Source organism: Mustela lutreola, chromosome 13 (assembly GCF_030435805.1).
Source record: "Mustela lutreola isolate mMusLut2 chromosome 13, mMusLut2.pri, whole genome shotgun sequence".
Taxonomy (NCBI): domain Eukaryota; kingdom Metazoa; phylum Chordata; class Mammalia; order Carnivora; family Mustelidae; genus Mustela; species Mustela lutreola.
Window position 1 is genome coordinate 76822851 of NC_081302.1, and position 134554 is coordinate 76957404.

At 43.3% G+C, this 134554-nt stretch overlaps 3 protein-coding genes across 3 annotated transcripts; 1 reads left to right on the top strand and 2 right to left on the bottom strand.

The window, feature by feature from the left end:
- Window positions 1–43557: 43557 nt before the first annotated feature.
- LOC131814095 (ral guanine nucleotide dissociation stimulator-like) lies at window positions 43558–45256 on the bottom strand. Its single transcript, XM_059144786.1, has 2 exons — window positions 45145–45256; window positions 43558–43766 (listed from the first exon to the last, which is right to left on the bottom strand). Exons 1-2 carry the CDS (start codon window positions 45235–45237, stop codon window positions 43569–43571), a joined length of 291 nt encoding a protein of 96 aa, XP_059000769.1. The 5' UTR covers window positions 45238–45256; the 3' UTR covers window positions 43558–43568.
- An 8807-nt stretch (window positions 45257–54063) lies between these two features.
- Window positions 54064–105998, bottom strand: LOC131814096 (ligand of Numb protein X 2-like). The gene is given in 11 exon segments (XM_059144787.1): window positions 54064–56343; window positions 58410–58568; window positions 61454–61685; window positions 62787–62964; window positions 66369–66509; window positions 70114–70245; window positions 70247–70483; window positions 75438–75637; window positions 76853–77100; window positions 88900–89412; window positions 102890–105998. Coding segments are annotated over 10 exon segments (2070 nt in total). The 5' UTR covers window positions 89307–89412; window positions 102890–105998; the 3' UTR covers window positions 54064–56207.
- Window positions 105999–119462: 13464 nt separating this feature from the next.
- LOC131813982 (proliferation-associated protein 2G4-like) lies at window positions 119463–120994 on the top strand. Its single transcript, XM_059144556.1, is given in 2 exon segments — window positions 119463–119637; window positions 119639–120994. Coding segments are annotated over 2 exon segments (1185 nt in total). The 5' UTR covers window positions 119463–119529; the 3' UTR covers window positions 120716–120994.
- Window positions 120995–134554: the final 13560 nt, after the last annotated feature.

Consider the following 134554-nt stretch of genomic DNA (forward strand, 5'->3'; position numbering starts at 1 on the left):
AAAATTACCAATTTATGACCAGTTTATGTTATCTACCTCCCCTCTCACCACCACCAGGACTACTTGGAAGCAAAAAACCCCCCCAAAACCCAAATGTGATTTAATCTGTCATCACAGCATAAGAATGAAAAACAACAACAACAACAACAAAAACCTCAAATTCTTAATGCCATTATCAAAAGTACACACGCACAAATGAACAATAACTCCTTGATTTCATGAAATATCCGATATGGGCATTTCTTTGGTTTTGATACAAACCTTTTTTTTTTTAAATTTTATTTATTTACTTGACAGACAAAGATCACAGGTAGGCAGAGACACAGGCAGAGAGAGAGAGGAGGAAGCAGGCTCCCTGCCGAGCAGAGAGCCCGATGCGGGACTCGATCCCAGGACCCTGAGATCATGACCTGAACTGAAGGCAGCGGCTTAACTGACTGAGCCACCCAGGCACCCCAAACCGTTTTTTTTTTTTTTAAATAACGTTTTTATTTCAATGAAGATTTAAAGATCCCTGTATTGTGATAGTGTACATCCTTGTGAAAACTTCAGATATATGGTTTGTACACCAACAATAATATCTGGGAAAACCCTGGAAAATAGCCAGGCCGGGGAGAGAATGGGATAGTCTGAGCACACATTAGACTATACTGTAAAACCTGTATAATGAAACTGTTTAACTTGGGCCCAAGGATAGATAATAGGCAGACCAAAGAACCAGGAAAGAAAATTCAGAAGCAGACCCAGCTGGATATAAGAATGGAGCAGCCTGTTAAGGAGACGTCCCAAATCCACACGCCGGAAATGGAATGAAGTTCCCTCACTCTGTTTCAAACCCAGAAGAAGGGATTGATAAACTTGCTTCTAGAAAATAATGACAACAACAAATACCTTATACATGGCAAAAAGCCCTATGTTAAAGAAAGACAAACGACAAAAGGAAACACGTTTGCACCCTTATTACAGAGGGTTCTAAAATCTACCCCACCTAGGGAAAAATGGAAGGGAAATGAGAACGTGGTTCCCAAGAACTGTGAATAGCTGAGTGTTTGTCACCCAAAGGCCCTCAACCTCACTCAGATGCAGAGAAACTCCACGTTGAGTTGTGCTGAGATAATGATTTCTCCGCTAACAGGTTAAGGGAAATGCAGCCATTTGACACCACGCAATGTTAGCCAGGCTGGGAGGAAACAGCTTCTCCTATAAGTATGGTGGGAGGGGCACGGGGGAATGTCTAGAAAAAAATGATATGCACTTCTCTTTGACCCAGCCATTTCCCTTCTACAAATCCATCCCAAGAGTACACTGGCCCAAATCTGAAAATACATACGCCTTGTTTGTACTAGCAACAGTCTAAACATGACCTGGATGTGCACCAGTGGGAGATCGGTCGACTGAATTAGGGTCCTTGTGGCCACTGCAGCTGTGTGAAAAGACGAGGAAGCTCTGCAGGTAGGCCCGTGCAAGGATCCCTCGGGTATACTGTTGGCACAAAAAGCCAGGCAGAGACAAGCGTTTATTATATGCAGCTGTTTGAGAAAACACAACACACACACACACACACACACTACAAAAGAATGAATTTTGTGGTTTGTAAATGAAATCTCAATACAGCTCTTACACAAATATATACAAGCATTTAAACATGGGAGAATATACATGCCCGTGTGGCCCAGTCAGTTGAGCATCTGCCTTTGGCTCAGGTCATGATCTCGGGGTCCTCGGATTGAGTCCCACATCAGACTCTCCCCTCAGTGGGGAACCTGCTTCTCCCTCTGCCTGCCACTCCCCCTGCTTGATCTCTCCCTCTTTCTCTCTGCCAAATAAATAAATAAAATCTTGGGGCACCTGGGCGGCTCAGTGCAGGGTCTTGGGACTGAGCCTTACTCAGTAGGGAACCTGCTTCCCCCTCACTCTCTGCCTGCCTCTCTGCCTACTTGTGATCTCGGTCTGTCAAATGAATAAATAAAATCTTTTAAAATAAATAAATAAATAAAATCTTTTAAAACAATAAAAATAAAAATGGAAGAAGAAGCTATAAATTTCCAATGTTTACAAGTAGAGGAAGGGAGAGGATAAGCCACAGGAGGCAAGGAAAAAGGTCGACTTGTTTCCTACACCAGGTTCTAGCTCATTTATTTGGGAGCCATAAGTATTTTAAGTAATTTTACTGAACAAAATTAAATCAAAAAGCAGTGCTGATAAACTGTGAGTGGAAGGAAACAAACGGACTGAAGGATGTGCCCCACTGCCCTCGACTATGACGAACTGCCACTTGATGGTACATCCTCAGTGGGCTTACTCCCAGCACAGAAAGAACTAGAAACAGAGCCATAAATAGCTCTCAGGAATCTAGAGCTATTGGTAATGGTCATGTTGCACGATTATTCTGAGACTTGTGTCTGTGCAGTGGGCTAAATCAAATGCGTAACTACGCTGTGTGTCTTCAGAGACTTTTCTCTGTGGCTGATGAAGTCAAATCCCTGTGGTCCCAGGTGTGAGGCCAAGTATCAGAAAATCACCTTGTGATTAATCTTACAGAGCAAGTGTTCCAGCTTTGTCCATGGGAAAGGCCTGGACACAATGACCTTCCCGGTGGGAATTAGCACACCCAACACTGAGACTGCGGTCTCCAGGAAGCATCGTCCTCTAAAAATAATCAGGAATCCTTGAAGAAATGGCCCATTGCAGGGGTGGGGCCTCCAACATAGCCTGTTTCCTCATATCAGGAAGCAAGGAAGCTATCTTGTTACTCAGGTGGCCTCAAAGTTCTCGAACCAAGCTTGAAAAGCTCTCGTCCACCAAAAATAAGACCATTTCAATATCTTTGGTAAGGACGAAAAGTGCGGTGGATTGAAGTAAGTCCCACACGTCTGAGCTCCCAGAGATAGAAAAGGCCACCAAAGAGAAAACTACTCAAGTCACCACCTTTGGGTGACGTTAAGGAACCAAATCTCTATTCCCCTTTGAACTGGGAAAGAACCAAGCAGGGACGCCTGGATGGCTCAGTCAGTTAAGCATCTGAGTAACTCAGGTCATGATCTCAGGGTGACATGGAGCCCCACGTTGAGCCCTGCATGGGGCTATGTGCTCAGCGGGGAGTCTTGAGACTTGACCCTGCAGAATCTTGAGATTCTCCCTCCCTCCCTCTCCCTTTGCCACCCCCCAACAGCTCGCCCTCCCCACCCCTCTCTAAAATAAATAAATAAATAAATAAACAAATCTTTTAAAAAGAGAAAGAAAAAATTCAAGCATTTGTCCTTTATTCTTCCCTCCCCTTTTTTTTGGGTCTTGTACTAATCATATTTATTATTTTCTGTATCTTATGATGTTTTAACATTTCAGGAGGGCGTTACAGACCTGGAGAGAGACTGCCCATTTCAGGACTGGCTAATTTCTTTTTCTTTCTTTTTTTTTTTTTTTCCGTCTTTATTTTCTATGTGATCTGGACCTCAGGATAACCAAAGAGTAGATGAGAGAGGTTTTACTTTGTAATATGCCAGCTAATAGATGAAGAAGGAAGGATAGAATTAGAATATCATCATCTTGCCACTCCCAATAAATAAATAAATCTGGCTAGTGGTCATCAATGGTTAGTAACATTTCACGAGGAAAGGAACCTGGGCACCATACACTTGCTGTTAGAAATACACCCACCTTTAAAGCAGTCTTGCATGCAAACACTAACCCGCCCAACCAAGACTCCAGATCTGCAAATATAAGGGATAGAGAGCAGGTTAAATTTCATTACAAGAATCCCATCGGCAAGATTCAGCCTGTAGGCAACTCTAAAGAAAAGACAACTTAATTTCTGAGGGGTTGTAGGAACCTACAGATTAAAAGATACTCAAGAGACATATGTCAATGCATTGATCTCTTGTAGACCGCAAATTGAACAAGAAAAGTATAAAAGAATTATTAGGAAATCAGAGAAACATGAACATTGACTCTATATTTGATATTGGGGGATCATTAGTCATTTCTTAGGTGCACTATTATTGTAGCTATATTTTTTGAAAGCCTTTATCATTACTAAAATATTTATGAACTATGAGCTACCTGGGATTTGCTTCAGAACAATCTGGGTGGCGGTCATGGAGGGGTTGTCCAAGAAGACAAAACAAGTTTGGCCATATGGAAGCTGGGGGATGGGTAGATGGGGGTCGTTATCCTGTTCTCTGTGCTTAAGTATATCCCAGTTTGTTCAATGAACACCCTATCTGCCCTCCTACTCAAGAGCCTCCGTAACTCAAGCTAGGCAGACAGTAGTCCCTGAAAGAGGAGTTTAGACAGAACAAGGGGATGGTCCATCTACTTCCCTTTGGTTGCAAAAGGGAGTCTCTGTGGCTACCTGGGGCCCAGCACAGATAAGCATAAGTGGAATGAAGGAATGACCAAGTACCAAGGTGGGAGAGAGATGGGGGAAGGGGATTTGAAACCCATTTAGCATGCTCCAGTCAAGAGATAACAGATTGTTAAGTGTCTGGATAACAATCTTAGCGTAGCTGAGATGCATGATTCAGATCGCCAGAGCCAGATTACAGATGAGGTAAAGTAGGTCAAAGTTGCCTTAAGAATGAAGAGATGCCAAAAACTCAGGTTCCTTTTTTATCTGCTAGAAAAAGCACTTCTTGCCTCTGCTCTCGGCTGTGCTTCCTGCCTCCCGTCTCCCACTGCTCCGCTCCTCCTTCCCCTCCTCTCCCCACTCCCAGTCCCTCCCCCTCCGCCTGAGCATCTCCCCTCTCCTCCTCTTCCCCTTCTCTTTCCCCCCCACTACTCCCTTGTCCTCAAGTCTCCCTCGCTCCCTCCATGCCCACCACTCATAGTCACATCCCCTTCCCTAGGCAGTGAGGGTCCATAGCCCAGCCCCCCTCCCTCCTTCCTCCACATCCTGGTCCTGAGCAAGGTGGGAGCAGGAGGAAATGTTCAAGAGCCTGTCACCTTCTCGCTGTGTGTCTGTTTCTCCCTAGAACACCTCAATGAGAATCCAAGATGAAAGGAATGGCTTCCCCTGTTCAGGAATGACTTGACAACAACCGCTCAGCTCTGGCATCCATTTGTACACGTATCTTAGGCTGTGGGAGATTGAAGCTGGTGCCAGCCAACTCACAGCACCATCTCCTTCTCTCCCTTTTCTTCCTTTTTCCTTTTTATTTTATTTTATTTACTGAAGTTTATGTATTTGTGTTTGTCATCTCTATACCCAACGTGGGGTTTGAACTCACCACCCTGCGATCAAGAATTGTATACTCCTCTGACTGAGCCAGCCATGCACCCCTCCCTTTACTTTTTAAAGCTGCTGGCATATGGGGGGCCCTTGGGTGGTGGCTCAATTAGTTAAGCACCTGCCTTGGGCTCAGGTCATAATCTCAGGGTCATGGGATCAAGCCCCACATCGGGCTCCCTGCTCAGTGGGGAGACTGCTTCTCCCTCTCCCTCTGCGCCAACTACACTCATGTTTCTCTCTCTCTCTCTCTCTCAAATGAATAAAATAAAATCTTTTTCTTTTTTTTTTTTAAGATTTTATTTATTTATTTGACAGACACAGATCACAAGTAGGCAGAGAGTCAGGCAGAGAGAGAGGAGGAAGCAGGCTCCCTGCTGAGCAGAGAACCCTACGTGGGGCTCAATCCCAGGATTCTGGGATCATGACTGGAGCCAAGGCAGAGGCTTTAACCCACTGAGCCACCCAGGCGCCCCAAATAAAATAAAATCTTAAAAAAAAATCAAGATGCTGGTGTCACTGTAGCTGGGCTGGGCATGTTACAAATGATCAGAAAAGCCACCCTGAGAAGCTTCAAGACCTAAAATGGAACTGTGTGGGCTCCAAGGGAGCCGTGTGAGGCCCGTGAGGTTGTGGCCACAGAAGGAGCCTGGCAGGCCACGTGGAGGTAGAGAGCAGCTGCAATCACACTTCCCTCCCCCTTTCCTGCCCCAGCTCCCTGAGCTTCACACACCAGCTGCTGCAATCCACAGAGCTTACGGTGACATGCGCTGACTTGTGTCCCCCCAAAACCCATATCCCCAGTATCTCACAATGTGGCTGTATTTGGAGATAAGTCTTTGAGGAGGTGATTAAGTTAAACGAGGTCATGAGACCCATGGGACTCATCTCTCTAATACGGGGATGAGGGCACAGATGTGAGCAGAGAAGGCCACATGGGACGCAGTGAGAAGACAACCATCTGCAAGCCAGCGAGACAGGTGTCACGTGAACAGAGCGTGCCAGCGCTGTGATCTGGGACTTCCAGCCTCCAGAACGATGTGGAGAGCACATGCCCCATACATAAGGCATCTGGTCAGTGGCGCTGTTTTATGGCAGCCTGAGCAGGGCTGCTACAGTGACCAGCTCCTCATGATTCGGAAGTTGATAGGAGGCAAGTGGCATGTCACATCATTTAGACTACGCCACACTGGAAAAGTCAGTAAACTCCCCATACAGCATCCAGACCACATTTCTGCTCCCATCTCTCCTGCTGCCTGCCTGCCTCCTGCGCCCGGAACGACATGGAATTACCGACCCACAGAGCCAGGGCCCCTTAGTGACTACTGAATGCATGAGGAAACAAAGGCACAGGGAAGTCCCAGAAGAACAAACAGAAATGGCCAGAAAGTGGCCCAACCAAGATTTGAACTGGCTCTTTTCTCCAGAGTTCGTATTCCTGACACGGCCCTCCCCCAAACCCAACTCCATGCCCAGCTTCCCCACCTTGCCCTGAGCTGTCCCTCTCCCGCACACTGTCCCTTGCAAACAGTCCTTTCTCCACTGAAGCCTGCTTCTGACTGTCCCTGGCACGCACTACACAATGAGAATGCCAGCTTGGACCCAGAGCACCCAGCCCTCCTCTCTGCCCCTCACACTCGATTCCCCTGGGAAGTGCTCTCGTGATTTGCTGGCAGCCCCAGCTGATTGCTCTCCAAAGTCCACCCCCCACCAACCCGGGGGTTGCTAATGCTGATCACATCATACAGTCTGGAGGAAGTCACTTCCCCATCTGATCCCTGAGGATGTGTGAGCCCTTGGGGTACTGAATGGCTCTGATCAGAGGTCTCAGAGCTGGGACCACAAAGGCGCTTTGGGTGCAGTGAAGAGCGTAGCCTGCCAGGGCCCCACGCAAAAGTAAAATGTCTTTGGAGATACTGTTTCATTTGTAAATTCCACCTACCCTGCTGCATTCTAATCTGTAACATATTCATGTGTGATTTCATATAAAAGTTTACTTTAGGTGCCAGAATGAAAAGAGAACCCAAGGCTAACTTTACAAATCTTTCACTGAAATTTACCCCCCATTTGTCGGCTGGGATCTGGATCCCTGGCATGGTACCTCACGGAGCAGATCTCCTGAAGAATATAGGCAGTGCCCTGCTCAGGAAGCCCGGGTGCTATGCAGAGTCTGCATGTGGGATCCAGGCATGACTTCTGGGCTGCCCCTCAAACACCAGGTCTTCTCCACCCCCAGCTTCCCCAACCATAGGAGGGACGGCCCCCATCTCCAGGGGCCACGGCACGGTTGAATGGGATCACACGTGGCTTGCAGTAGGTAACTGTTGATCTCACGGAATATTGAATCTCTTCCTTTCCCTCTTCCCCCTGGAGCTCATCTTGGGCTGGGCGCCATCAGACTGGGACCTTCCTCAGAGGAGGCTCAGGAAAAGAAATCAATATGCAAAACATGGTAGAAAGTTGACCAAGCTCCAGGAACACCTCTGGGTCACCAAGCCCAGTGGTGTGGCCTTGATGGTCTATAGGTAGGGTCAGCAAAGCGACACTGGCCTGCAGAGAAGGGTGGCTCCTAAAATAATGTAGGGGCTCAAAAGCTAGGAGCCTTGTAAATAAAAAGCCATACATTCTCGGGATACCTTATCTGTACTTCTGGCACAGTGCCAACAGCTTTGGTTAAAGTTAGTTCTTCACTTGTTTATTTGAACTCAAGCTTCTTTGAGAAAGAGCCACCATCTTATTTATTTTCTGCTTCATATCTCCACATCTGGGCAGTTTCAGAAATAGACACCCAAAGAAACGAATTCCTATCTGTTCTCCCGTGAAGTATTCCTAAGTTACTCCTGCTGATATTTAATTGGCAGACCTTGAAATTCTAGATATTTATTCTTTATGGAAGGCAACACTTTCTCCAGAAGATACACCTCGCCAGGAACCCAGTGCCTCCCACCAGTTTCACTCTCAAGCAAGGAAGAGTGGTCCTCTGCCACCTTTGTCCAAAATCCTGCATGCCTTTAAAATCATTTGCTTCTCAGATGCCTGGCTCAATAGGTTAGAGCCTCTGCCTTCAGCTCAGGTCATGATCTCAGGGTTCTGGGATCAAGTCCCACACTGGGCTCTCTGCTCAGCAGGGAGCCTGCTCCTCCCCACCCCCCCCCCCCTTTCTCTGGCTGCCTCTCTGCCTACTTGTGATATCTCTCTGTCAAATAAACAAATAAAATCGTAATAAATAAATAAATAAAAACTTTTGCATCTGTGTTCGTTTGCTTTGTGGTTAGGGACTGTGTCATTCATTTCTGTATCTCCATTGTCTAGATCAGCGCTTAGCACAAGGTAGGTACCAACGTCCCAAACCAACTCCATTCAGAATATATGGGACAGTGACATTTTCTCACTGATGAAGGAATCTGAAGTGTTCATAAATGAGAAGAGCTGATCGGTTGTATTGGGTAACTCTATTTTCATAATTTTTTTTTCATTTTTCAGAATTTGTGGGGAGTGATACAAAGTTTTCCTCCACTGGGAAGGAGGGAGGGAAGGAGCTAGGGAAGGGAGGAAGCCATAATGCCCGAGCTTCGCCTATGTCATCTCAAGTGATCTGCATAATAGGACCACTGGGTTGGGGAGGAGGCTGGCAGTACCTTCATTTTACAGATGAGAAAACAGAGGCTTGGAGATGTTAAGTAACTCATCTGATTACTAAGTTGAGGGGATGAGATTCAAAACCAACTATCTGATTTCAGAGACCATGCATTTCCCTTGTACCGTGTTCTCCTCTGACAAAGAACTGGTTTGTCAGTGCTGAGGGGGCGAGAGCCCCATGGGTCTTGCTTCCCTTAAGATATCCTGAGTCAAGTGAGCTGACCTCCATCAGGTCCTCTTGATGGTGGCAGCCTTTCCTTTTTGGTAACTCTACCTGACAGCCACCTTGGCCTGGATCCCTGGAAGCCCCAATGACCTTCACAGGAAGCCCCAGTGACTCAGCATCATGGGTGAAGGACAAGCATGCCTGCTTCACAGCAGCAAAGGGGGGACCCACAGGAACCACCCTTCAGGGAAGCCAGCAAGACAGTACCCTCAGGAAAGACACCTGCTGCCACCCTTTGGACCTCACAGCTCAGGAAGAGGAAGTCTTGGGGGTGTTGTCCCCCAGGCAGCTGAACTTTCTTTGGCAGAGTAGAGAGATTTGTATCAAGCGGGGAGCCTTGGAGACCTGTGCTTCTTATGTGTTACCAAATGCCCAGAGGGTGTGAAATGCTTCCTAAAATTGGACATAACGTGACTTCCTACCAGTACAATTAATCTCGCTCCTTTGTTACTCAGAAAGTTATTTGTCCTGTTTTGTTGTTAGCTAGAAGGGAATGCACAGATCATAATACAAAAAGAGAGCAGTCTTAGGAAAACACCAGAGTAACTGAACTTGTATTAGAATGTGCTGGAAATCAAATTACAGAAACTAAAGGCATTTGACAGAACGGGCTTCATTGCTAATTTTCTTTCATATTCTCCTAACGAAAGCATCCTGAGTGTTACAGAACAAAGCCGCAAGACTGATCTAAGAAGGGAGGGAAAAGTATTTAAGTGTCAGAAGAGACATTTTCAGCTGGGCTTTTGCATTTGGGAGGACCCAACTTCAACAAAGTTTGCCTGCTGAAGAGTCATATTACATACTTAAAGGGGAAAAGGTCCCACCTGATGCCTCTTCCATGCACTCCTGATGACTCCTTTTCATTATTAGTATAAATATGACCTTTGTGTGATTTTTTGGCAAAAAAAAAAAAAATCTGGCAGCCTTTCCTTCTGAGCATGAACAACAGACCAGGCCATAGGACCTCAGCACAGCTTACTTCCAAGAATCATGTTAGCGTCACTTGGCACTACCGTTCTCCCAAAGTAACAGCACCTGGAATGGATTCTTGGGGAGCATGAAACAGGGGTATGTATGTGTACAGCTTGCCCCACTTAGGATGGGACTGTGTCCCCCACATCTGGCTGGCCCCTGCCTGGTTGCCGGGCCTCCAGTAGGTGCCCATTTGTTGAATGAACAACGAGGAGATGAGGTCCTTGGGACATTTCAGGCATAACCGTCCTCCACCTTAACAAACCTTTATCTTCCTCCTGGCCACCCACAGGCCACAGGACGCTGCCCTGGGGAATGTGGTTCCCTCAGGTGACACTCCCCACCTCACACCTTTCTAGCCTGATAGTTGGGGCCTGAGAGGCATTTCTTCCAGAGACAACTGCCCTGCAGCCCTCTTATTCCAGGAACCTGCTGAAGTCCATTATAAAGGAATTCGTAGAGGAGTGGAAAAGCTGACTGAGCTCTGTGCCCCGGGCCATGACTCTTTGGAGGTCACAAAGCCAGGGGACCCTGCCTTCTCCCCACTCCCTGGAGGTCAGGTCGGAATGTGGAACCAGCACCTGGGGGGGAAGGGGGCACCCTCCTCTTCCTCCCCCTCCCCCACTACACCCCTTCCCCTGGATCCCAGCTTGTGTGTGTGTGTGTGTGTGTGTGTGTGTGTGTGTTGGGGGGGGGGTGTTGTGTCCTGGCAGCCACACTGAGAGGAAGCCCCTTCCCTGCACGTGGGCTGCATCTTCCCCAGGGCTCCTGGTCAAACGAATCCCCACAGCCCTTCGCTCTCACTTGCTGTAAACACTTTTATTTTCCCTTCAGTTTATGGCCTCCCCTTCCAAGGGATCACAACTTGTTTAAACGAGCTCTAAACAAAGGGCCCTGGTGATTACAGACATGCTGCTGGTTTTATGGTGGTCTTCCTTTGTCTCCTGTTCCCCCCATGGTCTTCCTTCCTCCCCAGCCCCCTCCACCAGGTACCTGGGGCTTCTAAGGGGGAGGCCTGGCCACAGCTGCGGGGGGGGGGGGGAGGCTGTGGCCTGCTTCCCACCACCTCAGTCTGGTTCCCCTCAGCTGCAGGGCTGGCCCCACTGACAGGAGGTGGGGGATGAAAGGACCAGGAATCCTAAAATTGGAGGTCAGGCTGCAGCCTGCCCCGCCCCCCCAGTGAGTGGGGGCTGGGGCCCTGGCCTGGGGGTACACCTGGCCCGCCTGTATGCCCCAGGGCTCCCTCTGAGGGATGTCAACAGACAACCCAGCCCTAGTCCTTCAGCACCCTCCACTCAGCTGTGTGCCCCAAAGTCAGCTGGGGAGTGTGCCCCTGTGGGCACACTCAGCCTGGGCCACAAACACTGGGAAGGGCTCCCCCCCTCAGCAGGGACCCACCCTCCATGGAGTTGGAAAGAGGCTCCAAGCTGGCAGCCTTCTAGTCATTACCTGGGGCTGACTCTTTCTCTCAGGTCAGTGCTAATTCCCTGTTGGGGCTTCCTCTCCCTGAGGTGGAAAGGGCAGAAGGTACTGAGGGAGCCTGAGGCCCCGAGGATGTGACAATTCCCTGAGGTTCCTGGGCTCACAAGCCCCTAGGAGAGTGGACTGGGGCTGCTGCAGGTGACATTAGCAGCCGGGGGCGGGGGGGGGGGCACCAGCCTCTGTGCCCATGGTGGGGGGCCTCCCAGGGCTGCGCACTCAGCTCACCCTAAATACTGAACGAAGGAGAGACAATGACCCATGAAAAGGAAAGGTTGTAGGACCCCACTGGCTGACCTCCCTTTGTTTCAGCCTGAGCATTTCTCTTTGGCAGAGGGTATCTGTCCAAGGGAGTCCAAAGCAAGCCTTTGAAAGAAGGGTCTAGGGCTGTGACAGAGGGAGGGTGGATACGGAGAGGAGGCTCAGACCCTCGAATTTTCTAAACAAGCTGATTCAAAGAGAAGGAGGATTGTCTCCAGTGTGTGCCCCAGTCATACAAACACACACAAATAGCCTCAACTCAACTCAGAACATGCTCCTGGGAATGGAAGAGGGACAGTCCCGTGGCAAAAGTCCATTCCCCATTGGCAGTGCCTGGTCACCTTCTCTCCAGGTGTGACATTCTATATGGAACCAGTGCAAGGGCAGATCTACCCAGAACTGGACCTGGCACAAAGCAGGCGTACTTGGCAAATAAATCATAGTGTGATTCTCTGCTCAGGGTCCAGGCTACAAAGTAAAAGATGTGAGAAGGCAAACACATAGACAACCTGTGGGGGCAGGGGAGGTGTCTGGGCAGGAAAATCTCCGCAGCCCCTCATCACCCTCTCCCTGAACCCCAGCCTCTTGAATTAGAAGCCGGAGTCAAAGAAGGAGGAACTCACCCATGACCAGATTCCAGAGTTGCTCCAAACTCTTTAAAATCTGCCATTATAGGCAGATATTACCCCAGTGCCCGTGTGTATTCTTTCTCTTTGTATAATAAAAGTCCTGTTCCTTTAGTTTCTATAGTAGATGCCCTCCCACCCCAGTTTGCAAATACATTGTCTCATGGAATGCTCAGGATTGCTCATTATGGATTTTCATCTTATTTTTTAGAAGAGGGATCAGGCTATAGAAAAGGTAAATGACTTAACTACAGATCAATCTGATCAAAATAAAAATACCAGTGGTCCATTTTGTTTTAGAAATTGGCCACTACATGCTTCCAAAATTGAAGTGGAGATATAAAGGCCCCCTAATACTGACGATCAGAAAGAAGGAAATTAGAGTGCCTACCAGGTGTCAAGGCTTATTATAAACATACAGTATTTAAGATGATGGGGTATTGATGCAAAGACAGAAAAATTGCCAAGGCACAGAACAGTCCATAAATAAGTCCACATGTAAGAAAACACTGGATTTATGTCAAAAGGTCCAGCATGGGGAGTGGAGAGGATGGTCTGCTCAGTAATCAACACTGGGGCAACTGGATATCTATATTTAAAAAAAAAAAAATCCTGATCCCTGCCTCACACCATATACAAAAATTAGTTCCAGATGGATTGATTGTCTAAATGTAAAATAATATGGGTGGCTCAGTGGGTTAAGCCTCTGCCTTAGGTCCTGCTCTCAGGCTCTCTCTCAGCGGGGAGCCTGCTTCCTCCTCTCTCTCTGCCTTCCTCTCTGACTACTTGTGATCTCTCTCTCTGTGTCAAATAAATAAATAAAATCTTTTTAAAAAATGAATAAATGTAAAAAATAAAACAACGTTTCTAGAAGAAAACAGGAAAATACCTTCCTGACTTTGAGCTAAGGGGAAAAAAATGTTCAAACAAGACACCAAAATCATTAACCATAAAGGAAATAGGTAAGTCCAACCCTATGAACATTCAGAACTTATGTTCTTCAAAAACCCAGAGAGAGTGAAAAGGCAAACAAGCCAAGAGTACAAGACAACGTTGGTGAGCATGTAACAGCGAAAGGACTTGTAACTGCAATATATAAAGAACTCACACAGATCAAGTGAAAGACCATTCACCCTGCATCCCTAGTGGAAGGTGGCTTTGGAATAGGAACAGGCATTTGGGGGATCCTTCTAAGGAGAAGCTGAATAGAGATACATTCCATTTGGGCTGATGAGATGTACTAATTCCTTTGGGCTTGCAGTCACTTCTGGGTACAGCTAAATTGTTGCTAATTCTCCTGGTGTAAGAATGGCTTCAGAGAATATGTTCACTTCCCACTGCACATGTATGCCTGACATCAGGATACAAAGCTGAAACATTGTTTTAATCACTAGGCACTCAGTGTCCCTGAGCATGTGACTCTTGATCTCTGGGTTGTGAGTTCGAGAGCCACCTTGAGTGTAGAGATGAATACAAACTGTTATGCTAATTGAAATAAGCCAAAACGAAAGGTTGCTATATAATTCCACTTATATGAGTTCCCCAGAGGAGGCAAATTCACAGAGACACAAAGTAGAATGGCAGTGGCCAGAGGGAAGGGGAAGGGAAATGGGAAGTTAATGTTGGAGGCGACAGTTTCTTTCAGTTTGGGAAGACGACCGAGATTTTGAGACAGCCGATGGTTGCTCAGCAATGGGAAAGTAGTTGGTGCCACAGAACTGTATACTTAAACATGGTTAAAATGTTAATTTTAGGGGCACCTCGGTGGCTCAATGGGTTAAGTCTCTGTCTTGGGTTAAGGTCGTGATCTCAGGGTCCTGGGTTGCAGCCCCACATCCTGTTCTCTGCTCAGTGGGGAGCCCGCTTCCCCCTCTCTCTCTGCCTGCCTCTCTGCCTACTTGTGATCTCTCTCTGTGTCAAATAAATAAATACAATCTTTAAAATAAAATAAAATGTTAATTTTATCTTTTGTATTACTGCAATTTTTTAAATGAAGGAAAAATTGTTCTAGAGATATACTAGGTAGTTCATTAACTTAAACATTATGTTACTTTTCTGAATTTTGAAGTGATGATAGTATTGGTCAGTTCTTAAAAGTTTTGTGATTTCTTTTCTTATTCTCAATGAATATTCACTTTTATACATCATGGTTTTTAGGGTTATTATTTTTGTGAAATGTAGTTCGTTCTTGAAAATGAGGCCAATAATATACAACTTCTAGAGTTAGTAAAAATGTTGGATGAATTGATAGATAAAATAAAAACCTAATTCATGTTATGTAAAATACATAAATTTTAGAATGTATAAAATAGATTTCAATATTTTTTTTTTAAAGATTTTATTTATTTATTTGACAGACAGAGATCAGAAGTAGGCAGAGAGGCAGGCAGAGAGAGAGAAAGGGAAGCAGGCTCCCTGCTGAGCAGAGAGCCTGATGCGGGACTCGATCCCAGGACCCTGAGATCATGACCTGAGCCGAAGGCAGCGGCTTAACCCACTGAGCCACCCAGGCGCCCAGATTTCAATATTTTTAAAAGGATTTTATTTATTTGATAGAGAGGGAGATCACAAGTATACAGAGAGTGAGGGGGCAGCAGGCTCCTCGCTGAGCAGAGAGCCCAATACAGGGCTCAATCCCAGGACCCTGAGACCATGACCTGAGCTGAAAGCAGAGGCTTAGCCACCCAGGTGCCCCAGATTTAAATATTTTTAAGAAAGCCATGACTTGTTGCCCAACACTCCTTTGTGTTATGCTAAAGGAAAAGAGAGTTATAAAATAAAAACAAGGTGCACCTGGGTGGCTCAGTTGGATAAGCATCTGCCTTGGGCTCTGGTCATGATCTTAGGGGTATTGGGATGGAGGCCCATGTTGGGCTTCACCCTCAAGGGGAGTCTGCTTCTTCCTCTGCCCCTCCCTCCCCCTAACTCCTCACCCTCCCATGCTCTCTCTCTCTGTCATCTCAAATAAATAAATATAATCTTAAAAATTTTAAAAAACAAAACAAAATAAAATATAAGAAACGTCCCCCAAAAGTGCTGTCGAACTTGATGGCTGAGCCCCCTCTAGTGTGATTTTTAAATTTTCCAAATTCATCAACAGCCGGTTCTCAATTCATTGCTTCCATGCATCCTTGATTACTTTCTTTGGAGGTCCCAGCTTAGTTGAGGTCCCCTATATTTGTGGGCTGCCTTCCATTTACCACACTGTGCTAGCTCTTGGGAATGCACACAGATAAATCGGGGCGACAGACACAGAAACAGTTTCAATATGGCGGGATTGGTGGCCTGGACTTTATTTCATCTGTTGCTCCCCAAAACCTTAATGGCTAGACCATAGCCTGGATGATGAACAGGGAAGGGAAAAGCTTTTGTGAGAAGGTAACTGGGAAGAAGGAAGAGGGAAGGTGAAGGCAGGGCGGTGGTCTCCGAAGAGAATGGAAGCAGAAGAGTGGAGACCCCTGGTGGGGGGACATGGTAGAGGCTGTCAGGGGCAGCCAAGGCCCATGGCAGGATTCCAACATAAATATCTGGGAAATCAATAGAAAGCTGATTGTTTAGGATCATCCCTTTTCTTAGAAAGTGTCTTTTTTTCAACTCCCACTCCCCTCTCCTGGTCCTACTATGTCAGTTTACGGTTTGCAAAGCCCTTTTCCACATATCTAATTTATTTCAGTTCTGCTAACATTTGTTTTACATCATTGATACATTAGTTACCTCTTGACTACAAAGCCCTTGAAGCTTTTTTGTTTTGTTGTTGATAAACAAAATTTTATTGTTACTTATACCCAAATTCCTCCTATTCCATGTAGGGCCACTAGAAAAATTAGACACAAAACTGCTAAATAGGGCACCTGGGTGGCTCAGTGGGTTAAGCCTCTGCCTTTGGCTCAGGTCATGATCTCAGAGTCCTGGGATCGAGTCCCACATCGGGCTCTCCTCTTGGAGGGGAGCCTGCTTCCTCCTCTCTCTCTGCCTGCCTCTCTGCCTACTTATGATCTCGCTCTGTCAAATAAATAAATAAAATCTTTAAAAAAACCTGCTAAATATTTTTTTCTAGTGTTTTTCTTCAGTAAATCAGGATTTGTAAAACCACCGATAAGATAGTTTTTATACAATGCACTTTTTAATTCTTAACAGTCCCTAAACACACATATGCAATTACAATTTTATGTTCTGAATTTGTTATATGGTTAGGCAAACCAATTTTCAAATTAACTGAGGAATTCAGGAGTATAAACAGTTGGTGTCAATACCACTTAGGGATTCAACCCAAAATCCATACACTCACCCTCACTTCAGGACCAAAGAACTAGCCCTCTATCATTTTAACCAGAAAAGATGCCAGTAAATGTGCTATCTTGACCTTCTGAAGACCATGTTGTTACACAGCAGGTTCTTCAAGGTGTTCTGGTCCAGGTAAAAGGTAGATTACATTTCCTGGGTCAGAAGAGCCCGGCAGCACTCACAGGTAGAGAGATGGCCCGGCCCAGAGGACTGGGGGTGGAGGTGGGGCTGGTAAAGACCCTTACCAGGGAAGTGCCTGGGAAGAAGACAGTGGCTACACAGTGCCCCCTCCTGGTCATTGCAGGAATGCAGAAAGCCCACAGAAAGGACAAGAGCATGCTGATTTCTGGACCTCTGAAAAACAGAGAAGTAAATGCGGCTGGATGATTTTTTCTGCACATTATGAACATAAGATTTCCAGGAATGGTATGCATCCATAAATACCTACCACATGGAGGCCATCAGATCAAATGGGAGGCTCATAGCAGATGCTGACTCCACAGAGCACAGTCTGGGCTAGAGTCAGGGACGACACTCTAATTATTGCTAGACTGACCGGTCATGTGTTTGCTCACTAGGTCAAGAGCTGATTGAATCAGTAACAGCAGGTAGAAACTGCCCCTCTCTTCACCTTCGCCAGGAAATGGCACTTCTAGGCACCAGAATGTCTAGGGCTAGCTTTGAGAACTGGGGTGTGACAAGCCTATTGCCTACTGACACTTCCCTCATCTTCCAATCCTTTCCAAAGAGGAATCTCTTGGGATTTTCCAAAGTCCCCTCCTTGGCCTGCCCCCACTGCCAAGTCAGGGTTTTGTGGGGCACTCCCCACAGAAGATCTTAGTAGCCAAGGGAAAAAGATGGCGGCTTGGTCTGAGGAGGAGCAGGCAAGAGGCAGCATGTGGGCATGGCCTGCAGTTCAAGTCTGAGAGGGAGCTCACCGTGCTTGTGGGGGTGGTTCAACAAATTCTATTTTATTTTGCTGCTGGTTAGAGCTTTGAAACTGCAGAAGGCATTGCCTGCTATTTAGATGGCAAGATCCACTGGAAGTCTACCAAGGAGACTCCATTTAGCACAAAATATCTGGTACTTTCAAGATGGACCAGAGTGAAGCATAACAAAACCTTTGTAAACCTCAAAGAGCTTCCAAATGTAAGAATAGTGGGAAATAGAGACAAACATTATCCTTCCTGGGCCAGAAAATATTACATTTCCACAAGGTGTCCTTGGGTTGAGAAACCAGAAAGGTCCCTAGGATGGGGTGGGGCTAGGAGCGGGCTGGATACTCAACAGGGAGAAATGCCACAGAAATGAGACCAGAAGCAGAGTCTGGCCACCAGCTGTTTTTATGAAGCCCCTTTGTGTCAAGAGCCATTCCAACTAAAATGCTACGTCAGTTAAGTCGAGGTCCTGACAAGCATTTCAGGCTCTCAGTATCCTGTCTGGAAGGATCCTTGATGCTGGAAATAACACACCAGCAATGCCACCCAAAACCTCATAACCCAGTGGTTAGCAGATAGACAAATGCCAGGATTTCCTGAGGATTTACTGTGTATGAGCCTCTGTTCTAAGTACCTTATATTATAAGCTTATAGAATCTTCCTAGCAAGATTCATAGTCCCATTTTACAGGTGAGGAAACTGAGTTGCAGAGAGGTTAAGCCAGTCCAGTGGGAGCCAGGATATAAATACGGTCAGCCTTGCTTTGGATACTGCTTTCACGACCACTCTGCTAACTTCTTTTCACCAAGAAAAAGAGGTCTGGGAGAACCAGGGACTCTCACATCTCATATTATTGTTCTCTGCACTCTGGATAGATGTTTTTGGACACTATTGTCTGAAAGCTGTATTTCTTGGTACATGTTTTTGAATCGATGCACCAGGGTAGCCCGTCTGATAAGGAAAAGCCAGGAGAGCCTTCCTCGTGCCTGCTGCTCCGGTCCTGGGCCGGGAAGTGCTTCTCGGTGGCTTGCTCAGGCGGTCTGTTTGCAGACAACACACACTGCAAACAAGGGCTCTGGTGGGGACATCCGGGGAGCAGCTGCTCAGTGTCGAGGAGAGCTCGAGTGTGGTCTGCAAAGCAAACGGACTCTAATTGGGACAAATACTGTGGTGCCCTGGGAGCGAAGCGAGATAAAGCAGCAAGGGTGTGTTGACATGAATGTTTCCATGGGCAAAGTAAGGAAATAGAGGAGCGGCCCTGGAATGCTGGGGGTCCTCCCGCCCCGAAGCTGAGTTCACTGCTGTCAAGGACTCAACCTCAAGGACCCAAGAGGAAATCGATCTAAACCCAGTGGCGACCCCAGGACCCAGGGAGAGAGTTGCTAGAGGGAAGGCGGAGGCTGCTTGGGAAGAAGCGGACTTTGATCTAGGTGTTGTTTCAGTGTTTCTGCCAGTTTAACAGCCTTGCAGGCCACCCTGGGCTCAGCTCTCAGAAGAACAAGCTGGTGGAAGGAAAGAAAACAAATAAAAATTGTTGAGAGAGCAAAGTCTCCACACGTGCTGTCTAGTCCAGAGTGTCGCAGGTTACACCGCTGTGGGCACACCAACCTAGAGGCGAGCGGATCTAGGTTGGAGCCTTGAGGTTGCCGCCTCCCAGCTGTATGTCTTGGGCAAGCCACCTTGCCTTGCGGACAGTCTCTCCATTGGTACCATCAGCACCTGCCTCACAGGGTCACTGTGGATACGGACTGAGGTCACCTAAGTAGAAGGCAGAGCACAGTGCCTGGCGCATGGCATTCGTCCTCAGAAAGGCAACGAATTTTGTTTTCTGCATTGGCGTCAACATGTATTCATTCAACAAACACGCAGCTCTGTGGTGGAATCTTGTGGTGCCCCACGAGTGCCCAGGTGGGTGTTGAAGGCTAATACAGCTGCTCCATCTTCTAGGGAACTGCCCTCCACTGCAGGGTCCCACATCACATGGAAATAACTGGAAAGTTGCCCCCACGGGCTGACTTTTACAGCTACAAGAATCTGGTCCCCTTATGCACAGTTGGATACTTTTATGCTGCTGTTCATGTTCCAGAACTCTCTGTGGGATCAGCCTGAGGCCAGACTTCAACGGAAGCCGCATTTTTGCTTAGCATCTACCCTACGGAGACTCCCTCTCTTCCCTACATATTCCTCCTGAGAGTGGTTCCTCCATCAGTGGCTTGCTTGCCTCAGCTCTGCTTCTCTGGGCCCTGCCCTAGGCGACCATGATTGCCACACTCAGGTGATACCACAGTGAAGAAGGAGGGGGTCCCTGCCCAAGGGAGCGTGTATTCTGTGGGAGGAGGTGTGACCAGCAGAGAGACAATCAAAGTGAACAATTCCCCAGAGCTTAGCTCTGAGGGAGCATGAGAGCTCGTAGGCCAGGCCTCCACCCCAGGAAAAGGGCTTTCAGGAGGAAGAGACACATAAGCCACGACTTAGCAGGCCAGTAGGCCTGAGCCCCACAAAGCAGTAGTGACGGGGGTGCTGGGAAGAGAAAGACCAGGGGTGGGAAGGAGGAGCTGTGAAGATGTGAATGGTTTGAGGATGTGAATGGTGGCCCAGTAACCAAGGAGAGCATTTGCCAGCTCTGGAGTTACCCATAATCCTTCTCTTCCAGGAGCACAGAGGTGAGCCCTGAGCAGAACGGTCATGGCAACACAGCTGGCACTCCCATAGGCTGTCCGGTGGGAGTATTCCATCAGCATAAAATAGGTGCGGTGACGGTCACACAGTGATTCCTGCCTGTGAATTCCTTCCTGGGCTCTGACCACCTCTGCCCTCCTTCCCACCTGCTGCAGAAAAGAATCAGGTGTTGTCCCCGTAACACAAATACTGTGTGATTCCACATATGGGAGTCCCTGGACCAGTCGGATTCAGAGAGACTGAGAGCAGGATGGGGGTTGCCAGGGCCTGGAGTTGGTTTAATGGGGACAGAGTTTCAGTTGGGGATGATGATCAAGTTCTGGAGATGGATAGTGGTGATGGCTGCACAACAGTGGGAATGTCCTTAATGCCACAGAACTGTGCACTTAAAAGTGACTAAATAATAAATTTCATCTGGTGTACATTTCACCACAATAATCATAATAAAAAGAATGAGACTGTTGTCGAAATCTACACTCTGGATATGGAGCGATGTTTTTTCTTATGGTGTAAGACTAAGAAGTTACTTGAGAATTTTTTTGGAGACCAATTTTTTTTTTTTTTTAAGATTTTATCTATTTATTTGTCAGGGAGAGAGCACAAGCAGGGGGAGCAGGAGGCAGAGCAGGCAGAGGGAGAAGCAGGCTCCCCGCTTCTCCAAATGTGGGACTCAATCCCACGACTCTGGGATCATGACCTGAGCCCAAGGCAGACACTTAACTGACTGAGCCACCTAGGCATCCCTTTTGGAGACCAATTTTTATTTTTTTATTTTTTTATTTTTTTTAATTTTTTTTATTTTTTTTTATTTATTTGTCAGAGAGAGAGCAAGCGAGAGGGAACACAGGCAGACAGAATGGCAGGCAGAGTCAGAGGGAGAAGCAGGCTCCCTGCGGAGCAAGGAGCCCGATGTGGGACTCGATCCCAGGACGCTGGGATCATGACCTGAGCCGAAGGCAGCTGCTTAACCAACTGAGCCACCCAGGCGTCCCATGGAGACCAATTTTTAAAAAACCTCACTTGGTACCAGAAAGTGGATGATGAGATAATCATATCTCCCCAACCATGTGTCTGTTGTGGTGCTGACTACCTCTCCCAGAAGCAGCATCCTTGTGAGTTCCGGCTGCTTCTGCCATGATTCATCTGCCCAGCGAAGCCCCTTCTGGTGAGTGCAATCTCCTCGTCAGCCTTTCTAGAATCACACTGAAGGTGATGAGACAAATGCTAACAGGGTTTCCTACTCTGAGGTCACAGAGTATCTATGTCATTTGAGGACCTTCGTTCAGACAAGCAGAATAGAAACAAGGGGACTGGGTGCCTGGGTGGCTCAGTGGGTTAAGCCTCTGCCTTTGGCTCAGGTCATGATCTCAGGGTCCTGGGATTGAGTCCTGAGGCGGGCTCTCTGCACAGCAGGGAGCCTGCCTCACTCTATCTCTCTGCCTGACTCTCTGCCTACTTGTGATCTTTGTCTGTCCAATAAATAAAGAAAAATCTTAAAAAAAAAAAAAAAAGAAAGAAAGAAAGGAAAGAAACCAGGGCACTCTCTTCCTGTGAGCACAGGCATTCCTTCCTGATCTCAGCCCCTGCCCCACCCCCAGTCCAGCACAGGGACTGATACACAGAAGGTGCTCAAGGGATGTCTCAGAAAGACGGGAGGACGGAGCCGGAGACGGAGAAGGGAAGAAGGGTTCCCAGACTGCCCTGCACCTAACTCCCCCTTGTTCAGATCCAGGGAAACTCGGTCCAAGACAGAGAGGTTAAGTCCAAAGCCACATGTTTCGGCTAGGTAAGCGATGACCCTGGCTGGGGCAGAACCAGGCCTCCTGGGCCCCAACCCAAGACTCCTCCCACTGTGTTATCCTAAAATTTGACACCTTGAGACTCTATTTGATGACTTTGGTTAAGTCTAATGAACACCTACCTGGAATAACCGAACTTTTGTATTTCTCTTATTTGTTTCTTCGATACCTAGTGTTTGCCCAAGTAAAGTAAACTTTTTAAAAGATACAGAGCAAGGTCAGAGGCCTTGCTTTTTACACAGCGATAAGTTTAAGAGAGTGACTATGTCTCCGCAGGGTTCATTTGATTAACAAATTGAGGTTTCATAGATTGTGTTATATTCCGAACTGCCTCCCTTGTGTTTGGATCAAAGGGAAAAAAAGGAGCCAGAAATTATTAAGCAATTATTGTCAAATGCTGGCTTGCAACGTCTTCTGCTTTAATCCTCAAGGAAATCCAGAGGTGTCGTTATCTCCAGGGTGACAGGAGAGGCAGCTGTGGCTCAGGAGCCCTTTGGCACTAGACTAGACTCAGCTGGGGTTGAATTTGGTGAGTGGCACGGTTGATATGTAGGCAGCACAATGCCTGGCATTCAGGCCTGTTGAATGAATAAACAAACTGAGCGTCCATCTGTCGGCAGCATCCCAGCATCCCTATCCTTTCTCCTCTGCCACATCCATTGCCATTATTTGGAAGATGTCGTGTAGACCATAGAGATAGATTGTCCCCAGTCCCAAGCAGAGGGCGACAGTGTAGTTAGACAAGAGATAAAGACACCTGAAAGAGGAGAAGAATAAGAAAAGCAGGGCTTATTCATCATTCAAGCAGATGGAAGTGAGGGGGACGAGGGGGTGTTGCACAATTAGCTGGTGAAGGTTCACATTTTGAGGGGCGCCTGGGTGACTCAGCTGGTTAAGCCTCCACCTTTGGCGCAGGTCATGCCTCAGGGTCCTGCCATCCAGCCCCCCAGCAGGCTCCCTGCTCAGAGGGAAGCCGGCTTCTCCCTCTGTCTTTGCGGCTCCTGCTCCCCTTGTGCTCTCTCTCTCAGCCAAATAAATAAATAAAATCTTTTTTAAAAAAGTTCAAACTTGGAAACAAAATATACAAGAGAATCCATGTCTGTGAATCACCAAGCAGTCAAGTCAGCAGAGCAGCACAGCTGGGGGTGTCGCTGAAGAAAAGGGGATCCTCTGAGTTAACTCCCATGGTTCTTACCTTTCCCTACTCACAGGACAGAGCTTCAAACCTAAAGAAGCCTCATAAAGGCTTTGAAGCCTCCCAGGCAGAGAGGCTCCCGGGGCCGGAATGCTTCCTGGCCCCAGCGCTCAGGCCACCGCTCCTGGGGGTCCGCGGAACACACCATCCCAAGGATCCGAGAAGCCATCGCTCAGGGACACCCACCCAGACTACCTGGACCCAACCAGAGGTCCCTTTCATGGCTGCCCTCCCCCCGGGGTTCAGCCATTTAGATCCCCGCCCTCAGAAAATCTGCGCAGCGTCTTTTCAACTAAAGGAGGCCCAGTGCGGTTCCAGCAAAACCTACTCCAGACCACGCGACACGGCAGTTTGGCAATGGTCAGCTACCCCGGTGTAATAACTTAAATTTGTTTCCAGCCTGCGACGGGGCAGGAGCGGCGGGGTGGGGGTGGGGAAGGGTGAAATCTATACTCCAAGCACACCCGATTGGGCGGGCTGCCTGCTTTCTTTTTCACCAGAGCCCTTGTTGAAGCCTAATTGAAAGGTTATGCAAATATGATTAGTCAGCTCCCGGGCCATTCATAATCCACGGGACAGAGCCGGCTCCGTTCCAACTGATTTTTACTTTTTTGGGAAACGTCAGACTTTTTTTTGCAGCAGAGAGGAAAGTCCCAGAGGGGTTGGCAATGAACTGTGAGAGCTTTGCCTCACTGGGACTGATCTATGGATTTCAGAGATGGGACATTGTTATATCACCACTATTTGCTTGTCAATCTGAATACACCGTGGTCCTGCCTGGCCTCTGGAGAGAAAAGAAGGCGTCACAAACAAATGTTTGTATGGCTAGACAGGTGCAGCACGTCTGAATCACAAAAAAAGTGGGCAAGTTTAAAAATGTGAATTCCAAAACTTCTTCGCCTCTGGGCAGCCCTTCCAAAACTATTAGACTATCCCAAGAAGAGGGATGTAAGGTAAGCTGTAGGGGGTGCATGTGAGAGATGGCCAGTGGAAAGAGCTCAACCCTTGGGGCCTCCTGAGATAAAACTTGGAGCAAATTAATCTCTTAGAGGTTCTGTTAGAGTAATTGTGAATTGAGGATTTCATCATGACCAATTTCCCATTTCAGAAAAATATTTTTTCTCTGGATTTAGTCTATTTAAGAAAGAACTCAAATTCTGGACATGGAACCCATTGGAGCTAAGGTGTCCACAACATCCAATTCCACAGCTCCATAAGTAGGCCTAACATCAGAGATTTCAAGAGGGGCACCGGTTTACTCAGTTGGTAGAGCATGCAACTCTTGACCTTGGGGTTATAAATTTGAGCCCCACACTGGTTGTAGAGATTACTTAAAAATTTAAAAAAAAAAGATTTTTTTTTTTAAGGGAATTGCAAAAGAATACACACATCCAAGAACAAAGCCATGCTTCTTCACCAGCATGTCAAGCAGGGCATAGCCTACGTGATCCATTAATCTGACAAAGTCATTGGCCAAAGGTCCACAGGGGGATGCTCCCTGAGGCTGCTCCTGTCTTTGGATCACTCTCCGCAGGTCATTCCCAGCTTGGAGTCTACCTTGGGCACCCATCACGGCCACTGAAATCCAATGGTCCCTGCTCCTGTCCTCTCTGCGGGGTGTTCGATGCAAACTCCTTCCTATCCACCATCAGTCTCCTCTCATAGTCTAACTTTCATGCTGGTTTTGAGATACTCACTCCCTCCAGGTGTCCAAGATAGAATTAGAAATTCATAAGGAACCTACAGAACAAGAAGGTGAAGATTTGGGGAAATGTTGAAGTGGTTGACGTTCAGAAAGAAGACGGACTCAACTACTGGGCTCTTTGGCTTCTTTCTCTCTGTGCAAGGGGAGAAGGAACTCAAGGAGCAAGGATGGGATACACAAGACACAGAAGGAGCTGGAGCAAGGCGGGGGGGGGGCAGGAGACAAAGTATGTCTCTCGCCCCAGGAGCCGCACCCCACCCTATGTCAGGAGCCCTCTGGTTATTAAGGTCCTGTCAGAAATCCTGACAGGTAAGGAGGAGTGGGGGATGGGTGGGGGCCTAGAAAACGCAGATGCTGCTCAGTTTTCTGCATTCTCTACACTATATTCTAGACACTTCATCTTGGCCAAACCCTAGGAAGGATGACAAGCAGATGCCTCGACCACAGGGATGGTCAGGAGATGCAGTCAGGCAGATTCACCTCAGGTCCTTTCCTGAAGAGTTATCAGATGGGGAAATCAGCAAGACATGTAGATAAAATCAATCCTAAGATTCATAGAAAATGGCAACTTACACTTCATTTTTTTTTAATGTAGCCTCCATGCCCAGCATGGAGTCCAGTACGGGGCTTGAACTCATGACCCTGAGATCAAGACCCAAGCCAAAATCAAGAGTGGGAGGCTTAACTGACTGAGCCACCCAGGTACCCGTGGCACCTTACTCTTTTGAATGGATGTGAGACCAAGGCCCATAGAGACACAGGGATTCACACTGGTCATAGCTGGGGAGGGCAGAGCTTTTTTCTGGAACCTTGGCTCCTTACTCCCTTAGTGCAAGACCCTTTGGGAAAAGAAGGCAGTTTGACCAGTGCTTTCTGTATTCTAGATGCCTCATGCATTTTCTCAGTCAGTTCCTACCACAGAGGAACCCTTGCCCCATAATGTGGATGAACAAACAGACCCAGAGAGCAGGGAGCATCTGCCCGGTGCCCATGGTAGCAAGCGGGGAGGTAGGCAACAAACACCACGTATCATGCCCTTTTTGCTTTTTATTATTTATTTATTTATCTATTATTTATTTATTTATTTATATTAGGGAGAGAAGCAGAGGGAGAAGGAGAGAAAGAACCTCGAGCAGACTCCATGCTGAACACAGAGCTCAACGCGGGGCTCCATCTCACAACCCTGAGATCATGACCTGAGCAGAAATCAAGTCAGACGCGTAACTGACTGAGCCACGCAGACGCCCCTGCTCTTTAACTGAACCATTTTCAAAGTCTTTCAGAATTTCTTTGTGAGAAAGGTGGAGAAACATGAGGAGTTTGACAATGTGAAAGGCGGATTCAGTTTTGGTTGACAAAAAGACGAGGACGGCATGTTCGGTCATGTGCCGAGAGGCTCCTGCGTCTTTAATGTGCTTCTCAGGGATGTAGAGAAGACGTGGAGACATGGTTATGAAGTGTCTTAGCTGAAGAAACAGCTGACGGGACCAAGACAGCGATCCAGACACCAGACCGCCCTGGGAAGCAGGATGACCTGTCGAAATCATGGGGTGAAGCCAAAAAGGAAAGGCCCTCAAGTCCTCCCCTGAGGGCCCAGCAATTTTAGAAGCTTGGCACAGGGGAGACCTGACTGTCACCTCAGTGGACCTCATCCCTTTGTTGCTGATTCCTCTGCTGTGGGCTCTCAGAGGGCAGACACCCTGGCGCGAAGGCAGGGACCTCACCTGCACCCCGACCAGCCCACGCCTGGCACGGACTCCACATTCAACTCGTATTTGCCAAGAGGACGATCTTGTGCATGCTAACAACCCGCAAGTGATTTTACACCATGTTAAGAGAGGCACAAAAAGCAGAGATCTGACGATAGCAGAGCTGGCGTGGGAATCCAGGCAGGAACGGCCTGACCTGGAGGCAGGTGGCCAGGAGGGACACTGGAGTGAGGGGTTCCGATTTTAGTCCAGTGAAGTGAGGTCCCATTAAACTTGGGATGATAGAGTAGAATGGACCCTCTAAACTACTTTTCACATGGTCACAACTGTGAGAGAAACCCTAAGTTAGAAGTGGTTCTTGTCAGGCCTGCCATCACCATGTCCCGGACGGTGGGGGGTGGACATGGTTGGAAAGCCGGGCCTGCCCCAAAGGAGCCTGGCCCAGCCCACCTGTCATGGCCCAAAGCCAGGGTCACTGGGGTGTGGCCACCTTGGGACTGCTGACCTTTGGTGAACTTGGTTAAATGGCACTCTCCTACTCACCCAGCATGTAGCTTATCTGGGATCATGAAGATCTGACCTCCCAGGATATAAGAAGAGTCAGGGACCCAGAAACCTCGGACCCCAGACAGCTGCCTGCAGGGAATCTTCTCACGGCACAGGCAGGAGGGAGACAGATGTCAACTCTACTGTTCAGGCTGGGGAGGGAAGCCAGGACATCCTTGGGGCGTGCTGGGGGACTTTGGAGATGGTTTAACACAGGGGTTTGGGGGGACAGACATTGGGGGTGGGTAGATCTGCCCTCTCTCTCCAGCCCATGGAATGTATTGGGAATAGACTGCACCCACCGGAACTGAGGCCTAAATGTCCCTAAGATATTTTATCATGACTTGTATGTTCTATAAATTGTCAGCCACAAGAGTCTGGAGGCCCATCAGGCCATAAACAAGGCCTTGCCCTTGGCAAACAGTTCTCTTTCCATTGCAGTGAACCTGCCCCAAGGAAGGAACAGCTTTATGGGAGGCAGGAATGAGTTCCTCAGAGAAGACTTGGCATGTGACCAGAGACAAGGCCATCTGTATCTGCAGATGGGACTTCAAGTCCCCGGATAGCAGCAGTGACAGGGAGGGCAGGGGAGAGAGGAACCCAGGGCTCAGGGGTAGACCTCTAGCTAGGCAGGAAGGGCCCGGTGACCATGTAGCCTGTCTGGACAGGCTTGGGGAAAGTCCAAGCCCCACAGGGCCCCAAGTCAGCACCTGGCACCGATCAGTGCTGGTCCCCAGGAGAAGGTGGTACCATCATGTGAAGAAAACAGAGACAAGCACACTCAAATATAAAATTAAAATAAAGTAAAAATAAAACTTACTAAGCTAACTAACTGAAAGATGTATCCTGACTCTCAGGAGGTCAGTGGACTAGATGTGTGTTAATGTTCTTCTGCCACCCCCCGAAATGAATGACCCTGAAGATCATTGACAATGATCCATGCTCAGCCCTTTGCCTTAGGACCAGCCTCTTCCAGGTATCCTCCCCACCCCCACCCCTACCCCCAAGTTTGCCAAGTGGGTCCTGACACTTCATGTCTTGTGGAATGGTGACATCTGCTGGCCGTCGCTGTCACTAGAAGCAAGTTCTCTGAAATTAAAAGGGGGTTGTGGGGGACAGCACTTGGGTATGAGCCTTGACATGCCATGACCTCTACGCGGGGGTGGGGGTGGGGGCTGGCATTTTGTTATGAACACACACGCGTGCGCGCATGCACACACACACACACACACAGACACACACACGTCCTCTCCACATTAGAGAGCAGAAAGGCCCAGTGAGGGCTGATACGCTTCGAAGAGGTTATTGAAAAAGGATATGAACCTCCTCCCAGCAGAACCGGACCCAGCCTCATTGGTCCAGAATGATCGCTCAGTGAGTTGATAGAGCATTCCGTGATCTCTTTAGAGCTAGACCAATCCACATGCTTCATGCCTTCACTGCTTCCTGCAAAATCAGATGCATTTTTGTCATTCCTCTTTTTCCCTGGTCCCTGGGCCAGCACAGGGCAGGAATGCCTGCCAAGCTGGCAGAGGAGTCCAGCTTTATTTTATTTTATTTATTTATTTTTAAAATATTTTATTTATTTATTTGACAGAGATCACAAGTAGGCAGAGAGGCAGGCAGAGAAAGAGGGGGAAGCAGGCTCCCTGCTGAGCAGAGAGCTAGATGCGGGGCTCCATCCCAGGACCCTGAGATCATGACCTGAGCCGAAATTAGAGGCCCATCCCACCGAGCCACCCAGGTGCCCCAGGAGTCCAGCTTTAAAAGTAAAATTAATAAATTTATTCAACAAATACTTGCGGAGTGCCTCTACTTCTAGGCGCCATATGCTGCCCGTAAAGCCAGGAACAGGAGGGTGATGCGAACGATGCGCACGTTGCGGCTGGGAGAGAGACTCGCAGAACATAAGTAGACAAAGGCACTTCCTGATGTTGGGAGGGAGAGTCAATATTTTGTGATAATATTATCATGGCAAGGACTCCCTTAGATTGGCAGTATTTGGGCGCAGCCTGGAATGATCCAAGGAGCCAGGCAGGAAGAGGAAGACTATTCCCAGGAAAGCCAGCAGGTGCACAGACCTGGGTGAGATGCTGAGGGGGGGCCACCTGCAGTGTGTCTGCTCTGGGGCGCAAAGAGGGCGTAGGAGATGACTTGCAAGCAGAAGCTATGTGTACAGGTATCATCCTGAAAGGGAATTTTTTTTAAACCTTTACATTTTGTTTGTTTGTTTGTTTTAAAGATTTTATTTATTTGAGAGAGAAAGAGAGCACAAGCAGAGGAAGGGGCAGAAGCAGGCTCCCCACTGAGGGGGAGCCCTACACAGCACTCGATCCCAGGACCCTGGGATCATGACCTGAGCTGGAGGCAGATGCTTAACCGCCTAAACCACCCAGGTGCTCCATTGATCTATTTTATTTTATTTTATTTTTGGAATAAAAAAGAAATGGGCACATCCCCACAATATAGAATATATTCATATATATGTATATGTATACGTATACGTATATGTATATGTATAAGTATCCATCCATCATATATATATACGATGGGTTGGATTTACACTGGTCAAGGAGAATTTCCCCTTCAGAAAAGGAACCTTTGCCCAAGATGAAAAATTCATCAAGAGAGGAATCCATATAGTTTTTCAGTGGAAATGGCTTATGATGGGGAAAGAGAAATCGATATACTACTGTTCGGTTTTGAAAGCACTGGCAGATTCTTTAAAGAAGAGGACATGGACTGTGTGGGCTAGGACAAGGTCAAGGCCTGTGTGAGCAGGCTGCCACCAGGTGGCGCTGTAGCCTCACAAAAGTAGAGCACGAGTCCCAAGCCCTTGGAAATACAGCCTGGACCCCAAGTGTTTCCTCTCTCCAGAGGGAAGGAGAGCTGCAGAAACGTGTCCATCTCAAATATTAACACAGGCTTGCTCTTGATTATCCCCCTTTCATATCACTTTGGTCCTGAGGTGCCCTCCAGGCCAACACATGTGTTCCCTCAGCCAGTGTGTCCCCAAGACAGGAAGTGCGTGGGAAAATGGGAAGTTTAATGAAATCAGCCCTTCTAGTCCCTGATGAAAGCCTTGCAGGAGTGTGCTTGTTAGGAGGCAGGAGTTAAAGAGGTATGAGGTTTGGACACAGGCTCGGTGACAGAGAAAGAGTTATTTCTAAGAATAATTCAGGTCCTAGAGAAGAAGCAGGTGTGATTTGAGCCGTGAACATGCCCAGCACATGGCCAATGGTTTGTAATCATTACCTATTTTTACCTTTGTGACCCCAAAAGGCAGGTCCTGCCGGCAGCCCGCATATAGCTCAGGAATCCAAGGCTCAAAGAGCTAAATCACCCAAAGCCACCAATTTGAACCCCGATACTCTGACCCCAAAGCCCAGGAAATCAGCTACCCATGTGAAAATAAGGACAAACCAGGTTTCCACCATAGCGTGGGTGCATTTCCACCTCTCATTCCTAAAGCTGCCTTGAAACCTTTGATTCACGTGTGTCTCTCCCCTATTTACTCCTTTTTTAAAAAAAGATTTTATTTATTCGTTTGACACACAGAGAGAGGTCACAAGTAGACAGAGAAGCAAGCAGAGAGGGAGGGGGAAGCAGGCTCCCTGCTGAGCAGAGACCCCTATGCAGGGCTCCATCCCAGGACTCTGACACCATGACCCGAGCCCAAGGCAGAGGCTCAACCCACTGAGCCACCCAGGCGCCCCCTTATTTACTTCTTAATGATGGAAACAGTCTTGTTTATTTTTGCATCCCCAGGTATTGATTACAGATATCCACCTAGTTAACAAATCTTTTGTTCATTAGGTTTACTAGTTAGAAAATCACATTTTTTGAATTGAGGAAAATGCACATAATGCAAAGGTTACCACCCTAAGCCTCCTTGAACTCACCTTCTGGTGACCTCATGTATATTTTCTCATTGTTGGACCCTCATGGCTACCACCCATGCACGGAGCTCTTTGCATCTTGCAAAACTGCACGGAGCTCTTTGCATCTTGCAAAACTGAAACTCTGTCTCCATTAAACAACAATTCTCTATTCCCCTGCTCCCAGCCCCCCACGAAACCACATCCAGCTTTCCTGCTGGATGAATTTGACCACTCCCAGTGTGGAATCATACCATCTTTGCTTTTTTGTGACTGGCTTGCTTCCATTTCTTCATGTCTCAAGGCTCATCGATGCTATAGTTTCAATAATCATCACCTTTCATATTACATATTTTTTCAACAAAAAAGAGTAAACGAGGAGGGCACCTGAGTGTCTCAGGGGTTAAACCTTTGACTTTTTTTTTTTTTAAGTTCCTTTTCAGTGTAACAGAATCCATTGTTTATGCACCACACCCAGTGCTCCATGCAATAGTGCCCTCCACAGTACTCACCCCCCCACCCCCCCTTCAAAACCCTCAGATTGTTTTTCAGAGTCCACAGTCTCTCATGGTTCATCTCCTCCTCCAATTTCCCTCAATTCCCTTCTCCTGTCCATCTCCCCATGTCCTCCATGTCCGCTTATTTCAAATAAGCGAAACCATCTGATAATTGACTCTCTCTGCTTGCCTTATTTCACTCAGCATAATCTCTTCCAGTCCTGTCCATGTTGCTACAAAAGTTGGGTGTTCATCCTTTCTGATGGAGGCATAATATTCCACAGCAAATATGGACCACATCTTCCTTATCCATTCGTCCGTTGAAGGGCATCTTGGTTCTTTCCACAGTTTGGCGACCGTGGCCATTGCTGTTATAAACATTGGGGTACAGATGGCCCTTCTTTTCACTACATCTGTATCTTTGGGGTAAATACCAGTGGTGCAATTGCAGGGTCATAGGGAAGCTCTATTTTTAATTTCTTAAGGAATTTCCACACTGTTCTCCAAAGTGGCTGCACCAGCTTGCATTCCCACCAACAGTGTAAGAGGGTTGCCCTTTCTCCACATCGTCTCCAACACACGTTGTTTCCTGTCTTGCTAATTTTGGCCATTCTAACTGGTGTAAGGTGGTATCTCAATTAAACCAGCGACTCTTGATTTCAGCTCAGGTCAGGATCTCAGGGTCCTGGGATCCAGCACTGCATCGGGCTCCACACTCAGCACAGAGTCTGTTTGACGATTTTCTCTCTCATCTGCCCCTCCCACTGGCTCATGCTCTCCCTCTCTCTCTCTGAAAATAAATAAATAAATCTCTCTTTTTTTCTTTTTATCTTTTTTTTTAAGATTTTGTTTATTTATTTGACAGACAGAGATCACAAGCAGGCAGAGAGGCAGGCAGAGAGAGAAGGGGTAAGCAGGCTCTTGGCTGAGCAGAGAGCCCAATGCGAGGCTCGATCCCAGAGTCCTGGGATCACGACTCAAGCTGAAGGCAGAGGCCTCAACCCACTGAGCCACCCAGGGGCCCCATCTTTTTTTTTTTCTTTTTAAAGAGCAAACATCTATTGAATGTTCCAGGGTGTTAAGCAATTTTTAATTTTAATTTAAAATTTAAACTTAAGATTTTAAATTTTAATCATGTTAAGTGATTTTGCCTCCACCTGCTGACTTGAGCCTCCAAACAGCCCCGCGTGGTAAGGGCTATCAGGATCCATGATCTCAGATGAGAAAACAGGAGGCTAAGGTTGTATCGCCAGCACGCGGTAGAGACAGGATTTGGCCGCGGGCAGCTTCCCCCAGATCTCGTGCTCGAGTCAGCACTACCCTGCCATATGGCTTCTCTCTCTCTTAAAAGACTTGTGTGTTTAGAGGAGAACATAACTGAATTGAAATCTATACTTTAGCAAGGACCATAGAAATTAAGAAAGGTAATCAACCAGCTCAGGTCACCTAAAATATACTTAAGGGATATGTCCGTGGGAAGTTGAAGAAGATAATCAGAATGCAGTTAGAAGAGGCATAACCTTGGGTGTGGCTAAAATGGGGAGGAAGAGGAAGGGTCCAGAAAGGCAGCTTTGTATTTAATCAGTATAAATAAAGAAGAATTTTTGATTAATTTGAGGAGAATGGAAAATAACCTAGAAGACCACGGCTGAGAGCTACTACAAAGAAGGGATAGGAAAATAGATCATATATCCAAAGTCCCTTCCAACTATGAGAGTCAGCAGTTTGATGCAAGCCTGGAAGAATGTATGCTTTACACCTCGGTGCCTGGAAGGATCCAGGACGTCCCCGGAGATAGGAAAATTATCAGGAAGGACTGATTTGGAAAAGCAAGACAAATCTGGTTTGGGGCAAATGTGGCTTTTTGTATGGCAGAAAGGGAGTTTTTGTTTCTTGAAGTATTGTAGGAGGTCCTCCGGAGGTGAATGCTGAAGAAAGTATAAGAAAAAGATGGGCGAGAAGAGCCTTTTGGGAGGGAGGTTCTGCCTGAACAGGACCAAGCCTGGAACAGCCTCCCTTCCCGGGGAGGAAACGCCTTTGGACGGCAGCCTGCTGTCAGCCTACAGAGGCCTGCGCTGGTTCCAGGAGAGGCTACCCGGGCCGCAGGGACAGGACGTCGGCCCAGTTGTGGGTGGCTCTCGGGTGGCAGAGGGCCTCGGACACCAGTCATCCTAAGCCATGAAAGGGCTGGAGCAGAGTGACACAAAGCAACTCAGCCTACAGGACACAGTCCATGGGCGGGTTTCGGACTGATCATCAGTGGGGCGGGGCTGGAAACAGGCGGTTGCCAGAAGAATGATTGCGCTGCTCCCCTGCCCTGACGGGCCCCCCTTCCTGGCCCCTCTGCCTCCTCCCTGGCAAACCCCAGTTCACCCTTAAGACTCAGGTGAGGCTCTTCTCCCTGGAGAAGCCGCAGCCCAGCTCCCAGGTCCCCCCCACCCCCAGCCCCACCGCAGCCTAACCCACAGAGCTCCATTGACTGCAGCTGGAACGCAGGGCTGGGTTGGATCCACTTTGTAGCGCTGGGGCTGCGGGGCCTCCGCAGGCTGTACGCGCGGAGCGGCTGTGAGCAAGGAAGAGGCCAGGGGCTGGAGAACGAAGGCACGGGGACGGGCTGTGGGGACAGCCCTTGTAGAGAGACTTAAGGATGCGCGGGAACGCAGAAGGTCTTCCCTTCCCCTCTCTGGCCGCCCTCAGAAGCAACCTGAGGGCTTTGAAGGGGCGGGCGAGGGGTGGGAGGTTGGGTGAGCCTGGTGGTGCGTATTAAGGAGGGCGCGTATTGCATGGAGCACAGGGTGTGGTGCGAAAACAATGAATACTGTTACGCTGAAAAGAAATTTAAAATAAATAAATAAATAAAAAGAAGTTCATCACAGCCCTCCTTGGGTCGGATGGTGCCCGGTGACAGGGAGACTGCAGGGGCAAGGGACCAGAATGTGCAAGGGGCCAGAATGGTCTCTGGCAGCTGGAGGGGCGGGTCGCTCAGCAGGACCCAGAGCCGGGGCTGGTCCAGGAGGAAACTGGCAATTCTGTACCAGCTCCGTGCCACCTGCCAGGAGACTTTCCTGTCTCTGGACCGGTACTTTTCCTCATGAGACAAACATGAATCACTCTGTATAGCTCGTTTCGTCTGTGCTTCATCACTTACCCACGCATCACTTTCACATGTGTATCACTGCTTGTCGCCCGCCTCAACACTTTTGGTGACACCGATGTCTGCATGTACCAGTACCTGCGCTTTGTCCGAGGGACACTCTTGGAGCCCTGGGAATCACAGCAAACTTTCGAAACTCTTCCTTCTCTGGAAAGAAGCAGAGCACCATAAAGAAGAAAACTCCAGGACTGGATGTGGCCTGTTTCCCCAGTGACTTGGCTCTGAAGCCCCCCTGCTCCGGAGAAGGGCGGAGGGATCAGCGCCATCCCAGCTCTGCTCATCGTTGGCTGTGTCGCTTTGGACAAGGTACTTAACCTCTCTGAGCTGCGGCATTGTCATCTGTCAGTCTAAGGTAATCCTAACACCCCTCACCCCACCCCCCAACCCGGGGACAGTGTCCTGAAAACCCTTAACAGAACACTTGACAGCATTCCGGAAGGGAGCTGTTCTTCGCTCCCGTGCGAACCTTTCTTGCTAGCTCCTGCCTCTGAGTGTTCTCTCCACGGCGGAAATGAGGCTGTTTTGTATGCGGCCAACCAACGACTGAACAGAACGGTGTATCTCTTTCAACCCAGAACGTAACCTCTTATGGAACACAGTGAGGTTTTAAGCAGACGTGCAAAGTGGTTTCTCTCTGACTGTTATCAAACATGAATCTGGGGTTTGGGAATCTCTGGCAGTGGCTTTCCTCCATTGACCCCAGCATTTGACGAGGGCCCAGAAGACCTGTCCGTGACCTTGTCCTTGAAAGGCTGGAGTCATGTGCCCCAAATCCATGTTTTTCCGTGAGAGATGTCTCGTTCACCCCTGCTCCTCCTGAACATCACTGACCTTATTCGCTTTTTTGAGCCGAACAATATGAATATGAGACCGGGGTGTTAACCAGCCAAGGCGACGCCTGAGGCTGAGCCCATCCACAGCCCGCCATAGGCTCGGGAGCATCACAAACACACAAAACCCAAGGACTGTGAGCAAATATTTATTAAATCCAGTACACTGAAGGCACAGGCCTTGACTGCAGGTCTCTGGAAAAGTAATCATGATTTCCCCAGTTGGTAAGTCAGCTTGTTTATCTTCCGCATATTTTTTAACGAAGATCTGTTATGATTTCCCTTTACAGTGGTTAAGGCTCAGCACGCCAATGAGTTTGGATTTATTCCACTTGACATCATCTCCTAAATTGGGTTTTTGCCTCTTTGTGCCCTGATAACTCATCCAAGCACCCATTTTATGGCTTCTGTTGGTAATACCTGAAACCGGGATGCTTATTACTGAAATCGTTCCTTCGCTTCCCCATTTCTGTGCAAGGGAAAAGCTGGCACAAATCTCTGTTGGCGTGTGAGATGGATGCCCTATTTGCCTTACCAGTGGCCAGATACTCTCCTCTGACCAAGATCTTGCCCACAGCCTACAATGCCAGGGCCAGCCGACAGCATCTGCTTTCCAGAACAAATTCCACCTCTGGGCGATGATGGTACTCTCTTCCCAGGACACAGCCCTCAGTTGATGCAGTTGCCTCCTTGGTGGGCTCTCCCATTTCCCCTATGTCTCCCCCAGGCCAGGTTTTCTTTCGGGGCCACGAGGCTAAGTGGAACCTGGGCAGCTGCACCAGCAGCACTGACAGAGGCAGCCAGTGAGGGGCCCAGCACCAGACCCTGAGTCGGACATCATCTCTATGACCCAGGGCAAGCAACCTAGCCTTTTCAGCTCCATTTCCTCACTAGCAGAATGAGGTTAATAAAGGAAAGCCTACCTTGAAAAATTAGAAATAATCGTTAGATCTGGGTTTCTCCAGGCCGTGCCTCCTAAGTCTTATGTTAAGCCCCCCCAAACAGCAACCCTTGGCATTTCCAAGGAATGGTCTATGGGGGTCTTCCCTCTCCATCAGGGACCCTCATTTGCTCATGATCAGCACCCCAGCTATGGCCTGGTGTTTGCCAACTCCTGCCCTCTACCATGGCCTATTTCAGTGGGATGGGAACATGAGGCCCCTGATCCTTGCCCCAGAGCCTTGGGGATGCACAAAACTGAAGGCACAGAAGAAATCCAAAGATCCAATGGTGATGAGCACACAGGTGCCCCTTCCTGTGGCTGCTGAAGTTGCTGGCCCCATGGAGCCTGTCGAGACCATCCTCTGAATTGTAAGGGGCACTTCCTTCTGTTCCCATTGGTTATTTCATTGTACCATCTTCTACTGAGGCTAAGTTCAGGGGGGCAGGAAGATGACAGGTGATAGATCTCAGTAGTTCTAGAACACACTCCTCCTCTCCCGACCCTGACCCATTCATTCACTTATCCAGCAGCTACATCTCCAGTCCCAACTACTTAGCAGGCATTGGGGTCTGCCCCAGGGATACAATGGTGAACAAAATCAGGGCAACCCTTGGCCTTATGGAACTCACAGGCTGCTGGGGGACAGTGGACAGCCAGCGTGGTAAATGCTCTGATAGGAAATATAGGGTGCTCTGTCTTAGGTACTGGGCACCGGGAGCTCAAGGAAGGCTTCCCAGAGGTAGCCTATTCAAAGTTTGAATAGCAGCTTTCTCACCTCTGGGAGGCTCTCTTCAAGAGACCCCCACCAACAGACTCTTTGCAGGGCACTCCATGGGTCCTGCAGGCAAGTCAGACAGCCCTCTGTCCTGGGGAAGCCCTAGGTGAGCTCGACCCAGACACCCAAATGCGTGTGCAAAGAGCCCAGCACAGTGCCTGGCCCAGAGCAAGTCGGTGAAAGAGAAAAGGGAACTTGTTTTTTCTTACTTACAGGCTTTTAGCCAATGATATGGGGCTTGTCTGATAGTGGGTAGTCATTTGAAACAGTCCTAAGATGGGCTTAGGGGAAGTGGGGGTGCAAAGGTAGAGAGAATTCACACGACAGGGGACCCAAGGACACGCTTCCCTGTGGCCACCGGGGTTTCCCTAAATGATTTCTTCCCATGGTAATTTCGTGCAGTTTCTTTTTGCTGATAGAACAGCAGTAACTTGCATTTTCTGTAGCAAGAAGTTTTTCTTTCTTTTCCTCTTATTCCTCAGGTTTGTCTCTTTATGGTTTCCTGTGTTCCGACATCCTCTCCTTTCTTCACTTGAAAGTAAAGCAAATTAAACCGGATGAAAATCCTCTGTAAAGAGACATCTTGATCCACCAGCAGCTTGGCAGCCAAGGGAAATTTGCATCTCTTCAATTCCTTGTAATTATTCATTTCCTTTCTCTTTCCCCTCTTGAACAGAATGGCAGCAGCACAGCACGCCTGGTTATTCCCTAGATAAGAACTTGAAAGGGTGAAACTGAGGGCAATGACTCAGCTCTCTTTTCCAGACTCCTCAGTGTCCCTGAATTTTTGCCCGAGAGAGTTCCTGAGGAGGAGGGCCACTCCAGCCCCACGCAAAGACTAGCAACGGATGCATTAAGTAATATTCCTCCGAAAATGTATTGTCATGCCATTAAGGGTTTTCTGTTTAATATTTATTACCCACTTATAGTGCATTTGGTGTTAAGTGAAGCCATAAAAAGTTCAAAATCAATTCTAATAAAAATTACGGCTCCTATTTGCAGTTTATGGTTTAAGGTTTGGTTTCCCCTGCATTTACAGGTTGTGCAGTTAAGTGGCTGGCTCAAACAGCCCAGCCAGGGTTCAAACCTGCTTCGAGAGAAGGCAGCTCCAACCTGCCATGGAATGGAAGTCACAGACTTCCCTCACCCAACCCCCCAAACTGGAGCCCTCCTTGCTGTCGCCATGGTGACATGAAGATCCACCTCCTTTTTTAAATGCCAATCACCATCTCCAGTTGAGACCTGTCCCAAGTGACAGACTTGTAGACATAGTAGCTTCCTGGGCTTTGCTCTATGACGTTACTACGTCACATCAAACTCAACCCTTCTGAGGCTAAATGAGAACCTTCTGCACTAAAACCTGTGCCTCCTACCAGCTTCCCAAGCTACAGGGCTGGGAGTTCTGTCACCTCTCCCCGATTGCTCAGGGAAAGAAGGAGCTGGAGCAATGGTCCTTTCTCCAGGCATTAACCACCCTCCAGTGAATCCACCCCAAACACTGTCGTATGTAATGAGAAGAACCTGCAAAGGTTAAACTCTACCCAACTCCTGTCTCACTGAGGTCCATTTGTTCATGACCTGAGAAGAGAACTAGCCTAGGGTAAAAAATGACTCAATTTTATTGTATGGTGATACTTGTCGCCTTCAAGCACAACAGAGTTGGAAGACGGGAAGTAAATTGGTTGAACAGAACTTCTAAGAGAAGGCCAGCAAGGGCTATGTGTGTTGTGCCCTGCAAAAATTCCTATTGGCTGCCTGCCTGAAGGTCAGAGTCATTCCAGGAGAAGCATTGTTTGTCTTGGTGGCGACCACGACCCTGGTGAGCCTCAAGAGCTGTGCCGCTCCAGAACTGTGGACTGCGGCTGGCACAGATTGACGTGACTGGGGTGAATCCCTTTCTCACCAACATGCAGGAGGATGGTGGTGCAGATGGTGAGAGGCAGAAGACAGATGAAGAAGGGCGGAGACCAGAAGCTGGTCTGGAGAATTCCAAAAAGGCAGAGTCTGGCCCCTGAGAAATCTGTCAGCAGGGGCATTCCTGTGTGGTCCGATGGCTCCCCCCCTGCCGCCCCCCTGCACTATTGTGCAGTCCATTCCAGAGCCCCAGAAATGCTTCTGCCACCATAACCCCCAGCCCAATCCCAGGCTTTGATGCAGAGCCAGATGCCTTCCACCCTCCCTGGGTCTACCGTTGATGGACATTATAACTCTTCCGTCCTCACCTGCAGATCTGTGGGGACAGCCGGTTATCTGCCAGAGATGTTTTTTTAGATATTCTCATGTGCAGCAATAAGCCTGAAACTGGGAGTTCAAGGAACTTGGAAGAAGGATACTTTCATCTACCCACCCTGGATTTTCCCGTTAGCTTTACCCTCCCCAACAGGGAGCTCAGCAGGAGTGCAGAATAGAAAGCTACATATGTAACATCTAGAGCGAAGCTGCCCCCAGGGCCAGAGCAGTGAGGAAGATTGCAAAGCCAGCTCCCTTCTGACACTCAGAAATTTCCCTACAAGAGGGATTTGCTTTGATTTGCTCAAGGAGAGCAGCACCTTGGGACTGAGGCATATCTGAATTCTTAGAGGGTTGCTGCCTAAGCAACTTAAGCAGCCCAGGGAGTCAGGTGGAGGGGATAGTGGGTAAAGCGTGTTCCAGTGTTGGTGTTTACAGGAATCATTCCTAAGGAAACAGACATTTATGGCACAGACATGCTTATCGCTTACTTTATGAGGGTCAAATAACTGGAAATGAATTAGTTGTTCAACAGAGGCGTTTCCTGAATGCTGTCACTGAGAATGCCCAAGGGGACAGAGCGACAGTGTCTGTCCACTGAGGGGACATAAGGAAGAACAAGAGCACAGCCCCGGAACCTTCCCCGGCCCACTCTGTCACATACATGTGCGCACATGTGCACACACACACACACACACACACACACACACTACACTTAGAGGGAAAGGCAGAGAAGAAGGATGCCGTGTATTATAGGGGATTATTCATTGGTAGAAGGAACATGCCTTCCTTTTTTCATCTTTAAATCATTATTGACTAAATAGACATAGTCTGGATAAAGATTAAAGAACTCTTTATGACCTAACTTGTTAGTAAGAAAGGAGAATATTTAAGATATGATTTTAATATTTGATAAGATGCCCATCAGAATAGTTGAAACGCAGACTACCCGGGAAATTGAAAGCATGTAAAGGTGTCTCATGGACCCAGACATTTCTCTCATGGTTTCTGCTTTTCAAGGCATGCTTCTAAATGGGAAACCTAGCTCAGAATGAAAACAGTTCATTTGGGGGCTTCCCGTGATCTCTGTTCTTTCAGGAACATTCCTCTGTAATAAAATGTTATTTGTATAACAAAGTTTGAAGAGGGGAATCACTCCTATGTTCTGCAGACACACAGAGAAGGCCATATTGTAGGATTCCAGGCAGAGGAAAATCCAAGTGGAGGTGAAGTGGCCGAGACAGAGAGCAGAGCAGCGGTTGCAGGGACTGGGCGAGGGACAGAGCAGTGAGCGATGAGGAGCGCGGGTGTCTCTGTGACGGAAACGTCATAGAACGACATGGTTGTGCAACACCCTGGATTGACCTAATGAGACCTCCATATCCCACTGCAAAGGATGCGAGTAAAATGTTATGTAAATTAAATTCTACTTTATTTAATATATTAAATCTATGAAGTAATTATAGAGGTGAACACAGAACACAAATATGATAAAAAAGGAAATGACAGGGGAGGGGGAGATATGCTCTGGGGGTCCAACCAGCACGAGCTGCTGCTCAGGGGCCAAGCGTGCTTGCTCCACGGAGACAGGGGGCGGCAGCTCGGGGGCCCAGCCTGTTTGCTCCACGGAGGCAGGGGGCGGCAGCTTGGGGACTGAGCCTGCTTGCTCCACGGAGGCAGGTGGCGGCAGCTCGGGGGCAGGACCCTGCTGGTCATCCAGGAAAGTCAAAAGGCCAGGTGGCTCTTCTGTTGCAGAGAAGTGAATGAGGGCCCTGACGACCATCTGCCCTGGCCCCAACGGGTCAGGGGGGGCCACTGGTCTTCCTATCCCATAGTGAGCAGCCGCAGCAGGGATGGCGGGGGCCAGCTCAGGCCCCAGAGGTGCAGCGGGTGCCAGAGTGGCTGCTGGAACAACTTCCCGAGACACATCCTGATCTTGCTCTGGGGCCGGTGCTGTAGCTCCAAGAAGAGAAAGCATCATCAGCTTGGTTGACTTCCCTCTCGCCTTTCCCTTTCCCCACCACTCAGCGTGGCCTGCGTTCAAGACCCAGCCCCTGGAAGGTGTCCCCGACGGAAGCCCATGGGGACAGGGATCTGAGACGACTCACTCTTCTCAGCCCAATTACAATCTACGGAGGCTTCCTCAGGGTGGCCCACACTGCCTCCACCTCAGGCCCACACCAGTCACCCCCAGTCCTCCTCACCCCCAGCCTCTGGCTCCGTGGCCTTTCTGGGAGGGCGTTGCCTTTCTGGCAGCAGAAGCTGGGCACGGCGCTGCAGGTCCGAGCCCGGAACATAGACCTGCAGGTAGGCCAGCAGCGTATGCAAGCTGGGAAATGCTGGAGGCTGCACAAAATCCCCTGGATAATTTTCCACCCAGGTGTTTAGGATGGCATAGATGGCCCTGGGGACAGACATGGAGACAGAGAAGTCAGAGGACAGGGTATGCATCCAAACCAATATCCCAGGGAACCCCTGTGGGAACCTGGGCCCCTGGGCTTCCAGCTCCTGTCCGAGACCAGTCGGACTCCTTGTCCACCTGCGACCTGGCAGTCGTGCCTGAGACAGGCCTGCTCCCACACGGCAGGCTGGCTAAAAGCTGCTAGGAGTGGGAGTCTGTGATCAATGGGGTGAGCATTTCTGGACTTCTTAGGGGAGCTGGACACACTCTTCAGTCTCTCTCCTTGCCCACGATCCACTTCAATTCAACTGCATGTGCCAAGGGAGGGGTGGTGTCTGGCCTCTTAATTACCCTCACTGCACTCGCCTCTGCTCCTTGAAGATCCAACCGAGGAGGGAACAAAGGGACTCTGTCTCTAGCCAGGCCTTCCCAGGACCCTCCCCATACCTCCACCGTTACCTCCTCTGCCCAGTCACTAGGTGCCATGAGAGTGGGTCTGTTTCCACTGACACTCACCTCCCACAGGGTGTGGGATGCCTGCTGCTCCCTGGGCTCTACTGGGTCACCACTCTCCCTGAGCCCCCTCTGAGCACCCAGCATGCAGGTGCCAACAGACTGCTGTGCGATGCTTCCTAAATCCTGTGTTCTGGGTCCCAGAATTGGGGCAGAGAGAGGGCTGGGAGGGGGCAGGGATGGAGCATGACCCTCTCAGGGGTTGAAGCTGTCCTCCAATCCCCTCTGCTCTCCCACAGTGCTCACACACCTACCCTAGCTCCCCAGGGCACCTTCCCAGTTTCCAGTAGAAGCTCTCAGACGTTTACTCTAAAGCAGGAATCACAGAGGTGTGCGTGAAGGTCCAGCAGCCCCTCGAACTCACAGGACCCTTACTGCCCTGCTGGAGAGGGAAGGCCCTCCTGGAGCAGCCAAAGCTTACTCACATGTCGCGCTGCTCCTGGGATCTCTTGACCTCTTCATACGTGGAGTAATAGCATCCGAATCTAGAGGAGGCCAGGGGGCATCATATGAGATGTCTGTGGATGTTGGCTCTCACCATCTGACCCTCGACTAGCCTGCAGCCCTGGGGTGCTGTCTGTTCTGTGCAGGGATCCCATTCAGCTCCGAGACAATCGCCTCCACCTACTGGGGCTTCCTGAATGCTTGCTGAATGAAAGGGCCCCAACCAGCCCATCACCGACATCTGAGCGGGCCTGGCCCTGCTCACCCCCAGGGATGCTTGCTCTGGATTCAGCCAGACACAGACCCCAGAAGGAGTCTCAGATCTCCCTTTCAATGGCAAAGGAGCCCAGCTCAAGATCACAGTGAGAGTCAGGGATTAGGCAGAGGCTTCATCATGAGGGGCACGGGAATGTTCAAAGAGCATGCCCACAGGCCCAACAGCAGACTTTTCCACCGGCGCAGGCTGCCAGGTATCCTTTCAGACACCTGCCACTGAGTCCCTATAATACCTCTGCCCCAGTTAGGAGCAAGGGGAAGTTTGGGGAAGCATGGGGACCTGCCAAAGTCTCACAACCAGGCATTGGCCTATTCCCAAGGGACAGTTAGGGGCAGGGGAGGGTGCTCACCTTGCACATAGTTGGTCCAGCACCTCCTCGGTGCTGGCAAAGGTGTCGTATGTGTCCAGAAAGGTGTGGACACAGTGTAGATCTTGTCTGAGGACGGCAGGCACCAGGTGATCAATGGCGGCCTCCAGCTTGTCGGCCCGCTCCGCCATCAGCAGTGAGGTCCTCGTCCTCTTCCTGGTTGAGCCATTTTCCCCCTGAGGTGAATCAGAGGAGACATGAGTCAGTGCTGTGGCCACCAGGAGGGTTGGGGCTTGGAGGGCAGAATGAGCCCCCAGATCTCAGGGACTTCTGCAAGAGGTGGGACAAGAGAGCCCAGAGTCCGAAAAAGAATCGGGTGACTCAGTGTCTCATTGGGTTCAGCCTAAGGCTCTTGGTTTTGCTTCAGGTCATGGTCTCCGTGTCCTGAGGCTTTGTTCCTCATAGAACTGGCTGTGTCCATAGGGCAGTGTCTGCTTGAGGATTCTGTCTCTCCCTCTGCTTCTCCCCACTCTCCCCTTGCCTCTCTCTCAATCCATCAATCAGCCAATCAGTTAAGAAACCTTTAAGGTAAAGAGAAAATGTTCTTGGTATCCATACAAAGAATTGAAAGAAATGATGTCTGAACTTGCTAGTATCTCAGGGCCCTTTGTGAGTAGAGTATCGATAGCATGTCCCTGCATGAGTGGCATGGATCCTATGATTTCTGATGACATAGCCCATTCTTTTTATTTTTTTCAAAAGACATTTTATTTATTTATTTGACACAGAGAGAGGTCACAAGTAGGCAGAGAGGCAGCCAGACAGAGAGGGGAAAGCAGGCTCCCCACTGAGCAGAGACTCCTGACGTGTGCCTCGATCCTAGGACCCTGAGACCACGACCTGAACTGCAGGCAGAGGTTGAACCCCCTGAGCCACCCAGGCACCCAAAATATCTTGAGATGAGAACACAGAGATGTTTTAGGCGAGAGGGCTTAGGATTGGAGGGCACGGAGGCTGTAGGGTGCAGCACTGTGCCTTGGTCACAGAAAGGGATTACATCCAGTCCTGCCCCAGTAAAGGGCTCCATGGCTGTGATCAATGACTGGCCTTCTGGACTGCCGTTCAGTGCAGTGCAGTGAGGGCCCTGTTCCTGTCCCTGGGAGGGCCCCATCCATGTGTTCCATCAAAACCAAAGCGCAGAGCAAGAAACAGAGTACCATGGGCCCCATGTCCCTTTGGATCAGAGTTTCCCAACTCACTCTTGCAAATGATGATTTGCAAGACTTGAAGAACTTGAGGAAGGACTGTTGGGCCAATGGGGACACCTGGGAGCACGAGTTAGGAAAATGCCTAGGCCAGGGCAAAAGGAGTCTAGATCAGTGGGATGATCCGTGGTCTAAAGTCTCTTTAATGATACTCCTATAAGTATGTGGACAGTGGCTCTGCTTCTATCCAATGCATGGGCAGGACCATGAGGGCCAGTTTGGGGAAGAGATGGGATGCAGATTCACGGGAGTACAGGACTCTAGGAGGCCAGGCTGGCTTCTAGGAAGTGGGGCCCTTGGTGCTGCATGGGCGCCCCAGGGGTCGGGTCTCCCCAGCACCTGCACTCACCCTGAGCCAGCGCCAGACTCTGTTGGCCCTGTGCGGCTTCTTGTCCTTGGAGGAAGGAGAGCAGGCAATCTCCTCGGTCACCTCCTGCACCATGTCCTCTGGAGCGTTCTGTCAAGACAGTGCCCGGCAGGCAGGCAGGAGAACTTAGAGCCCTGTCTGGAGGCTTTTGTTAGTCTTCAGACCCCGGGCGCTCCATTCCAGACACACCACAGCCCAGGTGGCAGAGCCCTCCCCCAAGGAGAGAAACGTGGCCCAGCTTCAGGGCCTCGGATGTGCTCTGGCACAGCTCAGAGTCACCTCAGGAATCCCCTGTGCACCCTGCCCACCCTGACATTGGTGTGAACGAGAAGGGATCACCAGGGTATCCACTGTGCTCACCCTCCTCCAGCCCATGGGCGGGAACCCCCACATATCCCTCCTCCCCTCAAACTCCAGAGGAAGGGATGGGGCTTCCCTAGGACAGTTCAGAGGGGTGAGCATCGCCTAGTCTCCTCAGTAGTAAGTACCTTATGGCGTCTCCCTCGAAATGTGTTGAGGCATCGGGGGGGTGGTTTCAGCCAATGTCTACAGCATGGGAACAAGCCATTTTCCTGGGGTTTCTGATACCCAGAGCCCCGGAAACTCGGCACACAAGAGGAAAACATCTTTTTGTGTCAGATGTCCTGAGCCCAGTAACCCTGCTACCGGAATAGAATGTGGGTGCCTAGTTGCAGGGGTTCCAAGTTCTGGGGGCAGGCGGTCAAGGAAGTGACATCACTGCCTGAGATCCCCTACCGGGACCCACTCCTGGTTGGACCCCTACATGATCAGTGCTCCGTTATGCCATCTCCTCATCCCCCTTCTGCATGCAAGGCCACATCATATCTGTACACAGTGACCCCAACACACCCCTCTCCAAAGGCCCCCAGGGAAGGTCTGGGAGCAGCCAGGGCCCCAGCTTGCAAACACACCTGGTTTCAGACACAACTCTCGATTCTTACCTGGTTTTGACCCTAGATAAGCCATTGTACCTGACAGGGATGGGCTTCTCTGCAAAATATGGAGGATTCCAGCATGTCTTTCTATCAGATGTCCACAGGCATAGGTTGGATAATAGCTATGATGTTAGAGGAGTGCTGTCACAGGTAGGAAATACCTCCCACCCAATTTCCTCCATCCTATCAACTTCTTGGAATCTGCTACTAATGGGATCCCACCCCACAGTCCCTCCTGGGGTGTGTGTATTTGTGTGCACAAGCACACTCGCTCCTGTGTGCACACATGTGTTCATCGGTGCTCACATTCTGGATTCCCAGAAGAGGACAGCTTCACCTACAGAGGGCTGGGTAATACCTTCCCACGATCTTAGGCTTTGAATTTTCAATGCAAACCCTAAAGAAGGGACTGGAGTTGGCCCTTGATGGTCAGAATGTACCCTTACCCCTAGAGACCGCCTGTCCTGGGATGCAGGCCGTTCCCTCCTTTCCAAAGGGTGTGATGCAGGTAGGGGTCCATGCAGTGGGTCGCCATGAGCTGGTATCCTCCTCAGACAAGAACCTGGGGAGATGTGTCCTATCTAGGATATCAATGATCACCCTCAGCCCCATAACATTTCCAGGTCGACAGCCCCTTCCTTCTAGACAACCTTTTCCAGAGCCCCCAGTGAATGGCTAGGTGCATGCAGGACCCCAACTTTGAGGACACTCAAAGAGCTGGGTTCATGCCTTCTAAGCCTCCCTACCAGTCTGATTCTGGGCAAGGCCCGGACCCTGCAGGGATCTTCACAGTCTCCCTTCGGGGGCTCCATTGGTTCCCCAACTCCTCTGTAGACATGTTTTTGTGACCCGCTCCCCAGACTGTAGTCCGGACTTGGTGATTCACTTCCATGTCATACAACGTGGCAACGTGACCCAAAGGCCCTTCTGAGATTTCGTTCCAAAACTCACTGCCCAGCCCCATGTTGAGTAGGATCCATGTTCTCTCTCCAATCTTCATACTGGAGCACAAGCCCCTAGGTTGAACCATGACCCAGACATAGGCACGTGGCCCAGCCCTGTGGGCCCACAGCAGACAGAAGTCAGGTCTTTGAGATGGTCTGTATCTGGCACATGACCCTGAGTGCGCTCAGGTTCTCGGTGAGGCAGGTTGTCCCTTGGTGTTGTCAGCAGCCCAGCGTAAGGAGAGACTCTGGAAGGAGCCCCCAGTGGAGCACTGCTGGATTCCTGATCCCTTGAGACCACGAGGCAGCGTTTGTGGGTTCAGCCACTGAGTGTGGGGAAGTGCGGTCACACAGCCCTGGGAGAAGGGCACTGATACTGACCAACTTCCTGGGCCTTGGCCCTCCTCCCCTCCCACTCTGGTCCTTCCTCAGCTTCTCTGGCCACCCTGGCCCCCTTTCTAACCTCCAGTCCTCTGCTCCATGGTGCCCTCCGCTAGGTGGAATGCACTCGCATTTGTGCAGGGCTGTCTCCTTCTTTTCCTCCCGCAGGAATTCTCCGTGTCATCTCAGCACAGCCTTGTCATACCCCTCACCGGGTGGAGTTCGGCCTTAGTTGTGTCCCTTGCTCTTTTGCTGTGGAGCAATCGCTTTTCCCGTTCACATTTTGGTTTCTCGTTTGTCCATCTTCTCCTCTAGACCCTGAGCTCTCATGAGGAGAACCCGCTGGGCTGATAAGCCCTGGCACCATCTGAGTGCGCAGTGCCCAGTGGCTGAATGAACGGGAGACAGGATCCGTCCCAGCACAGACCAGCTCCGTTGTTTGAGCCTCACTGATTTTGGTCCTGTGTAAGCCTTTTGTTTTGTTTTTTAAGTTAACTGTGCCTGATGTGGGCCTCGAACTTATAACCCTGAGATCAAGGATCCTAGTGCCTGAGGAAGCCAGGTGCCCCTTTGATCCTCTTTAAAGGTTTTAGGCTGATCACTATTGAAGTGAACTTGGTCATTTCCACATGCTGTACGGAGGTATATTACATTACGCTGAATGACCAAGTAACTCCCCAGATTTTGGTAGCCTGTCACCACAGAGTCCACCCCCCCCCTCGCCCCATGACAGTGCTGAGTGGTTCTTCAGATTAGAGACTGAAATCCTATATGTGGTCATTGAGGACCCAGAGTCCCTCCACCATCGGCCTTCTCCCTCCCTGGGATGACATGCACCTCTGATGCCATCAGCACAAGAGGAAAGATGACAAGAAAATACATACAGAAGGGTGTTTCCGGCCAGGCCTCAAGGTACACTTTGACACTCAATCTTTTATGTATTGTTTTAGAATTTTATTTCTTTATTAGAGGGAAAAGAGCACAAGCAGGGGGAGGGGTAGAGGGAGGAGAACCAGAGAGATGCTGATCTGAGGAGGACAGAGGGTGGCTGATATAGACCTGTGCAGGGAACAGCGGAGGCCGCCCAGAGCTGGCCTCCGTCATCTGGTGGGCCGGGAGTAAGGAGTAGCCTTAGATCCCTGTGCCCATGACCTGCTATCAGGGGAGACCCTCTAGGGATTGCTTCCTGGACTCAGAGAACATTGAACGGTGGGGAAATTTTCCTTGATTTAGGAGCGATGCAAAAGTCAATCATGGGGTTGATACTTTCTCTTCTTGGACCGACAGCCCCAGCCCCAGAAGAAGATGCTGAACCACCTCAAGAGTTACCTCCAGCTCCCACTGTGGTGCCTGCGGCAGCTCCAGAGGCCAAGGGGCCTGGGTGGGAACCAGTTGTGCGGGTGATCTGGCTGTGGAAACAGCTGAGGGGAGGCACCTGCCTGAAGGAGCCTACTGCAAAGTTTCTATGGACAACCAGGTGCATGATTGAAAGACTTAGGGGTCTACCCCTGTGGGGGACATTCCTGGCTTACAAGTGTTCAAGCGGTGAAGTGGGGCGATATCCCAGGTGTGACAGCATGATCTCAGGATCCCGGGGGTCCCCAGAGGACAAGCCATAGCCAGAGGCTTGCTTCGACCATCGAGGAGGGAAAGGGGCACAGAAGGGAGGGGGCAGCTCTGCAAAAGTACTCTGGGGTGTCGCTTCCCTGGGAGGGTCTCAGGCATGAGTATGGGACTCAACACTTCCTGGGACCTTGGACATTCTTGCAGAGCTGTGGGTGATACAGACTTCCTAATAAAATATTGGTGCAGTAAGGATGTCCTTTATCTATCTTTCTATCTATTTATTTATTTATTATTTAAAAATTTTATTTATTTAATTTTAATTATTTGTTTTTTAAGATTTTTATTTATTTATTTGACAGAAATCACAAGTAGGCAGAGAGAGAGAGAGAAGAGGAAGCATGCTCCCTGCTGAGCAGAAAGCCCGAAGTGGGGTTCAATCCCAGATCCCTGGGATCATGACCTGAGCTGAAGACAGAGGCTTTAACCCACTAAGCCACCCAGGCGCCTCAGATATCCTTTATTTTTAAAAGCTGTCTTTCTATGTCAGAGTCTAAGCGGTCGATGTTTCCAGCATGACCTCTCTTCAACGACTGGTTAGTTTGGGGAAATTCAAGAAGGGTCCTTGCTGAATTCATCCTTAAAACTGAGAACTTTTGAGGAACAAGGCAGGGACTGGAAGTAGTTTGCAAAACAGCCCAACTTCAAAGCATGATGTGCAGTGAGTGACTACAGTTCCGACAAATCTCTGAGAGCCCTGCATGCAGCCACGCTTCTCCTGGCTGGAGGCATGCCTTCTGCTGTGTGCAGGGAGGTGCTAGTCTTCCACGGCTTGTCTTTTACTCCCTTGTGTTTCATTTCAGCACCTCTTACGTTGGGTACTTTCCAGCTAGTAGGCACTGCGCCTACGAGTTCAAGTTTACTTCTAAAGAGCTGTTGTGTTGCCATAGAAATTAATTGCTAGCATAGTTCAAGGGAGTAGATTTACACTGTAAAATGGCAAGGGCTTTCTAATAAGGACCCCGAGGAGTTGAAACCTTTCCTCCAGCAGGCAGGGGAGAGAGATTTCAGAGAAGGAGCTCGCTTCATGACTTCCTTGCTAGTTTCTGGGCGGCTAAGCTGCAGGGTTTTATCACTGGATATGGACCAATGGAAGAAGGCATCAATTACGAAGATGAAATCAGGCGTTATAAAGAGGTGATTCAGAGCCTGGGTGTCCCACACACAGTAGACACTAGGTGGACTCCAATTTAAATGGCCACATGGGAGAGAGAACTACGGATCACTAGAATGAATGGGTCTGAGGGCTCCAAAAGTATTTAAGGCAACTTGGAAACTGTATACTTCAGATGCAGGTTTAATACCCTACTCTTTCTTTTCTTTCTTTCTTTCTTTCTTTTCTTTTTTTTGGCAAAGAGAGCGGGATCACAAGTAGGCAGAGGGGCAGACAGAGAGAGAGAGAGGGGAAAGCAGGCTCCCCTCTGAGCAGAGAGCCCATGTGGACCCTGAGATTTTGACCTGAGCTGAAGGCAGAGGCTCCACCCACTGAGCCACCTAGGTGCCCCACCCTACTCTCACTTTTTAAATGTTGATTTAAAATACTCCTTCCTTATATACAATGCCAAGGTAATTGCAACTCCGTTTAAGCTTTCAAATTCCCAATTAGTTAGGTCTGAATTCATGGGACTTTGGTGTACTATCACGTGGGTGCTTTAAGCAGGATTAACAGCCTGGAGTGCCCTTAGCAGATGAAATGTAGGTTTGTTAACTTCAAATTTAAACGTTTCACTTAGCTCAGGCTTCACACACTTGAGGAATCATAAAGCCACAGCCCATTTCACTGTACAGAAGAATAGAAACCAAGTCTGGAAGTTACATACAGAATAGCATCTGCAGATCTCATTGTCTTTTTCGTGAGAAAGGGCTGTAGCTAGTTTGGAGTGTGAGGAATCCAACCTACTCACATGGCACAGTATCTTGAGAGAACAAACCCTCTAAATTCTCTGGATTTCCTTCTTTCCACCCACAAGGCCTCCCTAAGGCAGCACCAGAGAACTCTTCGTTTCGCTGACCGGCTCCAGAATGAATGGAGCGTGTAATTCCCCACACCTATGCAGGCTGTGCACAGTGACTTCCATCTGGGGCGATAGCATAGAGGGAAGAGCAAGCAAGTTTACTGTGGAGAAACGTGACACATACTCTATCAGGCCAGGTGGACAAGGTCAACGCCAACAGCCACAGGTCGTGCTGACAGTAGGCAGCCTCGCTGTCACATGTGGACAATGGCACTCGACCTGCAAACTCATCACCCCAGTCTAATTAAGATCTAATTAAGAGGGGGGAAAAGCAGACAGATTCCAATAGAGGACATCCTACAACACCCCCGACCAGTGCTCGCCATTGTCAAGGTCCTCCTAAGCAAGGGAAGTCTGAGAAAATGGCCCCAGCAAGAGGAGCCCAAGGAGGCATAATGAGATGTAATGTGGCAGCCTGGAGGGGATTCTGGGACAGACACACAAGGGACACCAGGCTGACATTCTCCCTCTGGAATGCCCAGGCTCTTCAGAAGGTAGAGAATCTGATATTTAATGTTCGGCTTTATTTTATTTATTTTTAAAAATATTTATTTATTTGGCAGAGAGAAATACAGTGAGAGAGGGAAGGAACACTAGCGGGGGGAGTGTGAGAGGGAGAAGCAGACTCCTCACTGAGCAAGGAGCCCGACTCGACTAGGGGCTCAATCCCAGGACACTGGGGATCATGATCTGAGCCAAAGGTAGACACGTAATGACTGAGTCATCCAGGTGCCCCAAATGTCCAATTTTAAACTTGCACCTTCCTAGCAAGTTTTTCTTCTTCCTAGTACACATCCATGACCATAAAAGTATAGTTTAACAAAACCTTTTATTTATTTATTTAAAGATTTTATTTATTTGACAGACAGAGATCACAAGTAGGCAGAGAGGCAGGCAGAGAGAGGAAGGGAAGCAGGCTCCCTGCTGAGCAAAGAGCCTAATGTGGGGCATCCCAGGAAGCTGGGATCATGACCTGAGCCAAAGGCAGAGGCCTTAATCCTCTGAGCCACCCAGGTGCCCCTAACAAAAACTTTTAAAAGAAAGAAAAAAAAAAGTGGCTAGCCCCAGGAGGTTTGTAAAGATTTCCCTCCCCAAAAGAGGTAATTCCACTTAAGCCAAGTCAGCCTGAGTAGGCACAGGTGTGATGGCGGTTCTTAAATGAGGCAAGCAGTGGGAAGAAGCGAGGGGAGTGGTGGGCAGGAAGGGGGACTGGGCAGGGGGACAGATCATGAAGGGGCTTTTCTGCAACCCCAAGATCCCTAAACAGGGAAATGAACAGAACAATGACCAAAGTTAGGGTTTAGGAAATTTGCCGAACGGAATTCAGACTGAGGGGCACCTGGGTGAGCGGCTGCCTTGGTTTGGGTCATGAGCTCAGGGTCCTCGGATCAAGTCCCACATTGGGCCCTCTGCTCAGTGGGGAGTCTGTTTCTACTCCTCCCTTGTGTTCTCTCTCAAATAATAATAAAAAAATCTTTAAAAAGAATGAGTTCACACAGAGAAAGAGTGGAGGTAGGTAAGCACATGAGAAAACTCAGAAGTCCGGGTGCAGAAGTGAGTCCTGCGGACTGCAGGAGCCGCAGCGCTGGGGCCTGCGCAGCCCTCAGAATTGCAAGGTGGCATCTGACGGGACTTACGGCGCTGAGGGTGCTTAGGTCAAAGCCATGTAAAGGTAAATGAGGCCTGCAGAGCTCCACCCTCACAGGGAGGGTGATTCTCTCCAAAGTGTGGAGTACGGACAGGCCGGGCCGGAGAAAGCTGGCAGGGCGGCGCTCCAGCTATGCCTCCCAATATGAGGCACAAGGGCCACGCACTGAAGGGCTACGACAGGCGCGTGTGTGGAAAGACCTGAGTGTGTGGGTAGCCCGCTGGAGACACAGGAGGCAGATGGCACCCTGGAGCCACCCAGAAGATGGCTGAGGGATTGGACCATATAGGCCTTGGTCGGAACTTAAATTTGCTAGGAAATCAGGAACATCTTTCTTCAATTAAAATTTGTTTTCTTTACAAGATGGGATCAGGAGGGAGACAAACCACAAGTGACTCTTAATCTCACAAAACAAACTGAGGGTTGCTGAGGAGCCAGGAGCTGGGAGAGGGGGTGGGGTTATGGACATTGGGGAGGGTATGTGCTATGGTGAGTGCTGTGAAGTGTGTAAACCTGGCGATTCACAGACTTGTACCCCTGGGGATAAAAATACATTATATGTTTATAAAAATTTTTTAAAAAATTAAAATAAAATTAGATTCTACTTTGAAAAAAAAATTATTTTCTTTGAAGCAGAGAATAACCAAAGCCCTCGGAGGACCAGGCAGCACAAGGTCAGGCCTGCCTGGCCTGCTCAGTGCTGTGCGCGTGAAGCTCTGAAGAGGGCTCGTCACAAGGAGACATTTCTTTTTTCCTTTCTTTTTACCATGTCTGCGTGAGAAGGTGGATGTTAGCCGAACGTCCTGTGGTGACCATTTCACAATGTGTATAAATCAGACCATCATGCTGTATGCCTCACACTTATAGTGATGTGTGTCAATTATTTCTCAATAAAACTGGAAAATAGGCATAGAAAAAGACTGGCAGGAAATCCACACACACACACAAAAACACACACACAACATAAAACCCAACAACTCTACTTTATATCAGCCCATATACCCAAGATATTAGCACTTTGACACGTGGCTTGGTGGCATTTCCAGTATTCAGTGACCCCACATATTGAACAACATGGTCTAGAGGCAGTGTGTGGGCAAAATTTCCAATAATCAGCAGAGGTCACATGTGTTGTGCCTACAGGAGGAAGGATCAGAAGACGAACTTGTGATTCTGGGGTGTGAAGCTTGGGACACCGTACTGGGGACAGCGGGGCCATGAACAAAGATTGCGTACAGAGTCAATGTCTGCTGCTCAAGAAAGAGATGGTGCCACTAGTATGGAAAGGATGACTTTTATTTCCATCCTAAATAATCACACCATTATTAAAACACATTTGAAAAATCCTGGAATAATGTAAACTGAAGGCACAGAACAAATCAAAATATTTGAACTATTTATGCTTAAGATGAGAAAATTCAAATATTTCAACAGTAACAATAAATTATGAACAAGTTTCCATCATCAAATATCATTCTGACCAAAAACTATCATGTTTTATAATAAAACCAAATGAGTTGAAGCTGAGTCTGAGATTTCCATGATAAAAATAATGTCAAAAAAAAGTGTCTTCTTCAAAATACTAATTATATCCCCAGGTTCAATGTAAGTATTTTACATATAACAAAGTAGCCATTAGGATATTTGTCGGTGGATGGCCACACCCCAAGAAATGACACATTCTTACAAAATGTTTAAAAAAATAGCAAAGTAGGATATAAAATTCTATTTGGGGAGCAGGAAAACAAACAAACAAACAAACAAACAAACTTGTTCCGTGTCAATTAGAATATCAAAGCATTTCAATACCAAATTGCTTCAAAAGCCAATCATCACATAACAGTAATATACTGTATGGGGCATCCCACTGTATCTCGGTTATATGTTGACCATACAGTGTAGCTAAAGGGTTGAACAAATCAGTAGCAATTACTGTTGCTATTTCTTATTCACAAGTGATAGTTTAAAACAAACTCACTAAAAAACTAATAGGAATAATCGGTGACATGCTAGAGACACAGTAAATCCTAGCAATGCAATTGCTAGTTTGAAAACAAAGTGGTCATGCTTCATAATATACTGTAGTATTTTTGAAATACATTCTGTGATAATCAATACCATTTACGACAGAGGTCACTTGTAAATGAGCTCAGATTCTGAACTAGGTTTCTAAGTGAACTCTTTTCAAGTATGCATAATATTAAGAAAGTACGGAAACTCTGATCTCACTTGCTTCTTTATGCGTTCTTCCAAAGGACAATCAAGTGGAATGAAGGACTAACAAAACGGGCTGGTTGTAGTTTTCAAAAACATTTAGAAAAATAAGAAATAGCCTAGTGACCAAGAAATGACTGAAAGATATTAACATCTAAAACCTACTATTTTAGATAAAAATCCAGGACTCTTCAGTCTTTTTCTTGAAATAATTAAGTTCACAAGAAATAATGGGGAAAAAATAAGGACTTCTAGAACACTGAAGGCTCTTCTTGGAATGAAATACAAAAGGTCTACCTTCTCCTACACTGAGCTGCAATATAGTTGAAGGTGTGTGGAATAGCAACACGGCTTGATCTTTAGTTTAACTGCATAAATCACAAAAAAGCACGTCCAGCCAAGACTGCTGATAAGTATAATACAAACTCTAGAAAATGAATTTTAGCAAAAACGGCTTCAAAATTTCCCTGCATAACAAAACATTCCTTTGGAACGGAATCTTTAATGCTTTTGGCATTCTGCAATAAGTGTGACTTTTACCATCTCCAGCACTAAATTATAATTACCTCCCAAATGCCTTTGTCAATGGAAAACATGATCTTTGATTATCTGGTATTCTAATTAATGGTACATTATTTTTTGAAAAGCTCTTTAGTAGTGTCAGACTTCTGTCTTCATCATCTACGAGTACTAAGAGATTAAATGAGAAGTCAAACAAGTCAGAAAAATCGTTTTATAAACAGTGAGAACTTTTGAAATGTTGGCACTGACGGGGGGAGGGGGAATGGGGAAGGGCTGCTAGCTTCACGGAAGATGTCTATACCCATTTGTGGCACTGGCTGCAACAGGGGCAGTGAATGCCACCACTGCGGAGTGCAACGGCCCCAGCACTGGGGTGTGGAACTCATCCTATGACTCGGTTAGGGGAAACAAAGGACTGCCCCAAGTTCTCTAATCCAGCTGGCTCAGTCGCCATCTGCACACACTTCTTGCGTTATAGTAGGTCCCATTCTGACAACGGAGAGTCTCATTTTTGAAAATATGAACTTACGAGGCTTAGTGGAAGACTGTTCCCAAGCTAAAAGAAACGTGCCTAACTTGAAGAAAACCCTTCTACTAATAACAACAGGACAATCTCAGTGGTTTGGGTCCTACAAATACCAGTTGTGCCTGTGGCTTCCAACTGGAAACACAATCCAACAAAAGGAGTTTCTTTCCAAAGCTTCAAAAGGAAGACAGTCAGATTCAAAACTGATTTCAAAACCTACACCAGGCTTCCAGGCCAGCAAATAACTGTCAGAGTGACTTTGTTCCGCTGCTCCTTCAACATGGGCACTAGTGCAGAATGGCTCATGCCCATGGTTGACAGGCCATTGACCGCTACAATCATGTCTCCACATCTGGACAAAGACAAACAGAAATGGACTGTTAACTATTTACATGGGTTTAGAAAACATTATCCTAAGGGAGATCTTAAGGGAGATCTGTTTGGCATGAAATTCATAGTTTCACTTAACCATTAGCCATCAATGGTGAGGCTATGTTTTCTGCTTTGCAAGATGTCTGGGGCAATTTTTAACCCTATACTGGCCTTCCATTGCAATCAGGGCCACCCCTGGTTGAGCAGTTAGAACTGCTCAGTGATTTTGAGGGCAAGCAGAATAATTTTCAAGAAAGCTTGAGCAAAATGTAATGAGAATAAATGTGCTGCTTCTTTAAGGAATACTAAATAAAGCATTTGGAGGGGGCTGCTTATTATTTTGACTGTTCTTTGCTCATTCTTAGAGCTCGTACATTTGAGGGCTCAATTACATTGAGCCTCTTTCAGCGGCTGACGCCTGCTGTCCTCTGACAGGACTATCGCAGATGCATGATCAATCTGAAGGCCCTTCTATCCTTCAGCATTATTTGCTCTTTAGTTTGTAACAGCAATATGCTATTTTATTGTTACCTACTTCAACAGTTTTGGAAGTAGGTGGAATGCAAATTATAAACTAATTAACTGAGACCCAGAATGCTTGAGGGACTTAGCTAAGAGAATGGTTAATTCATCTCTCCCCCTCTTCTTTCCAACTAAAATACTGATTTTTTCACCCATCTCTGTCAATATAAGGAGCAAACTGACCCTGGTCAACTTTTCATGAGACTCTCTGGATGGCACTCTGATCAGTATACACTCTCCATTCATGTGGCACTCGAAGATGTCAACATTTACTTTTTTTTTTTTTTTTAATTTTTTATTTTTTATAAACATATATTTTTATAACATTTACTTTTTAAGAATTGGCTCTTCCATCAAAAAACTAAGCTCTAAGACCCTACATGAATCCATTTCCTCTCAGTTTGTAGAATCTTTTTTTTTTTTTAAAGATTTTATTTATTTGATAGACAGAGATCACAAGTAGACAGAGAGGCAGGCAGAGAGAGAGGAGGAAGCAGGCTCCCCTCAGAGCAGAGAGCCCGATGCGGGGCTCGATCCCAGGATGCTGGGATCATGACCTGAGCCGAAGGCAGAGGCTTTAACCCACTGATCCACCCAGGCGCCCCACAGTTTGTAGAATCTCTTAATCTAACACCTCTTTCTTCTCCGAGGGCCTGAGTTTTGATAAAGGAAAGAGGCTGCATGAGGCTGGCTGAGGACTTTCTGCCCAGCAGAGGGGTGAAGAGCCCAGGCTCTGGAGAGAGAGTCCTGGGTGTGAACCTCCATCAACCATTTCCAGCTACTTGACTGTGGGCAAGTTTCTTAATCTTTCTAAGACTTAGTTATCTCGTGCATCAGACAGGAATAACAATGACAACACTTACCTTACAGGGCTATTAAGATTCAATACTACAATCCCAAGCACTTAGCACTGTGCCTGGCAGCTCTCACATCCATTCATCAAATATTTACTGAGACTTACTCTGAACACAAGGCACTGTTACGGCGGCCACCAGGAATGTACAGTAAATGCAACAGGCCCCCCACCCCCACCCTTTCACGGAGTTTGCATAAATATCGTGTTAGGTAGACATAAGTGCTGCAGAGGAAAAATAGAGCAGTCATCTAATGACAGGACTGGACTCAAGGGGTGTGTGTGGAATGGATGCTCAGAGCCAGCTGTCATCTCCTTGTGTTGAACTGGATGACTCTGGTCTGGTCCCTGTCATTAGAGTAACAAAACAGAGCTATCAGCGGCGAGATGGTCAAAGGGATGCTTCAGTCGAGATCTGGCTGGTACATGCCCAGTTAGTAAACAAGTATTTCAGTCTCTGTGGGCCACACAGCCTCTGTCACAGTGACTCAACACTGCCACTGGGGCTCACAGGCAGCCACGGAGGGGTTGCAAACAGAAGAATGCAGCCACGTTCCAGGGAGACTTGATTTATGAGAGAGGACAAAGATTGGGTTTGGAGCTGACCTCTGGTCAAGATCGTGTCCATCACAATAAACATGAATCACATTATCTGATCTCCCAAGACTCAGTTTAATCTTCCATCAGAATAAGCAGGAGTTCCCAAGACGATGGTTTTAATGAAGAAAGGCTGATTGGTGTGGTTCTCTTCATATCCACCAACAATACTAAAGCCCCAACTTCCCAAGTAGCTTCTTCGTAAAACAATATCATGGCAGCTATGAAGGGCACTATCACAAACACAAAAGGTCAAGAAAAAGTTAGTGGGGCGGCTTTTATAGCCTGTTCACCTTTGCTTCATTCCATAGTTACCCTTATCGCTGCTGGGAAACAAAAAGGGGCTATTTTATTTCCTTCTGAACACATTATTCTGACAGCCCATTTTCCAGCACAGACTCAGTCCTACGTAGACTGGAATTTGTCCAACACTGTCCCGTCTTCTTTTCCCAAATGAACACACACACACACACACACACACACACAAACACACAGAGCTAAACACACCTGGTTACAAGTCACACCACAGAAAGTCGTATAAAATGGTTCTGTGCCTGCATTTTCTCTCTGCACTGTCAACAATGTCCTCAATTTGGATATCCATCTGTATCTACAGAGTTTGTATCTACAAAAAGGTGGTACACAAGGGATCTAGTCCTGCTAATCTCAGCACTTAAATGAAAGAAAGATAGAAAACGTTCTTTCTTCTTCATCTATGTGAGGAGTTATTTGTTGTTTTTTCCTCTTTCACTTATAATGCACTCATTTTAAGGGAGATTGATTGACAAAATAGAGAACTCAATTTAGAAGACACTAATGAAAATCATCTCTTTCTTTCTCCTTACAGCTTTTTTTTTTTTTTAAACTTTTTTTAAACCAGGGACTCTGAAATGCTTCAGTTAAAATGCCACTGTCAGTTGGCGGATGTGACATCAGAACTCAATGAATAAAAACTTAAAAATAGAAGAAAACCCCACCTAAGGGATACAGAAAAAATATCTCCTTGTAAGATTGAAGAATCTTTCATTTTTGGATGAAATTGGACCCAGTCATCTAAGGTAAGGTTTCCTGTTTTTAATCTATTAAAAAGACTTCTTAATAAAGCCAATGCTCTAAGCGATATATGAAATGCTAGAACTTTTAATCTGGTCTACTTTCTTAGCTCACCAACAAGAAAAGACTTTTAAATAGTCTTCTGGCATAGAGCAGGGTCCCAGGGTCCCCTGGTATTTTAGAGACGATATAGGTTATTTTCGTTATTCTGAATCTTCTGCAAAAAAACCAACGAAACAGCACAACACAAAACAAATAAACTGTTTTGTCTAGTACACCGCCAGCCAACTGCAGAGAAAGACCCTCCCTTTTGAGAAAGAGCAGAGTTGCTACCCTGTGTGTTGTGCGACCTGCTGGAAGGAGCTGCCGGTACCCACAGAGCAGTGGCCCTCCCAATACCTGGTTGTGTATACCGGTCTGCACACAACACTCGACCCCCAGGAGTCCACAGAATAGTGACCTTGAACTGATAGACACTCTTTCGATACAGGCAGACCCCCAAATAGATTTCATTATCCCGTGTACTGTTCATCTGAAATATTCATTGTTCTTCCTGGTTCATCTGAAAATGCTCCAAACATAAGCGGTAAAGAGCTGACTGCAGAGCTGGCCCGGAACACCAGGTAATAAGAACTAAAGGAGCGCCAGCACGGCCTGGCCACCAGCAGTGGTGTGCGCACGCTCAGCCCCTGCACAGCCGAGGAGACCACTTCTCCCCCATTGGTGTGGGACCGGGCCTTTCTGACATGCTGGGTTTCAAGTGACAGGTCAGTGTATCAGGCTGACTACTCCAGAGGATAAATGAGTTCCCTCTGCTGGCTGACCCCTCACCATTAGGTAGAACGGCCATGGTTTCATAGCAACCATTCCAATCTATGCCTACAGGGCCCTGAGATATGAATTCTGTTACTGTTTCAGGCCTTTTTGGTCTTTTTCACTACCACAAGGACAAGTCAGTAAGTTAGATGATAGACAAATGAATTCCATTCATCCTGGCTTTTTCTGCTATTCTTTACGTGAAAGTACTTTTTAAAAAATGTATATATATATATCACATAGCACTATACAAATGCTAGTTATTACAAATTCTATCTAAATGAAGCTAGATAGCTCAGAAACTGTCATTCTTATCATTTATTTTTATTTAAAAAAATCAGTCATTTTCCTACTTGGCTCAGAATCAGAATGTTTCATCATAGTTCAGTTTTAGGATTTCTCTAAAGTGATCTAGAAACAAAGACAGTGATACACATTCTTCCAACTTCAATACCGAAGTATATACAACACTCATCAGGAGCTGAAACTTTCATGACCAGACAATGACCAACTACACAATGTCCTGGAGGGTGAGAGTCCCGAAGGTGATGAGAAGACCTACTTTCAGACACCAGTGGTTTGGCTGAAAGAGTCTCTCATGTCCAATAAAAACTGAGTTTTGACATCCTGCCTTTTTACAGAGAGTTAACAAGATTAAGAAAGGGGTTTTAGAAAAGCTTCTCAAAAGGCCCCACACTTTGACCTGGTTTTTCTGGTGAAAAATGCACATGAAGTCTAAGCATGTACACGTGTGGTAAATGACAGCTTTTCTAAAGCAAGAGCATGAACATCCAAATCTCATGGCTGGTCCACTTGAGAACCTTGTTAATAGTAACGGACAGAATGGCTTTATTAGTTTTTATAAACAGATACACCAAATCTTTTTAGCCTAGTTCTTACTATTAAATTTACCTTTGGTTTATTTTTTAAGAATGTTTTAATTTTTAAAAAATTAAAAAAAAAATCTTTTTTACAAACTCATGGCCTGGAGATCAAGACCTGAGCTGAGATCCAGAGTTGGATGCTTAACCGACTGAGCCACCTAGATGCCCCTTAAATTTATCTTTTAAAATATAATAACCTAAGAAAAAAATACCCTTTTCTTCTATAACTTGATATGCCATTGCCACTTTCATCTCTGACCCGGACCTTCCCCCCAACACCCTGGATGAATGAATTTACTGTGTTCCATACTGAGAAATGTTGTCACTATGATTATTCCATGAAACTGCTGAAACGCTGTCAGTACCTTGGAAGCCCAAGCCACATGACCCACGACGGGGACCAGCTGGAGTCATACTCATTCTCGCTGAAGGTGCCTGGCTGCTCTTTGGTAGCCTGGGCTGCCTCCTCCACAATTTGGACCTCAAGTGCTTTCAGGACAACAGCAGGGGACATGGCACTGGCTTTTAGCATAGCAAAGGCCTCACTGTGGCTTAAATTGGTCAAATCAATGCCATTGATATTCAGCAATATATCATCTGTCCAAAGGAATAAACAAGAAAAATGAGATGAGCTACCAAGTCATTATCTTCCCTATACATCCTGTTATTTGTAATTTTTTCACATCTCTGTCATTCTTACGATATCGAGGGAAAAATCCAATTCATGGAAAACATTCCAAAACAACTCAAAACTTTAAGATAATTTCATCATATATAGGAAAAAATGTGGCTTGAGGCACTGTGATGTGACTGGAAGTCCAAATCATTAGACCTCGTTTTGCTAATGTGCAGGACCTGGGCATGTTCATTTCTCTTCTTTGGGCTTCAGTGATTTCTATAGTTATTTCCTGCTCAAAATTATTTGATCTTTTGCTCTTAGAAATGAATTTTTAACATATCCTGTTTTAGAGTTACACAGTTTTATCGATAAAGATAGTCCTACAGAGTTTGCTCAGCGTGAATGTATCAGAATACTTAAAGAGAAGAGATACTTGGGTCTACACAAAGAAATGAAACTTGTGATTTGAGCATCTTTTGCTTAAGGAAGAAAAAAAAAGTGCTTGTTGCCCTGCCAAGTAATATAATAAAAAAAACGGCAACGAGGATTATATAAAAGGTTAGGAAGGAAAAGATGAGTGTTCTATTTTTTAGAGGGTCTTTTCCAACATAAAACAATCCTATGATCTGAATAAACATTAGAAAATAACGGAAAGGGCGCCTGGGTGGCTCAGTCGGTTAAAGCCTCTGCCTGCAGCTCTGGGCATGATCCCAGGTCCTAGGATTGAGCCCCGCATGGAGCTCTGCTCAGCAGGGAGCCTGCTTCACCATCCCCCCACCTCACTCTCTCTCTCTGCCTGCCTCTCTGCCTACTTGTGATCTCTGTCAAATAAATAAATAAAATCTTTAAAAAAAATAACAGAAACATTATCAAACTGCAGCAATTTTCTTTCCCATTAGGCATTTTTCTAACCTTAGAGATAGGTTTTACACTTATATATGGAAGGGACTTTTTAAAAGATTTTAAAAAAATCATATTTATAGAAAATTTGGGGAATATTTGTTATTTTGTTCAAACATGAGTGGCATGCAGGGAGAAGATGGGAGGAGTTTCACTGTTCCCTGCCCTCCCTATCTTACCTCTCTTGATGCGGCCATCACGTGCCAGACAGCCATGAGCTGGCACACTGGTTACAAAGATGGGCAGTTCACCACTCTTGCTTCCTCTGCCCCCTGGCACTGTCATTCCCAGGGACTCAGGTGGTTCCTTCTTTACAGTAATGTGTTTTTCTTGGCATGTAACACACTGGGTAAGATCCTAACACAGGAGAAGAAAATTCATTGCAAAATAAATAATACATAGCTGAAGTAAAGTAAAGAAACTGAAGGAAAAAATACCATGGCAATGATAAAGTCACTGTTAAAATCAGTTACTGTAGAAATAATACACAGTTCTTCATGGTACAAACACGACACCGAACACTGGGGATCACAATGTCAGACTTTGGACGGCTGTATTTTCATATGACTATGTATGGAACAGAAAAAACTCAGGACTGTTGAAATATGGAAGTCAAAATAGGGCCAATTCTACAAAAGTAAATAATGCATTTGAGTTTTAAGATTCTGAAGACAAGCTAATTCATTTTATTTCTCTCTCTCTCCTCTATTCTTTGAGAGAAATGGTGACAGAATAGTACAAAAGTAAAGTGCGGATTTTGTTAACTGCCAGACAAAAGCTATAGATCTATCTTCTGTTTCTTACTCATGAGAATGCTCGGTCATGAAACGGGTGCAAACTGATCTTCACAACCTTCACGGAAAGCTATAAGGATATGAAATAACTGAATTTTTGAAATAGGTAATGAAGAGAAAAAATTTCCAACAGACTGTGTTCTCAGGAAAAAGCAATTTTTACCGATATTTATTGTTGCTATTTATGGGGACACTCTAGAAGAAAAGGAAAATTTAAAACATCAGCTTTCTTTTTAAGTAGAATGCTATAAAAAACAAGGTGTACCTATTTGATATTAATATTAAAATAGCAATAGTAACTAACATTTATTGAAGATTTACTATGTGTAAAGCAAATGGCTTCACATGTATTATTTCATTTTAATGGTTTCATTACATTTCATTACAATGGTCCTGAGTGTAAATCCTATGGTTGGCCCCATTTTATAAACAAGGGAATAGCCTTATTAGAAAGGTCATGTAATTTGCTCCAAATTATATAGCTACGCATGATCACACTGGGATCTGAAGTGATTCAAGTTAAAAAAAATACATATACACACACATAGTGTATATATATAAACATGTATTCATATGTAGTTGTGTATGTTCATACAGCATGATGCTATATGCATCCACACTACAAGGGTGCTATCCCATTAAGTGTAATGATGGAAGCTCCTATCTCAAAAGGTTCCTTAACACATATACTATAAGAGCATATTGTAGATAACAAGAAAACTATTACCACGACTAACAATATCAACAGTAGAAATAGATGAATTCTTTTGCTAGAACTGTAACATTTCCTTTAGTGACACTGCTTCAGAGCGGACAGGTACAGTGTGTCAGTCAAGCCCTGGACCTTCAGGGGTGTCTGCTCTTCTCTGCTCCTGAAACCAACACTCTGAAATTTTCTTGAGGGCACTACCTAAATAGCCTAGAGTTCCTAGAATTTTGACCTCATAGAAAACCTGTAAACATCCACAGGTGGTATCATAGCATATGACATCTATGTGATATAGACCCAAGACCCACGTTATTATGAAGACAATCCAGGTAAACTCAGCTGGGAGCACATTGACTTCAACGCTTGTGTCTGTAAGGTATCGAGTTAATTAGAGGTGGTTGTTTTATTCATCTATATGGCTGAGATGTATGCATTTTAGCCAAACTTCACAGATTACTCTTGGTATACTTCATGGAAACTTCTAAGGGCTTAACATTGTATGAATGTTTATTCAAGCAGCTATGCAGGGGCTTAGTAGTAGAATAATGTGTGCTTTAATTTTTAACAATGATTATCCTCTGAACAGGTTGTTTTGGTGAATTTGAATTTGTTTTCCCTAGGAGACCTTTATTTTTTTAAATTAGGATTTGACATCACAAATGCTGTATGTTAATGGCAAATTGCTAAATTAATGCTTAAAATTACATTTCATGTGGTGTTCTAACAATCAGGTTTACAGAGCACCTAGAATAAGAATTCAGCATTGCTATTTAAAACACCACCACTTAAAATTAAGGAGTAGGAACTAGTAAAAAGAAAAATATATGTGCCCAAAACAAACAAAAGGACATAAATAGTTCTCTATATGAACTCTGAAATGGTTAAGTAGTTCTTAAAACAGTCTTAAAATTGTAGAGCTGTCTTTGAGCACCCATATTTCAAATTTCTGTAGAATTCATGGATTCAGTTACCAACTTTTGCCTTAATTATGATTCTTTAGGAATATGTATATATATGTAACTTGTAAAGCAAGGACCAGCGATATGAACAACTCCTATTCAAATTCCTTTTCGAAACAATAACTGCTTTTCGTAGTCATCATTGTGAAAGCAAAATTATCGGTACCCTTCACACATTCTGTTTTCTGTTCAAAAATAAGAATAAGTTTGTGCTTATAATTTCTTAAAAGTTTTAACTGACCAAAGACCAGTGACAAGTCTATACTTCAGCGCAGAAAACCAGATAAACCTGATGGGCCAAAAATACTTGTGCCTTTAAATGATGCTTTCTTGGGCTCCTGTGACATTACAGAGTTATTCTCTCAAATTGTACTTACATTAAGAAGCCACTTTAAGCTAACCATGTGTTTTTCAAGTAATTCTCCTTAAGGAAGATTAAATTGTTTTACTAAATAAAAACTTATTTACTGGTCTACTTAAAAACTATAGGAAGTAAAAACAAACAAACAAACAAACAAACAAACTTTAGGAAGTTTCCTATGTGTGATTTTCACACAGTTGGTAAATAGCATCGTATTAAAAATTCTGGCCTACTAGAAGTTGAGTTCAAATGAAAGGTCAAATGAAGTAAATAATACTGAGAACACAGTAAAGTGCCACTGTTTTTTGATTTCTACTGATTTCTGCATTCAAAGTGAGACAGCATCAGAATTTTTGGCACAGATAAATGACCTAGGAATATATTATAAAAGCACTGAAATATGAAAGATGCAGCAAAAAGCTCAACATACGGGAATTTAAAATGATCTAGGGTAGTATTCCTATAAACTGTAACATAAAAAGAAATGCTTTATGTGTTTTGCATGTACCTATCAGAAAGTATGATTTATGCTTCATATTCACATAGAGAATTCTGTTGTTGTAGGCAACCTGCCCAACCGCTAAGTATGGACTTGTTGGTCATTGTCTTTTTTTCAGTTACATAACCTCCTGTTACAACTGAATGAGCAAACCAAGATAAATCCCACTTTCAAGCAGGACCAAACAAAGAAGTCTTTCTAGAAGATCAAACACTTCTCATCAATCTAGCAGAGGGACCTTCTTACTAAGAAACCACCCCTACTGGCTGAGGAACAGACTGTACAGGGACTCTCAAGGTAGCCAAACACACATTCCACAACCCAAACACCTGTGTTCACCTTTTCCAACAGAGTAACAGCCCTCATTTAAATCTTACCAGTTTGTAACAGGGATTCCCTGAGGGCAGATGAATGAAAACATGCAAACTCGAGGCCTCACCTTGTGTGAGCTGGGTCTGTTGTGGTACAGCGGCTGTGCATGGTGCTGGCTGCTACTCTGTGCTCCTGTGTCTCGGAGAGGGTTACCAGGCTGGGATTTCCCTGGCCTAGCAATTGTTAAATCCACCCTCTCACCACTAGCCTGGAGAAAACACACATATATAACCACCAGTCATTAATGATGCTTCTCACTTAAAAAAATTATAGGGAGGGTCATTTTCAATGCACTTATCATTGCTGTATCAGAGCCTCACCTGAGTGGGGACTGAAGGCCCCTGCTGGGGGTGGGGCAGACGAGGGAGTTCATTTCAGGAGCTAATACTTTAAAACTTCTGCAGGTAAAAGAGCCACACACAGACCTCTTGGGTAAGCCTTCCCTAACCCTGGAAACACCAAGGACATAACCAAAGCAAAGCCTGGGTTTTGATCTCCCCATGATTTCTTGAAGGGTAACTGTCTTTTTATACTTCCCTCCCCTGCAAAACTGGCCTTGGCACTGAGAGAAAGAGAGCAAAGAAGATAAAATAACGAACGGATTCCAAACTGGATTACAATCCTTTGTGATTTCTGAAATAAATTCCAAGATGGCTACTTTGAGAGTGATAATCAATGAAACTACGTGTAGCTCTGTTTCCACACACTACAGCTTTGAATCGAAAATAGGGATCAGCTTAAACAGTCCTGAAAAGAATGATAACAAAGGTTCTGTAAAACAGGATTAGTATTTATATACATTACAAATTGTGTGCGTATATATGCCATATGTGCACCTCACACATAAATGTAACTTTAGAGGTGATGACAACCACATTGAATTTAGAGGTCCATTATCTGTATTTATAGATCTAGATCTGAAACACAGATTCACATCTATTATACTTTTTAAAGCTATTTTATCTTTGCTTTTAACGTACAGACCTGGTCTACTTGATGCTGATTCTTGTTCATGACTACAACTTTCCAAGTTTACTATCATTGCTATGGGAAAATTTGACAGCCTGCTTTCAAGACGCTGTGGTGGAAAGTAGAACACTCCTCCCCCATGACTGCAGTCAGTAATGTTAAGAAAGCACTCCAGTTTCAGTTCTCAAGTTGGAAAAGGAGTGAAAACCATAATTAAAAAAAAAAAAAGATTTTAGGTATTTGAGAGCGAAAGCGAGAGAGCAGGGTGGAGGGCAAAGGGAGAGGGAGAAGCCGACTCCTCGCAGAGCAGAGAGCCCGATGTAGCATCTGAGCCGGAGGCAGATGCTGAACCGCGGAGCCACCACCCAGGTGCCTGAGTGATAACCAATTTTAAGGCCCTATTAAAGTCATTTACTTATTCAAGTATTTCATTAAACTAGTTTCAGACAATTCTTCAAAGTAACTGAAAGAATAACACTTCTCATGTGGCCAGAGTCTGGGGATTTGATCTAACAGGTAAATGCCAAAGTAGAACGCTTACAATCCAGATATTTGAGATTCTGACACTTCCGAGTATTAGATCACACGGTGTGAAGGGTGAGAAGCCCCTCTGTGATCTCATTTCAATATTAAGAATTGTTTGCTTTACTGCCTAACCCTCACCACTACCAAATACTCTATAACCAGTAATTTAGCTTTACGGGAAGACCCCTGCTCATGCAAACCTATTAACAAACAAATCCCTGATCTTTTTTGATTTCTTTTTTTTTTTTAAATATTTTATTTGTTTATTTGACAGAGAGCTAGAAATCACAAGTAAGCAGAGTGGCAGGGAGAGGGGGAGAGAGAGAAGCAGGCTATCTGCTGAGCAGGGAGCCCAAAATGGGGCTCCATCCCAGGACCCTGGAATCATGACCCGAGCCGAAGGCAGCTGCTTAACCAACTGAGCCACCGGGGCGCCCCTCTTTTTTGATTTCTTAAGAGACAAAATTCTGGGTGTGTGATGGAAGTGGACATTAAACTTTAAACGATGGGCCAACGTTTGGGTTTAGGCTAACTGCCTATCTAACACTTCAGGGTTTCAAGCACAACAAAAGAATTCTGTTAAAGTCAAGATTTTTAAAAATGCAGGATGCCTAAACGACAATACCTGTATTTCATAAAAAAGTGGCATGCCCTTTTGCTGGGAGTATATACTGGTATGATCTTTCTAGAGGGAAGTTTAGCAAAATGTCTTAAACTTGAAAACAAAACATTAAAGTCTGTTGACAGGGGAGTGTTTATGTAAGTTATAGCACAACACGCCTACTATACAGCTATATCATGGTGCATCTATTTTCAGGGTAAGAAGTCCACAGCATACAGCTGACATAAAGAAAGGGTGGCAAACTCAGAATTTGCAAGCTGACTGCATGTCTAAGTACCTACGCAAATAGGTACCTGTTTATTTGTAGGCATATACAGAAAAATGTTTGTAATGATGTTCTTCAAAACTTTAATGTCACTATCTTACGGACTTTAGACTGACTGTGATTTTGACTTCCTTCTTCATTTTCTGTATTTTGTCTTCCTTAGTCTCCTTTTCAGACATGGATTACATGTTGTTCTCAGAATCCAAAACATTAAGATGTTTTTCACAAAGAAACAACTTGAGCAATATATTATATTTGGTATCATATATAAGTATCTGTATCCAATTTTTTTAAACCTCAAGTCTGTGACAAGAGACCAATGCCTGAATCTCCCTCCTAAAGCAAGATCTTCATTGTTACTCAATTCTGTTTACTATACACATTTCTCAATTACTATCAACCTACTTTAATTCCTGATGCTTGATTATGTTACTGCTTGGTTTCCTTTATGTCAGAGTGTTTTCTTGTGCTTACTTAAAACAAAACAAATCTAAACTAAATAAAACACCATACACATCTTTGTTTCACCCCATCACTGTAGGAGATACACATATCATTAAATACTCTGGTAGGTTACAGAACTGGAAGTTCTGCTCTGGATGATTTTCTACCTTTTCTATCTTATTTTTTAAAAAAAATTTTAAAACTGTTTTCTTTTTTTAAAGATTTATTTATTTATTTATTTATTTATTTGACAGAGAGCAAGAGAAGGAACACAAGCAGGGGGAGTGGGAGAGGGAGAAGCAGATTCCTGGCTGAGCAGAGAGCCCTGATGTGAGACTGGATGCCAGGACTCTGGGATCTTGCCTGAGCTGAAGGCACATGCTTAATGACTGAGCCACCCAGGTGCCCCTCTACTTTACCTATTTTAATGCTCTTCTTGAAAAATTTTTTTCTTTAATAATAACCATCTTTACTTCACAGGGCTACTGTAAGAACACAAGTTATGATGTGTTTGAAATGCTCTGAATGCTTTATAAAAAAGGCACTACAGAGATAATGAGTTATTCTCAATAAAAATTGATTTTCCCCACTTGTATGGAGGTGAAGCGGAGAGTGAAAGTTACAAGAACAGAGAAGTCACAACTTTGGAACCACAGCTCCTTCAAGCTTTGCTTGTCTTCACCTGTTAAATGTGGACATAAGTGTATTTTTTATGTCTGGGCTTAGGTGGAGCCCATGGAGCAAATGAAAAACCCATGTGAAAATTTAGAGCCTTCACTTTATAAAGATCAAGGCTAAATGTTCACAGGGATACAGTTTTCCAGACAGGACTTTATCTGTAATGATAAAATAATCTCTTGTGCATTTTGAAGGATTTGGGGAGCCATGTTTGATTTCTCCCATGAAATATCAAATATCCCTCAGGTTCTCATGTTACGAAAACATCGGCATAAAGGCTGAGCACGTGGAATGAATATCCGCGTGTACCTGAATGATCTGGGTGGTAAGCTCAGGGGTTCCGTGCTTCAGGTCGTGTCCATTGATGGCGAGCACTCGGTCATTGCTGCTCAGCCTTCCATCCTGTGCAACCAGGCCCTCTTCCAACAGATCAAGGATAAAAAACACCTGGTTCATCAGTCCTTCGAATGAGTTTAATGTCAAGTTGTTCACCAGAGTCCCGTTTGGGAAAAACCACGTGGAAGACCTCTTCCCGGGGAGAGCTACTGTCGGGGTGGCTGTAGGTCTGGCCCCCAAAGCACCGCTCTCGCGGCACAGTCAGGTGCAGCGTGGTCCAGGGCTGGCAAAGGGTGACTCTGGCATAGTTGTGAGACACATTGCTGGTGTTACAGTTGTTGACCTGGAAGAAAAGAATTATGACCGAGGTGGGACAATCTTTTATCCTCTCAACTGGTAAATATTTATATGCCATTTCCAAAAGAAACTGACTTTGTAAAATGATTTACAGTCATTATTTACAAAGAAAGCCCTCTGAAGATGTTTTAAAATGCACAGTTCCTAAGCTTCACTCACAATGACTAGCACAAAATAGAGAATGGCAGTTAGGATCTCAGGCTTCAGCGAGGGTGCTGAATCAGGGTCCCTGGTCCTGCCAGTATCGGGATATCTGAGTGTGTCCCCTGAGTGGTGAGATGGGTTTACTCTCCGCTTCACGGGACCAGGAGGAGAATGCAGAGACAGCAGCAGCATGTGGCAAGTGCCAACAAAATACTAGTTCTAGTGGAACAGAAACTGAAGTTCTACTGGATTGATGTGGCTTTTCCAAATGAAAAACACTTACGCTGGAAAAAATACACCGAGTTTTAATCTAAGAAAAGGGACACATTCCAGATACACAACCTGATCTCAGATCAGTCATTTTAACTTCAAAGAAAAGCAGCTAATTACAGTTTCACTGTTTAGCACTCAAGTGTAACATCTATTTAATACAACAAGCTTAACTCAGTACTCACAGAACATTTATTTACTAAATCTTATGGCCCTGAAAGGAGTATAGTGACTGATCCTGGGACAGGAACAGGACTAAGAAAATACACCCAGCTTCAGTTATTCACCCAGTCAGAGGAAGAGGTTGGCGCAATTCTGAGTATTTATCACAATTAGAATTCATCTCCTCATCTGTCTGCACCAACAGCAAGCAGGAAATCAACATTCTCTTGGATGCGTTATGTGGCACAGGCTCTGGGTTAGGTGCTTGTGATTACCCAAACCCTTCAATCTTGTTCACGTGAATCTATGTTAAGGAAAGCCTTCCCCCTTCCTACTCATCTCGGGTTGACAGTTTTGAGCACCACTAACTTGAATTTTATTGATTTGGGCCTGTTTACATCTTTTAAATTTCAGGCATCAAATGCCATAGATCTCACACATAAACTTGCTCTTCGCCCAACTTTGCAGCATCTGTGCATTTGGTTGCCATCCACATCCTTGATGAAAAAGTTGAGTAACATAGGGTCAAGAACAGAACTTTAAGGCAGCTTCTAAAAAACAAGCCTGACATGGATTTGTTAGTCAAAACTCATCATTTCTGGTTATTCAGCTAAAAAGCCACTTATCTCTAGGTTCTTATTTTTCCATCTTAAATTCACATCTATCACAAATGACTTTACAAACATCTGGCTGGAATCCAGCGCTAGCCACGTGCGAGTATGTAGCCTCACACCATCTTTGTGATGTGGATTGTGGAATATCCTACAATCAGAGATTTTCCCTTCACAAATGTGTGGTTGTCAGTGAAACACAGAGAAAGCAGAGACCAAATGAAATACTGTTGCTAGATGTTGTAGAACTAGCACCAACAGAGTAAACTTTACCACATCTTTAGCTAAATAAATTTTGTACCAATGCAGTCAAGACACGACTGCAATTATTTTCCTTCAAAACCAAAAGTGAATAAATCACTGATGACTCAGATCACACTGTGAATTCGTACTCTTAATCATGTTCTGAAATTTGTATTATTTTTAATAGTAATATTGATGTAATCTCTTACACTATTTTATTCTTCAAACTGCTCAAAATGCTGCACTGTGAAAGGCCTTGAGGGTATATGGTTCTCCTTTTCAAAGAGGTTATTTAGTAGAATAACATGGATGTGTGGGTATATATATAAAACACACACACACACACACACACACACACACACACACACACACATATAATCAGTGTGGGCAAACCCAAAGCCACTCACTGTTATTACATCTAGTTTGCTAAACTAAAAACACAGGCTAGCTAGCCCTTTGGTCTGTAAATTAACCATCTTAACGACTCTAAGGTATTTTCAAATTGGCTCATGGTATTATTTATGCAGCTCACAAAAGGTGGAAGATAATCAGGTAGTAAAAATATACTAAGGAGCCTTATTTCCAAGTGTTTCCTTTTGAATGGCCATAAATACTACTCTGTATTTGGGCAAGTAGTGTGGCTTTACTTATTGGCTCCAGCATACCAGTCAAAGGCCAATGAGAAGTCAGGCCCACAAGAGGAAAGACCCTTTGTGAATTCAATAATCAGGTTCTGTGCTCATAGTTTTTGTATCAATTTGAAATCATTAAACTGGATTTAAGATTACCATTATTAGGGTTATTAAAATGTATGCTTCCATAAACAATAATAATGCACCAGAATGTCTACAATGCTGATTTATAGCTTTGAGTTAATTCCCCAAATTATAGCCAGTATTTCAGATAATTAGATTTTTATTTGAGGTATACAGATTCAGTTATGTTATTAAACAATTGTCCAAAGCAGACCAGTAAAAAAGCCTGTAGATGAAATATATTAGCAAACAAAACCCTATAGCAAACAAAACTATATATTAAATATATTTTTATACATTTTTATATTTTTGCTAATATATTAGCAAACTATATATTAAATACATTAGTAAATCTGAGGTTACAGATTTAACCTCAATTATACTCAAAGAAATGGAAATAAGAACAAAGCATTTGTTTTTACCTTTAAAATTTAGAAAAAGCATATGAAATATGTAAAATAAAAATATGTAAAAATATGAAATATGTAAAATATGTAAAAATAAAAATATGTAAAAAATTTAATATCCAAAGCTGGCACACTGTTGGTAGCAAAGAGCAAAAGATGAAAATAAATGTATACTCAATTATAGCTATAAAGGCCAGAAGTGGAGAAGAAAAGAACACTGTGTAAGCTGCAGAAAAGGGCAATCTGGCTCTTTTGGTCTTGGCCACAAAGGTGTCAAAATGTCAAAACCATCTACAAGAGTTCCTCCACGGAGAATCAGTTTAGGAGCTGGGGTAGAAGGAATACAGGGTAAGGTGTCCAGAGAGCTGTGCCAACCTCATGCAACCAGAGTACTACTAATATCATAAAAGGACAGCAAACACAGGAATGCAGTAAATAGCCAGCTATGGTAGGATCAGAAACTGGATTTTACATAAGCTGGATTAGTTATGCTTCCTGTATTTTCCTATTTCCTCTTTGGATTTAGTAAAGAACAAAACACTGGAAGTTCAGTCTGTGTCAGCCAGGCCAAGTGCAATGAAGGAGGGGTTTTGGGCCCAAGTGTTGAAGTGGAAATCACAAACTACAAGAGGCAGAATACGGATGGGCATGGAAACCAAAGCCAGGAACCCCCAGTGGAAAGGTCAATCCTTGCTGCTCTTGGAGCCTAGTTTGTCTGTCTTCCCCTCTGGACATTTCTCTTGAAGAACTAAAAATCCTAGAGGTTCTAAGTTTTGTTTTAATGAAGAAGGCAGCTATTCCCAACAGGATATCATAACCAAATCCACTCTTTTATTGACTCAGCAAGTATGTCCCTGGGTACGGACTCCAGGCACAGCACTGTGAGGAAGACACTGTATTTGAATAACTCTCTGTGACCAATTATGTGTTAAGTGGTGAAGAGAAGGAATGTCTTCAGCACTTAGTGTGAGAAGAGGTCTGAATGGGTGAAAATGGCAGGGCAGGGCTTTCTGGATGAAGGTGGGGAAGCTGTAGCACAATGGGGACAGGCTGGAACGTGGAGGGAAGCAAGGAGACTGCTATGTCTGGCTTTTCTGCTAGATTAGACATTGTATGAGGGAAGGGGTTGCTTTTTGCTCTTAATTACACCCTCAGATCTGACCACCATGCCTATGATGTTTCAGTAATACACTGATGGCTACAGCTGAAAGAAAAATCAAGGGTGAAGGCTGAGGGGACAGGTTGTGTAAGAGTCCACAGAGGACCCGGACTATTAGATTAATCAGTATGGACTTGATTCTCTGGTCCAATCTTCCCAGGGAAAGCAGAGTCACAGATGAATTAACCTGACAATGGTCATACCGGATTTCAGAGCAGAGTAGGGAGGCAGGGGTATTGATTCTACTGGGTTAGATGTGAAGCAGTGAGGGCACAGACCAGAGAGGTGGCAGGTAAAAGGGAAGGGGTGAATACCAACAGACCATGGGGAAGGACCGAGCAGTGAAATCGAGGAGGCAAGAATCCTTGAGCTTGGGTTCCTAGAAGACATCTTTTCTTATTCATGCCTATTTCTTCTCTCCTAAATATCCATTCTTTTAGCTTCAAGTACCACGTACACTCGTATGGGTCATATATCCAGGTCAATTTTCACATGAACTCTAGAATTCACATGAACAGTGGAATTCTGGCCATCTCATGCTCATCAGTATGCCCTCTAACATAATATCATCTTGCCTGAAGCTAGTTCGTTTGTTGGAGTAGCTCTTTCTCTTTAAAGAGAAGAGGGAGAGGGTAGCACCAAGGATTAGTGCAGAGTCAGGCTGTTTGTGGACGAGAGTGCGTTTGAGAGCCAACAAGAGGTGGTCATGATTTCCGAATTCTATCTTAAATTCAATGCTGTAAGTTTTAAGTAAGTTGTGCTGTTTGACCTGTCTTTTCTAGATTATAGTAATCCGTGTAGAGAAGGATGAATCAGACAATGAAGGTAACTGATGGATGGTACCCTGGGACTAGGGATAGAGCCAATGGGACAAGAGAATTTAGCAGTGAAGGTGGCCCCGAAATAGCCAACCATGGAGTACAAGCCAGGAGGAATCCAGCTGGCCTGGAGAGCCACGCACTGAGGCACATGTGGGATCAAATTTAAGATGGGGGTAAAAATACATTCCATGTGCTTGGGGGAAATCGGAGAAATTACCGATAAATTCTGATCTGTTTTGCATAAAAAAACAGTAAAACTTACCTTTTTATAAGTCAGATTCCACAGTACCATAATTTCCTAAGTTTTAAATTGATGAATAAGAGCAAAAAAAGAGGCAATTTAACAAAATAATTTAAAAATTTGATACCTGAAGAATTTGGTCTCCAGCAAGAAGTCTTCCATCTTTGGCGATCACCCCATCCCGATAGACTTCCTGGATAACAATGTTGATCAGTGGCGTTTCATTGTCGCCCACAATGCTAATTCCTAGCTGAATATAAGGATCAGACCGGTGAATTTCAATTGTAGTAATTTCGCCTTCCGGTAAACTAACTGGCTGTTGCGTAGCTGTCAAGTTAAAAACGAAAGAGAGAAAAATAGGTGGAAAGAAAAACGTTTTATATTTTGATTATCTTCAGGTAAGTAAGTTATCGTCTATCATTAGTGATGACCTTATGTTAATAGATGATTCATAACAAAGCAATACCATGGGATAAGAAAAACAGAATGACCAAAACACCAATAGGTAAGATTAGCAAAACACTTCCTCTTTGAAAGGTGATCAGTAAATAATCAACAAATAACTACTACTCATCAGATCACTAGGGACCGCACAGTGATCTGATAAAGAAATGTACAGACAATATCATCTTGTCCTAATTGATCAGAGAAACTCTGACCCATGAAACAACTGTAAACAGTGCAAGGCAGTACATATGAAATAAAAAAGACAAACTCTGTGACATACAATCACCGTAGTGGATGACAAAGTAACCACATTAAGCAAGAAGAGGAGGGTCTTGATCTGAGCAGTAGGAGATAGAAGAATTGTTATAGCCATGGCTGGGAAAACTGGGATTTGTAGAAAAATTGGAATTTTCATAAGAGATAAACCTATTTAAAAGTAAGACACAGGGCCAACTACTAAGATATGCCCAAGATCTATGACTAGAGGTTTTCTGCCTGTTTCCTGGTGGGTCATGTAGACAGATCAGTGGATGCTACCAGAGGACAGCAATAGTCAGACGCCTGGCCTTGGGAGTCAGATACATACCTAGCCATTTCTTGGCTCTCAGACTTTGACCAATGACTCTCTGACTAAGTTTCCTCATCATTAAAAAAAATCCAGTATTGGTACAAGCATTTAATATGTAAAGTGCTTGGCACAGTGCTGACACAGAATAAGCACTTAGGTTGAGGTATTATTTCTGTTCTTCTTGATGCTGTGGATTTCTTAGTCAAGAGGCAACAGGCTTCAAAACAAACAAAAGAAGCCTGCTGATGACCAGTGAATTTGTGGACTACAACAGAAGAGGGGGAGGGGGAAGGATAAGCCTCAAGGTAAGACTCGCTTTCCGTTTCTAAACGGCAAACTGTTAGACTTGTACACTTAAAAGGTGAATATGTGATATGTGAAGCATATCTCAGTAAAATTATTTGTTGAAGAGAAAAAAAAAAAAACACAACATCCCATGTAGGGAATGTAATAGGGAGTAGTGAGAAGAAAGGAAATATCTGATTTGAAAACAGATGAAAAGCAAAAGCAAGGTGAAGAGCACATACTGTCAGTGGCCGTGTTCTCCTCGAAGGCGGGGTTGTCCAGGCCAAGCTCCTCAGGCCACGGGGGCAGAGACGCTGATATCAAGCTGTGCTCAGTAGGCGCTGTGCCTGTCCCTGAACAGTCCGTTTCGAAGGATAAAGTACCTGGAAGATCTATTACAGTGGTTCCATTTTCATTCTCAATCTCTGTCTGAGCTTTATCAGTTTTCCTCCTTTCTAGGGCAAGTCTCTGATGAGAAGCTCCAGGACATCTAGAAAGAGAGCATTAGGGGGTTCCCAGATGATTTGAAAGGAAAAATGATTGACAGCTTGTGCCCCAACAACAGAATAGCCACTGCTTCAATGCCAAACTCACCTAGAGGTAATCCACAAGTGGTATGTAATTCTGATTTTAACCTCTGCTCAAACCAAGTTCCTACCACACTGTGTAGCAAACTTAAAACAGGCATTGGCACAAATAGTGGCTTTGTGCGTGTCTCAAAAAATACTTCAATAAAAACCTGTATTCAGATACATACTAGTCCCAGAAGTACACCAGCACAGTTGACGGTACACTGCAAATACTATTCTGAGATCCTGATTGCATAACTCCCTTTTCACAGGGACGGCTTAACTCCTTAACAGGAGTGGAAACAGCAGTCTTCTTCCACAATGTGCTCCTGCATCCAGACTTGGACCCTGAGTGACACTGTTCCTTTCCAATCTCAGGGCCAAGGGTACACATTCATTTATTAGTGAGAAGCAATACATCTGAGGCTCTGCCACTTGCAGAAAAGCAGAGCAAAGGCTCAAGAGGCTGCATATGGTGAGTGCCAGTCTTATGCCTAGGACTGCAGACTTCATTCAGTGATAATATTTTTTAAAATCTCAAATTTCATTAAAAATCAAATATAGGATAAATTTATTGAAAACTGGAAGCTATCCCTTAGCTGTAAAAGTAATGAATTTCCCCTCGCAAACTAAAGATAAATTGTGGGTTTCAAGTTCTTGAAAAAGATTGCTATGGAATTTCTTTATTCAGCTTTTTCTCATTCCCGGTTTCCTCATCACCTTATTAAGAAAGAGGACAAAGGATTTCCCTTCTGCACTGTTGTGCCGCACTCCAGGAAATGTTCCTGCAAGGACCTGACAAGTAACTTGGAAAATTGTATCACTGAGAAAAATGATTTTTGTCAAGTAAGTAGATTTCATGAGAAATGCATTTTAAAACTATTTCATTCAATAAAAAAATGGCGACAAAAAGTGAATCATAAAACAATACTTGAGACTAAAACTATAGGGAAAGATTCAATTCCCCAAATGCATATCACACACTGGTATCCATGTGCATAACAGCCAGTCTTCGATGGAGAAACAGACTAGGAACAGGAAGTGGGAAGGAAACATAAGCAGAATGTGCACAGCTGGGAAAGAGCCTAGCTAACAATGACAAAATCCTACAAACTAAGTAATTGTAAAGCCCCTCTTATCTTATCCAAGAATAAATTTAAAACTGGATCCCTGAAGTTGTTAGAGAGGTAAAGAACCAGGTATACTTACATCCCAATGGGACAGCAAATTGCTAAGAGGGACTAAAGACAGGTATTTCATGCGATATCACAGAGAAATATGGAAGAACGCATTCATCCAGCACTCAGGAAGGTTACAGAGGACTGCGCAACACCCACCTTTAAACAGATGGGCAGCTGCGCACACAGAGACAGAACAACTAGCCAGGAGGAGACGATGAGAGAAAGACTTCAAACTACACAAGGGAGGCAAGAGTGTCAACAAAGAAAAAATGACCAGTAGTGCAAATGCCATGAAAGAGGCCAATGAGATAAGACCCAAAAAGCATTACTTTGCTTTGGCAGTTAAAAGGTCATGGTAACCTCAGAGAGAACACCTTCAGTGATGAGGGCAGAAGCCCAGACTATGGTACAAGCATTTCTGTTCACACCGTGTATGCCTTCTATTAAAAACTGCACACTAGGGGCGCCTGGGTGGCTCAGTTGGTTGGACGACTGCTTTCGGCTCGGGTCATGATCCTGGAGTCCCGGGATCGAGTCCCACATCGGGCTCCCAGCTCCATGGGGAGTCTGCTTCTCTCTCTGACCTTCTTGCTCATACTCTCTCTCACTGTCTCTCTCTCAAATAAATAAAAATAAAATTAAAAAAAAAAAACGGCACACTAAAACTTACTGGGCTTGAGGGGAAATGAGAATTGGGACAGACCATTCACAGCCTGGGCATCTAGGGCATGGCTGCAATGGGAACGGGCTTTCTCTGAAAATGTTCTAAAAATTCGATTGTGATGATGCCTGCAGACTTCATGGAGTATCCTCAATAACACTGACTTGCACATCTTAAAAACAGATGAGTTGTATGGTGGGCGAAATATACCTCAAAAGAACTGTTTTAAAAGACAGTTAGGAAATGAGCAAATCAGAGCAGGCCTGGAAAAAAGCTCTTGGCCACAGACAGCTCGAAGCCATGGTTCCTCCAGTCTGTAAACATTTGGAACTAAAAGAGAAAGGAAGACTCATTTGTTGAGTGTCTAATCTGTGCCAGTCACCGTGGAAATACCTCTACATACCACATTTCACTGAATCCTCACAAGCACTCTGTTATCCCTATTTTACAGATGGGAAACTTGACACTTAACTAAGGCAACGTCCCACAGCTATTAAGTTGCAAAGTCAAAATCCAAACAAACTCAGAGCTGATGCCAAAGACATCTGCTCTTTCCACTACATCATGCTAAATTCATTCATTTTTTTTCTTTAAGATCATTTATTTGAGAGAGAGAGAGAGAGAGAGCAAAGAGAGAGCAGGGGAGGGGCAGACAGAGTGGGGCAGAGACAGAGGGAAAGAGAATCTTTAGCAGACTTCTGTGCTGAGTGTGGAGCCCGATGAGGGGCTGATCCCAGGACCCTGATATCTGGACCTGAGCCGAAACCAAGAGGTGAAAACTTAATTGACTGAGGCAACCAGGTGCGCCTTTTCTAAATTCATTCCTGCAGAGTTTTTTTTCTAGGGCAAAGTGAATTTGTTCCACAAAGTGGTGTCCAGAAGCACAGAGAATATGAGAAAGTTCTTAGTGAAAATTAAAAAGCAAACAAAAATCACAAATAACAAAATCAATGCATCTTTTTAAATGGAGCATTTAACAACACCACCACAAACCACAACTGGCATTGGGGGTATAACTTGGATCATTCAAGCAGGTAGGTCAATGTAGCAGGAGGCTAGTACAGGAAATATTAACAATGAATAGAACCAGGATGGCTGGTAATCACTGGAAGGCTGGTGGCAGGGGGAGCAGAGCTCCAGTGTCTGGTTGTGAGTGAGCACTGAAACCACACTGCCGTCAACAAGACTTTGAAAATTACCTATTTCCAGTCTTGAAGGGGGCCATGCTATGGCCACGAGGCATAACAGCCAATTACTCATAGTTTGAGGACTCTGACAGTGGTGATGGTTTTGGTTCTGCAACTGCACTTTTAAATAAGAAGCCTAGAACACTACCAGAGGAGTTAAAACGAGAAACATCAAAACCTAAACTGAAGAGTCTCCAGAATGAAGACATTCCACTATAAGAGAAACCCCTAGAAAAGGATGGCATTGGATGACAAGCTCTGCTGGGGAGACTTAAGAGCCACGCTGGCTATATCAGTGAAGCAACTTGAAATGTCACCATGGGATGCAGAAGAAGCTCAAGATAAACGCAAAGGAAAATGGGGCAACAGTGAACAGAACAGTGACTAAGTCTCCCCACAGCTCCAACTGCTGCGTAGCCAGTGGTTATTTAGATCTGGGTAAGATTCTGGAGGAAGGGGATTTTCACTGTGTTTCAGGGACAAGAAAAGCAGCAGTGCGCGCTGCAATACGAAAGAGGAAGACCCACAGCGGCGGCAGTGCAGATGGCTCTGATCTAGACTCTGCATCCGGTGAAGAATCTGAGGGTGATTCTGATTTTAGTGAGAGTGAAAACATGATGTAGATTTCCCTATGAGAAAAAGTTAAGTTAAAAACATTAAAAAGAAGTGAACCTAAAATCCCCAATAGGGAAAAACAAAAACAAAGAAACAAACAAACAAACAACAAAAAAAAAAAAAAAAAAGAAGAAACTGAAATTCAAGTGTAGTACTTGGAAGGCCTGTAGGAAACCATTACAATACTCAGTGTGTCAGCAGGAAGCAGAAAACCCGGGTGGGTCCCACCAGCAGTGTGCAGCAGTGTCCTGGGTCCCACCCAGGAGCCCAGGGACAGGAGTATCTGCTAAGACTCCAGATCAGTCCCCACCTGGGCTTGTCCAGATTAGCATGAGTTAAACCTTTGCATCCAAATGCAGCCTTGAACTGTGTGGTAGTAAAGAAAGGTTTCATTCAGAGGATCAGTTCTACAAGTGTTGATACTTGTGTGTTTCTATTTACGGAGGGTATCTAAAATAAAGGAATCCTTTAACATCATAGAAATGATCTCTGCCCATTCTGTGATAATGTTCTCTGAAGTTATTCAAGACTTCGATAAGAGATTTGCTTAAAAGAATTATCTTGGAATATCATTTCCTTCTGAAGAACATATTCTACTTTTCTTACGTATGATAAGTCATTGTCATTACGTGGTTGTCAGTTTGACATGGAAGAAGTGCACATTACATGCTGTTCTTTTCTAGTAACACGAAGCTCCTTTCTAGCCTTGTCTAATTTATGGCATCTTAACTTGAACTGTTTAGAGTTCATCTGGCAAAAGGAAACATTCCCATTTTTTTTTTCCCAGGGGACTCTTCTGAAATATTACTTAAGCTATATTGCCAATTTTGTTGCAAAGGTGTTTCATATTTTAGCTAAACATTTTCTAAAAAGATTTTATTTATTTATTTGACAGACAGAGATCACAAGTAGGCAGAGAAGCAGGCAGAGAGAGAGGAGGAAGCAGGCTCCCCACTGAGCAGAAAGCCCTATGAGGGGCTTGATCCCAGGACCCTGGGATCATGACCTGAGCTGAAGACAGAGGCTTTAACCCACTGAGCCACCTAGGCACCCCACCAAACATTTTTATAGAAAGAATTCAGAATTATTTTACACATTAAGATGGTTGCTGTAAATGGCCTATGTCTCCTACTTAGAAGTAGAGGTTTATGGTATAACATATAGAAGGTACTGACATTTTATAAAGATCTCATTTTCAAAATCTTTTTAATAAAAGTGAAAAGGTTTTGATTCACTCTTTTTCTTGATTCTACCATATCCATGTCTGTTTCATGATTAAATGAATGCGGTGCTGCCCCTTAAAAAGGACACTGTGACTTGCCATAGGCTGAGGGCTATACTGCCCTATGGAGGTATCTCTGTATACTGGTGTGTCTTTTAACTTTCTTAAATAAAGCCAGAAGGTTTGTACAGCAAGCAGAGCCAAATTTCCCTTTCCTCCTGAAGGTTATGCTTCTATTCCCACTATTCTGGCTCTCTTCAGGAAGAAAATTACATTGAACTAATTTGATTTAAGATATAATAGTGTCAGATTAAAAGATTTCACTCATAGGGGATTTAAGAAACAAAACATAGAGGAGCATATGGAAAGGGGGGAAAAAAAAGAGAAGGAGGTGAAACACAGGAGACTTAATGACAGAGAACAAACTGAGGGTTGATGGAGAGAGGTGAGTGGGGGATTGGTTAAATGGGTGATGAGGATTAAGGAGGGCATTTGCTGTGTTGAGTGCTGGATGTTATATGTAAGTGATGAATCACTAAATTGTACTCTGAAACCAATGATTACACTACATGTTAACTAACTAGAAATTAAATAAAAAATAAATAAGTGATGGGTACTGAAAGGGCATTTGCGATAAGCACAGGGTGTTGTATTGAAGTGCCAAATCACTATATTGTACACCTGAAATTAAAATTACACTATATCTTAACTAACTAGAATTCCAATAAAAATGCACACACACACACACACACACACACACACACACACACACACACACACAAAGTATGTCTGAAAAGCCTCTTTTCCATAAAGGAATGAGGACTCTGGCAAAAATCATCAGAACCAACTCTTTCTGAGCTCTGGAAATTAGTCAAAGTTCTGTAGCAATCTGGAGTGCATTTATTCAAAGAAAATGATGAAATCTCTATGTTCAGAGACCTTATTAAAAATGTCTAGCATTCAGTTCAAACTTAAGAGACATGCAAAGAAACAAGGAAGTATGGCCCATATATAGGAAAAAAATAGCAGAAACCTTATTCCTGTAGAAGCCTAGACATTGATCTTAGTAGACAATGACTTATACAAGGCATTACAAATATGTTCCAAGAACATACAAAATCATTCCTAAAGGAAATTCCTAAAGGAAAACATGAATGATGTCTCACCAAATAAAAATGTCAATAAAGAAATGTAAGTTATAGTAAAGAACCAAATAGAAATCCTAGAGTTTAAAAGTATGATAAATAAAATGAATTCATAACACATTTGAACAGGCAGAAGACAGAATCCATGAACTCGAAGATATGTCAATTGAGATTACCCAGTCTCAGGAACAAAAAGAATAACAATGAGGATTAAAAAAAAAGGATACACTCTCAAGGACCTCTGAGATACTAACAAGACTATTAATATATGGAGAATTGGAACCCCACAAAAATGGCATATGTCATTTTTGAGAGAGAAGAGGGCAGAAAGAATATCTAAAGACATAACCAAAATCTTGCTGAATTTGATGAATCTTGAAAGCAGCAAGAAAAAAATACCTCATATCACATACATCTGAACCTCAGTAAGACTGACAACTGATTTCTCTTCAGAAACCATGGATGCAAGGAGGCTGTGGTAAACACAAAGTGCTAAACAAACACTGTCCAAGAAGCCTATAACCAGAAAAAACATCCTTCAAAAACAGGAGAAACGAAGACATTCCCATATGAAAAGTTTGTTGCTATCAGACCTGCCCTACAATAAAACACTAAAGGAAGTCTTTCAGGCTGCTATGGAAGGTACTTAGTACCTCATATCCACATGAAGAAATGAGCGCTGGTAAGGATAACTACACAAACATAAAAGCATACAAGTAGTTTTGGGGAGCGTCTGGGTGGCTCAGTGTTAAACGGCTGCCTTCGGGCTCAGGTCATGATCTCAGAGTCCCAAATCCAGCCCCACATGGGGCTGCTCAGCGGGAAGCCTGCTTCTCCCTCTCCCACTCCCCCTGCTTGTGTTCCCTCTCTCACTGTCTCTGTCAAATAAATAAATAAAATCTTGAAAAAAAAAGTAGTTTTGGTTTCATGACTCCTTTTTTATTGTATCTGATTTAAAAGACAACTGCAAAAAGAAATAATTATATTGTTTTGATGGGTATATAATGCATAAAGATGTAATTTGTATATCATCAACAGCACAAAATATGGGGAAGAAACAAGCTATCTATGAGCTAAGTTTCTGTACTCTAGTGATATTTTGTATTAATCTAAACTAGACTGTTATAAATTAAGATGTTAATTATAATCCCCAGGACTACCACTAAGAAAACAATTTAAAAAAATATGTAAACAGAAATGATGAAGGAATTAAAAGGGAATACTAGAAAATACATAAAAATACAAAAGAAGGAAGTAATGGAAGAACAGAGAAACAAAAAAACGACAGAATAGCAAAATGGCAGACATAAATCCTGCCTGATCAGTAATATAAATAAATACAATAAATTTATAAATATAAATAGCATAATAAATATATTTAAATATAAATTAAATACTCCACTGAAAAGTTAATGACTGGCAGAATGCATAAAAAAATAAAAGATCCAACTGTGTGTCTACAAGAGACACACACATAGACACATATAGGTCAAAATTAAAAGAAGAAAAAAAGGTATACCATGCAAATAATAACCTAAAGACAGCTGAGTAGGTATACTAATTTTAGACAAAACAGACTTTGAGACAAAAAATTGTTTCTAGGTGTGCCTGGGTGGCTCAGTGGGTTAAGCCTCTGCCTTTGGCTCAGGTCATGATCCCAGGGGCCTTGGATGGAGCCCAGCATCAGACTCTCTGCTCAGCAGGGAGTCTGCTTTCCCCTCTCCTACTCTGCCTGCCTCCCTGCCTACTTGTAATGTCTCTGTCTGCCAAATAAACAAACAAACAAAAAATCTTAAAAAAAAAAAACCTGTTTCTACCAACCAACATTTTACAGTGATGAAAATGTTCAATCTATCAAGAAGCTGTAACAAATATAAATGTAACTAACAAAAGACACACAAAGTCCATAAAGGAAAAAAATAACAGAATTAAAGGAGAAATAGAAAATTCAACAATAATAGTTTAGGACTTCAATGCCACACTTGCAATAATGGATTGAACCCTTATGGCCAGATAATAACAGGGAAAGAAGAACAGGGAAAGACTTTAAGAACACTATGAATCAACCAGACCTAACGGGACATCTATATAACACTCCGCCCATCAAGAGCATAAATACATTCTTCCTCAGTAAACATGGAGCAATTTCAAGGGTAGACCATGTGCTAGGTCATAAAAAAAAAAAAAAAAAAAAAGCCTTATTTAAATTTAAAGGACTGAATTACACATAGCATGTTCTCTAATCACAATTAATTAAAAATGGATCAAAGACCATAAAAGTCTTAGAAGAAAACAGGTATAAATCTTTGTGACCTTGGATTAGGCATTGATTTCTTGGCCATGATACCAAAAGCATAAGCAAACAAAGAAAACACAGGGAAACTGGACTTCATAAGTTTAAACCCATCTGTCCTTCAAAGAGCATAGGAAAGTGAAAGGACAATCAACAGAACAAAGGAAAGCATTTGCAAATGATATATTTAATAAGGTTCTGGTATCCAAATATATACAGGATGCTTACAACTTCCAAAAAAAAAAAAAAACCATTAAGAAAATCAACTACTGATGCTAAGCATTTATTTACATGTTTATTGGCCATTTAAATAATCTTCTTTGGAGAAATATCTATTCAAATTTTTCACCCATTTAAAATTGTGGGTTACTTGCTTTTTCATTGAGTTGTAAAAATTCTTTATATATTCTGGATACTCATACTCTCAAATGATTTGGAAATATATATATATATATATATATATAGATAGATAGATAGATATCTGCTTTTTACATTCTACATAAGAAAAGAATGCTGGCAAGAATGTTTGAACACAAACCCGAACCAAAGGCAGATGCTTAACCAACTGAGCCACCCAGGCGCCCCTGAAATTCTATGAGTTGATAAGGAACTTCTCAATTTCTTTCAAATGAGTGAGACTGTGTGCAGAGATGGCACAGTCAGAATAATCATATTCTGTGACTCATGGTATCACTCGGTTGCCTGTCTGGGTTGGTTTGAAAACATGGCTGCAAATGCTTGGCCTCCTTCCATCACAAAGTGAAGCCCAGGTCCCCTGTCCCATTGAATCTGAGTGGACTGCTTCAAACAGAGTGACAGCACAAGGGGTAATATGTGCCTTCAAGATTAGTTCATACAAAGCCCTCTAGCTTCTGCCACACTGAATGCCACATAAAAACTTGAAATACCCCGAGGGTGCCATGCTGGAAAGGCCACCTGCAGGCTTTCCTAGCTGAGCCAGCACCTCTGGTTTTCTCCATCTCCACCAGGGTGCCAGATATGTGAATGAAGAAACCATCTTGGAAGTAGATTCTCTAGTTCCAAATGTTTTGGTCCTTGGCTTTCAGTTCTTCCCCGCTGTGGCCCAGATTACACATAACAGGGACAAGTCATCCCTGCTGTGCCCTGTCTGAATTCCTGACTCACAGAATGCATGAGCAGAATCAAATGCTTGTTTTGTGTCACTACATTTGGGGTGGCTAGTTTCTCAGCAACTGATACTAGAACATAGATTAACCATTTAAATGAAGAAACGTTAGCTGAATGTCAGTTTTTAGCAAAGGGATTCAAAGACTAGTAAAGACAATTCACAAGCCGTCATTAGATTCTAATTTGAGCTCCACTTGCAGAGAACATCAACATTTTTAACTGAAAACTAGAGAAAGGTCGGGCTGTTCCATCCATGTCTACTCCAATGGGATAGAAAAATCATACTTTGTAATTTGCCGTTTTATTCTTCATAGTCAATAATAATTTTTGGCTGTTTATATCAAGCCAGTCACTCACCTTTTCAAATCATTCACCTTTTTCAATGTATTGTTCACTATATAGGCCTGAGAAGCTTTGGAAATGACAAAATGAGTAGCTCAAATATTAACAAGCTTACTTGGAAAATGCAACTTGCAACTGGACATGAATGCTTAGCCTTTACCAATCTGCAAATGAAAGGACAGTGTGCTGTTCCCAAGTTTTTACATCACCAACATAAACTGCTTGATCCAAAATACTAATGATACGTCAATTACACATTAAATTCTTGTAGGCATATTAGTTAAGTGAATATTCCTAAAAATTTGTGCAACGTTTACCTCACTGCTCTCAAAATAATTGGTAACTGAACTGAGACTTTGTTCAGTTCTTCTAACATCCTCTAACTGATATTCATAAGAGTAAAAGAAAACTATTCCCTAAAAGGAATAGCCCAACTGAGAGAAATAAGGCAAGCCCAACATATTCCTCAACCTCAGTAAGCAGAACCCACCCAGAACACCACGTTCAAAAGTCTGGTGTCGATTTCTACAAGGTCTCTGCTGTCCAACTCAGATCCTACACCTGCTGGTGACTGAGGACACAAGGAAACCTAAGGCCATAAGCACTTTCACAAGTCTCTGTATCTACCCTACATTTTTTCTTAGCTCTTACTAGATAATACAGCTTAGATCTAAACAATTTTTCTATAAATCTTCATGTTTCTGACACAGTAAAAACATCTTGTTCTTTCTCATATATCTTAACTATTTCTAATGAGTATCCTCATTTTATAACACTGATATTTAGGAATAGAAGGACCACATATACACATGTCTACAGGAAACTTACTACCACGTAGTAGTAAGGAACATGATTGGACCTGTGGTCAAGTCAGCACAGTGTATCAGAATTGTAAATAAGAGTATTAGAAGTTTAGGCCTAACTATACCATTAACTAGCTCTAAATCTTTGTGATTCAGTTTCCTGATTTGTAAAGTGAGGGGATGAAGTTAGATAATCTCCATCAATTCTATGATAGCCCATATATTGTACTGTGACTTTTTCACAGCAATCCTAGCTTTCTATTGCACAAATGGCTGAACTCTGAAATCCAGAAATCAATACATTTATTTCTGTCATATTATGGGATTCTTCATACATAAGGCATAGAGATATATTTTAACCTTTCCTAAGGGTATAAATAATTCTAAAATCCAAGTCTTTCAATAATGTCAAAATATAAAACTCACTAATTGGCTCAATAAATTACTTAAGCTTTTAATAAAAAGCTTTATTAGAATAAAAATCCCCATTGAATGCTTTAAATTTTCCAACCCCTGGCTCTTATTCAGTCTAGTCCTTGAACACAGATTCTTTATAAGATCCTAGCAAATAAAATAATGTGGCCTCATTTCCATGTTGCAACCAAATTACTGTTTCTGCTGTCTGCATAATATCCCATGGAGTTGATGTACTATGGTAGTTTTAACCCTTCCCTACTGTGAATTAGATCAACTCCGATTTATTGAACTATGCACAATGCTGCAGTGAACACATCTTTATACATAATTTTTCCTTCATTTGGATTATTTCCTTAGGATAATAAGGTACATCAAAGGATACTCACATTCACTTTTTGAAACAAACTGCTAAACTGCCTTGGAAAAAAGTCTATCACTACACCCTGCTGCCCACATGAATGTAATCGCTTCATGTTATACCAGCAAAAATATTAGTAGGGACTTCTTCACTGTAGTTTCTGTATCTATGTTTTTGATATATTGTCATGTAAAAATGTTGTTCCACAGAACTTATTTGTGTGTCTCTTGTATCTGATTTTTCCATTTACTTACTGATGTCTTGGTACTCTTCAGCAAGTTTTGGTTTGACCAACCTTTTTATAAACCCTAGACTTTACTTCTCTTCCCTTTATATTTTGTGCTTACCTGTTTTTAAGATGTGCCTCCAGATCACAGCGTTGCATGACATCTTGGCACACTGAAGAAAATGGACATAACACTAATAATTTGTCCAGAAGCTTATGAACTAGAATACTGGACTTCTTACACAACTTAAAGTGGAGTCTTTTCCGGTCCAATGGACAAAAATCCTTCTCCTGTAAGAAGTTTTTGAGGCACTTGCAGCAGCACGTGTGTCCACAGGGGGTGTCTAGTGGCTGCAACAGAAGCTGAAGGCAAATATGGCAGACCAGGTCGTCATCTACTTCATTCTGGTAATTGTATAAATGGTTCTCTCTTGTCCAGTGCTGCTGGCCACATTCAAAACACAGAGGATTGAAGGAGGAGGAGGAGGTCTGCTCCACAGACACCATCTCATCACTTGTTGTTCCCATTTTGAATCAACCAAAGCAGTTTCTGTATCTTCACACGTTAGACTTTCACTTCACGTATGGTTTCCTTTGATGAGCAATGAAGTATCTGACTAAAATCAAGGTTTTTCTAAATAAACAAAACAAACCACAACTGTAATTAGCATCAGTGAAGAGGGGCTAAAAGTCATCGATATCACATTACTTAGTTAACTTCTTTTTTAGGTTAAAAAATAAAATAAAATTTAGATCAGGTGATAAATTAGTCATAAAATCTTAATAAATTAACTAATTTGCTAGCTGGTTAAGCTTGCAAAGCTTAACTACTACAAACCTGCTACAACTTGGCTACAACATTGCCAAGTTCTTAGTGAAAGAAGAACTTGTGATTAAAAGCAAAGATGCTGCATATGCTGTGACATAAGAGAATCAATCCGTTTTACAGACTGAAATCCTCCAACACTTCGCTGCTCAATGGTAGTTTTTAAAGCCAATTAATCTACATAGCATGCTAATAATGCAAATTGAGGTATATTATGCAATACATTTGCATCTGTCATCCCAGTCATGGTTCTTTGCTTCTCATTTTATGCATTTACATTGCCATACCAAAGGCTGTGTCTTTGAAATGTTGTCTCAAGGATAATTCAGTGTCTATTTAAAAAAATGACCTTCGCCCTGTACTATGTTTGGAAAAAATGGATTTCAAAATATGTATGATTTAAATATTCTCTATGTAGCCCAGATTATAGAAAGATAAACTACACAGCATATATAGATAACATCTGTGCAAACTCCGTAAAGTGCAGTACTACTTTATAGCATTAGGGAAAAAGCCCACTGTCATTCAATTAAATTGGTAAAATGTGTTATAAATTATAATTCCACCTCGTATTGTTCAACACTTTGATCTGTTCTTGCTTACTCAAAACGGCAGTTTGTGTGTGCGTGTGTGTCTGTCTCCTGTCCAACTACAGAAGGCTCTCAAAGCCACACCCCCCCATCCCCAGGTCATGCACCTCTAGCAAGGAATGCTGCCCTCAGGTTCCCCAGCAGCACCAGGGCTTAAAAATCAACTCCAGAGGCAGGAGCTGTCTATAGTCACCCTTCAGTAAATATTTACAGTCTCTAGTATGACTCTACATTGAATAAGGAGACAGGAGAGGTAGGGAGAGGACAATTAAGAAAACCCAATATTTAAAATTCAGCGTACTCCAAGAAAGCCCTGCACAGGAGGCTGTTAGGTGAATACAGAGAAAGATGAGGAGAACTGGTCATCTAACTCAAGTTTGGCTTTATAGTCAGAAATACTTTCAAAAGGGGAAAAGCGCGCACTGCTGTGTGGTGTGACAGGGCGTCGGCCAGATGGAACCAGACAAGGGCCCCTCTGTGGAGCCTCAAGGGCTTCAGAGCACCTGGCACGCTTCCCTAGTATGCAGCAGGTCAAAATATCCGAGGCACAACACCTTCAGGCTGCCGGAATCATCAATCCTGGGCCTCCAGCCACAAGAGCAGAAGGGGCAGACACCAAGTCAATGCTCCCAATGGATGTTTCAATGAGAAAATTCTCTTCCCATCACACATCCATATTTATCACTTTGTTTATCCAGAGTATTTATTAGAAAAACAATATTAACATTTTAACAAAGTTAACAAGAGGTGCCATGACTTATGAGCAGGTGGCCAGGATTCAAATGGGATGGCTGACCTTCGAGACACTGTTTTGAAAAATGACTTCATAAAATAACAAGAGCAGCCTGTGATCTAAACTCCTATTTTACCAACATTAAGAGAGCAACTGTAACTCACAAGCCTTCTTCTATACCCTCTGGGCATCATAACTTTTCAGACTTCAGTGCAAGGCATGTGAGATTAAGGAGAGAAACAGCATTTATCCCAGACAAAGTATTTTAATACAGAATGTCTGCAGACTCTAATTCCAGTCCGCAAGAAAACTCACATATCCTTTGCTCTTCCTACTTTGTGATAGTGTTTATTCTAATTTCTCTTTTCCTCAAGAAAATATACTGCAATTCAAGCCTCCCACATAATGACTAAGAAAGCATTTCTCTTGACTATTTTGTTTTAGCTATTTTTTAAATCTCTAAATAACTTTGAGTTCTTTATCAGAAAATCTTTTCATGAGGAAAAATAACATGTTCCCAGTTAAAATACCAAATAACAACTGCATTATTTTCCACCCCCGAGATACCTCTGTTACCATGACACAAACATTAAGTGAAAAATCACCCTGTGTAGCTCACTAGCATGTGCTCGTGCGTACTGACTGCAGAACTGCCAGGCTGTGCAGCGCAAGTACTGAAGAACACATACTCTGGAGGAAGTCTGGGAGGGTTCGAACCTTCACTCTGCCACTTAAGGAGCTCTGTGACCTTTTTAAATGTCTCTGTTTCCTCCTCGTGTGTAAAATGTAAAATGGGGGTAACCATGGTGCCTATTTCAAAGGGTTGACATAAAGAATAAGTGACCATATATAATAATAAATGAGTGTATAAAATAGTGCCTAGAACATCATAGGTGCTGTGTAAGAATTAGCTATTATTATCATTATTAAAGATAAACAGAAGTTCAGACAGATGTTATGATTTGAGAAATGCCAAACAACGTATAATTACTTGGTAAGAGATAAGGGTGATAAATCTAGTTCTTTCTTGCTTCAAAATAACCCAAGAGCAAATTAAGTAATTACAAGAAAGAGGAGAGGTATTTCATGAAAGCCTTAGTTGTAGGAATTTTGTCAGGACTAAGGGTGCCTGATCCTGTCTTTCCAACCCCGAACCCCTTCCCTCTACTCCCAACCCAGGCGGACACCGTCATTCCTTCTCAGTGTGCAAGTCTAACTGCAGCACCTAATACTACTTCTCACGCTAAACTGAGCTCCTTAAGAGCTGGACCTCCCACAGAAGAGCAGCTCAGTGAATGCTGCGTGGCCACAGAGATGACAATTTACTTGTGCACTCTTACTGCATTTAGGTGGCCATAAGTACATCTATGTTTATAGGAGGATATGCCCATGTTTAGATATAATTTTGAGTTCAGATATTCTATGAGCACAATCTGAAATATCAAAATGTAAATTAAGCAAGTCCTAAATATTTTTCATAATATAAAGATAGGTATACATTGTATAATATGTATCTTCACAAACTACATTGTATGTTTAGCTAATATTCCAGGAAGAGTAAAGAGATGGAAGTTATTAAGTTGGCTGAGAATATTACAACACATTTTATTATTATTATTTTAAAGATTTTATTTATTCACATGAGAGAAAAAGAGAAAGCGAAAGAGAAGCAGGCAAGCATAGCAGGAGCAGAGGCAGAGGGAGAGGCGAGGGCAGACTCTGTGCTGAGCAGGAAGCCCTCCGCGGGGCTGGATCCCAGGACCCAGAGATCATGACCTGAGCCCAAGGCAGATGCTTAATCATCTGAGCCACCCAGGTGCCTCTTACAATATATTGTAAATAATATCTTGAAAAATCCCCAGTACACTGGAGAGGAAGTGAGAAGACATTGTTTCCTACCTAACTCTAGTTAGGAATAAGAGGCTTGCCCCTCCTGGTTTATGAGACAAGAACACCCTGGTGCATCAGAGACTCTCAGGAAGAGCTAATTTCATAGTTACATTGAAAACTTCTAAAGTACATGTTATTCAGATCATTTCTCTTGAGGTTTTTTTTTTTTAATTTATTTATCTATTTGAGAGAGAGCATGCATGAGAGAGAGAGAACAGGGGGAGGGGGAGAGGAAGAGAGAGTTCCTATTCAAATTACTCTGTAGAACCCACCAGCCCCACTGAGTGTGGAGCCTGACTACGGGCTCAATCTCAGTCCCTGAGATCATGTCCTGAGCCAAACTCAATTCAGATGCTTAACGAACTGTGCCATCCAGGTGCCCCTCTGTAGATTATTTTTAATTCAGAAAGAAAGAGTCCTCACAGTCCTTAACTTTGGAGATCCAGCCCAGAAAAAAAGAGGCCATGAGCTAAAGATTCCCACCAAAGTACGGTTAGATGGGAAATCCCTAGGGCTCCTTTGACTTATCAACTTCAAGAGTCTCGGGCTACTCTCTCTTCAAGTGTCCTCCTGGCAAGTTCCTACTCAAACTCTACTTGCTCTGCAGAACCCCCCAGCCCCACTCCTACTCCTGAGTACATCCCCATTCCCTCTTGCCCTTGCTGCTCTTACACATACCTTCATTTCAACAATTACTACATTTGCCTTCTTGCTAATCTGTCTTCTCAGCTCTTTGAGGGTGAAGATAGCATCTTCTTTATTGTCTGTATTCACCATTCATGGCACACATTATGCACTAAAATATTTTTTGTTCTCGGGCTCTTACTTGGGTCTGAAATGTTAAGAGTGCTGAAATGAAAAAAAAAGAATTCAATGAAATGAAAATTTAAAAAAAGTGAAAAATATCACTTTATAAACATATAGGAGAAGACCTTGCAATTTATGGCACTGCCAAGCAGTCGATACACTGGACTCTGCTCTATGATTACAAAGAATAAGATATAACTTCTTTTAGTCACCAAAAGTCTGAGAATTTTGAATTTTTTTTTTACCTGATATCAATACAAGAAATCTCTCTTACTGTCTATGTGACACATCAGCTTTGATAATGCCTTTGTATAAAGCAATGGGTGTCAAACTTTTACACCTAAGGATCCCTTTATCCACTTGGGATAACTGTGGCAGTTCTTTAAAAAACTAGCATGCTACTACCATACGATTCAGCTACTGTGCTCCTGGATATTTATTCCAGAGAAGTGAAAGTCTCACATATATCTACAGCTTTATTTGCAATGGCCCCAAACTAGAAATAGCCCAGACAACCTTTAGTGGGTGAGTGGGTAAAGAAACCAAGGAACATCTGTAAAATAAGATTAAGACTGAGAAATAAGCCTTGGATTTAGCAACATGAAATTCGCCAGTGACCTTGATACAGAGTTTTGGTGGAATGAGAGCAAACGCTTCCTGGAAGAGTTCAAGAGAGAACTGGAAGAGGGGAATTAGAGCACAGACAATTCTTTTGAGAAATCATGCCATAGGGGGAAAGGGGGAAATCTTGAATTCCGGGAGGAATTGAGACTATCAGAGGTCATAGCACTCCCCCCACCCCCTTTAACAAAATGACACTTTTCAACCACACATGTTCAAGTTTATTTTATTTATATACATCCTTAATTCCTTCTTCTTGCAACGGATCTCCCAATCCCTGTCTGAAAGTGAATTCCCCATCCCCATCTCCCCCGACTTGGGCTGTCTCATACCTTTTGGCAGCCTACGTCATGTTTCTTATCTTTCTTCAACCTTTCTTTTCCCTCCACATAAAGCTCATGTCTTGACAGCTTTAAAAATGAAAACAGGGGTGCCTGGGTGGCTTCGTGGGTTAAAGCCTCTGCCTTCAGCTCAGGTTGTGATCCCAGGGTCCTGGGATGGAGTCCCGCAATAGGCTCTCTGCTCAGCCAGAAGCCTGCTTCCTCCTCTCTCCCTGTCTGCCTCTCTGCCTACTTGTGATCTCTCTTTCTCTGTGTCAAATAAATAAATAAAATCTTTAAAAAAATAATAAAAACAAAAATGAAAACAAAAGACAGGTCTACACGTATTACCCTTTCTCCCACCTTCGTTTCACCTCCAGTCTATCTGAAATGTAAGACCATCAGTGCAAACTTCAGTTCTTTACCCAAAGGGCTTCCATCTCCATCAGTCTGAGACTGGTTTTGTTGTGGCCAGAGTGTCTAACTGCCAAATCTCATGATCACTTCTCAGTTCCAGCTTCTTGCTTTACTTCCCTGCCATTCACTAACTGCCCTCTGAAATGGTGAATAAAATTTTGATTCCTACCAGTAAGCATGCTAAGTTCTCCCAAACTGCTCTAATTCAGGTTATTTTTATTCTTTTTAATATTTATAAATCTGGCCATTTAAAATACAAGTGTAATATCTAATTTTTCCTTTAGTTGCACCTCTTTGACTAACTTTCTATGATTATTATACTTATTTCTCTGCTGAGCACCTCTGTATCCCTGGTCCATTTCTTTTTCTATTAAATTATAGTGTTTTTCTTGACAAGAGGTTAACGTATTAGTTATAAAACCTCTTTGGCTGATTAAAAAAAGCCTTTGATTATAATTTTCCCCTAGGCATCCTCTATGTGTGCGTGTCCATTGACATAAAAAGTTGTCCAGTTTCATGTAATTAAATACATTCATTTGTTCCTTTAAAAATGCTTCCACTATTCTAGTCCTCCATAACAAGATGATAAGGATGTGCTGTATTTTCTTTATTTGTATAGTTTTTAATAAAATGATTATCACATTGTTCTGGTCAGTATGTAATATGAGTACAGATCTACCTTTATTTTTCTCCCAACAGTTATTAGATAACTGTCCCAGTTCCCATATATGTGACTCACACTTACGTTCAAAAACCATGTCATTATTTCCTTCTAAGGGATCTATTATAGCACTTCCTAATGGTACTTCTAGACTCCCAGCACCCTATAAGTAGAACCAGAGAAGCCTGTTTCTTTCCCACTCTCTGCCTCGTTTTCCACACCCAGTCACCAAGTTCCCACCGACCCCCCCCCGCCCCCGGAACACGCTGCTTGTGTGTCCTGCACCCTCCATCCATCCCACCACTGAGACCAAATTAGACTGCAGTTACGTGTTGCACCCGTTCTTTTAGCCACCACCCAAAAGGGTTTTCAGGCATGCTCCTCCTCTCCCAGCTACCTTACAACACTAGGATTCCCCCAAACAGTGATACTATTTTCTTCATATTCTTCTGCAGCCCCCAGTTGCTTCTACAAAAGGAAAGCCAAGTTCTCCAACCTGGCACTTAAACCTTCCAGATCTGGCTCCTCTAGTTTCATTTCCTGACACAATTTTACACATTCTACCCTTTGGCTACGCTAAAGTACTTACAACTTTCTGACCTCAGCATGCTAGTCCCTCTGCTTGGAATTTCCTCTCCTGCCTTGTTGATCTGCAGATCCCTCTCCATTTAATGGTCAGCTCAAGGGAACCCTCTGCTACAGAGCTGGTTCTCATCCACCCAAACAAAATCACTCACTCTGTCCCTTGAGCCACCATTTTATTATTATTTCATTATGCCTTCACTGCTGCAGTGAGCTCTCACTTGTTTAGACATATCGCCCCTGCTGGGCATCCCTTAAAAGCCAGGGAGCATGTCTTACATTATGCATAGGCCCAGCACCTTGTAGCGCACCTGACACACCATGTGGTTAATAACAATCTCAAGACTGAAAGAGAAAATGAACAAATGAGTCCTCTGCTTTCACTTGTCTCGCCAACTCTGGATTCTAGCACTGGAATTTTCCCATTGCCTCTGTTCTAAATCAGGCTCCCGTAACTTCTTGATTGCCTCTTGTTTCTCGTTTCACCTCCCCATGACAAAAGATGATCTCATGACAAACGACTATGATTCTATCATTTCCCCTTAATGGGAAAAAAATCTGTTAATAGAAGATAGGCCAGGTATCTTAACAGGATATATCTGACTCTTATTCCCACCTCTAAGGTTCCAAACCCCGGGTTCTAGCCAGATGCTTCTTCAAACCCCCCCTGAACATAGACCTCATACCACTCTGTTTCCAGGGATTGCGGGTTCGTCACTCTTCTTGGATAATATCTTCCTGAGTCTCTTCTTCCGTTTTCTCCCTTACTTCCTCCTCTTCTCACCTATGCTATTCCTCTGCACCCCGCATCACACTCCCCTTACTCTTCCCACCAATTTCCTAGACTTCTTCCCTATGCCATACTTACGTCCTTAAATAGAAAATAAAGATTAATTATGCTCTATATCCATGATTCTTCCACCTAAAGCATTACAACTGAGTCAATTTGTTAGTTTTTCTGCCACCTCCCTTAATGTTTGTCACCTGTTTCTCTCTCTCTCTCTGACAAAGATCCCACAGAGAGAGAGAGAGAGAGAGAGAGAACTTGTAGTTTGTTGCTGCTAATCTGCTCTAGGCTGGGCATTCACATACCCAAACTCATTAGGAACTTGGAGCCAGGAGCCGGGCTTGGTGAGGCTTGGAAAAAAAAAATCACAAGGTGTGTGGCTTCCGTGAAGCAAATTGGACACAAATGGTTATAGTGTTCGCCAGTCTTTTTCATGCCTGGTATTTCACCATTCACCATTCTTCCTAAAGAATGAATTCTAGAGGTGCCTGGGTGGCTCAATCATTAAGCGGCTGCCGTCAGATCAGGTCATGACCCCAGGGTCCTGGGATGGAGCCCGCATCAGACTCCCTGCTCCCACTCCCTCTCCCACTCCCCCTGCTTGTATTCCCTCTCTCACTGTCTCTGTCAAATAAATAAATAAAATCTTAAAAAAAAAAAAAAAAGAATGAACTCTAAATTAGAGTCCTCTATGGAGTAAAAAGAAGTACAATTGGTCAGGAAATCTAGCTGATCTCAAGAGTGACCCAGCACAATTAAGTTACCAGAGCTGCGTTATAGCTTTGCCAATGTGAAACCTCAAGAATGGTTAGTTCCCCCTCACCCTTGTGTTCACTCTCTCTAATAAATAAATAAAATCTTTAAAGAAAAAAAGGAAGAAGAATGGTTGGTTCCAGTGAACTAAATCCCTTTATCCAAATGTGGAAGTGGCTTACTCATAAACCAAAATGTCATCTTAAGATATCATGTGAAATGTAACTGCCAAGCAGATCAGGTGTAAGGGAGCAGATTTTCACTTGCTTGGTGAGCCTCTCACTCTGGATTTTATATGTATGTACATATATCTTATCTGGAATACATATACATGTCTATCCCTTCGGCGGTCACCACGATGGCATCACAATGCATCTCCTCAGCTTACCTTCATTTTACACTTTACACATAAACAGGTTTTACTTAGAAATTTGACCTATGAGGGGTGCCTGTGTGGCAGAGCTGCTTAAGCGTTAGAATCTTGGTTTCAGCTCAGGTTGTGATCTCAGGGTCCTGAGACTAGGGAGCACTAGTGGGGCTCTGTGCTCATCAGGAAGTCTGCTTGAGACTCTCCCCCTCCCCTGTCCTTCCCCCCACTCACACTCACTCCCTCTCTCACATAAATAAATCTTTTAAAAAAACATACTTACCTATGAGATTTAAACTAAAATCTGAGATTTTAACTGAGATTTTAATCCGAGATTTAAAACAGATTTAAACTAAACTAAACTTACTTACCTATGAGATGTACCATTTTCAACTATAATCTAGGGAGAGGAATTATGAAATGAAAAAAAGAATCAAGTCATACTACAGAATAGGGTTACTTCTGGAACACTGTTTTGTAGAATACCTATTCTTAAATATGGAATGTTCAGATTCCTTTTCAATATCTCAAAGACTGACAGTTCTTGAATGTGTTTTTAAATACTGTAATTTTCTGTCCTGTTAGAGCCTCTAACTTAAGATAAATATTATGAGAAGATTTTGAAAAGTGGCAATAATTACTTCTAGGTATTTCAATGATTTTATTATTAATATTAAAAGACAGACAATTTAAGAAACAAGAAATTTCACAATTCCTATTGGTTTCTATATCTTAGTCCTAAGCAATACATCCACAAAAATCTAATGGTTTTGTTGGAAAAAAAAAAAAAAACCTTAAATTTAGAATTATATACATATAATTCTAAATTTTACATATATAATTCTAAATTTTAAAGTTTTTTTCAAAAAATGGAATATTTTCATTTCAAAAAATATATATACACACATACATATAATATGCCACTATTTGACATAGTCCTTTTCTACTCCAACATTTTATATTGTTGTTTCTTTCCTCAAATTTATTTATTAAGAGAGTGGACTTACAATTTTCTACTTTAAAATATCTGTTGCTTAGCAGTCCAGTATGAGAACTTATCCTGTTTCTAGAAGCCATCTGATTGAATCTGAAATAATCTATGAACTACGCCATATACACATACATAAATCTTAACACTTTCAGAAAAGAAAACCATAATTAGGGTAGATGTTCAGCATAAGCTAATACAAAATAGAAAAGCAGAACAATAATTTTTCCACAATTATGGAAGCTTATTATCATTTCTCTTGATGTACTAAATATATTCGGAGTTCATCATAACACCTTAGAATGTTTCCTCACTTTTCTTAAGTGGGTAGGAGAAGAATAAATGAAACAAGATGGGATTGGGAGGGAGACAAACCATAAGTGACTCTTGATCTCACAAAACAAACTGAGGGTTGTTGGGGGGAGGGGGTTTGGGAGAAGGGGGTGGGATTATGGACATTGGGGAGGATATGTGCTTTGGTGAGTGCTGTGAAGTGTGTAAACCTGGTGATTCACAGACCTGTACCCCTGGGGATAAAAATATATGTTTATAAAAAATAAAAAATTATTAAAAAAAAAAAAAAGAATGCCTATAGTGGGGCACCAGGGTGGCTCAGTGGGTTAAAGCCTCTGCCTTTGGCTCAGGTCATGGTCTCAGGGTCCCGGGATCAAGCCCCACATCGGGCTCTCTCCTCAGCAGGGAACCTGCTTCTTCCTCTCTCTCTGCCTGCCTCTCTGACTACTTGTAATCTCTATCAAATAAATAAATAAATAAAATATTAAAAAGAAAACAAAACAGGGGCACCTGGGTGGCTCAGTGGGTTGAGCTGCTGCCTTCGGCTCAGGTCATGATCTCAGGGTCCTGAGATCGAGTCCCGCATTGGGCTCTCTGCTCAGCAGGGAGCCTACTTTCCTCTCTCTCTCTCTGCCTGCCTCTCTGTCTACTTGTGATGTGTCTCTGTCAAATAAATAAATAAAATCTTTTAAAAAAAACAAACCAAACCAAACCAAAACAAAACAAAAACAGAATGGCTATAGTGTCTGGATCAGTAGGAAACAGAGCTTAGGGAATGTGAAAAATATCCTTAATTCCTAGGTTTTTTTGCTTAAATACAGAAATTTAAAATATTTCCTTTTTATTTAAATGAATTCACATAAACGATTAAGCAATTATAAGATAGTTATCAATTACCTTATATTTACAACATTTCTTGTGATTAAGTACATATGGTATAAACAACTCAGTAACATATGCTTATTAACTTTCTGAATGATGAACGTGTCTTTCTAACTATATTTCTGCAATGGTTGGAGAAGTAAAATAATACACACAAAAAGTGCTGTGTTGCAATGTACCTATTATGTACGTGGGGAAGTGAAACGTATGATACGTAAAATATTATTTAATCATAAAACAACTTATAGTCAGGCTTAGTAAAATTACATAAGGATATGTATACTATTTTTAATGTAGATGAAATACTATTAACTACTCAAATATTAGCAATATTAGCTGTAGCATGCTTAATAATTGAAAAGGGCAGTTAGATGAGTCAGTCTTTATACTATATAATTTACAAATGCCCCACACTTCTAATACCAAATTTCAGAGTTAAAGGAGGAATGAAAAAGATATTACTGAGTATATTAACTTCTGATAGAAGAGTTAATATAATTTAATTACTGATTTTAAAAATATTTTCCCCCAAACACTATTATCTTCTAACTACCATCTGCCCAGGCAATTGCCTTTCTTTTTTGGCAGGGGTTGGTGGTGGGGGAGACTAAGTATGTTTATCATTTAAAAATATTCACTTAAAAATTTGTAAGCCATATATTATACTAACTTATATCAGTAAATTATAAATCATTGGCCAACTGGTCAAATAAAAAGTAGTTACATTAGACAATATATTTGTTCTTTAAATTAAAACATAACATACAGAGCAGTAACAGCAGTACTAAGTAGGATGGGGATCACAGGTGACTACTTTTTTCTTACGTTTACCTGTGTTTTCTAAAACGGCCATTAGCAACTTGTATAATAAAAATCAAGTTTAGGGGTGCCTGGGTTGCTCAGTGGGTTAAAGCCTCAGCCTTCGGCTCAGGTCATGATCCTGGGATCCTGGGATTGAGCCCCACATTGGGCTCTTTGCTCAGCAGGGAGCCTGCTTCCTCCTCTCTCTCTGCCTGCCTCTCTGCCTGCTTGTGATCTCTGTCTGTCAAATAAATAAATAAAATCTTAAAAAAAAAAAAACAAGTTCATTTGTTAATTTAAGAAGTAATACATACTCTCCAAATTAACAAAATAGTGTGTGAAATTGATAAATGAAGAAGGGGAAGAAAGAAAAGGGGACCTACATAGGGATGGGGCATGTGAGGACAGGTCTCTAGCTTCTTAGCAAGTTCCTACCATTCAATGGTAGGAGCATGACACGGATAGAGTATAAAGATCTTCAGGATCTCTTTGACATTATTATTTCTTTCTGTATGCTAAATATAAAAGTCTAGATTAAACTTTCTTAAAAGTGAGGATTTCAATAACGTATCCCAAGGCAGTATTAAAAAGGGGTAGTTAGATCATGAGGATTCCAGAGAAAGGGGATCAAATAAAAACAGCAACTTGTATTACAGGAAGCTCCCTATTTCTGTAAATGCGCTCACTCAGAGACAGCCACCCCAGTGAAGCCAGGCATGTGAGATCTGAATAGGACCTATCCTTCCATGCCTCCAAGGATAAAGAACTGTGGAGGCCCAGAGTTCGGCCAAACACCTGGGGGAATTAAAGAAGGGAAAGTTCACAAAATGGAACTGGGAGGCTAGAAGTAGGAGCCATCCCACTCAACAGTCAATTACAGGAAGAACAATCAATTACAGACTGCAACAGAAGAATCCTTAACAGGAAAGACTCATTAATTACAGGCCCCAACAGGAAAAGATGGACATTGTATCTCCTAGGAGGAATCAGCTGCCCCTGGCAACTCAACCAATGAGAAATTATCACCACCCTGAACTCTTGTTTTTCTCAAAGGCACTTTTGTTCAAAACAACCCCTCCCAACTTCCTCCTTCTTCTCCATAAAATAACATTCCTCCTCTTTGTGGGGCTTGCCTATTGCGTGACAAACCTTGCATGTCTTAAATCGAAATTTTCTGCTATTCCCAAGTAAACTCATTTTTGCTATTGAAGTAACTTTTATTTTTAAGGCTATCACTCATAAGAGTACAAAGAGAGTTTATTCCGTTGTATCTAATCTTTTGCACAAAAAGGTCTTACTAGCCTGTAGAATTCTATCTGTGAGAAAGTCCCAAGGACCAAGGGGTCATCCTATTTTGACCCTGTCCATCCCAATGAAGAGATTAATAATCTAACAGTCTTTGATAAACTCAAAACAAGTAAACCCAGTTATTCTCTGCCTATAATCCTATAATCTTACAGGATTAGAATCCTGTACTCTAACTTTTCAGCTTCTTTATATCTCAGGTATAACTGCAACCCCCTACTACTACTATTCTTGGACCATTCTAGTTCATTTAGTGCCCATCCAAATCTGCTTACCACCAGAAATCCAATGACCCATAATTTGCTCCCTCCCCACAAATCCTCTTCAAATACAGGTTTCCCCCACTATCTGAGAGCAGAGCATTCCAATGAATGAAATCTTTTGTAAATTGAAATGGCATAAAGCAAAGAAGCAATCACTATTAATTTATATGGAAAGATTCCTGAGCATTCCCAGACCCAAAAAATCTCTTAAGCTTTTCTCATACCTTAGGACACAACTTGCCAAAAGATGCACAAAATAAATGGAGACAAAACACAGATGTTCACAGACACAGTTCAAAGCTTTGGTGGTTTGATGGCAAGATGGAGAGCTCAGCTCGCCCCGAAGGGCTGTGGGGCTGCTGTGGCCCGTCCGGATGTGCACAGCCTCTGCTCAACACACAACAAATGCTGGCTGCTATTTTTGCTTTTGGGTCTTTTTTTTTTCTTCCTTTGTAAAAGCAAAAATCCTCTTTGGATTTCTTTCAATTAGTGAAAACAGATAGGTCCTTTGAAAAAGCAGAGAGGCAGAACACAAATTTTTGAAAAGCAGGGATACCTGTAATTTTGACTATAACTACTCTTAATAATAAAATACACACATATATAAAACTGAGAGATTCAGTTAAGCACGAGAGGCAGATTTTCAAATGCAGAGGTGTTAAAATGGTGGTTGCCTATTTTATTGAGTTAAATAATTCTACCAATATACAGAAAACAAGGAAATTAATGGCTTTTGAGAAATTTATTCATCCTTTCAAAATATTATGTCAGGATATTGCTTCTGAATGGATTTAGAATTTCATGGTCATAGATATTATACTGTAGACTTTAATGTAATTTTAATTACATTAATTACATGCATCTTTAATGTATTAAATTATACCCCATAAATATTTACTGAGTGCCCAGTATGTGCTAGGCTGGGAACCAGGCAAATAAAATTGAGTATCTAATCCACAACTCTATTAACTGAATACATTTATATCACCATTTTCAACCTGTGTGTGTATATATATTTTTACAACAACAGTTTTTAAAAGAACAAATTTGATCAAAACTGGAATAAAAGAAAAATTCTTTTGAACTTGTGGCTCTCAGCAGATAAAATGTTTTCAATGTACATTCTCTTCATTTTAATTTATTTCACTGGAATGTAAAAAGCAGATAGACATGTAGGGTAAATACTCATAAAAGGAAATCCTTTGGCTTAGAGAACAATCATAAAGCAGGCCAGACATCCATTACACAAAAATAAATATTTTCAGGGCCCTGGGTGGTTCAGTGGGTTAAAGCCTCTGCCTTCAGCTCAGGTCATGATCCCAGAGTCCTGGGATGGAGCCCCGCATCGCATTGGGCTCTCCACTCAGCAAGGGAGCCTGCTTCCTCCTCTCTCTCTCTGCCTGCCTCTCTGCCTACTTGTTATCTCCGTCTGTCAAATAAATAAATAAAATCTTATTTTATAATAGTTATTTTATTTATATTAAAAAATAAATAAAAGTATCAGAAATATTTCCAATCAAATATGACATATAATTATTTGTACTTATGAATTGTGAGGATGACTTTTAATCTACATGACTACTGAAGTATCCAGTTCACAGAATTTACAGATTCATTATTTAACTAGATGAACTTTATTTCTAAAAACAAATTCTCATAGAAAAGATGGCGAAAAGGAATGGGCCCACTGAAAGGATGTTAAAGTTAAAGATGAGGCCAGCCCTTAGATCAATGCTAGGTCATAAATTTTATTTTCTTCATCTTTTCTCTCCTCATCTATGTCCTTTCCCTTCTCATATTTCAGTATTACATTCTCTACCCTTACCTGCCTTTTCTTTCTTAAACAAAATCTAAGGAAATAAATCTCAATAAACTGGTTTATATAAGATTTATGAAAATTAATATACTACCCTATTCTAAGGACATTTGTATATAACGGAAGACAAAATGAAATATTAAAGGAACAAATCTTTAATTGATTTAAGATACTGCCAAAGAAAGATATATGAGTGGACCAGACTTAACAAGGAGATTTTCCCATACTCCCAGTACTATAAGGCATGGATAGATGCCTCTTTGTAGAGTTTAACCTGCTGGCATGAGAGTCTCTAACAGAGGAATTCAGACCTTCCTCCCCTAACAAAATATGCATTTTTCCCCCTCAAAAATGATCAGGCATCCATCAGCCTTCCTGTTTTTTCCATTATCAATAGGACAATTCTCTATCACTAGATAGATTATAGCTAGAGGAAAATGATGTGAATAGGTTTGCATGCGGGGGGATAGGATTATCTATGGCAGCAGATTTGGTACAGGTTAGGAGGTATGGCAATAATGCAGGAAGGCAAAACAGAAAGTTCCTGCAATGGTAAAGATAAATGGTAATGAGAACTTGAACGAATGTAATGAGTAGGAACAACCAAATGAGGGGTGGATTTGAGCAACACTGCAGGATGTTCAAATAATAAAGAGAGAAACAAGAGGGCGAGGGGTCAGCATATCAAAACCAGCACAGATATATATGGAAGAAAAAAGAGCTACACATGAATTTTCCTCACATTTCCCAACAAAATACAACTACATACCTTATAATTCAAGATTAGCTTCTCAATCATAAATATAAGAATTTCCTGAAATTTTCTAAAGCCCAAATTTAGTAACCCATTTTTTATTGTACTCTGTGATTTATCCTCTGTGGAGAAATAAAATATCTTGCAAGATTTACAAAAAAATGTCCATCATCTGGAAGAGCTGTAGACTCAGACTCTAACCTTCTGCTTTGCAGCACAAAAGCACTGGGCTAAACAACCAGCAAAGCTTCTTCCAGCTCAATCCTTCCAGCACAGCACGGGACAGGGAGGGTGGGTAGTTTGGAGGAAGGAAGTCTCGTCACTGTTTAAAAGTAAAACACAGCTATGGTCAACACCTATGGCCCACCCTGTCTGAAATACTGATGCCCAGTAAGCTAAGGAAAAACACAGTGTAGCCAGAAAAAGATTTGAGATGCAGGCAACTAAAATAAGAACAAGCGAAAACAACAAGACCATGAGGAGAGGACAAAATATTGGGATTTTTGTTGTTAGACAACAGCCACATGACTGATGCCATGAAGAGACAGTGTAAATTAAACAGGGTTTAACTCATGAGAGCAATTTTAACATAAAAAAGGAATGACTGAGGAGAGAGTTATAATAGCCGATATTTACTGAGGGCTTACTATATATCAGGCATGCTATTAACGGAGATGGGGAATTATCAGATTTAATCCCCATGAGTTTGATATGGTTAGCAGCAGCAACCTCATTTTTCAGATGAGGAAGCTGAAAGTAAGAAACATTAAGTAACTTGCCCAAGATGCCAAAGCTAGTAACTGATTGAACATGATTCAATCAGTTACTAGTTGCCTGATTCAAATCAGGCAATCTGATTCCAAACCCATAATTTTTTAAGTACATATACTTAAAGTAAATATGCAGAGGTTCTACAAGCCAAAATATGCACAAACTCATATATGTTCATATAAATAAATGGATGATAGACCCGGAGGGAAATTATTTATTTTCTGTTGTTAGTTAGCATCGTAGAAGCTAACTTCCAGAAGAAAACAGATATTGCTATTTGTATTTAAGGGCCAAAATACTAGGGAGGCCTTGTATTTTCAGTTTCAAGGGAATTTCCCACAAATTTGCATTTTCATTTTTATATTTACTACGATAAAATGGGGCCTTCAAAATCAGCATTCCTTTTTAACTCACAAAATCCAAATAACTTTTTGCTTCTGCATTCAGTATCAAAATCAACATAAAACTGTACAGCATCTCAATTTTTGAGATGTTCCTCAATCTCTAAAAGTTTCTTGGAAACCATTTACTCATATTTGCCATGGGGCATAAAATTTTTACAAAGTTCTGACTGCAACCTTCATCTATGAAAGGGTGTATAAAGAAATGCTTTAAGGGCGCCTGGGTGGCTCAGTGGGTTAAGCCGCTGCCTTCGGCTCAGGTCGTGATCTCAGGGTCCTGGGATCGAGGTCCGCATCGGGCTCTCTGCTCGGCAGGGAGCCTGCTTCCTTCTCTCTCTCTCTGCCTGCCTCTCAGTGTACTTGTAATTTCTCTCTGTCAAATAAATAAATAAAATCTTTAAAAAAAAAAAAAAAAAAGAAATGCTTTAACTATGCTTGCAGCTTTCCTCTGGGCCTTTAAGGTATTAAAGGAAACTTCATGTTATTTTAATTTTTTTTCAAAGATTTTATTTATTTGAGAGAGAGAGCGTGCTCAAGTGGGCAGAGAGGCAGAGTGAGAGGGAGAAACAGACTCCCTGCTGAGCAGGGAGCCCAGCTCAGGTCCTAATTCCAGGATCCTGGGATCAGGCCCTGAGTCCAAGGTGGACATTTAACTGACTGAGCCACCCAGGCACCCCAACAATCCTAACTTATGATGCCTAGTAAGAGAGGTTCACTTACGTTACAGACAATATAATTATGTTCTAACTATGTAAAGGTTATTAGTATTACTTATTAACAAAGGATTCATTAAGAAAGAAAATCAGTAAGTGATAGACAGTAGAATGAAAACAAACAACAAAGTTATCTAGCAGAAACAGAACAGCATTCATGCTTTCCCAACTCCTAGAGCTCTGCAGCAAACTATTTTAATGGAAAGGAAAACCTTCAAAAGAGTACTGGAAAAGTGAATATTTAACAACTCTCCCTCAAATTAAATTTTTAAACTTTGGTTCTCAAACCCAATACACCTCCATCTAAAAATTCAAATTTTTGTGTCTTGGTTAACAATGGCAGCAGCAAATATCACCTACAGAGTATTATAGTAACTCCCCAACAGCCTTGGTTGCTGTTTCCATGGGAACAGTCCAAATTAAGAAAACCTAAGAGTAAAACATAATGTATTTTAAAAAGCAAAACACATTACGTTGTTTTTCCCTATCAGTTAACTAACATGGCACATAACAGGTACATAAATTAAGTACTAGAAAGTTCATGATTCATTCAACAAACATTTGCTAGTCATAGGCTGCATGCCAGGCACTGTGGTGGGGAGAGGGTTACTGTGGAGAGCTAAACAGACAGTCCTTGCCCTCACGATCTTAATCTAGTACAAAGGTCTTAATTAGCCAGTGTCATAAATATATATAAAACAATAAAAATACAAGATCTATCTTTAGAGGAGCCCAACAAGGAAGTTCAAGGTAAGGCTTCCCCGAGAATGTGATGTTTTAGCTGATATGTGAGGAAGGTCAACTGAAAAGTCCTTAGAGAGCATGAGGAAAAACCTGGGAAATCTGCAGGGGTAAGAGTAATCCACAAGGTGCTGGGGACAATGTTAAGGACTTGGATGTTTGTTCTATAAACAAAAAGAAGGTATTGAAGGGTTCTAAGAAGGACAATGATGAGATGAGATCTGTAATTTCAAACACTTATTCTGGATATATTGTGAAGCAAGAATTAAGGGGAAGTCTGAAAGAATGGAGGGAGTCCAGTTAAAAAAAAAAAAAAAAAACCATGAGAGTAGTCTGAGAGAAAAAAGAAAACTTGAATTAAGATGCTAGCAGTATAGAGCAGGAATGATTAGCAGGCAGGTAAGGACTGAAGAGACTCCCACATTATATTATACCTATAAGATAAAGAGCCACAAAAGGAAAAGTATCTGGGGGAAGTGACATCCTTCATAGCATGATAACAAAATACATACCTGGTTGTTTCAAAGACACCATAACAGACCCAGAATCAAACCCACAATCATTTCCACCAAAATTTGGTCCTCCACTGGAGAATGGGCTCACCATATAGGCACTTAAGCCAGAAACGCAAAGGGACTTTTGATACTGCCCTCTCCCTTACCTCCCACACCTAACCCAGTATGAAGGCTTACCCATTATACTCTGCATAATTCTGCTCTGGACTTCACTCTCCAGCTTTTATTTCTTAGCACAGTCCTCATGGATTTCACTTCTCCATTCCACAGATTCTCTATTTGTTCCTTTAAAGTGTCATGCCCTGTTTTGGCGCAAGGAATTTGCAAATATTCCATCTGCCTGTAGTATGCAATACTCTTTCCCACTATCCTCTCCTAGAGAACTTCTTGTTTTTTGTTGTTGTTGTTTTGGTTTGGTTTGGTTTTGGTTTTTAGTTTTTTTTTTTTAAAGATTTTATTTATTTGACAGAGAGAGAGAAATCACAAGTAGGCAGAGAGGCAGACAGAGAGAGACAGGGGAGGAAGCAGGCTCCCTGTGGAGCAGAGAGCCCAATGTGGGGCTCAATCCCTGGGATCATGACCTGAGCCAAAGGCAGAGGCTTTAACCCACTGAGCCACCCAGGCGCACCAACTCCCTGTTTTTTAAAATGTGATGTCTAAAACAAACAAACAAAAAATGTTTCACGTGGCACCCAAGACTAGGATAGACCCCTGTTACCTGGTCTTGTAACACCCTTGTGTTTCCCTCTTAGTACTTATCAAAGTAATTATTTATCTGTATGATTATTTTATATGTCTCCCCCACAGAATGGAAGCTCTGTGAGTGCTGGGCTCGTGTTCTGTTCAGCATTACAGTCTTAGCACCAAACACACCAACTAGCACACAGGATAAGATCAATAATTTTTAAAAATCAATCATTAATTCAAAATTACTGATAAATTACCCAGGATATATAAAGGAGAGAAACAATTTAGGCTAGGTTTACATATCTATATGAGAATGGAAAGTGTATTTAACAGGAGTAAGACAGTCTTTTCCCTCAAAGAACTTCCAGTCTAGCCAGCAGACAACCATCACACAAGCAAAATATGCATAGAGACATAGAAGCCTAACTGCAGGATCATTCACTACATAAAGAACCCCTAAGCAACACTGCTTATAGATACAAACTGAATGATCATCTCTGTAGGATTCTTCCAGCTGCAACTGACAAAATCTGACTGAAATTGGCTTTTAAAAAAAAAAAAGTCAGGTGACTGGACTCAGTACTCTCTCTCTCTTGCTTCCTCTGGACACACAGGCTGTATGAACCTGAACTTGGGAAACTTCTTACCACTCCTTCCCTCTACCCCGTCAATTAAAGAAAAAACCAAAAAGGCATTATATAAGCAACATGCAATACATTCCCAGAGAAACCACTCAATTTATAATAATCTATTTAAAGACATTGCCACTCAGTCCCACTTTTTTCTTTTTTCTTTTCTTTTCTTTTTTCTTTTTTTTTTTTTTTTTTGTGGCAGAGGTGGGGGGTAGGCAGAGGGAGAAAAAGAATCCAGAGGAGGTTACATGCCCTGCGTGGAGCCCAAAGTGGGTCTCAATCCCACAACCCCAAGATCATGACCAGTCTGAAACCAAGAGTCAGAATCTTAACCAAATGAAACACCCAGGTGCTCCCCACTTTTTGTTTCAAAAAAAAAAAAAAGGAAAACTTCCAATAATCCCAAAGAAAGACAACTGTATTAATGAGCTACAATTACCTCTCTGTACCCTGACTCCTCAAATAAGGCTATGACTTAGTATAATTAAAAATATAGATAAATATCATTGAAGCAAAGAGAAACAAAATAAGGTTTATATAACTAATGATGCATGAAAAAACAGGCCATAAAAAGTTCCAATATCAATTAATATTTTTCCAACAGTTTATTATGAAAATTTTCTAAATTTAACATTTTTTACAGTGAATGCCTTTATCTTACAAATACACCATTAACATTTGATGTATTTGCTTTATCCCGTATCTACCCATCCTTCCCGCCAACATAGCTTTTTAGGTACCTCAGAGTATAATGCAGAAGTCAGTATGCCTCTTTCTAAATGTTACAGCATGCATATCATTAACTGAAGTTTGATATTTGTTTGTATTTTTTCTTTAGAGGTAAAATTAATATCTGTGCATTGTTTAAAGTATATATTCATTGAGTTTCTAACCAATGCATGCATCTATGTAACACAAACCTCTATTAAGATGTGGGACATAATCATCACCTCAGAAAGTTCCCTCATGTACCCTTCCTAACCACAACCCTGATTTTTTTTTTTACCATAACAGATTAGTTTTGCTTATTCTAGAATATCATCTATATGGAAACATGGAGTACATACTCTCGTGTAAGGCTTCTTTTATTCAGCATCCAAGTTGGGGTATATATTAGCAGTCTGTTCTTTTCATCCCTCAGCAGTACCCCCACTTTATCATGCTACTTATTGGTGGACAACTGGGCTGTGTCCAGCTTTTGATTATGAATAAGAGCTTCTATGAATATTCTTGTACAATTCTTCCTATGAGCATATGTTTGGGTAAATACTTGAGAGTGGAAGACTTGGGACTCAAGATACATCTATGCTTGGTTTTATTTAAACACACAGTGGGGGGACACCTGGGTGGCTCAGTGGGTTAAAGTCTCTGCCTTCAGCCCAGGTCATGATCCCACGGTCCTGGGACCAAGCCCCACATCAAGCTCTCTGTCTGGCAAATAAATAAATAAAATCTTAAATAAATAAACACACAGTGGGGCACCTGGGTGGCTCAGCAGTTAAACGTCTGACTCTTGGTTTTAGTTCAGGTCATGATCTCTTGGTAATGGTATAGACCCCGATGTCAATCTCTGTGCTCAGCATAAAGTCTGCTTCAGATTCTCTCTCCCTCTCTCTCCCACTCACACTCACTGTCTCAAATAAATAAATAAATAATAAATAAATAAAATATTAAGCGCGCGCGCACACACACACACACACACACACACACAACTGCCAGATCTTTCTCAAAGTGGTCATACCATTTTAGGCTCCCACCAAGAATATATGAGTGGTTGCTCCATATCCTTGCCAACATTTGGTACTGTCAGTCTTTTTAGTGTTAGCCATTGTGTTGTAGGTGATTAGTTAACACTTCTGAGTTGCAATGATTTATAGATTATTATAGCACAAGAATAACTGAGAGGTACATAAAATAAAGGACAATATTAAGAAAAATTACAATATTATAAATTTTATATAGAATTTTTATATAAACCTTTTTCCACTTTCTAGAAGTCACATGATTGAAAGTATACTTCTTTTTATAAATTTTAACTTTAATGTATTTTATTTTAATTAATTAAAATTAATTTAATTATTTTATTTAATTCTAGTAGTTAACATACAGTGTTAAATTAGCTTTAGGTGTACAATACAATGGTTCAACAATTCTATACATTACTTAGTGCTCATTGTGATAGGGTACTCTTAATTCCCTTCACCTATTTCACCCATTCCTCTACCCACCTCCCCTTTAGTAATTGAGTTTGTTCTCTATATTTAAGAGTTTTTTAGTTTGTCTTTTCTTCCGTTTTGTTTCTTTAATTGCACATGGATGAAATCATATATTTGTCTTTCTCTGATAGACATATTCCACTTAGCATTATACCCTTTAGATCCATCCATGTTGTTGAATTTTACAAGATTTTGTTCTTTTTCTTGGTTGAGTAAGATTTCTGTGTGTGTTTGTGTACATACACACATATACCACATCTTCTTTATCCATTCTTCTTTAGATGGACATTTGAGATGCTTCCATAATTTGGCCATTGTAAATAATACTGTAATAAACAAAGGGGTCTACATATCTTTTCAAATTAATGTTTTTTAACTCTTCGGGTGAATACTCACTAGAAAATATACTTCCATTTAGTTGCCTTGGGAAACAATTATGCCGTCATATGTCAGCACTTTTACTTAGGAAACTGACGTCAAAATACTAACTTTTCCTTCTGTTCATCTCTTATTACTTAATAACTTCAACAATTCATAGTTCACCTAACAATCCGTAATTCAGGATTAATAATATGAATTGAAACACGTTTGTTAAACAGAATACTGTGGAAGTCTCCCTTTAAAACCTAACTCCTATTTTCTATTACTAAAAGAATGTCTTCACCTTTCCCAACAAATTCCATTTTGGAACTGTAGTTAACGTCTTTCAATTCAGTTCTAGGGGGACAAGAGCAGCATCTGATGCCACCCTTTAAAATACAAACAAAAACACACCTTGGTACAATTACATATTCTGAATTAGCTTGTAAAAGCTGCATGGCTATCCTAGAAGCAAGAGTAAATCATTACTTGGATATATTAGGACCATTTCCCATCGGGCAAGCCTACATAAGTGATGCCATTAGAGAACTCAGCCCGTGATTATCCCAGTCAGTAAACTGCCATCTGCCGATGACAAATACTAACAAGAGCAGCTTGTGGAATTCACCAGCAGTGCTTGAACAGGCAACCAGCATCAGAAATGGCCAGATCTCTCTTTTCACGTACTTGTACCTGCACATATACGCCTAGCAGCAGCCAGGGCCTACACAGCTGTTTTTGATTTTCCTCCTACACAAATGCCAGCAGCGGGGCACAAAGTTTTAAGAAATGCTCCCGAATTAGCCCAATGTCACTATAACATAGAGTGATAAATAAGCTTTCGTTCAGTGAAAGAAAAGGATCCTCAAGTATCCTTCCACCAGAAACTAGATGTCCAACTGTAATTTTAATACACATATATCTTATTAATACCACTCTGCAAAGCACAGTTTTGTTTCTCTTATGTTTTCTAAAATGTTTTCCTTGCTGAAAACATAGATATTTATATAAAAAGGAAAAAACCCCACAGCACACAATTAACTGTTTTTGGCATGCTGTGCTGTGGTACCAGCAAGGAGAGCAAGCAGGGCCAGCGGAGTCGTGCATGGGCTAAGTCAAGTGCACACATGCTGCAAATTCTATTCAGCTAATGACTACTACTACTCTATAGAGCCACCCGAAACTGAATGTGTTCCACAAAACGAGTTGTTTCCTCAACTTTGGTCTGTCTGCACTTCATTTCAACAGCTGTCACCCATATGGCTACAAAAGGTATGGGTATGATAGTGCTGAAAATGAAGGAAAGTATCTCTCTAACTTTAAATGAAACCTTTACTATATAGGCTGAGGCAATTTCAAGGAAACAGTGGGTAAAGATTAAGAAACAAGTGGGTAAGGAAGAATTAGGGGACGTCCTTGGAGAGTATGAAAAATGATTATTAATCCACTGTAAGTTTCACTATAGATTAGGAAAACTCTCCAACAATTTTCAATGGGGACAAGAACAAACAGGTATATACCTGGTAGAAGGGAATACGTATTTTTCTTACTCTTGCTTGCCTGTTTTCCAGATTTTCTAAATTTCTATCTACTATTCTACCATTTAAGTATTTTAGTAATAATAGTTATTCCACAAATAAAACTGTTTTAAAAAAGAAAAAGAAAACCTAACACTTCAAGAATCACTAAGAAGAACATTTAAGCTATGACAATGTTACTCTTCTTCATAGTAACCCATTTTCTTATGCTTGCACCTAAACTGTGGAGATGTGTGTGTATCGGGGTGTGTGTGTGTGTGTGTGTGTGTGTGTGTGTGTATACAATTCCTTGTCCGAAAGCATCATACAAAATAAATACACAAACCATGCAGGTAAACATCTCACTAAGTAACCATCATTACAAATAAGATTTGATAAAATAAAATCAGAGTCCTTTTACTGATAGCTCATTACCAAAATCAAGGTAACTCTACTTTTTAGGTGCCAATCTCTGCGAAGAAGCAATTATTATCTCCCCCAAAAAAACAAAAGTCCAGGACAAGATGGTATCACTGGTAAATTCTACTGAACGTTTGAAGAAAAATTAATACCAATCTCCTCAACTCTTCCAAAAAATAGAAGAGGACAGAACATTCCAAACTCAGTTTATGAGGCTGGTATTACCGTGATACCAAAACCAGAGAAGCACACCACAAGAAAAAATTAGAGGTCAACACTCCAATAAACATGGATGCAAAAATCCTCAGCAAAACATTAGCAAATCTAATTAAATAGTATGTTAAAAAATTATAGATCATGATCAAATGGGATTCATTTCAGGTATGTCAGGATGGTTCAACTCCACAAACCAATCGATGTGATAAACCATATAAACAGAATGAAAGGTAAAGATGACCTGATCATCTCAACAGAGATGATCATGTGACAGAAATCCCATGTGACAAAGTTCAATATCCATTTATGGTAAAAGCTCTCAACAAAGGCAATACAGAAAGAATGTACCCTCCACGTAATAAAGGCCAGACATGACAAGTCCCTTGCTAACATCACATTCAACAATGAAAAGCTGAAAGCTTTTTCCTCTAAAATCAGGAACAAAACGAAGATGCCCATTCTTGACACTTTTAACCAACAGAGTATTGAAGTCCTGGCGAGAGCAATTAGGGAAGAGAAAAAAAAAGGCACTTAAATTGGAAGTGAAGAAGTAAAACTATCACTAAATGCAGATGACATGGTATTTTATATATAGAACCATAAAGACTCCACCAGAAGGGCGCCTGGGTGGCTCAGTGGGTTAGGCCTCTGCCTTCGGCTCGGGTCATGATCTCAGGGTCCTGGGATCATGGCCCGCATCGGGCTCTCTGCTCAGCGGGGAGCCTGCTTTCCTCTCTCTCTCTCTGCCTGCCTCTCCATCTACTTGTGATTTCTCTCTGTCAAGTAAATAAATGAAATCTTTAAAAAAAAAAAAAAAGACTGCACCAGAAAACTGTTAGAATAAGCAAAATCGGTAAAGTGACAGGATATAAAATCATGCACAAAAATCTGTATATATTAATAATGAACTATCATGGAGACATTAAGAAAACAATCCCATTTATAACAGTATCAGAAAAATAAAACACCTAGGAATAAATTCAACCAAGAAAGTGAAAGTCCAGATAAAATATAGAAATTGACGAAACACACAAATAAATGAAAAAATACTCAATGCTTTAGATTAGAAGAATATTGTGAAAATAACCATATGACTCAAACCAACATACAGATTCAATGTAATCCCTATTGAAATTCTAGTGCCTATTTTTTCACAGAAATTGAACAAATTTTCCTAAAATTTGTAACCACAAAAAATTCTGAATAGCCAGAGCAATCTTGAGAAAGAAGGAAAAAGCTGGATGCACCATACTTCCTGATTTTAAGTTATATTTCAAGGCTACAGTAATCATAACAGTATGGTACTGGCATAAAAAGAGACCAGTAGATGAATGCCACAAACTATGGCACCCAGAAAAAACCCACGCATATATGGTCAATTACTTTACAACAAAGAAGCCAAGTATATACATAATGGGGAAAAGACAGTCTCTTCAATAAATGCTGTTTGAAAAACTATAGACAGCCAAATGTGAAAGAATGCAAATGAACCTCTGTCTTACAGCATACACAAAAATTAACTCAAAATGAATTAAAGACTGGAACATAAGATCTGAAATTCTACAACTCAGGAGAAAACATAGGTGATAAGCTCCCTGACATTTGTCTTGATGATGATTTTTTGGATCTGACACCAAAAGTAATGGCAACAAAAGCAAAAATAAACAAGTGGGATTATATCAAACTAATCTGTACAGCAAAAGAAACCACCAGCAGAATGAAAACATAACTGATGGAATAGGAGAAAATATTTGTAAATCATGTATCTGATAAGCAGTTAATATCTAAAATTAATTATACAAAGAACTCTAAACAACTCAATAGCAAAAACCCCCAAACAATCCAATTTAAAAATAGGCAGAAGATCTGAATAGAAATTGTTCCAAAGATGACATATAGATGGGCACAGACACATGAAAAGATGCTCAACATCACTAATCATTGGGGAAATGCAAATTAAAAACACAAAGAGATATTACTTTACGCCTGCTGGAATGGCTAGTATCAAGAAAATAAGAAATAACAAGTATTGGCAAGAATGTGGAGAAAAGGGAACCCCTGTGCACTGTTGGTGGCAATGTAAACTGGTGCAGCCACGGTGGAAAACAATATGGAGGTTCCTCAAAAAATTAAACATAGAAAAAAAAATTAAACATAGAAATACTGTATGATCCAGCAATTCTATCTCTGGGTATTTATCTGAAGAAAATAAAAATACTACCTCAAAAATATATATGCACTCATGTTCACTGCAGTATTGTTTATGATAGCCAAGGTATGGAAATAATCTAAGTATTCACTGAAGAATGATGGATAAAGAAAATGTGTGTACATGCACACACACACGAATACTATTCAGCCATAAAAATGGAATCTTGCCATTTGCAACAACATGGATGAACCCTGAGGGTATTATGCTAAGTGAAGTCAGACAAAGACAAATACTGTGTGATCTCACTTCTAAGTCAGCAATCAGCTTCTCTCATGTTTTAGAATTAAAACCATGATTTCTGTAAAATCATTCAACTGCATTATAACAAAACAATCCTACTGAGTTTCTTTTGAAAAATCATCTTATTATGAGTCCTAGAATAGGACTATGACCTTTTGCATGTGAAACCTACTTCTTTTGTCAACTATATGGTTTAAACAAAAATGATCTATGAAATGCTCTTCACCAAGGAAAAAATTATGGTTCTATCAGAACTTTATCTTTTCAGAGAAACAACTTAGTAAAGACTAATGGCTTTTAGATCATATAAGTATGATTTCCAACCATAGGTAACCACTTACCCTAATCCAAATTGTATGTATTATCTCTGAAACTTTCTGAACTCCAGTTTCTTAAATGCAAAGTGGTGACCTCATGGGATTACTGTCATAATTAACAGCTGAATGAAAGCTTAAAGCTCCTAGCAAAGTGACAGCCAGTGTAGTCACTCATGGTAGTTATTATAATGATTAATATTGGCAGTTCTACCCTTCTGCCCATTATGTTTCACAGCCAAATGGAAGGCAGGTTTAACAGTGAAAAAATTAAAGCCTCTAGGGCAATACACTTAAATTACTGAAAATAGTTTACTTTTTTGCCCCTCCAGATCAATATTATATTCTAGGAGAGGGAAGAGGAGACTCCCTACTGAGTAAGGAGCCTGATGCAGGGCTCAATCCCCAGACCCTGAGATCATGATCTGAGCCAAAGGCAGAGGATCAACCGACTGACTGAGCCACCCAGGTGCCCTAATATTATATTCTAATTGAACAAGAAAAGACCACCTTTCCCTTTCCCCTTTTTAGAATAAAATGAATACACTCAACACTTTTCAAAATGAAAGCTATTCTAGGAGTGCCCACTGTAAACACAAATATGTTAAAGGTACAATCTGCAGAATTGAGGAACACCGTAAAGTGCACCAAGACATTCCTTTTTTTTTTTTTTTAAGATTTTATTTATTTATTTGACAGAGAAATAGAGAGCACAAGTAGGCAGAGCAGCAAGCACAGGCAGGCTCCCTACTAAGCAGAGAACTAGACACAGATCCTGTCCCCAGGACCCTGAGATCATGAGCTGAGCTGAAGGCAGATGCCCAACCAACTGAGCCACCCAGGCACCCCCACCAAGACATTTCTGACTAGCAAGCAGATTTGTTAAATAATTATTAAATCCGTGTAATTTGTACTACAATATTCCCTAATAACCAAGCTGTTTAGCAAAATTTAAAATGAACTAAATAGATATTCTTCCATGGCTGTACTGTATTTGCCAGATCACAGGAACCTAGTAAAAAAGTTATTTAGATGACTAAATTTTTATTATGTTTAGCTATCCCTTTAAAAAAGCAAAAACAACAGGGTCATGATTTATAGTTAAAAAAAAAAAGTCAGTTAATCCTTTTATCTATAATTGTAACCAGCTGAGAAAACCGTATGTGGTAATACATGTTCTTCAAGAGATAAACATTTTTTTTTTTTTATTTTTTTTTTATTTTTTTTATTTTTTTATTTTTTATTTTTTATAAACATATATTTTTTATATACATTTTTTTAAGGTAATACAATTACCTTAGTGAGATCAGCAACCAAATTAAAAACTGAATTTCAAAAAGAAGACCAAATTAAAACAAAATTTGAGCTAATGTAAATCAAGGTACAGAAGCGTATATATGTATTTATTTATTAGTATTTTTTTAAGATTTTATTTATTTATTTTGAAAGAGAGAGATCACAAGCAGGCAGAGAGAGAAGGGGAAGCAGGCTCCCTGCTGAGCAGAAAGCCGGATATGGGGCTTGATCCCAGGACCCTGAGACCATGACCCGAGCTGAAGGCAGAGGCTTTAACCTACTGAGGCGCCCCATATTTATTAGTATTTTTAATCCAAGGGGCTTGAACTCAGGTATGCACTCACTTTGTCTGAGATTGAGACCTGAGCTGAAATCAAGAGTCAGACATTAACAGACTAAGTCATGAAGGCACCCCAAGAACAGTATGTGTTTTAAAACATCTGTCTGTATAGATACACACGAGTTTATTATACGCACAAAATATGTCTAGAGGGATATACCAAAAACCAACAGTAGTCAACTCTGAAGGAACTGTGACTGGGACATAATTCTGACGCTTGTTTTTCATAAAATATCTATTTGTGCAGATTGACTTTTTTTTAAGTTTGTTTATTTATTTATTTATTTATTTATTTATTTATTTTAAGATTTTATCTATCCATTTGACAGAGAGATCACAAGTAGGCAGAGAGGCAGGCAGAGAGAGAGGAGGAAGCAGGCTTCCCGCCGAGCAGAGAGCCCGACGCGGGGCTCAATCCCAGCACCCTGGGATCACGACCCGAGCCAAAGGCAGAGGCTCAACCCACTGAGCCACCCAGGCGCCCCTATTTATTTATTTTTAAGTGATCTCTACACTCGGTGTAGAGCTCAAACTAACCCGAGATCAAGAGTCATGCTCGGCCCGCCCGCCTGCTCCCCTGCTAGCTCGCGCTTTTGCTCGCGCTCTCCTCGCGGATGGAAGGGGCCAGCCTGCGGCTGGAAGGGAGGCAGAGGCGGCGGCTCAGGGCGATCGAGGTTGCAGGGGTGGTGGTGGTGGTGGGAAGATGTCGGGCGAGGACGAGCAGCAGGAGCAAACTATTGCCGAGGACCTGGTCGTGACCAAGTATAAGATGGGGGGCGACATCGCTAACGGGGTACTTGGGTCTTTGGTTGGAAGCATCCTGCTCAGGTGTGTCGGTACTGAGCCTGTGTGAGAAAGGTGATGCCATGATTATGGAAGAGACAGGGAAAAATTTCAAGAGAGAAAAAGAAATGAAAAAAGGTATTGCCTTTCCCACCAGCATTTCAGTAAATAACTGTGTATGTCACTTCTCCCCTTTGAAGAGCGACCGGGACTATATTCTCAAGGAAGGTGACTTGGTAAAAATTGACCATGGGGTCCATGTGGATGGCTTCATCGCTAATGTGGCTCACACTTTTGTGGTGGATGTAGCTCAAGGGACCCAAGTAACAGGGCGGAAAGCAGATGTCATTAAGGCAGCTCGCCTTTGTGCTGAAGCTGCCCTGCGCCTGGTCAAACCGGGAAACCAGAACACACAAGTGACAGAAGCCTGGAACAAGGTTGCCCACTCGTTTAATTGCACACCAATACAAGGTATGTTGTCTCATCAGTTGAAGCAGCATGTCATCGATGGAGAGAAAACAATTATCAAGAATCCCACAGACCAGCAGAAGAAGGACCATGAAAAAGCTGAATTTGAGGTACATGAAGTATATGCCGTGGATGTTCTTGTCAGCTCAGGAGAGGGCAAAGCCAAGGATATGGGACAGAGAACCACCATTTACAAACGAGACCCTTCTAAACAGTATGGCCTGAAAATGAAAACTTCATGTGCCTTCTTCAGTGAGGTTGAAAGGTGTTTTGATGCCATGCCATTTACTGTAAGAGCATTTGAAGATGAGAAGAAGGCCCGGATGGGTGTGGTGGAGTGCGCCAAACATGAACTGTGGCAGCCATTTAATGTTCTCTATGAGAAGGAGAGTGAATCTGTTGCCCAGTTGATATTTACAGTCCTGCTCATGCCCAATGGCCCCATGTGGATAACCAGTGGTCCCTTTGAACCTGACCTCTACAAGTCTGAGATGGAGGTCCAAGATGCAGAGCTGAAGGCCTTCCTCCAAAGTTCTGCAAGTCAGAAAACCCAGAAAAAGCAAAAAAAGAAGGTCTCCAAGACTGCAGAGAATGCCTCCAGTGGGGAAACATTAGAAGAGAATGAAGCTGGGGACTGAGCTGGGTCCCATCTCCCCAGCTTGCTGCTCCTGCCTCATCCCCCTCCCACCACACCCCAGGCTCTATGAAGTGCAGTTCGTCTTCTCCACCCAGGACCGCCAACAGAGCAGGGTCTCCCTGCCCCCTTCCCTGTCCCCACCCCAACCCCTTCCAACAACAACCAGCTCCAACTGACTCTGGTCTTGGGAGGCCAGGCTTCCCAACCACTGAAGACTACTTTAAATAGAAAAGAGAAATTGAATAATAAAATCAGGAGTCAAAAAAAAAAAAAAAAAAAAGAGTCACATGCTCTTCCAAATGAGCCTGCCAGGTGCCCCTGCACAGGCTGACTTTAAAGTGTACTGAAGTATACCATGGTAGAAGCATGTACTAAGGGAAATAAAGTAGAACATAGCCAGCTTGGCTAGGATTATACATGGCTAAAATTAAAAAGCAAAGTAAGCCAACCAGACATTGTCATCAGAAATAACAATATTATGGAGTACTAAAAGTGAAGTGGTGTGCCCAAGATGCTTTTTCCTCATTGTCTTGTTTCAAAAATAAGTAAGACACAAGCCTAAATATTAAGTATTGTATTATCTGCAAAGTGAGTGCATACCGTAAAACTGGGAGAAATGCAGTTACCACATAATAAAAATGTAAGAATTCTGCTGCAAGACACATACATAGTTTATACCTATTCTATTCAAACTCATTGAAATGTCCGGTGTTGTAACATACTTCCAAGAATCAAGATAACATGCAACTGTAATAACAGCCACAAAGATAGGCACATCTGAATTTTCTTGTATTCACTTCCACTTCTGCTGCTTAAGGGAAATCTGCTGTTGCATTCTTTGTTTCTAAAAATGCATCACAACATCAACTGATGAGTCGTGAGTCACACTCCAAAGTCTTATGTACCAAAGAAAGCAGGGAACAAAAGTCCTAGACATCAATTGTAAAGATGTTTAATCAGCTAAGTTACAAATGAGGAGTTATTTATAAGGTGACACAGATGACAGTTTGGGGAAGAGATATGAGAAACTTGACAATAAAGCTGCAAATTCTGTAAGGATTGATAAAAACATTTGCGCTTGTTCCCTCCTAATAACTGGTAGGGTTACTGTTGACTCAGAACATACGAATAGTAATTTCTGCTGAGATACTGACAGGTACAAACTCAACAAACTCTCAGCTTCATGAAAAAAGATTATCTGAGAAATGACTTGCCCGATGCCTTGCTTCTCCTCTAAATTCCTTCCTACTTTTGCTGTTTAGCAATTTCACTGAGGACGAAACCTCCAGGAAAGGATAAGGCAAAGGGCAGGAACCAGAGATGCCACTATTTGCTTCTCTGTGGCAGCATTAACTAAAAGTTTTCCTGGTGAGGAAGACAAACTCATGGCTGAAAGGAAATGTGAAGACCAGCTGTAGATTCAGGCACCAGTGTAACAGACTATTAAGATCTGACCTTATCATCTTGTTTTCTTCCAGGCATGCCATTATCCTTTACATTAATCTGCTTACCTGTTCATTGTTTCTCTCTCTTCCCAGCCCCCACAGCATGTAAACTCCTTACGAACAGGGATCCCCCCCATCTTGTTCTCTGCTATATTGTTGCCATCCGGAACAGCGCCTGGCACATAACAGGCATTCAATAAATAGCCAGTGTTGGGGGGAGGCCCAATACATAATCATTACTTAACTATCTCAGGCCTGGCACAATCACAAATAGGCTATTATTTTTCACTAGAGACTACTCTTTACCTATAATGTAAAATAATAATTACACTAACACCTTGCCATGAGATTCTATGCCCAAGTTTTACTATTTAAATATCATATTTGTATCAAAATATAGTAATTATGATAAAAAATGATTACCTGATTCATCTCAATTTCTGAGAACAAGAACTTCTATGATTCACTTTCATATCTCAAATATCTAGAATGGTACACAAGTACAGAGCAGATATTCAGATATTTGAATAAATGATTTTAAAAGCATTTTAACTGGTGGCATTATTAGCCATTTTCTATTTTCTTTGCATAATTTAGTATTTCCTAAATTTTCTACACCTAGCATTCCTATAATAAAAAAAAAATAGTGTTAGAAGAAAAAAGGAAATTAATGTACTCTTATACCCCAATGGTCTTGATAATGTATGCAACAAGGCAAATCAAACAGATAGACCATTTGCTTCCTAGGAGTTATCAGATAGAAAAATATTCTTTAAAAAAGAAATATTACTATTTTAAAAATGAATTAGAAATATTATTTTGAAGAACATTAAGCTTTATCCTCCCGAAAGATTTCCTTTCATAAACCCTAGTATACTTCAAGAGTAATTTCTTTGTTTTTTTATTAACAGAATTATTTTCTTTTGGTTCAAATAACCAAAAGAGTAATTTTTTTTATGGAGACATAGGGAATGGTGTACTATGAATAAACATTTTAAGAACTACCTAATAATCTACTTTGCTTTCCCCAGGACTAAGTTTGATTTATTATGCCTCTGGTGAACCCAAACTATACATAGTGAAAATTCAGTCAGCTGTCACATTTAGAAAGACTAAAATCAGGGGTGCCTGGCTAGGTCAGGTGTTCAGTGTCTGTCTTGAGCTCAGGTCATGATCCTAGAGTCCTGGGATTAAGCCCTGCATTGAGCCCATCAGGCCCTCTGCTCAGTGGGAAGCCTCCTTCTCCCTCTCCCACTCCCCCTGCTTCTGTTCCATCTCTTGCTGTGTTTCTCTCTGTCAAATAAATAAATAAAAATCTTTAAAAAAAAAGAGAGAGAAAGACTAAAACCATACCAAACAACTTCATAACACAAAACCCTTTACAATTAAAAAAACTAACACAATATACATTAGTTGAAAGTTAATTTTGATGTTTAATAGATTTTATCATCCTTCTGTATCCTACAAAATGGATTTACTAAAATCTTTAGTTCTTTCTGTAAATAGCTACCATACTATTTAAAAAATCCAGACTCAGAATAAATCTTGAAGGCTTTCTTAATGTTATTATATGTCTTTCAAAGGTAGAAAAATCATTCAAATGTGTTGACAAATGTACTCAATACACCAGGAAAAAGAAAAGGTCAAAACCTAGAAAAATTATTTTTAATTTTTTAACAAACTCTGAAATTAGTCTGTTCAAGTCTCAATTAATGTATCTCATCTATAATGAATGCACAAAGCCTAAAATTAGAGAAATTAATGAGGTTAATAAATATTTCATATGAGATCTAATTGCTATAGATACTTTTGAATTCTTATTAAATGGTTCTGACCGAACAGATTTAAAAGGTATGCTAAGCAGCTGACCACATGCATTACCTATCTGTAATAAAGAGGCACAGAATGCAATCACCTGCACTCTGATACTTGGCTTCTTCCCAATCATTTTGTGTTTTATCTTCAGCTAGCCCTAGACTACTGATTGTTTCCATATCAGTGTCTCACAACTATAAGAAACAAAAGAACAGAGAAACTCACACTAGAATATGTTAGTAAGTACCATTTGAGAACTGTGTCCTTGCTAATTACTGTCATCAGTCCCCCTAAATTAAAACTTTCATATATTTCAGAACTTTTCCTCTTATTTCCAAAAGCAAAGTCTCAGAAATATGTTCAAAATATTTTGTTTGGACCCTTGTCTTATACCATATTCAAACACTGACTTAGGTAGATTAAAGAACTGAAACTGTAAAACTTCTAGAAGGAAATAAGGGGTAAGTTCATGACAACCAGCAGGTGCCCAGTCCAAGTGACAGCAGCCGGGAGCCTGTATCCTGCCTGTGATGCTTTCCCTGACCACCTGTCTCAGCCCCCTTCCCCCGCATGGCTTCAGTCCACCTGGCTCTTTGTTCCTTCCTAGCGTGCATCACCACTGAAAAGTGAAAAAGTAAATGATTTCCTCTTTTGATTGTTTATGCTTCTACTCTCTAGCAGGTAAGCTAAGAGATGGCTGGAGACTCTTATCTTGGGAACTGATGGATTCTCAACTCCTAGCACAGTGCCTGGCACGTAAGCAGATGCTAACGAAATCTTTGTGGGGTGAAAGGAAAAACTAAAGCATCAGAATTTTGGGTATTGTGTCTGCCTAATATCCATTTAAGTATTAAAGATGATGAGTGAAGAGCCACCCCCCTCTCCTGAGTGTCTACGCTCCATTTGGGGAGAAAGGCAGGGGCAACCACTGGCAATGACACATGGAGTCATGAGGTCCCTGTCATGGAAGAATTCAAGCAGAGGCTAGAGGACCATGGCAGAGCAGCAATTCCTGCATCAGAAAGACATGGATAGGGACTTCACAAAGGTTCAATATTTGGGGTCGGCGGGGGAGGAGAATACCTAGGGTATGAGGACTTGCATGACACAAGGTCATCACATCCTTTGGAATGCCTCCCAGGTGAGCGGAGAGGAGCACTACTTTTCTTCAAACATCCATGAACTCTCCACAGGGTGAGTTTTGCTGCCGTGAGCACCCACAGTCCACACGGCGCTTGTCTTCGTCAGCACAGGCTCGGACCCCAGGAGCAGGGGGAGAGCCCGTGCTGGCCAGAGGGAAGGCCATAGCCAGAGGCTTGCTTCCCCCATCGAGGAGGGAAAGGGGCACAGAAGGGAGGGGGCAGCTCTGCAGAAGCGCTCTGGGGTGTCGCTTCCCTGGGAGGGTCTCGGGCATGAGTATGGGACTCAACACTTCCTGGGACCTTGGACATTCTTGCAGAGCTGTGGGTGAGATGAGACTTCCTAATAAACTCTTGGTGCTGTAAGGATGTCCTTTATTTATCTAGTTATCTATTTATTTATTTATTTTTATTTTTTAATGTTTTAATTTTTAATTTATAATCTTTTATTTTATTTATTTTTAGGAATATTTTTATTTATTTATTTGACAGAGATCACATGTAGGCAGAGAGAGAGAGATGAGGAAGCAGGCTCCCTGCTTAACAGGGAGCCCGATGCGGGGCTCAATCCCAAGACCCTATGATCATGACCTGAGGTGAAGACAGACGCTTAAGGACTGAGCCACTCAGGCACTGCTTTAGTTCATTTTTGTCCTCTATCTGTAATGAACTAGAGGAGCTTCTCGATCTTTATCATTCTGAATCTTCCTAGCCTGAAACAAACCTCAAATTTCAATTCTTCCTTTATTTCTCCCTCAAGAATTTTTAAATTTTCTTCAGCAAATCCTGAAATTTACTACAACTGGTTAATTTCTAAGCAATTTCAAAGCTTCTGTGAATGGAATTTCCTCCTTCACTATGTTTTCTGTTTAGCCTTCATGCATTAGAAGGTGTTGGGTCTTGTGGATTCATGTTCTAACACATTGTTTTGGTGAGCCCATCGATTATCCCCAAGAATACTCTGGGGAGGGAGATGAGAAGAGCTTGGGTGCTGGATCCGATGGGCCACGCTGCAGGTTCATCATCTCTCACGACCTGTGTGGGACACGTTGGGCAAGAAGCCATCTTCCTGGAGCCACAGAGTCTTTGCCAGTGATGATGATAAGGGGTAAGAAGCCCAGAGATGATTTGTGCTGAAACTCCAGAGCTTCTTTCTTTCTTAGAAGTCATATGATCCATTGAGTGTATGCTCAAAAGAATTGAAAGCAGAGACACAAAGAAATATCTATAGACCCACTTCACAGAAACCTTACTTACAATAGCCAAGAGGTGAAGACAACCCAAGTGTCCACAGATGAATGGGCCAGCAAATGTGGTCTATCCATACAACGGAATATTGTTCAGGCTTAAAAAGGAGCAAAGTTCTGACATGTTCTACAACATGGATGAAACTTGAGGACATCACACTAAGGGAAATAAGCCAATCACCCGAAGAGAAATACTAGATGATTCCACTTACATGAGGTACCTACAGTAGTCAGATTCATAAAGACAAAAAGCAGAATGGTTGTGGCCAGGGGTTGGGGCTAGAGGGGGGTACGAGGAGGTATTGTTTAGTGGGGACATAGTTTCAGTTTGGCAAGATGAAAAGTTCTGGATGGTGGTGATGGTTGCACAACCATGTGAATATATTCACCACCAGTGGAAATGTTGCACTTAAAAATGGCCAAGAAGGTAAATTCTGTGTATATTGTTATCACAATTTAGAAAAGAATATTTTAAAAATAGACAAAATAGAGTTGGCGTTCTGGAAACACATCCTCAGCGGATGGGAATTATCAGTGTAAATGATACCTATGCTATGCTAACATGTGCTATATTAGAGGGGAAATCAATCCTTCTACAGTCTCCACGGGTGGGGATGGGGGTCATGGTAGGAGGAGAGGTGGCAATGCCAGGAGGGAGAAGGAAGGCCAGGCTGCAAGTGTGGAATGAGCTTATCTGTAACATTAATAATGACAAAATGGACAGGGAGCAGTTAGTGAGTCTTCGTGCTAAAGCATTTTGTAATCATTATTTTATTTGTATTTGTATATTATTTGTATATTCATTTGTATTCGTAGCAACCCATGAGGTAGGAATTATTCCAATTTTCCCACCATGAAAACTGAATTTTGGGGAGGTCAGGGAAGCGACAAGGAGCAGTATGTTTTGCCATTTCTGCAATTAGACTTTTTTGCTTTGCAGGGGAACTGAGGTTGTTACTTCTGGGTGATTTCTTGTATCTTTCCAATCAGGAGAGAATGGGTTACTCTGTTCCAATGTTGGTTTCTTTGTTGTGCCCTTGGTGATATCAGATGTAAGCATTAGGGAAAACCACGTGAAGAGTGGATGGTAAATCCCTGTACTATCTTTGCAACTTTGTAATTTGATATTATTCCAAAATAGAGAATTTATTCATAAGCTGAGAATTGCTTTTAAAATATTTATAATCAAAAAAGATTAATTTTAGAGAACAATAAAAGATCAATAAGAAATAGTCATATCACCCAACAATAAAATGGGTGAAAGTCATGAACAAACATCGTTCAGAGGAGAAGTGGCAAATAAGAATGGTTCGGCCACTCAGCAAACAATGTAGAGATTCAGCAATTTTTTTGTTAGGTTCATGCTCCAAGGTCACTCTTGCTCTTGCACCAAAATGCCAAGGGGCATCTGGGAGAATGTTCACAGCAGCACTGTTTGGAATAGACAAAAACGAGTAACAACTGAATTGTGTCCATCTCAGGGGAATGGATAAGTAAATCAAGATGAGATCACCCAATGGAATATTATGCAGCAGTGAAAACGGTGTCTATCCACCACATGCAAAAGGAAAGATGAATCTTAGAAGAAATTTGAATCAAAAAAGTCTCAGAAAAGCCAACATAGAGTACTATATTTTATGAAGTTCAAATCATTCAAAATTAGACCTCCTGTTATAAAACTAAATAAAAACCAAGGAGCTAATACCAAGAAAATTTAGGAGCCTGGTTTCCCCAGGGTTATGGATAGGACAAGGGGTTGGAGTCAGGGAGGGACCCTCTTGTTCTTGGGCCTTGGTGACACTGGTGACCATCTTGGTGACCTTGATGACATTCTTGTTCTTAGGCCCAGTGGTGGGTTCACCGTGTTTGTTTTATTATGATGCCTCAATCTTATATGTGTTATTTTGTATCTGTTAAATGTTACAGAATCTTTAAAAATTGGGAGATAAGTTTTGTTTTTTTTTTAAAGTGAGGGGCAGAACAGGTGTGTTTCCAAAATCTACAGGACCTTTTTTTTTTTTTTAACTCTAATCTTTGGAGAGGAAAATTGAATCCTTTAAGGTTTTCAAGAGACAATGGAAGCATCCACATGCTTTCTCATCTGGAATTTATGCCAAAAATGGGGCAAGGCCTGCTGATCTTAGTTTGTCTAGATCTGAACCACTGGTTCAGGTTGGTTTGTGGGTGGATTACACATGCAATGCTGCCCGGCCCCCCAGCAGACCTCCACCTCCGATGTTTGGTCTGTGTCGCCCCGCTGGGGCTCTGGGCCTTCCCCACAAATGGGCCATCCCTTCGCCTACCTGCCTCTGAGGGCTTTCCCTTGGCCCTGGAATAAAGCTCAATCCAGCTTCGGGCAAGGGTTCCCTTCTGCAGTCAAGCCCTCTCCAGCCCCAGGATGGGGTAGCCACACTCCCTCAGTTCTCCCTGAGACTCTGCCTAAAATCCTTTTGTCCCTGGAATGTGCCCAAGCCCTCCCCTCCCTGGGCTTTTCCACACTGTCTCCGGACTGTCTCCTGCCATTTGTTTTATGCCACTGAGTCCTACTGACTTACACGGTCTCCTCAAAGAAGGGTTCTGTGAACACTGGACCCTGATAACCCATGGCAGCATGCACCTGTGGGCTCCTCATGCCCCTGACAGTCCCAGGGGGAAAATACCAGTCTTGTTCATGGTGGGGACCCCAGCAGTGGATGATCAGTGTGTGCTGGATTAATTGCATTTATCGTTAGCATTCCATCCAGAATACAGAGGAGAAAGCAATCACGGTGTGTGGAGGGCGGGGGTGGAGGGCTTCCGGGAGGAAATGTTGTGGGATGTGGGGACCTGTCCGTGCCTTGCATCAGCTCCCAGTTACCAAGCTTTGGCCATGCTGCAGGCTGTCCTCCGTGGGTGGGCTGTATCCCCCTGTGGTGACAGTGGAGCTGGGGAGCAATGAGCTTTCTCTCCAGCCCCACTTCACCAGCTCCCTCTCTGGGATGCTGGAAGGTGGGAGCTGTCCTCTGCCACACATGCTCCATCTTTTCCTGGTTCTAGCGCAAAGTCTCCACGTCCCAGGGGGTCTTCCAGTCAGGAAGAAGCTCTGTTTCGATCTGGAAGGCCCCTTGACCACCTTGGGTTCCAGCAATGCTCTGTCATACCCGACCCAGAGAGAGACTTTCCCTTCTCAGCTCTCTCAGGCCTGGTGTGTCCACAACAGCAAGCTCCAGGGAGTAGAACCCATCTGGTTCAGAACTTTGTGTGCTCAGGAAGGAAAGGACTTACGTGCTTAGAAAGCACATGAACTTGGGAGCTCAGCATCTGTGAAAACCAGAGAAAGATCAGTTGTGGCAGGTACTTCAGGTATGATCTGCGTGAAATCCAGCAAATCGTACATCTCTGGTCTGGGCACTTTTGTTTATCAATGTTATGTTTACTGTTTACATTGTTTAAAGGTTAGAAAAACATTATCCTCGGGCGCCTGGGTGGCTCAGTGGGTTAAGCCGCTGCGTTCAGCTCAGGTCATGATCTCAGGGTCCTGGGATCGAGTCCCGCATCGGGCTTTCTGCTCGGCAGGGAGTCTGCTTCCTCCTCTCTCTCTCTCTGCCTGCCTCTCTGCCTACTGGTGATCTTTCTCTGTCAAATAAATAAATAAAATCTTTTAAAAAAAAAAAGAAAGAAAAACATTATCCTCAATTGTTAATGCCCTTTCTAACTCGAAATATGTTTAAGAGGTTGGATCAGGGGTGGGGGTATGGTCTGGCTGAAAGTCATAAGTTCACTGACACCGACGGCTGATGGGCTCCCCGGGTTGAGCCGGTGGCTGGCACCTTCCTCGCTCACTGCCCTGAGACGCACCCCCGCTCGGGGAGGGGCACACTCTCCGGTCAATGGCAAAAGCAAAAACGTTTGGCATTTTTCTGTCGGGCCATGGAGCAGTGAAACAAAATGCAACAGGGACCCAGAAGCCCTTTCCCACATGTCCTCCTCCATGATCTGCTCTTTAAAGTTTTGGAAAACATCCACTGTCAGGAAAATGAGTAAGGAGGTCCCTGCACATGGACCGCCTGTCTGTTCATGCACCCTGGCACCACCAAGATGCACGTTGTCTCAGAACTCCCTCTAGTCTTTGGGACCATTTTCCTGCATACCACTGAGCTGAATCACCATGCTTAGGATGCTTTAAAATCAGAGAAGGAGTGTCAGAGCTGCGTGGTTCCTCGGAGAGCACCTCTCTCCAAGTTCTCAATGGTTTGAGAAACCATTGCAGCCAGGTTCTACTTGCCCCAACCCTCCACTCTGCATTCAGGGACACCCCACTGACAGCCTGCAGTGGGAGTATTTCCCCTTGGGCAGCAGCAGACACTCCCCATCAGGGCTGCTCCTAGCCGTGCCCCCCGCCAGGGTCTGGGTGTCAGCATCCCACTGACAAGTCGAGCTCCATGTGTGAGTCAGAAATCAATTACCCTTGGCAGCACACCCCTGGGGTGACTCTCAGAACAAGGTTGTGAGGTAACATCTTGGTTTGCTTTTAAATCAAGGTGTGGCTCAGCACACTGTGCGCACGGAGGGGTGTACTTGGCCCGCTCGAAGGTCGTGTTCTCCCCGGTGTCCCTTTCAGCTAAGTAACAGAAGACGTGCTGGCTCAGAAGGGGAAGCTAATTTGCAGGATGTCACAAGAGACTGTTCACACGTGCTGGCACAGGCTGCGGACTCCCCAGAGCCCCAGGCCAGGGAGGGGAGCGTTGCTGTGGGGAGACAGCAAGGCAGAATCCCCAGGACGACCCAGCATCCCTGGAGCCCTTGTGGGTGTCGCTTATTGACCTTTGTCAGGAGGCCAAGCCGGTGACCCTCTACCAGGAGGAAATCCCTTTATGCCTTGGGCCATGAAGCGCTTTGGCTCATGGGATTCTTACAAGGGACCTGTCCAGCAGGTGCCCTTACCGGGTAAGGAAACGGAGGCTGAGTGTAGGAGACAGCTGCCGCGGGTCACGTCCGGCTCCAGAGTCCCTTTTACCAGCTCTACCCCATGTCCAGCCCAGCTGCCGCTTCTGCTCCTGTTCCCTCCTCAGTAGCGGCAATGCTTACCCCATGGGAGCAAGCCCAGTGCAGGGAAAGGAGGGGGGTAGCCAGCTCTATGGGGGGCGGACAGGGATGCGAATGACCAGAATGGTGGCTGTCCCTCTGAAAGCCCAGCAATGCTCCCAGGACTGCAGCAGCCAACATAAGGGCTCTGACTGGAGGATAAAAACCCCATAAAGGAAGGAAGTGCACTTGGCTCCCTTCCCCTTATTCCTTTCTTTTTTTAATCATCTTAATTGGGATCACCCTTCCCCTAGGCCTCAGCACCCCCATCTCTTATCTGTCAGTCCGTGTGGTGGGCGCAGTGAGGACGTGGAGACAATATCAGTTCTGGATCGGGAGACAGGATCCTGGTCCTGACTCTGCCCAGCTCTGGGAAGTCACTCACCTCTCAACTCAAGGTTGGTCTCCACCTCCTACTCGGATGCCTCAGTGATCCACAACTCCCCACTCCTTCCTATCCTGCCCGCCCTCCCTCCCTGGGGAGCAGAACTTCCAGCCCAAGGTTCCCTTACTATTAGCCAAGATCCACTAATACAGGCAACTCCAGCCCACAAAGTGCAGAGGGACCCCACTGCAGGGACCATCAGTACAACACAATGATCTGTAGCATCAAGCTATTCTCTTGACCCTAAAATAGTCCCTGGTAACAGTACTTGGAGCTGACTGCCAGAAGGGCCGCACAACAACAAACTAAGTCTTATACATGCTTTTCTCAGTCAATGCTACCCTCCTTCTAGAAAGAATGGGAGTTGGGAGGAGAAGCCTTTGCCTTTACCTTTGTGGATATGACCTTAAGCACAAATGGCGCTCCAACACTCTTTCCTCAAATATTCCCCACCAGAAACCCTTCTGCAAGCCCCAAATGCTACCCAAAGATCATAGACCATGAGGCTCGGTCCCTGACAACGTCTGCTCAGTCCCAGTGGCACCAGCCACTACCTCAGAGTTGGAAGGGTCCTCAGAGGCCACCTGGTCCAGGTTGCCCATAGTGGAGGACTGCTCCCTACATCCAGCTGGTCTCCACATGAAACTTTCCAGACATCCGGCTACACACCTGGAATTGTGAGGCATTCCCCTCACCCTGAGTCCCAGTCCGCCTCCCTGGGATTGCCGACAGGAACACCAGCTCAGCCCTCCAGAGACACACAGACTATGTCCGCTCTCATCCAGATCACAGCCTTGCAAATTTATGAAGACAGAGGGTGTGTCCCTGGATTATTCCAGGGTAAACATCTACGGTTTCCTCAATCATACCTCAGGTGACAAGGCTCTCAGAGCTCCCTGCTGGACACGGTCCAGATCCCATAAGAGCTAGATGCCATGTGCCTAGAACAAGGGACCACGGGCCCCTCCCTCCCTTTCTGTAGACTCTGCTCCAGCGGGGTTCATATAGCTGAAAACTGCACAAGCAGCGAGTGATGCTGTGGCTGTCTAGAATTTCCAACATGACCCCTACCTTGTCTTTACTCAGTTAATTATTGGAACTGAAATGAGGTCATTTACCTTTTAAAAGCTTATCCTTTCCCTATCAGCTTATCGGGATCTTTTTCTTGTCCCGATACTCGGTCATCTAACCTCTGAGGTCCCCCACATAGCTTTGTGCCGTTTTGACATAATAAGTCACATGGGGTTACCCCAAAAACGTTACTCCTCAGGATGTTAGTCTCTTCTCAGTGGACCCTGAAACCCTGAAAAGTAGTTAATGTCACATCATAACAGGGTAATGACATTTATTCCACATCTCAGAAAACTTTGGTTTTTTAAGATCACATTTGTCATGGAGATTGGGCTTGGGGGCCACATCATCCCCAGCTCAGACAGGTGGGGAGCCAGGGTGGGGGTAGTTCTTACTAAAGTGTTTGTCCTGAACCTAATGTTCATTATGTGGGATGTCCATAATCATCCTTCACTAATTTTTCCAGAATCTTCTACTGGAGTCCTAGGTGCAATGTTTTATGCCACTCACTCTCTAGTGTATCATGGGTGAATGAAATAGTGATTGTGAACAGATGCATACGTCACGCCACCAGCAGACACAATTGTGCCTTCCACGGTGGAATTCCTGAGGGAGGAGAGGCTGAGAAGTCTCTGATGCGTCTTTCTTAGCATTACTTAAACTCTTTGCATCTTTCTCCTTCTTAGTTTTCTTTTAACCACCAGTGCCTTGACTAACCGATTTTTGGAATTTCTCCCAATGCCGACACCTTATAAAGATGCGGTCTGTGCCCATTCCCCTCCTCCCCTACCCCCAGAAGCAGGCAGTTTGAATTTGGTGGGGAAGGAGTCAAAACTAAATGTCCTGAGCTGAAGTGTCCCTCCAGGCCCTTCCCAGCTGTACAAGACCGGGCACGGAGGTAAGAGCAGGGCTGGGAAGTGGCAGCTAATGGGGGAAGGAGGGAGACACCCTCTCCGGAGACTGCTTCTCACTCCGGGTGTCTTCAACAGGGAGGGGCTGCCTGGCCAGTGGGGGAGGTCCGCTGGGCAAGATACTTTGCTGAATTCTACATCCGTGAAACGGGAAAGACAATACTCGCTTTGCAGGGTTTGTTTGCTCTAGGCTGGTAGGCCAGACCCCACTTTTTTCCCTCCCCGCTTCCAGCTTAGTGTCCATAAGGGACACGCAAGCAGGTCGCCCAAATGTGTTTCTTCCTTGTCAAACGAGGAGATCTCTGGCAGTACCCAGTACCGGGTGCTAGCTGATTTACCTGAATTCTGTTTTCATCAGAGTAACATGCACACCGAGGTACAGTTTATCATTCGCTCAATAGTCCAGGGTTTATTTCAGAGAAACGCCTTCTACACTGTGTGCATGAGAAACGTTTGCATTGTATGAATTATTTTCCCATTAGAAACTCAGACTCTTGCTCACATGGCTTTCCAACCCATAGTGTACTGAAGTATCCTGTTTGTTCCATTAACTATTCACAGAGTCAACTGGGAAAGCGTTGTTATTAATTTCAATGGAAAGCTAAAATGCAGTTCATTTTCTATAATTGCAGGCCCGCAATCTAAAGAGCCAGCAAAAGCTTTTAATCTGAGGCATTTTTAGAGGAGTATGATCAGAATTACACTGAACATCTTTTGAATGTACATAATTATGAAAACCTCAATAACAGTGACATTCAAAGAG

Bases quoted from the DNA above. Each gene is read 5' to 3' on its own strand.
- LOC131814095 (XM_059144786.1), bottom strand. From the start codon at position 45,237: ATGGTGCAGGAGGTGACCGAGGAGATTGCCTGCTCTCCTTCCTCCAAG. The intron at 43,767-45,144 runs GTGAGTGCAGGT...GATTCACCTCAG, and splicing joins GAGTCTGGCGCTGGCTCAGG to GGGGAAAATGGCTCAACCAG.